Source organism: Nelumbo lutea, chromosome 3 (assembly GCF_056320005.1).
Source record: "Nelumbo lutea isolate HS-2025 chromosome 3, American lotus-T2T, whole genome shotgun sequence".
Lineage (NCBI taxonomy): Eukaryota > Viridiplantae > Streptophyta > Magnoliopsida > Proteales > Nelumbonaceae > Nelumbo > Nelumbo lutea.
This window is the reverse complement of record NC_142686.1, coordinates 105,167,184-105,311,362: the sequence shown is the minus strand read 5'-3', so window position 1 is coordinate 105,311,362 and position 144,179 is coordinate 105,167,184. Positions and strand designations below refer to the sequence as shown.

Here is a 144,179-nt window from a genome sequence, read left to right as displayed (position 1 = left end):
CACTTTAAACCGGATGGTCCATTACAGTTTAATATATAAATATATAATAAAAATTCATTAAAATAAAAACAATATTAGAATAATTATCACGAGTGAACACGCCCGTATTCACTTTATGTCCCATCTGTACTAAACACTGACGCGTTCACTCGTAATAGGTAGCCCAGCCCGGTGTGTACAATCTTGTCTCCAGTTCATCCGGACGCCTCTACTCCAACCTCAAGCGCATGGGTTGGGCTAGCAGAATGGGCCTAGGCCTGGCTTGTGGACCCCATGAGTCGTAGTTTTGAGCGCTATATAATTCACAAATGAACTTCTAATGCAGGAGTGAGAATCAAAGAAGTACTTTTAACCAATGGAGTATCGTTTCAATATAGAGGAGAACTGCATTCAAATAAGTACTTTTAACAGGGCAAAAGCTCATTTCTGTTACCCTAGGCAGTGTTTGGCTTGGAGGATTGGAAATGGATTCGAGTTTCGAACCCATAGGTTGTTCTCATTGGTTATAAACCGTAGTGTTACTACTCAACCTAAGAGAGAATTTTTGTCTTTGAATGTCATCTTTAAATCTAAATCCACCCTAATCCGAAAATGGCCTTAGTTTCTCCATTCGTGAGTTGAATGTTTTGGCCATTCATTATTGACGAGGGATTCTTTGGATTGGTCTTGTAACATTGTAACTGTCCATGTCAGCCCCATAATGACCATTTTTTAAGATCCCTAACAATGGGGGTGTCAATTGGACTGGATTTGGTCCGATCCGATCCAGTCCAATGTGAGTCCATTATAAATGGACCAGATCCAATCCAATCCAATGAATGGTTTGGACCAATTTGGGCCAGTCCAATTTAATGTCTGAACCATCCAATCTGTTCGGAATTATTTTGATTTAGATTGGTTTCAACCCAAACCCGGTCCATTGACACATATATTCTTATCTTATATCAATGGACCAGATATTGGCTTGATCCAATCCAATCCAATATAAATTTGTTATGGATGGACTAGGTCCAATCCAATCTAATAAATATTTTGGACTGGATGGGATCCAATCCAAAACCGGTTCATTGACACTCTTACCTAACCTTACTTAAGGTGGATGGATGACCACCTTAAATTTTATTAACCATTATCAAAAAATAGGTAAATCAATACAAGGGAGTAGGGGAGCAATCTAGTGGAATCGAGTCAAACTTTGGCATGTCTTGGCTTGACTTAACTAAAATACTATTAGGTTTGAGTTTGAGTCAAATTAAGCTCACGAGCTTTTAAAACCAAACTTTTTATTGTTCAAATTCAAATTCAAATAACTAATTGAGCTTATCCTGAGATTCAAGCTCGATTTATACTTGAGAAATGGGATATAAATTATTGAGCACTAGGAGAGAAAAATCGTGAAAGGATGGCGTCTGCCTCTAACAGAGAAAGTCTCCCACAACTCCTCTATTTGGCTATTTGCAAGAAAGTCTGCACATCTATTTCCTTTTGTTAAAGTGTGAGAAAAAGCCCTACAATGACCATAAATTTCAGCTTTCTCAAAACATGATACTAGAAAACCCTGTTTAGGTGATGTCATCCATCATGAACAATTTCAATTTCAGTGATTTCTGAGATGAGATGAATAATTGAATAAGTAATCCATTGCAAGTTAAAAGGATCAAGAAATAAGAAAAGCCAGAAAGTACATGGATTGAAATAATGAAAAAAAAAAGATTTAACAATGGACATGGCATTAAATAAACTAAAATGATGGAACATTGGTTTCTAAGATCAGAATGGTTCAAAATCACCAAATGCCCATTTTTAAGATATAATTTCTGGAATCAATTTGAAACTTTCTCAATTCTTAAAAATGAATTATCTTCCAATTTTAAATGAGTATCCATGCTATGTTTGGTTAGAAAGAAAAAGAAGGAAAAGCTAGGGAAATCTAAAATAGAACCTAGAAAGGCAATAAAAAAGCACTAAAATGCATCAGGCTCTATTTTGATCCCAAACCAAGCAGAAAATGACAATAAAAACCTGCTTTTTCTCAAACACATGGGAGTTATGAATGAAAATGGCACTAAAAGTCTTGTTTTTAAGCCCTAATATGCTATAATTGTTTGCATTGCATTTGTCATATACTTTCCATTCAGGCCTCGTTCTTTTTTACTTATTTGGGTAACTATATTTATCTGGGTAAGTGTTTTTTCAGTAAAAATTGCCCAAATAAGTGAGGCTCTATCATTCTTGTATGTTACAAGTTACCCATAAAAAAAGAGCAGTGGGAGGGAGAGAGCACTATTGGCGTGGGTAAGTTGTTTATCCACCTTACAAGAAGGTATTGATTATCCAAGTAACTGATATTCTCAAGTATCTTCGGTTATCATGGAACCCAACATAGAGGCAAAGAAATGTGAGGCTTCTGGTTAACTCATAGTTTTGAAATCCAGACCAAATGGTCAGACCAATTGACCTGAGAACTTGTGAGGCAACAGGTTAAGTTTCACCCCAAAGTCGTTCATGGGCCAAAAATTATTGATTTGGTCAGTGACCCACTGACCCAGGTTGTCGAACTATTGACCCATCGACTTGGACAACATTTTTTTTATCATTCTTTATTGTAATTATTATTTTTTAAATCAGAACAAATTATCCATTCGAACCAGACGGTCAGACCATTCAACTCAAGAACTGGTCCCCAAAACAATTCCGTATCCAATCTGATTTTTAAAAACTTGGGTCAATTTACCGATTACAGGCAAACAAACAGGGCCTCAATCTCTCACAAAGTATTATATTGCATTATATATGTAGTCTCATATGCATGGATATTTCACAAACGTGTACATAAAAATATTCTAGCACACTTGTTTGGAGGCATCTTGAGTCACCTTCCTGGTGCTCAGTTTATTCCCATTTTGTATACGGGTTCGAATGCATGGGTCGATTTGGAATCGTTGGTAGAATCTACCAATTTTTTCACCCTACTTTTGTTGCAGCAGTTGGGTCTGTGTGTTTTGTTATATCTGTTTTTTTATTTTTCCTGTTGTCTATAATGGCTTGAACTGTATTGCAAGCATTATAAATGAAAATACTTTTTCACTTCAAAAAATAAGTAAGGCTGTATTTGGTTGAAGTGCAAATTTATTTGTATTACTACAAATGCATGAGAGTGCAAATATAAAAAATGCAAATTCTTATTTTAATTTTGTTTTGGATTTTATTTTGTTCTTCTTCATGTCTTAATTTCATTCATTTGTACTACAAACAAATAAAACAAGCTAAAATTTGAAACCAAAATAGGTGAGAATTTACACTCAAATAATTTGCACTGCCATGCTTTTGCATCATTGTAAATTTATTTGTATTGCAATCAAACACAACCTAAATAAACTTACACTACAAATGCAATAAATCTACATTCTTTAAGCTCAGTTTGGAAGGAGTACAAATTCAAATATATAGAGTGCAAAACCTTGTATATTATTTTGTATGCATTTATACTGTACATATTTATATTTGTACTCTTTTTAAACTGAGCCTTAAAAACCAAAAACAAAAACATCGAATACAGTATGTTCATGGTCCATTTTCCCTTTCTCCCTAGTTAAAAATGATATCTTTGATCGCCAAAAGGGTATAATATTGGAAGACTTTGGTCAAATATTTTTTTATGAATAGTAATTGATTGGTTACACTTATCTGATACTGATACTAATTGATTGGTGATCAATTTTTTTAGGTATTGGCATGGTTTTTAAAATTGACCCAGTGACTGAACCGGTCAGGAGTCCGGTTAGCGGGTCAAATGATCTGATTGTTTGAACTGAACGTTTGACCTGTTCTGATAGAAAAATTAAAAAAGAAATCAAAAAAATAAAAAATGGTCAAAACCGTTCAAACAGTTAATCACCCGGTTCAACGGTTCACTAACTAAAATCAACGATTTTAGAGAAAAATCTGATTTTTGAGAAAAACAAAACCAATCAAATGACTGGTTCCCGGCTGTTCCAGTCCAACCATCCGATCCGATCCGATTTTGAAAACGATGCTTTTTGGTATTATAGTTGGAGTCATGAGAGCCATTTATTGATTACCCTTTTCAACCATTAATGCGGATTGGATTTGAATTGGAATCCATTGATTAAGATTTAATGATATGATAATTGCCGATGCAAGCTTATGAGGGGGTATAGGAATTTAACATACGTCACAACCTTTTTCCTTAGCAAGACTTTGAGAATTAACTAATTAAGTTCTCCTTAATTACTATTAGAAAATCATATATGAAACATTCCTTGATTTTTTTTTTTTTTGATAATGTCCAAATTTTACTTTTTTCTTTTAAGCCCTGTTTGGTAAAACGTAAAATAAGTATTTATTTTAAGTGTCAGGACCACACAATAAATAGAAAATGATTATTTATTCGTATTTGGCCAAAGAAACTCAATAAGTGTTTGTTTTGAAAATAAACACTTAAAAAATAGGCTAGAGTTGGGTTTTTATTATTATTTCTTTTTTATTTTTGAACAAGACTGCCCAATATTTTGTTTTCATTATTTCTCCAATTCCTTTCTATCTTTTCTTCATTTTTCTAGGATTTTAATGCCCTATTTTATCTTGGTTTTTCAAATTGTGCATCCAAATCAACCCTAGGCGGCATCTACCAGGGGTTGAGAAAGGATGGGATGATGAAAAGAAAACTTATTTCCTTTGCTAGCTACCCTATATTTGTTTTGTGAGAAAATTTATGATAATTTACCATTAGCCTTACTGTTGGTCCATTTACATGAAAAGTGCAACATGTTTATATGATGAAGTGGCATGATTCAAGATAAACGTGGCTATTTAGAAATGACACATGCCAGAAATTTTGCCACATGGCAACTTTAATTGGCATATGTTCTATGCCTTTTCTTCACATGGTTACTGTTGACACTTTTTTTTGATGATGTGGCATGGCTCAAGACACATGGCATTTTAAAATGACACATGTCAAAATTTAGCCACATGACAATCATACTTGTCACGCATTATATACATTTTTTCTCGAGGTTTTTAAAACTGGATTGAATAGGGAACCATTCTGGGTCAGGTTCTCGGGTCGAACAGTTTGACTGTCCAGTCCAAATGGATGGCTCAGTCTGACAAAAAAATTAAAAAAATAAAAAAAAAAGGCAAAAACCGCCGATGATTCAACAGTTTAACCACCCAAGTCAATCGTTCATTGACCAAATCAACAGTTTTGGGGTGAAATAGAACCGGTCCCGATTTTTCCAGTCCGGTTTTGAAAACACTGTTTTCTCTACATATAATGGCACTTATATGTAGGGTTTGATTATTTGTTCCTGTAGATGCAAAGAAAAAAAAACAAGACAAACATACTACTTGACCTATCAATCTTAATGTACTCTTTAGATATATACCTAAAATACCCTTGAATATTGTTTTTTTTTTACGAATGAACAACATGCCACCAGCTTATGGAATAGAGATGACTTGAGGGACTCATTTGAAGCAACAAATTGTATGAACACAAGGGCATATCAATGTTTTATGGATGGTCATGATCCCATATTGGTCATCTTTGTCATTTAAAAATTGTGCCCTCGAGGTTCTTAGAGATATTTAAAAGTGAGGGGAAGTTTCAGATATTGTCAATAAAGCTAGGATGTTTTATATAAAGCTATCTTCTCGATTTTGCTTTATTTCTAACTTGGCAGGGGTTCAAATATGATACAGAAAAAACATGATACTGGAAATGCTTAGAGCCAAACAACTAGTATTGGCGGTGTTTGGCATCGATGCTATTGCCTCAAAAAACGAGGAAACAGTCTCATATTTGGTTTCAAAGTTTTCTCAGGTTCCAGCCCGTTGCTGCCAACCGTAGAATGACATGACACCAATGCGGCATTATCTTGAGCATTAGATAATGTAGACTAATGCTGAAAACAGTTATACAACACTGGTACCAAACAAAACCATTGTTGTTTACCCAAAAAGCATCCAATGTGGCAGCATTGATGCCAAACAAAAAAAGGAGCCATTTTTTTTAGAAAACGGTGCAACAAACCCTGATCCATACATCACCATTTTCTTAGAAAACATCTCTGGAGCAACGACATTGATGCCAAACACCTACATCATAAAAGAGGTGACCAACCAGGTGGTTTACATCCAAATTCATGAGGGTAATTTGAGTGGTCATCAAATACCATGTCTTTCTAATATCATAGATTTCCCTAATTTTGTAAATGTTAAGAGTATAAAGTTTAAAATATCCACAGACAGTGGTTTAAACCACCCCAAACAAGAATTAAGTATGTGTTTGGGTCTATTTGTGTTTATTGAGCATTTCAAGAAAAAACCCTGTAAATCTTATTTTACAACTAAACAGAATAAATGTTCTCATATTTGCTGTTTGGTGCCGTGTTTCAATAAACAACTATATGTGTGTTTCAGTGTGGCACCTTCACTTGGATGTAGGCGCCATTAATCAATCCAATAGTCCAAATTACCCATACTTGCATTTAATGACCGATTTTCAGATTCAATGGTGAATGTATGATGCCAAAGTACATCTCTTGGTACCATGATAGATCTCAATATGCCAAAGGAGTGTCAAACGGATGGATTGGTTGCATGAAGGGTGATAGACAACCCATCCACCAACCACTTACATCCACTAGTAACCCAAATTTCTACTGTGTACATGGGTTTCAACCCAAATTATCCGACTACCACCACAGAATCACAGACTCCTCAACCTGTATTCCACTTACATCTAAAATGGATGGGTTTGGGTAGGTTGTAAGTGGATGGATTGGATGTTTTTCAAGTGATTGGTTCAGAAATTGCGAGCAATGTGTGAGAATAAAAAGCTGGAAGCCCGTGTTCACTCCATCCGTCCAAAACACTTCAACAACAACCGTGTAAATAAAAAAACATGAGAAAACAATTGTTAATCAAAAGCATTCATTATTCATAGTAAAAAAAGGAAACATCAGAATGACAAGGGGAAGCTTCACCCGTTAACGGTGTATGACGTACCTTGCCGATGGGTTACAGAGCTGCAAAAGCAAAGAGAAAATGGCGATTCGTCAGAAAAAAAAAAACACCTTGCCGACATTAAGGCGGGGGATTAACAGGGTGTCGACGGCAAACTTACTGGCGCCCACTACCTCTAGTCAACGTCGATGCGTAAAAAGAAGCAACTCTCTACAAGACCGATCGGCTGTGGCTACCCTCAGTTCGATACCCTAATTCATGGTTAGGGTTTGGACATGTTTTTGTGTGGAATGGTAGATCCACAATGCACCGGATCAGAAACCATTTGCGCCACATCGGATTATACATCAGCGCCACATCATATATGCATTTCGTGAATTGTCTAACCGTTGTGGGAAGTGAAAATTTGACGTTTCCCCAAGGACTTCTTTTACGAAAACCAATAAAAAAACGTTTATAATCGTTTAACAACCCAAATGCTTATATGGTGTTGAGGTGGCAGCGTTTTTTCAATAAACATAAACGAAACCAAACACACTCTAAATCAGCCCGGTCCAATGAACAACTTGGGTCATCAAACAAGTCAGTCAAAAGTAATTAAAACATAAATATTCCTAGATTAAAACAACAAGTCAGTCTCCCTCTCTTAGTTTCACTTGTATTTTAGACTTATCGCACCACTCTCTCTCTCTCTAAATTATGGCGGTCTAACCCCTCTTGGGAGCACCAGGTATATACAATTGACAGTTTTGGGGAGTTCAAGTACTAAATTGATATGTTTTAAAATTCGAGTATCAAAATGAGACAAGCAAAATTACAGAATACTAATCTGAAATTTAGCCTTTTGTAAATTTTAAATGTTTATTGAATTTAAACACTAAAATTCTTATCTGATCGAACAAAAATCTGAATTGACAAAACTGAGTTAGACTAAGGCCATGTTTGGGAGTGCTTAAGTTAAAAATAAGTGTTGAAAAACAAATAGGCACTTATTTGCATCTGGCACCCAATTTTTTCAAATAATTATTTATTTTATATTGGGTGTTAGGTGATCTTTTTCTCTAATAAGCACTTAAATAAGCATTTGTAATTATTTTGTCCTTCATTTTCTTTCAAATTTTCAAAATATACCCTTTGAAAGTACTTTTAAGAAAATACCTTTATGAAAGCATTTTTATAAAGTATTTTTATGAAAACATTTTTATGAAAGCATTTTTATAAAAGCACTTTTATACAGTACTCTTATGAAAGCATTTTTACAAAAGTGCTTTTGTAAAAGTACTTTTATAAAAGCACTTTTGCGAAAGTACTTTATAAAACATAAAAGTACTTTCATAAAAGTGATTTCATAAAAGTGCTTTCATAAAAATACTTTTTTAAAAGTGCTTTTGTAAAAGTACTTTCATAAAAGTGTTTTCCTAAAAGTGCTTTCGTAAAAGTACTTTTATAAAAGTACTATAAGTGTTTTTGTTTTTGTAAAAATGCTTTCATAAAAATACTTTCTTAAAAGTGCTTTCGTAAAAGTACTTTTATAAAAGTGCTTTCATAAAAGTTCTTTTGTAAGAGTGCTTTTATAAAAGTACTTTTATAAAATTTAACTCGAGATTATTTTATAAGTGGTATTTTAAAATTCAACTAAGATAATTTTGGAAGAAAAAAATGAATAAGTGCTTCTTAAAAAAAGCTGGAAATTTGTACTTAAAAATTAGCCCCTATTTTTAAAATAATCACTTGTTTCGAGCTTATTTTCCAAATAGCAATAAGTACTTAATAGCCCAAATAAACACTTATTTTAAATAAATACTTATTTTTAAACACTCCCAAACATTACCTAAGATCTATCTTAACCCACCTGACCACCTCTATTCCTGCTTCCAAATACATCCTAACAATTGTGGTTCAGTTACGTCTTTTGAACTACAAGGATTGAGTCTAGAATGTGATATTCTGATCAGCTTTTGTAACCTCTATTAATTTGTTTATACAAGTAATGACTACTTACATGAATTAAGATTGCACGCATCCTTCTATTTATCTCTTTATTATCATCTCTTCTTTGACACTGAGTGAGAAATGTGATAGACCCGTTTGGTTCGTAGTCCGAGAAGGGTCCATCAATTATCCTCTCAGGAGACTGTTATTTGACAGTTGATTATAGGGTCCCTTTTGTTTATAGTGTGAATCAAAATCAAATTGGTTCAGAATTAGAATCAGAATGGTTCAGATAAGAATAAAATTGAGAATTGAAGTTAGCAGGAATAAGAATGTATTTCTCAAAAGAGGGGAAGGAATGACCATTCCACCACAAATGGGAAAAGAATTCTAATTCCACCCAATCAAAGAATAACCCATTCCAATTCCAGACCCCTATTCTTATGAATCAAATCAAAGGGAGCCTAGCTAGTGTGTTTGACTCTATAGGACTTAGACATACATTGTAGCCTGTTTCGTGGGTTATGTTGATTGAGCCACGGTTGTTGAATACCTGTGTTACAGACAAAATATTTGGAGTAGTTTCATTTTATAATCAAAATAAAAATATTGACTTTTCAGATTTTCACCAAACAAGATTTACAAGGGGCTTAGTTTGGAATGAAATAAGTCCCGTCCTGAAAGCCCTCTCAAACGGGCACCTGGTATTTTGAACAGGACACCGTGTAGAGAATCCATTAGATTGGGATTTCTCTTGTCCAGGGATTGATATTGGATTATTTGAGTTTTTTTTTTACGAGAATCAGATATCATGTGTTTTGAAATATAAAGATTCCAATGCTTCTCTAGTCATGCCAGTAAAGATTTGTCATTTGGAAAGTCTTTTTAAAAAAATATCTACCAACAATTTGATAGCCTGGCCAAAAAGATATCAGGAAATGTTTCCAATGCACGGTGGATGTGCATGTGAGGTATCCCGTGTGAGGAGCAGATCCCATTCTGGGATATCAACATGTTGAGTTTGGGTTGGGTGTAGGTAGAATCGGAATCAACCCAACATAAAATATTAAAGACCTAGAATTGAATTGGACATATATATATATAGTTCAGATTGGGGACTGCTCATTTCCTCTTATCTCTTAGCAATTATACATTTTTTTGTTTTCCAATGATATCCCCCAAAAAGAAGAAAAAAAAAACCTCTCATATATGGGGTCAAAATGGATATTTGATCATTTTTAGAATTCAAAATTCAGAACAGTGTTCTTTGCATTCAGAATTTAGAGGAATAAAAAGTTCATCAAGACTAATATATCTCTTAATGTAATTTTTGAACCTTTAGATGTCAGACTTTAGAGCAAATGAATGGGCCCTGGGTGTAAATTCGTTTGGGATTGAATGGTATAGATTGCAAATCGATAAGAATCGAAACTATCAAGTACTAGAACCGATCCATTCCGACTTTTGTAACCTAAACCAATCCAATCGTGTTTGGGTTCAATGGGTCCAACCTGACCCATTGATAACCCTAATGAACTGGTCGTCTATTGGACTAAACAAAAGATTTTATGCATGGAAAGACAATAAGCTTTTGATTTTTGGCCGTTTCAAGCTTTTATAAACATTCTGGGACGCAAGTCTCTTTGGTAAGATTTCATTCTCAAGGAAAGGGCAGATAATGGCCATTCCCTCAAATGAGAGAATGTCACTCCAGTGAGAATAGAAATAAGATTCCAATTCTGTTCAATTAAACAATTGGAATTAGAATAACCCATTCCGATTCTGATTCCAAAACCTTATTCCTGCGAATCAAACGGGGCCTCAATTTTGTATTCCGTAGGGCTATTCATAAGAAGACCCAACCCGACCAAATCGACTCAACCCGAGTTGGACGGGTTTTCTTCAGCACCAGTCGGTTTCAGGTTATAAAAAATCATAAACCGATGATTCAGTTCGGTTTCGGTTTTCATGTGTGAAAACCAAAATTGACCCGAACCAAACCAACTTAGTAGTTAATTCCTAGTTAGTAGTTGCAACCTACTTAGTTCCTACTTAACTAAGTTGTCTCTATCCTATTTAAGTTAGGTTGTACAACAACTAAGTCACCACTAAGTAGAGTTTAAACCAACCCAAACTGACTCAAACCGATCAGGTCAGTTTTACTTAACACAAGATCAATTTCAATTTTAATTTTAAGTAACCCGATCAGGTTAAGTCAATTGGAAAAACATAAGTAAACCGACCCAACCCGATCCATGAACAGCCCTAATATTCGGATCTTTGACAAGTCGGTAAGAGCACAGGAAAGACTTTTGACAAATTATGATTAATCTGGTCAGTTCCCGTGACGACCGATTCCAATCAAACGGTTTGCACTGTGCTCATCGAAACAAAACACATCACGTCGCATCTCCAACTTGCGTCGCGATTGTGGTAGATTCACGCTTATCCAAGTTACGCTTCATTCACGCTACGAGACAACATAGAACCGGCGATAAAAAGATGTGGCCTGTGGGCGATCAACGGCAAGGAAATCAGAGAGTCGAGCGAGGCCCCAGTATTGTATAGAGTATAGGACATGAGTCAGAACGGTCCCACTCCGCATGTGGCCAACTACCACCAGGACACATGTGACAAGAACCACCTGAAATTGACACGTGGCATTCATGTCTCCTGACCACGGGCTTTTCCCTGGAAAATTCCCTGCCACAAATCATCTGAACCAATTGTACTTTCCACGTCGGCCTCGTTGCCACGTCATCCAATTAGCCCATCATTGAGAATATTTCCTATGAAATAAATCCCTTGGAGATATTCCCAACGTAAGGCTGTAAAGGTTATTGAAGCGGGCTTTTCCCTGACCAAAGCCGGACTATTGCTCCATAAATTAAAATTGCCGCCCCTCGGTCCCTTCGTTTAAAAGATTCAAGCGAAGTGTCTAATCCAGTACACCAGTCAGCCAGCGTGAATCGTTGGATGGGTATCTTTTCTGTCGGGATCTAAGTTATCTACTAAGGTCGAAGTAGGAAACACGCTTTGGCAGTTTGACCTATGCTCAGCCGAAAAGGCTGGTCTGAAGCTAGAGGTTCCAATCGAATGGTTGTAATTCGTCTTCCTTGGATTGTACTATTAATAATCCAAAAAAGAACTGTAGTTGCCGTAAAAGTGCAAGTGGGGTCACAAAATTTGCTACGATGAAATTTTAGGGAAGCGCAAAAACCACAAAATGACAAAATTAATGATTTGGATGTAATTTGGGTGGATATAGGCATAAAAATATCAGCTCAAAATTTTATATATTTAATTTTGGCTTGATATTACAAATAAAAATAAAACATTTTACATATAAAGGATTGTATACAAACATAAAAATATTATACATAACATAAACTCAATTAGATTTAAGAACTTCATCAACCGAATTTTATTGAACATAAATGCTCAATTTAAAAATCACTTTATGTATACATCACGTGTTCCATATAGTGTTGTTAACCGATCGAATTTGAATCAGGATTATAAAATCGAAATTGACCCAATAAGAAATATCAAGGTCTTAGAAATTGTTGGGTCAATTTAAGGATTGATTCGCTTTTGGGACAATCAGGTCTGACTTGATGGATAGAATTATAATAAACCTGTTAAATATATCTATCTGTCTATCTATTTATCTATAAATATATAAATAAATTTGGGATTGGATAAAATTGGTCTCATACGGATAATTAAGTTTATTAAGTAAACGCTACCTATCAACAAATATCGATATTTATAAACATTGATTTCTGTGCACCTATCCCATTTCTAAAATCTTTATTTTAGAACTTATTGAAAGGGATAAGCATTTAGTGGCACTTTAATGATGTGGTGTCATTTCTCGATTTTACAATCATACATGTATAAAAGGCTTACTTAATAAACGTAAACAAAACCAAACACCTTCAATAATTGAGACAATAAATTAGGAACCCAAACCAATGCACAAATACAAATCCTAAAACCAGAACCGGTCCAATTAGTTCGAATCCATCGAATCAAACCGACCCGTTGACAACCCTAATCCTTTAGCAATACACCCGGTTTAGCAAAAGTGAACTCGGTGGGGCCGTGGGGGCAACGGGATTCATTGTTTTCCCAACTCCATCCTAAGCAGCAGGATAGCAACCACTATTACGATGACACGTGGCATTTCTGATTGGATGATTCCAAAATCCTAACATCGCCTGAAAAAATGCCTCTTTTCTTCCTTGCTCCTCCTATATAACAGATGGTTCGCTTCACACTCTGGCGACCATGAGCAGAGCAGCCACCTGAATACTGAAACGAACGAAGACTCTGATTTCTTCTATTTCCTTTCAGTCTCTTATCTTATCTACCATACTGTTTTCATTTTTTTTTTCCTTCCTTTCCCTCACTTTGTGAATTGAGATGGAGGTTTCAGTAATTGGATGTTCTCAGGTGAAGATCGGAACTACCGATTCACCTTATCGGAAGCTTGGGTTTTTTAGTTCCAAGCAGATTTTCACCAGAAAAAATAAGGTCTGTTTTAATCTTGGTAGAAGATGGACAACAGCTGAAATTCAAGTCTCTCTCAAGGCAACACAACCGGAGGTTTCCGGATTGGAGAAAATTGCCGGAGAGAGAGCGATGCCGAAAGGATCGAAGCTAGTAAGTGCTATTTTTTTCTTTCCTTCTGTTCGTTTTGAATTGCAGAAACTAGGGTCTCGACTTTAATTCATCGGAGAAATCTGTGTGTATCTATTAAAATTAATTACTATTTTTTATGCAGGAGGATGAATTAAGCTTATTTGTTGGGCTTCCTCTGGATGCTGTTTCCCACGGCAACACACTGAACCATGTAAGAGCAATCGGGGCAGGGATGAAGGCTCTGAAGCTCTTGGGGGCAGAAGGGGTCGAATTTTCCATCTGGTGGGGGATAGCCGAGAAGGAAGCCAGAGGAAAGTACGACTGGTCGGGATATCTTGAGCTTGCAGAGATGGTCCGAGACGCGGGTCTCAAGCTTCGCGTGTCTGTCTGCTTCCATGCCGCCAAACAAGCCAAAATTGAACTCCCTGGTTGGGTGTCAAAGATTGGTGAAGCACAACCAGACATCTTCTTCGCCGACAGGTCGGGACGGCGCTACAAAGAGTGTCTGTCGCTGGCGGTGGACGATTTGCCCGTCCTCGACGGGAAGACTCCGGTTCAGGTTTACCAGGAATTCTTGGAGAGCTTCAAATCTTCATTCTCAAACCTCATGGGCTCTACAATCGTGGTAAGCTTCAAATCTTCATTCTCATTCTCGACCCATCACATTTATTTATTTGTTAGAACCGGTTCTTATCAATGGCCGCTTTTTCTGTGATCTCCTCAGGATGTTTCAGTGAGCCTGGGACCGGATGGAGAGCTCCGCTACCCTTCTCGGCCGTCGGCGAGAGGTGGCAAGATTACAGGAGCAGGAGAATTCCAGAGCTACGACAAGAACATGCTAAAGCATCTGCGGGAACACGCCAAGGCGACTGGAAACCCCTTTTGGGGCCTCTCAGGTCCCCATGACGCCCCCAACTACGACCAGTCGTCCTTCGCCAACACCTTCTTCAAGGAGAACGGAGGCTCCTGGGAGACCCCATACGGCGACTTCTTCCTCACCTGGTACTCAACCCAGCTCATGTCCCACGCCGACCGCCTGCTTTCCCTCGCCTCGACCTCATTCTCCGACACCCCTGTAACTCTATCCGGCAGACTCCCACTCCTGCACTCATGGTACAAGACTCGCTCCCACCCCTCCGAGTTGACAGCCGGTTTCTACAACACCGCCAACAGAGATGGTTATGACGCCATAGCCGAACTCTTTGCTAGGAACTCGTGCAGGATGATAGTGCCCGGCATGGACCTCTCCGACGCCCACCAGCCACAGCAATCACTCGCTAGCCCTGAGTCGCTACGTTCGCAGATCATGGGGGCCTGCAGAGAGCATGGGGTAAGAGTCTCCGGGGAGAATTCATCCGTGTCTTTGGCTCCGGGGGGGTTTGAACAGATTAAGAAGAATCTGTGTGGAGAGAATGCGGCGGTGATGGATGGGTTCACTTATCAGAGGATGGGAGCATATTTCTTCTCGCCGGAGCATTTTCCTTGTTTTACGGAGTTTGTCAGGAGTCTCAACCAACCCGGGTTACATTCCGACGACCAGACGGCCATGACGGAGGAAGGGGAGGGAGTTACTACTGTAACTTTATCCAGGGCATCAGAATCGGAGAAGAAGCTCGAGGCGCAAGTCGCCTAGGAAGAAGAAGAATCGGATTATCGTAGATAAGTTATATACGACGACGATAGCTGTAAATGATAGAATAAAAGGGAGAAATAAAGATTATAGATAGAATACTAATAGTATGAGTGTATGAGAAGAGGTTTTATTGTTTATGAGTTTCAGTAAACAGAAAACAAAAATAACGAGATATATGTGTTATTAGTAATTCCCTGCAAACTGGTAATCTCCATGGCCACGTTGTGAAGTTATCGCAAAGCGGAGGGTGAAGGGGAGATGATACCGGAGAGAATCAAGGGTGAAGGGGCAGGAATAATAATTGGGAAAAAAACAGAAATAACATCGACATCCACCGACTGACCAATCGCTATATTGAAAAGTGCTTCGACTATGACAGCTCAAAATACCCACGGACAGAAAAAAAAAAAAACCCAAAATTAATTAAAAACTTTGTAAGAAAAAAAACTTTGAAAAACGCCGTCTGTGGGAATCGAACCCACGACCACGTGGTTAAAAGCCACGCGCTCTACCGGCTGAGCTAAGACGGCTTCGATGATATCTTATGTAAAGTAATATAATTATAATATTATTGCATTCCATAATCCCATATATCCCAATCACATGCCGCTCGTTTGGTGGCATCAAGCTTAGAATTTGGCAGAAGCCAAACATGCAAAGCAGCATATCCCAAATTTTTTCTTCTTTTTTTTTTTATTTTGCAAGTTCTAAATAATGGAATGTCAAGTTTAAACTCAATCCAGTAAAAGAAAGTAAAGCGGCTTAGACTCAATTTTGATGGAGTACAAATATAAATACTTAGAGTGCAAAGCCTTGTATTTTGTATGACATATTTGTATTTGTATTATTTTTAAACTGAGCCTCAAGTTCCATTTGGGAAGAGTGTAAATGCAAATATGTTTAATGCAAAACCCTTTATATGGTATTTCTAAACCTTGTAATTGAATTGTACTTGTATTTTTTTCCGATCCAAAGGGTTATACAATGAGGATAGCCTGTCCCTCAAGCCCGGTGTATAAATACATATAAAATGCCCAAATTGATGCTTAGGCTCGGTTTAGAAAAACAAATACAACTACAGATATGCATAGTATAAATACATACAAAATAATACAAAGCACAAGGTTTTTCACTACAGTATTTTTGCTCTTCGCAAACTGAGACTTGCTTTAACTTAAAAAAAAAAAAAAACTGTAGATATGTTAGGACTCAGGTGGGAACATATATTTAAGATTTGAGAATGATATCATATTCTGTTTCATATCTTGCCTGTGCAAACCAAGAGATCTCAATACAAATACCCTAAGAAATATTTACCAATTAACAACTCCTTTTTTATAGAAAGCTTATTACATGGAGTATAGACTCATTTTCTTTACTCTACTTTAACCCTTATAACTGACTCTTTTTTCTTTTTACTGGAGTATAGACTCATTCAGTCCACAGTGACTATTTGAACACAAGAAACCCAAATATGGTGATAGTGTTAGAGAATGAAAACCTCACCTAATGGCTTAAGCTTTTAGGTTAAACAGTTTTTGAAATAGTATCATAGCTTGTTTGGCCAAATGACCTAGTGTTTGATGCTTGTTGCCCTTATTATAATTAATTAAATTTCAGCAAAATGTATAGATGGATTTGTGCTTATCTATGCTTCAAGCCCAATGGGCTTTTACGTGAGAGAGTGTGTTAGAGAATAGACCTTACCTAATAGTTTAAGCTTTTAGGTTGAACGGTTCCTTAAGAGATAGTTCAGGTTCAAGACCTCATGTCCTTAGAGAGAAGAGAAGGCTCAAATGAGAGCAAACATCTTAGGGGCTTTACATCACTCCTACCATGCTCCTTCCAACCACTTCTTGATTTTCATATCAAAACCCTAAAACCAAAGCTTAAGGAACATGGCAAGAGAAAGTCCACTTGTGTTTCATCACCCATTTCCTTCATCAAACCCAAGTTAGGGTTTGGAAAAATAGTGGCATCAATATGCCATACCGATGACATTTCATTCCCCTTTATCAACTTCATCTCCCATGCAAGTAACTGAAAAACTTAACCAGATATACAAATGAAGGCTGTGGGGGATCTCCATGATGCTTGCTAGTGTTGCCTTTGCTTTGGTCTTTAAGGTTGTGTTTGGAAACAATGCAAATAAGTGTGAATACAAATATGTGTAGTGTAAAACGGTTCATATAAATTGCAAAATTGAATTAGTTTTGCACTAAAAAATTTACCTTCTTAGTAAACAGACTTTTAGCTGTAATGGATACAAATATGAATTCCAATAAAACATATACTTTTTTTTGTCAAAAGTCCACTTGAATACAAATTTACTTCTTTTTTATTTATGTACTTTTACATCTTATTATCAAGGTAAATATGCATTGTTCTATCATCTATCAATGCATAAATGTAATATTGCCAAATACAGGCAAAAGTGAACCAGAGTGCAAATTTACCTTGAATCGGGATTTACACTCCATTTGCATCGTTTCCAAACACAGCCTAAGAAAACCATCTCATCATTGTAACAGGACTACAAGTCCATGTCAAGTAGTAGGAAGCAAAGATACTGAACTACGTGCTATAATTAATGGCCTTCAAGCAGCTAAAAAGAAAGGAATCAAGAAATCTTTCAAAAGATGTGATTTTTTTTTAATTGTATCTTGAGTAGCAATATTTTTTATGTATAAAATGTGTGATTGAATAGGAACAAGTTAAAAAAAAAATTGGAATTTGACGATAGAATAGAATTAAGATGTGGTATAACGTACACTTGGCATGGGCTGAACTCAAGTTCAAAAATAAACCTAATAATTGAACCTGGCATTTTCTATTAATAAGTGGTAAAACCCAACCTGTAAATAGGTTTAGAAATGATATTTAAAATAAACTACAGACTAATCAAAACTCAAAATAGCAATTAGGCCATGTTTGATTCAATTCCCATTCTTTCCCGTTCTTACACAATGCGAAATTTTAAAATGGACAAGAGTGGTAAATTAGGCAGGATGATAAAACGTTACCATGAATCAAACGTTTTTTTTCCTAAAAATGAATTCTTTTCAGACTGCAAGCATCCTATGTAAATGTACTTCTATAAAGGGCTTTTGTAAAAATACTTTGATAAAAGTACTTTCGTATAAGTGCTTTTATAAAAGTATTTATGTAAAAATGCTTTTATAAAAATACTTCCGTAAAAGTGCTTTTATAAAAATACTTATGTAGAAGTATTTTTATAAAAGTACTTCCATAAAAATGCTTTTATATAAATACTTTCATAAAAATATTTTTGTAAAAGTGCTTTCATGTAAAAGTAATTTTATAAAAGTGTCTTCATAAAAATACTTCCACAGTAGTTTGCTAGTAAATATCTATGGTAGTAGTTTTGTAGGTAAAGTTTCCTCAAATGATGAAAATGAACAAGATTGGGCATTATTATTTTTCATGTTGCAGGTTTTTTTGATGAATAAAAAGAGTTGCTTTGCACCAGTTTTCATGCTGCAAGTTACCTCAATTTTTGTGCTACAGGCTGATTTTTCATTCTAAAAAGAATATGATCCATGGCAAAAATTTTGTAACCGAACACTAATATTGTCCATTCTTGTCTAGAATGAACAAGAATTAAAAGAATGAGGCCCAAAGTAATGAACCAAACATGACTTAGATTTCTAGGATTTGTCGCCCAGTATAAAGAAGATTACACTCAAAGGTGTAAATGGAGAAAATTCAAATCAGATCATATACGTACTCCAAACCGATTAAAAAACCAAAGACTTTAATTCAATTTGATATCCAATGGATCTTTAAAAAACAAATGTTATTAGATTGAAATAGTGTTAGAACATGTGTTATATATGTATACAAATAAAAAGTTAACATTATATAATCAAATTTAAATTCTATGGCCTACATCAAAACTAAGTCAAATATCCTCTTTATATACTATGCACATTTAAAAATTTATATTCAATCAATTAATTGAAGAATGCAACTAAGATGCATTGGTTGGATGAGTTTTTCTCTAAAAAATATAACCATCCCTACCCCCTCACATTAATCCCATAATTCTGATTTATGCAGAAACCAAGTCAAAATAGAAAAACTTAGACTCAATTTGAAAAGAATGCAAATATATACAATATAAATACATGCAAAATAATATAAAATACAAGATTTTAGACCTACAAGTTTGTATTTGTACTCCTTGCAAACTGAGCCGCACATTAGATTTAGGAGACGTTCTTTTTTCGGATTTTGAGAGGAGAGAGTTGATCGATGGGATTTTAGTTCACATTAACCAAGAATCCCATGTTCATTTTTCAGATTAATGTGAGGACCAAAGAAAGTTTAATTTCCTAGATACCCATCTCCTATGTGGGTAAGTAACTTTCTCACCTAGGAGGAAAATTACTAACACTTGAATAGAACAAAAATACCACTTTTAATAATAGATTTTTATGACTAAAATGGTCATTACCTTATTTACTTGATGAATAAAAGAACATGGATAAGTGTGCTAACCTGGTTAAGTATTTCCCAGAAAAAAAAAAAAAAAACTTACCCAAATAATTGCATTTACTCAGATAAATAACTATCAAAACACAAACAGGGCCTTAGAGATAATCAGGCTCAAACCCATGACTTCCACAACATCAATATGACACTTAATCACCAATGAGATGTATCCCTCCTTGCCTCAAAATAAAATTGACAAATTCTAAGCTCCAAGGCAAGCCTTAAGCTGAGTCTGAAAGGACTACAAATGCAAATATGTAGAGTGCAAAAACCTTATATTTTGTATTATTTAGTATGCATTTACACTGTACATATTTGTATTTGTACTGCTTCCAAACTCAACGCCACTATTCCTAAACTTGGAACGTAGACATTTTACACTATTACAGAAACGAAAATAAATGAAAAGTGCTCCTATTGGATGACCAATGACGTTAAATGAAACTCATGTACTATAGGTTTTGCCTTACCGTGTTCGAATCTGAATCAGATCTAATTGAGAGAGAATAAAAAGCATCCATTGGATCGAATCAATCATAACTGAATTCAATCCCTGTATAAAAAAAATTCAGCCCAATGAACTAAACAATATAAGCTTTTATATCCGAAATAGACATATATTATTATATTCAAATCATCTGAATTCGGTTCCATTACTTGGAATCTTCTTCAATAAGACTACATGACATCGGACTTCTTCCATGAAACTTCAAATTCACGGATCATCTCGTAAAAAATCCAGATTCGAGACAGATAAGACCAGAAGATAGAAATGAGACATAATATTAACGTCTGGATTATAGTCAGACGATCTTTCCAATCCAATAAGTTGACTCGGAATACCTACAGGGAATACAAAACCATGGCTCAACACCGCCACTTTGATTTTGTCCAGTACACCTCGGACTATAAATCTCAGGCGTTCATGTTTCAGTTTCACAGGATTTGAAAATGATTTGCAGTAACCAAATGCCAGGACATGTATACCTCATCTTCAGAATGGCTGTTATGTACACAAACAATAAAAACAAAAACTATACAACATACAAAACGCAAATTGGCAATTGGAGACCAGTTCCGCCAACCAGTAGCTTTGTATTAAACTTTCTCCAGCAACATCCACACTACTGGTACATACCCAGTGAACTCTGTAATAATGCTCAAGCCCATAATAGATGTTCAAACACTCCACTGCTCCAACACCAAAGGGACAAAATGGTTTTAGTAAAGGGCACACACAATGATGGTTGTATGTAACAGCAAAATTTAAAAAATGATCTGGACCAATTCACAGAGCAGTATCCCTTGCTGCCTTAACAGCTGCCAAGAAAAATTGAACCTATATTGAATTGAATAGGTCAGACACAGCATGATCAAGGTTCACTTGCTGTACATTAACCATCCACTCCACTAATTCACCCATATAAAGGCTAGATGTCAAATGAATATACTAACTAAATCTCTTGGTTCAAATCATTTAACTAGCATACTGTAAATTGCTGGTTAATTACAGTGATGGGGTTCACCCACCACTTTAGCATGGATGGCCTGAATTGATCACCCATACAACTTCAACAGGTAACAGTATCATAGAAAATCAACTTATATGCCAATACCAAACATACCCACTCTATGTTTATTCTCATCGATCCAGACATTTGTGAAATGCCCATTGAATGTATACAAGTTCTATATGGCCGACAAAATAATTCACATCAGTAGTTCAGTGTATCCCCCCCGACGCTCACCCAAAAGGCAACAGACTACTTGACAGTTGACAATGTATAGCAAAATACACCTTGACAAATTGTTGATGCCTAATGTTAACTACGTTGAACTTTTCCATATTTTCAATTGAAAGTTCAATGCATGCAAAGACAGTTTCACACACCTGTTTGTCATTCACAAGCAATCCTGGTGTCAAAGCTGCTGAGACAGATAGCAAATGCCTGGAAAGCGGAAATGGGATACCGGTAATCCATGGTGAATAAATCCTTTCCCACTTTACCAAACTGGAGGAGGACCTTCTCATGCTCTTGTCCTGTTGGTCCATTCTCAGGAGAAGCTACCAGTTGAAAATTCTTCACAGAAGCAACTGTCACACGCCCACGGAAGTTAAGACACCAGCATTGGAGCTGCTCATGCCACCTAGGAGCCTTGTTTTTTAAAACCAATGATCCTTCCTTTGGGGTAGCCAAAGGTCCTGATTGGAAATTCTCTGTGCGGGCTGATTTTGACCTGAAGAATGGAAGTGATGGGAAGGAATCAATGTTGCTAAGTAGGAATTCAGTCTGTGTTGGGGCCACACCTCCTGGTTCAATTGCAGAAGCTGGAATGGAATCCATTATAACCTGCATTCTCCTTGGACCCCTGGAGGTCCCATAACATATAATTAGTGTGGTTGATTTCTGAAAAGCATAGAAACAGGGAAAAATCACTAAAAACTGATAAAGATATAACTCCACAAGTAATCAGTTACTATGCAGACTCAAGAACAGAACATGTTGTGCAGATAAAAAACTGATAATCATCACCCTTTTCAGGAAGAAAATTACAACTAGTTACATAAACTTGTTATCTTACCTAGAACCCAAAACATTCAGCTCATAAGAAATGTGTGCTACAGGATAGTTGCCAGCAGGGATTCTTGGAGAGACCTGTTTCAAACCCACTAAACGAGTGGAGCGGCTTTTTTTAACTCTAGCCCCAGCATGAGGAGGCTGTGCATCGTATATGGTAAATTTGGTCCCCAAAAAGTTGGACCTATTAAGAACAAGATGGTGAATCTCACGCTCACATGAAAGCCAATAATCATTTAACATCAAATATGTCAGCCGGAACATACCTCAACTTCCCAATGTAGGTCCCACTCCCCTTTGACATATCATCAGCATATAAGGAGATGATGTAGTCTGTGCATGTTGGACGTCGACATTTGCGTGCAGCAAGAAGGAACTTGCCATTATCGGTTAGTCCTGCAAGGATAGCAAGTAACAACAAAAAGAAAATTACTACTGAATAAAAGGAAACCAGACAAAACTATGAAAGAGACCTTAATTCCTCCAAATGTCATATTCCACAACAAAAAAGCTTAACTTTTTTTCACTAGTCTAAGTAACCATAACCATAGAATAGTTCTTTTTGGTAAGAGCATTAATACAATTTTCAGGAAAAAAAGTCAAACCAATTCCATCTTAAAGAGTAAATATGATGAACCTAAAGCAGAGATGAAGTGCTCACCTTGAGATAGGCCAAGGTAGAGATGATATGTTTGGGTGGTGCGATTCCGTTTTATAAAACATTGGAGGACGGAGTCTCTAGGGCCAGGCTGCAAATTTGTAATAAAGATTAGGATATTTGTGAATGGATGTAGAAAGTTTTGGTTAAAAAAAATGCACAAAATGCTCGGGAAACTCAGAAGAAAATGTTAAGAATACTACTTTTCTCTTCTCCTACCAATAAAAAAGAATAATAATTTCTCTTCTAGAATTGTTAGACTCTTGTAACCAATTAGTTCATTGCAAGCAGGATGAAATCATCAGTACAACACCACAACCAAGGTTTCAACAGTAACTGGGAGGACAATCTGAAATGAACTATAAAGAAAACCCAAGCTCAGCATACCTTAATAGAACTAAGCAAACAACAGAAGGAAACAGAGAACTCCTAACAGGTTTTCGTTTAAGCCATACATTTGGGGGGGGGGGGGGGGGTACTCAATAGAAGTCCACAAATGGCTCAAAGGGACAGCCGATCCCCTTGAGATTCCTCTCTAATAGAGGTAAAACATAAAACTCCAAGAAGAAAAAATAGAAATTCCTTTCAGATTCTAACAGACCGAATTAACTCGATCAGACAACCCAGCTGCAAAACACTCAACGTCAAGGTGCTAATAATACCAGAGAAATCAAAACACGAATAAGCCCCAAATGCAAGGGAAAACCAGGTACTAAAACCAACATAAGAAGAGTAGAATTCGAATGTGAAGTATAAACGGCAACATCACAAACCTGCTTCAGGGAGATCGGAAATGTCAGCTTGGCGGAAACTTCAGGAGTCTTCACGATCTCTTTTGTGATTTCCCTCCAACTCCTGCAAACCCCAGCACAAGCAACAACGTGTTTCCGAAGGGGCCAGGCACCTTCTGACTCTTCTATCCTCATTAGCACGTCCCTCAGTAGCTCCTGCGGCATGTTAGCCCAACAACTCTGCTTCATGGCGTCGATAAGAACCGAAGAATCCTGAACCACTCGATGTGACCTCGATCTCAACCCATAACCCAGCTTAACTTCAAAACCCTTCCTTGAAATGCTACCGATCTCCCCCTTCATGTCCTGAATAATACTCTTGAGAGACATCACTTGCTTCCCACTTCTTCACAAGTCAAAACAACATTAACAAGACAGCTACGGAATTCCAATCCCTCCAAATCCTTATCGACTCAGGTTGTTTTCAATCCCCCAAGCATTATCCAGAAAAAAACAAAAAGTACCCTTCAGAGCTTACAAACGAGAAACTTACTAATTACACAGAAACAGATAAGAGCGAATCTCCGACGATTAGAAGCGTCAAAATCCTTAAAACAACACTACCTTCAATGGAAATAACAGACTATAATCATAAGCTCTTCTACAAAATGACGAAATCACACGCGCTAATTGCAGAACAGCCTATCAAAGAGCTGATAAAGCAAATAGCCACAACAGAAAGAGGAAGCGCTGTTCGTGGACTCAGCCGCTTAAATCTTCTTCCCAAAGGATCACCGAATTACCTCCGAGATCCATTCCTTGGAAGCTTCAACTTAAGTTGAAAAAGCAACAGATTTAAGGTTATTTACACGACTTAGGTTGAAAAAGCAACAGATTTAAGGTTATTTACACGGATCCGTAAATTCAAAGCATCAAACGAAATCCCAAAATGTAAAGGATAAATTAACCCCAAATACTCTTCACCTTCCTCGAGCTCAAAAGCATCAAATCTGCACACCTAGCTGCAGATTTCTCCACCAAATAACACAAAAGAAACAGAAAAAAAAAAGAGGGAAAACCCAGCTCTCTTTTGTGGAAAATTTTCCGTAACAGTCAGAAGTCTTTATGTTCACGGCTAGATTGCAAAAAGTAGCGAGAGAGAGAGAGAGAGAGAGAGAGAGAGAGAGAGAGAGAGAGATTAGGGTTTGTTTCTGCAAATCGACCTGTCAGTTCCCTTTGGATCGGCCGCGACGGATAATATCATGATGCAGATGGATCTCTATGGCCTTATCCTAATATAAAATTGATCTGCTTTATTAATTATTTGTTTATTTACTATATTTAGCAATTAATAATTTCCAACGCGAAACCGATATTTTATGCTGAATGTCAAAAATACCCTTCTGGTATTTTACTTTTTACGGAGTCCAAGAGAGAGAAAGAGAGACTGACGAGAGTGAGCGAGAGAGAGAGGGCGCTGACCGCTGACTCGCCGAGGGCTTTATTTAGGTCATAAGTAATCCAAACAAATCAATGAAAATCTGATCTAAATTCTTATGCCTCAGTGGGCAGAATTGGTAATTTGGGCATAAGCATTCAAGTAACATGGAATCATGGATAATAAGACAATTGACACTCCACAGACATTAAAGCTTCTCCACTCACTTTGATGGAAAATCTTGTCCACGTGCCAAATTTTAGGGATTGGTCTCTGAAATATCTCACTGGAGAGTAGAATCAGATGTTGAAAGTCATCATCATGCTTAACAGGTTGATAGTGGATGGTAGCTTGGAGGATTGAATTGAATTTATGGAAAAAATCAGACCAACCCAATAATGGTAGTCCATTTAACACGTTGGACCTTGCTTCATTTCTTCTCTTTGAATTGCTTGCCTTGTAATTTTAACTACTATAGGCTTCTGACAAGCTCAATTGATGAGTCAGTTCACAATTGGAGAGATAGCAAAATCAGACCAACCCAATAATGATAACCCATTTAACATCATAGACCCTGCTTCATTTCATCTCTTTTGGATTCATTGAAGCAAAATCAAACCAACCCATTTAACATCATAGACCCTGCTTCATTTCATCGCTTTTAGATTCATTGAAGCAAAATCAGACCAACCCAATAATGGTAATCCATTTAACATGTTGAACCCTACTTCATTTCATGTCTTTTGGATTGATTACATTGTAATTTTAACTAGGGTTCTAACAAGTTCATTTGATGAGTCAATTCACAATTGGAGAGAGAGAGAGGGTCTACTTGGTGTGATGGGTCCACCAAAATATGGGTTGTTGGAGGATGATAGATTGATAATGGGGTGTGTATAGGGCCAACAACAACTAAGACACTGTACAAATGGCCAATCCCAAAGTGTTGCTTATCAATTAAAACCCATAGAGATTGGTTTTCTTATTGACAACATCCTCCACCCATGTGATTAACAGAAATGTGGATGTCCTCTCATGGGTCGGCCGGTCGGCCCACCCTGTCTTTCAGGGCATCCCTTTTAGTTGTGGATGCTGACAATACAGACTCCCCACTTAGCTTTAAGTTGCTCTGCAAATCATGCTTTTGCTAATTGTTGGTGGGTTAACAAGTTCTTTTCTTGGTTCCAAACCTTTAATCCTTTTGAGATGGGAATGTTTCTCAATGCACTAGAACCGAGATCAGATTCAATCCTCACAAGTGTATTCATAGCCAATTGCAATCGTGTATATGTTCTAATTTATGGAGAGATATTTTCAATGCACGTGATGCATAGTTTCTCTCTATGGTATACCTTGATTGAATTATTTCACTAGATTGGTCTTCATCTAGGCCAATTGTCTCCCCCCACCCTCCCAGATAACTTTCATGCAAAGCAATAGATCTTTGTAGGTTTCTGAGACCTTTCTATTTATTTCACAGCATTTCCATGTGCAAACAGAATTACAGACCAAACCTACCTTCTTTTGCTTTAACAATGCTCTCTGGTATGAGTCAACATCCCTGCTGCAATTCAATGTTTCAACCCATTCAAGGCAGTGAAAAGGCTATTTGGTTAACTGTGAGAACAAGCTGATGACGATCGGGTAATCTAGGTGGCCAGTTGGCACCCCTCCATTGTACAGACGAGGGGTTGGACTGAGACCACATCTCCACCCTACGACATCCTGCCCCACAGCACATCCCCGCCATGTATTGGGAATATCTCCAGATGATGGTACCAGAACCGATGATGTCATCATCGAGAGATATTCTCAATACACGGAGGGGATGTGCTGTGGGGCGGAGATGTGAACTCGGTTGGACCGCAACAATGTAATCTAGGTGGTTAGTTGGCATCCCTCCCATTGAGTAGACATGGGTTCAACCCGTGTAAAGTAGGTTCTTATGGGGACCAAATAGCCTAACCCCACCAATCTACTAACTACAGGTCTAACATATAGCACCTCTCCCCTATGGGGACCAAAGCAACAAAAAAGAAAGCCTAAATGCAAAAACTTGTTGCTTAAAGGTCATGTCCATATCCAATCCATGATCAGCCCTTAGTAATAGAATTTTCATAGAAGTTTAGTAGGGCTCCTCTACAGTTATACCATGGTTGATTACCTCCACCCCCTAGCCCAACAAACAGCTCATGGGATTCAATACCTCTATTTGAATATGGGTTTAAGCATTTGAACTTTGTATAGGAGTGACTCTTCTTCTCATGGCATTATCCCTTCTCTGACTACCTTATCAGAATTTGTGTTTTACTTTTTTTTTCTTATTCTTGAATTTTCAGAATTTAATTTCATGATGATCTTATGTCCTTAATTAAGGTATTTGGGATTTAGGTTCCAAACCCACAATCATTCAGGCTTTTAGAGTTTTCAAAGTAATATTCAAATTTATTAAGCAAATAATTGCTTCTCAATTCTTATGTGTTCATTTATCTAGGAATATATTATCTAGAAAGAGAATCTCTTGGGCTTTAGTACATTGGACACATAGGGGCCATTTGATAATGGCTGAACTTAATAACTTATTGCTTTGTTTTAAATTTCAGTTTTAGCAATTATGGGTCTCTCAACCTCCTTAATAACGTATTCACTATAACATAAAACAATAAGTCTTTCAGTTCGGCCTTTTCAGCCATTTTAATGGTGGATCTTGATCCTTCTGATGAATTCTTTGACAAAATTTAGTGCTCTTTAAAGCAGCACATGGGAAGCTATTCTTGGCATTAAAACTGTCTAACTATAGTATGCTTGATGGAATGCTGGACAGTCTAGAATAATATGTTTATAAAAAGAATTTAAGTGGAGAAACATGAGGTGATGACAATGAAGTACAAATTAAAGGTTCCAAGAGAGAGAGACCAAAAAGAACTTGGGTTAAAAAAATGAAGTAATGTGATAGCTTACTTTCTAATAGATATGGAATGCATGAAAGAGAGTAATAAGATTCATGTTAATAGGGTAAAATTAGGCATAGCACATATGACATTGATGACAATATTCTCATCAAGGCATTTTTTCTGTTCATACAAATAAAATCGAGTGAGCAAACATCAATGGGTGATTATAGAAAAGAAATTACAAGAAACCAAACTAATTAGGGTATCATTTGGAAGTTTGAAATCTAATTCAATTAAGGTCTAATTAGACAAGAGCTTATTTTTTTGTTTGAACAGTCTATATGTATGAAATCTGATCAAACTGTCTTGATTAGAGTTGTTAAAGGCAGCGGTGGGTGAATATGGGTATTGAGTTATTGACTATTGAGGGGCACTTTTGTAATTGAAAAAAGTTTTAAAAGAGCAAGGTTTGGTTGAACGCAATGACTGTTCAGCAAGTTGTGAAACCAATGATGAATTTTCATGCCACTAATAAAATACATGGGGCCTGCACCTTTTACAGTGGAGCCATGAATTTATTAATGGCGTAGAACTTCATCATTGGTTCCACAGCCATCCGAATAGTCATTGTGTTCAGCTAATCCAAATTCGTTTTAAAAGCCTAGACAAATACCCATTTAATTTTTATCTGAAAATTAAAATCATATAAATGAATCAATTAGATCATTAAATGTGTGGCCAAACACACCACTAAAAGGTGAAGAACTATTTATCTCATTAATCTGATATAGATCATATTTGACAATATTGTACTCCCTAAACCCATCATAAATAGGGGTGAAGCTAACCAAACCGATATTACTAGTTTTTGGAAAATCAATAACTGAAACCGAATCGAAGCCGATTGGTTAACCGGTTAACCGCTTTGATTAACTATTGATTCAATTCATCATTTTTTTTTTGGTTTTTTATATTTATAATATATTATAAAAATATATATAAATATAATAAAAATAGAAATTATATATAATATTACATTTTAAATAATAAATAATATGTTATATATTATAAATATATATTTATATATAATGCATACTTATTAAATTATAATACATAGAAAATATAATATATAGTATATATAAAAGTGTGAATGCAATATGACACTTTTTTGGACTAAAATTGCCCTCTATTTCTTTGTTTGAGAAATGGTATAAAAGTCATTTTATTATAACTTTAATTCCAACTTTAATGGCTACTAAAATGTCTATATTTGTGTATTTAATCCATCTTTAATTGTAAGGGCTGAAAATGTCATTCAATTATTACTTTACACCTCATTTAATCCCCTCTCATTAAGTCTTATATTTAAGGTATTAAATCCCTTTTTTCTCTTATTAAATCGTATAATTTAAGTTATTTTTCACTAATAAATGCTACTAATTAGATCTATGTCAATATTTTTAACAATATAAACCTACATATTTTAAAACCGACTCAAAAACAAAATCATTTTTTATTCAAGTGGTGGCTAAGCAATTCAACCATCCGAATCAAATTGATCAACCTATGAAGTCAAAGTTAGGTAATTAAAATTTTAAAATATAAATAAATATAGGAAATTACAAAAAAATATATAGAAAAATTAGACATCTTTATGATATTTTTATTAACCAAATTTGAAAAAATAAGTGTAATAAACAATAATTATTTTTATCGACAATGAAAATGAAATACATAGTTTACAACTAATCAAAAATAAAATATAAAAAATAATAATAAATAGTTTAACTTTTGGGTTAAATGTGTTAACATTTCATGTCATAAATAATTAATAAAATATAAAAATACATAAATTTTGCAAAAAAACAAACATTTATGCACATGTATAATATCATATATCCGTCGTGTTAAACAAAATGTAAGTGTGGCATATCAAAATTATTTTTACACACAAAAATACAAAAAAAAGAGAAAAAATTGAATGCATCTATAATTCTATATTTACACTACTAGTGTAACACTTTGCTCTCAGTTTTCGTATCAACGATTCAATCACCCAATTTGAGTGGGACAAACTAGCAAGATGTAAATATAATGTAACTTTTTATTTTGATTGTTAGATAAGAATTAGGTTAAACTCCACCATATATACATTATTAGGAGAGGGGAGTGTGAGACTTTGAGAAGGAGATAGATGATTAAAGCTAAGAAGTGAGAAAAAAATAATAATAATAATAATAAGAAGAAGAAGAAGAAGAAGAGCAGGAAGCGCCACCGGAGGTGGTTGTCACCATGTTCATCATTCATTGTTGCAGAACTGTTTGCCCTAAGAAGAAGAAGAAGAAAAAGGAACCGCCACTAGTGGCTATCTCCATGTTTATCATCACCACCTCTACAACACCATTTGACCTCTTCTTAGATCCCAAATCCTAGATCATTTGCTTCATTAGTATATCTCAGATTTCTCATATGAGATCGATGTTTAATCCTTCATTTCTTGCACCCATTTTTCGATTTCTTCATTAGAGTTGCAATTGTTTTACTATTACAACTTAAAAGAAATTATATAAATTAGAATACTCAAAATCAAAATGGAAAAACTAAAAACCCTTACTAATTTTGACCATTGGGAATAACTGAACAAGATTATGAGATATGAAAGTTTCTTTTTTCAATTTTTTTTATAATTTCTATATTAAAATAAATAAATAATTTAGAAGTTTTAAAGTAACCCGAGATCTATTAACCGAGTGGAAACATTTTAACAGTTAAAACGTCTAGGTCAATAATTCTCTGACCATTTCAACAGTTTTTTGTAAAGTAGCGGTTCATGGCCAATGGAATTGATGACCTAACTGGTTCCCAAGATAAACGGTTCGATCGTATGGTCTAGTTCGATTTTTAAAACAGTGATTAAAATACTCATTTTTTTAATTTAGTCCATATTTAATTGTAATGTTTAAATTGTAAATTGAACTATTATTTTTCACCTCATTCAATTTCCTTTATTTAAATCTTACATTTTTTTGATAAATGAACAAAAGAAAAAAATACATTAAAAAGATACAACAATACAAAAAGAAGAGTCTAGCCAAGCGGGTAGACCTATCAATGATACTTAAAACATCATAATTCGATCTAATTATCATATATTTGGATGAGGTGTTTATGTAATTGGATTTGGATTTTGCAATTTGCATATGATTAGTAATAAAAAATACATATAGTTTATAGAAAATTTTGAATACGTTATTACTATAATTATTATTGTCTAGAACTACCACATGCATAGTTACTATAATTATTATGACAATACAACTGATCCATACTATATATAAAAGTGTGAATGCAATGTGAAAATTTTTTTGGACTAAAATTACCCTCTACTTATTTGTTTGAGAAAAAAGTATAAAAGTCATTTTATTACAGCTTTAATGCTAGCTTTAATGGCTACTAAAATGCTCATAATTGTGTATTTAGTCCATTTCTAATGGCAAGGTTGAAAATGTAACTTCAATTATTACTTCCCATCTCATTTAATCCCCTCTCATTAAATATTATACTTAAATTATTAACTCCCATTTTCTCTTATTAAATTAGATTTGTGTCAATATTTTTAACAATATAAGCCCATATGTTTTAAAATTGACTAAAAAATATATTTTTAATTCAAGTGGTGCCTAAGCAATTCAACTATCCAAATCAAATTGATCAACCTACAAAGTCATAGTTAGGTAAGTGTGACATATTAGAATTATTTTTATACATTTAGACACATGTATAATATCATATATTTATCATATTAAACAAAATATAAGTGTGACATATTAGAATTATTTTTACATACAAAAATGCAAAAATAGTTATAGAAAAAATTGAACACATCTATAATTCTACATTTACACCATTATTAAAAATATGAATTTGTGGAACTTTCTTTTGACTAAAATACTCATTTATGAATATAGTCCCTATTCAATCATGAGTTTTAAATTGTAAATTGAAATATTACTTTTCACCCCATTCAATACTCTTTATTTAAATCTTTCAGTTTTTTATAAATGAACAAAAAAACATAAACAAAAAAGATGAAATATTACATAAAGAAGAATCTAACCAAGCAAATAGGCATATCAATGATATTTTAAACTTCACAACTCGATCCGATTCTCACATATTTGGATGAGGTGTTTATATAATCAAAATTTGATTTTCAATCCACATCCAATTAATAATAAAAAACAAAAAATTATAAATATAAAAAATAAAAAATACATAAAGTTTATAGAAAACTTTCTATTACTATCACTATTATAATCTAGAATTTCCATGTGCTTTACTAATAGATATATTGATGAAGGAAGATTTGGCCTGACTTCGTAATTACGCAACACGTGGCAAAGGCAACAGCTCGGCGCAATAGTGCGCCCAAGGCATGAGCACCATAGGGAGGAACCAGCGGTTCGAACTCCCTACCAGTAGTTCGAACTCCCCACTAGGAGCCTGAACTCCCTACTAAGAGCCTGAACTCCCTACAAGGAGCCCGAACTCTCCCTTAGGCACCAAGCCAAACACATAGGGCAGTAACCCGAACTGGCCTGCCCCATGGCGGTTTGAAATACACCTCTATCCGAACTCAAGACTTCACCTCACTCACCATTCCAGCCCTTCGCCTACAGGATGCCGAACAGAACAACCGTACCATGCCTAACACCGAGGAAGTTCGTATCTAAGGGCGGCGCACCTGACTGACTTAGGATCTGACACTTGACAGCCGCACTTCAAACGGTCGCCTGCCACCGCCACCTGCCACCGCCATCTCCAGTTACAGAGATGGGTCCAACAAGGAGCAGTGGCGGTTCTATCCCAGTTGAAGGGATGACACCCGAACTGGCAGAAGAACAAAAGTAATCATACCCGACCTGATAGAAGCCTCGGAGTGAGTGCACGAAGTGGTTATAAAAGGCCCCCTACCCCCAACCACAAGGTATGTGAACTTTGCGCCATCTGGCTTTATCTTGCCTTGAGAGAATACTAACTTGAGCTTCGGAGCAATCTCACAGGGTTCCCCCCGGAGTTCCCTCATCTTCTCTGTTTCAGGCTCCCCGTTGCTCCAGTCAAAGGCAAGGTCATTGGCAGTTAGGACCGATCGGATTGCGCACCATCAATTGGCGCCATCTATGGGAACACTTCTAAAACCATCCCTCTAAAACTCTCGTAACCCCCTCTTCTTCCAAAAAACTCCAACACCCATGGCTTCTTCCAGCAATGCCGGACGTGGCACAGAAACGAATACCACCGGGGAATAACTCCAAGTCCCCGTGGTGTGCATCAGACAGTTCACCATCCTCCTTCCAGTGGATGGGATCCCCAGCTTGAATGCGCCATAAGCAGTGGCGCCCCTAAACCTTCCTGCCCTGAATATCCCTCTTCCACTCCCTATCGAAACAACTTTTGCTGAACCAACCGTTGTCCCACTGGCAAACCGCCAGAACTAGTTGGACGACCTAATGCAATGCATACGGGCAATGCAAGCCCAAATGCAGCAATTCCAGCAGCATCAACTCCAGCAGCACCACCTCTCTCAACATCATTATCAGCAGTAGTTCCCTCAGCTACCCCTGAACCAGTCACTGCTTCCACCTCAGCACCATATTCCGAAGTCGGTTAAGGCCTCCCCTCAGGGTGGGCACTCTCACCGAGGAGAAGCCTCCTAGCTCCAGAACCCCCTAATAGTCAGGCCTCATCACCAGGTCAAAACGAAAGGAAAATCACCCCGCCTCGCAGCTCACAGGCGGGTCGGGAACCTTGCCTGCAAAGTCAGCACCTCGGCATTCCAAGCCTGAGCTCCCGCTCACGGAGAACCGATTCAGTGCCCTAGCAGCAGACTACCAACATTCCGGGCCAATCAAGCTCGGCAACACAAAGGCCAGCAGCGCTAGTACCAGGTCCGCTCAACAACGAAGATGCCGACGAAGTCGTCGAACTGCCACTCGTGTCCTGCCCGAGCTCAGAGGTAAGGAAGAGACGAGCTCGGACGAGGTAAAAGCTGCCCCAATTCTCTTAGTTCCTTCCCCCTCGCATTAGAACTCCTGGCAGTCCCCATGCCCAGATACTTTAAGCTCCCGCCTTTGGACAAGTATGATGGGTCCTTTGACCCCAACGACCACGTCGATGCTTTCCAATCCCAAATGCACCTCGCTAGGGCCAGTGAATCATGCATGTGTGTGGCCTTCACCACCACCTTCAGGGGGTGGCCCGCACCTGGTACAGGAACCTAGCCCCTGGGTCAATAAGAAGTTGAACCAAGTTCGTGCAGGTCTTCATCGCACACTTTGTTACCAGCAAGCAGTGCCCTAAAACCGAGGAAAGCATCTTCAGAGTAGTCCAGAGGGAAGGAGAATCCATCCGGGGCTACATCAAGCAGTTCAATGAAGCATGCTTACAGATACCGCGATTAGACCCCGCAGTACAACTCGCAGCTACCAAGAGAGGAGTAACGCACAAGGAGTTCAAATGGCACATGGTGGCCAGCCAGCCCGCGACCGTTGCCGATTTCCTCAAGCTCACGGACAAGTTCATGAGAACAGAGGAAGAAATCAACCAAAGAACCGAAGGCGGGGTCAAGAAAAGAAAAAGAGAAGGTGAGCCCTCCAACCTAGGCGACAGAAGAAACCAGGCCCGGGAGGTGAAGCCAAGCCAGCCGTCCCGAGCTCCCTTAGCAGTTCGAACGGATTACACGCTGTTAAACACAAGGCAGACCGAGATCTTGATAACGATCAAGGACGCCCCATACGTAAAGTGGCCACCTCACCTAAAGAGTAATCCAAACGAGAGAAATAAAAATTTGTACTGTAGTTTTCATAGAGATCACGGTCATAGTACCAAACAGTGCAATAATCTCTGGGACGAGATAGAGGGACTTATCCGTCACAGATACTTGAGAAATTTTGTACAGCATAATGATAATAATAATAATAATGCAGATCAGCAAGGGGAGCATGGAAAGAATGCCCCCGAATCCAGAAGCAAACCGACCGAAGCTTTGCAGCGACAACCTCCAGAAGAGAGGCCAGTTCGGGGATCCATCCATGTGATGGTGGGAGGTTCGGTGGTAGCAGGGTGCACTTCGACAGCAGCACGGATGTTAGTTCGCGAGGCAGTCTGAGAAGAACAGAACCCTCCAAAGAGGTCGAAGACAAAAGAACCAATCTTTTTCACGGAAGACGATGCGCGAGGTGTCCACTACCCCCATGATGACGCGGTCATCATAAAACTAAAGATCAGCGAGTTCAAAGTCCGGCGCATACTTGTGGTCTCAGGTAGTTTGGCGGACATCCTCTTCAAGTCGGAATTTGACCAGCTACAGTTGTAGAGAAGCGAGCTGAAGCCCACAAACACTCCTCTTGCGGGCTTCAGCGGAGAGGAAGTCAGGCCCCTCGGGAAGATAATAATACCTGTCGAAGTCAGCACATGGCCTTGCGCGGTCAGACTCAACCACGATTTCCTGGTGGTCGCGACCCCCTCCCCATACAATGCCATAATAGGGCAGCCAATTATGCATATTCTGCAGACAATGGTCTCCACCTACTATCTAGCAATGAAATTCCCCACAGACTTCGGTGTGGGGGTAGCGCAGGGTGACCAGCTTGAGTCCCGCAAGTGTTATGTTGCCGCCCTGAAGGGAAAAACCAAGGCAGTCGACAACCTCGAACTGGAGCGGCCTACGGAGCAAGGCGATGAACAAGCTTCGCCCACAGAGGAAACGGTCGCGATCCCGACCTCGGCTACAAATCCGGCTCGAACGCTACAGATCGGTGCTTCCGTCAAAGAGCCTCTATGAACCAAACTGGTGAGTTTCTTACTCCAAAATTTAGATATTTTTGCATGGTCCGTGGCCGGTATGCCCGGTATTGACTCTGGCCTTATAACTCACAAACTTAACACTGACCCTGTAGTTAGACCCATTAGACAGAAGAAATGCAACTTAGCCCCGGAGTGCTGGAGGACGGTCAATGAAGAGGTCGAAAAGCTCCTCGCAGCGGACTTCATAAGGGAAGTTCATTACCTGAGCTGGTAGCCAACCCAGTACTGGTGAAAAAGGCAAATGGCAAGTGACGCATGTGCGTCAACTACACCGACCTGAACCGAGCTTGCCCAAAAGACTGCTTCCCCCTCCCCCAAATTGACCGCCTAGTGGATGCGACCTCGGGACTTGCTAAGCTTCTTGGATGCCTACTCAGGCTACAACCAAATTAGGATGGACCAGCCAATGAGGAAAAAACCACCTTCATAACCGAGTTCAGCCTGTATTGATACAAGGTCATGCCCTTCGGACTAAAGAATGCTGGGGAGACCTTCCAAAGACTTGTAAATAAGCTTTTTTTGGCCCTTAATTGGCACGAAAATAGAATGTTATGTAGACGACATGGTCGTCAAGACACAGTTCTCACAGGAATTAATACAAGACTTAGATTCTGTCTTCCAAATTCAGCGTCAATTTAACATGAAATTGAACCCCAACAAATGTGCCTTCGGTGTCACCTCGGGTAAGTTCCTAGGGTACATTGTCAACCGGCGCGGTATTGAGGCCAACCTGGACAGGATAAAGGCCATCCTAGATATGAGACCACCCCGAAAGGTAAAAGAGGTTCAGAGGCTAAACGACCGCATAGCCGCTCTGAGTCGCTTCATGTCCAAATCGACAGACCGATGTCTGCCTTTCTTCAAGGCAATCAAAGGCAAAGGGTTTGAATGGACCCGAGACTGCCAGCTCACGTTTGACGAGCTAAAGAACTACCTCACCACTGTACCAACCTTAGCCAGGCCCGAGGAGGGCGAGGTCTTAGAACTGTACCTCTCGGCGAGTGACGAGGTGGTCAGTTCGGTACTAATAAAAGAAGTAGATCGGGTCCAGCGGCCCGTCTATTATGTTAGTAAAATTCTGCAGGGAGCAAAGATGAGATACCCGTAGATAGAAAAGCTAGCATACGCACTGGTAATTGCAGCTCAAAAACTCCGCTCATATTTCCAAGCTCACACCGTCATCGTCTTGACTGACAAACCTCTGAGACAAGTCTTACTCAAGCCTGAGGTTTCTGGTCGGCTGACGAAGTGGGCCATCGAGCTCATCGAGTATGACCTTCAGTATAAGCCATGAAGTGCCATTAAGGCCCAAGCCTTGGCCGATTTTATTGCCGAGTGCACATTCAGCCTCGAAGCCCCTGGGCCGGTTGAGCCCGAGATCCCCAATTCGGATGAACCCAGAGCTCCCAAGCCAATAGAGTCTGAACCTCGTGAAGTAGCAGCTAGTGTGGCATCTCTCCTGATTAGGCCAAGCGCGAACTGGGATAAGGAGCCCTGGATCCTTCACGTAGACGACTCCTCAAATCAACAAGGCAGTAGGGTTGTTATAGTCCTATGCGGCCCGGGTGGCACGAAATTGGAATACGCACTACGCTTTGAGTTCGCGACATCCAACAATGAGGTGGAGTATGAGGCACTGATAGCCGGGCTGAACCTAGCGCAAAAGGTAAGAGCAAAGCACATAGTTCTGCAGCGATTCCCAGCTCGTCGTCAACCAGGTTACGGGCGAATACGAAGCACGCGAACTCTCTATGATCGCATACTTGGCAAAAGTAAAGGAGGCTCTGCTCAACCTCCAGTCACACTTCATCAAGCAGATCCCGAGGTCAGAGAACACTGAGGCCGACGCCTTGTCCCGGTTAGCCAGCACGAGTCACAACACCATGAGAACCGTGTACATAGAAGACTTACCTCGGCCTAGCATTCTCGGCGGGGTAGAGGAGGTCGCTCCCGTCCTTGAAGCAGAGCCGAGCTGGATTGACCCACTCGCGAGCTTCTTGCTAGATGGAACCCTCCCTACGGACCGCAATGCAGCCAACAGGGTGCAGCACCAGGTAGCCAAATATGTCATAATAGACGAACGGTTGTACCGACGATTCTACATGCTCCCCTACCTGCGTTGCTTGCGACCTGTCGAAGTCGAGCTCGTACTTCGCGACACTCATGAAGGATTGTGCGGAAGACACCTAGGGGGCAGAGCCCTCGCCCAAAAGGCACTTCGACAAGGATACTACTGGCCAATGATGAAGGCAGAAGCCGTCGAGCTCGTTAGAAAATGCGACAAGTGTCAGAAGCACGCCAATATCCACCATCAGCCTGCTTCCGACCTCAAATACCTCACCAGCCCATGGCCCTTTGAGCAATGGGGCATCGACCTCCTGGGGCCATTCTCGCCAGCAACAGGTGGGAGAAAGTTCCTAGTGGTGGCAGTAGATTACTTCACAAAATGAATAGAAGCTGAACTTCTAGCAACAGTTACAGCTCGAAACATACAGAACTTCTTTTGAAAGAGCATAGTATGTCGATTCGGGCTACCTTGGGTACTGATCTCCAACAATGGCAAACAATTCGAGGATATCAAGTTCCAAGAATGGTGCCAAAATATGAGAATTCATCAGAACTTCACATCGGCCGCACACCCACAGGCAAACAGTCAGACAAAAGTAATGAACAGAGCCATCATCCGTGGACTGAAAGCACGACTAGACCGAGCCAATGGGTTGTGGGCGGATGAGCTACCAAGTGTTCTATGGGCTCACCAAACTACAGAAAAAACCGCCACAGGAGAGACCCCCTTTAACCTCACCTATGGCACTAAAGCGGTAATCCCAGCAGAAATCGAAATACCTACACTACAACTAGAAGCATATGACGATCAGACAAACGGAGACGAGTTACATACCAACCTCGACCTACTGGATGAGGTAAGAGACCTCGTGCACATCTAGACAACGGCCTACCAACAGAAAGTAGCTCAGTACTACAATGCCAGAGTAAAGAAGTGGAGCTTCCGAATCGGCAACCTAGTTCTCCATAAGATTATGGTGCCCGAACCCGGCATGGGCAAACTTGGACCAAATTGGGAAGGGCCCTACAGAGTAAAGAGAGCGCTCGAGGGGGCATACGAGCTCGAAACCTTAGAAGGCAAACAAGTACCCCGAGCGTGGAACATTGTCAACTTAAGGCAATACTACCTATAGACCGCCAAGCAAAGTGGACGAAATCGCTACCAGAGCCTAAGGGCCAAGATGCCGAGCTAACGAAGGAACCTCGGCATAGGCAAGCAAAGAAAAGTCAGCCAAAGACTCAGGCGAAGCGAAGACTATTAAACATCAAAATAGATTGTGCGAGTGCAGTAACCCGGGCAAGAAACAGATCAGGCATATGGTCAGTTCGGCAAATACGGTCAGTTCGGGAGAAAGAACAACCAGCACTTTACCAAAAGAAAAGTCATTCCATTACAAAATAAGGAAGCATACATTTAAAAAAAATTGCATTTTCACAGGCTCGGAGCTACTTCTTCATCATCAGAAGGCACTTCAACGATACCTGAAGATCGTGCCTCGCCCTCGGAATCTGGCTCACCATCAGCAGCGTTGGCCATCTCCTGAGTTATGCACGAAGTGTATATGGCACTGATATCGAGCTCGGGGTACGTGTTCCGGATCATCCACCGGCTTAGTTTAAAACCCCTTCTGTACGAATCCACCATCAGGTCATCAAAACGCGATGAGGTGATGTACTCATCGACGACCTTCTTCTTGGCATCTTCAATGCCTTGAGAAAAGATCTGCGTCCTCTCTCTAATGTCCTCCTAAAGGTATTCAACCTGATGTTGCAGATCTAGCCTCAGGTCTGCCATGTGCTTCACAACAACCCCCATGGCCTCAACATCTCTCTAAGACCTCGCCTGCCTGGCCATAGCAGCGCGAGCAGCCTCCTCAGCAGCATGAGCAGTTGCCTCAGCAGCTTGGGAAGTCGCCTCGGCAGCACAGAAAGCCTCTCCGGCAGCTCGAGCTCCTCTCCACTTGGGCCGCCAAGGCATGGATAGAAGAGTTCACCTACCAAAAGGAAAAAACAAGTGATTAAGAGAACAACAACAAGAGGGACAAAAGCAAAGAAGCCCGACAAGAAATCTGACTCACCACCATAGCATGAGTAGAAGCATGACAGGCGACCTGGTTCAAAGGAAGATCAGTCCACGCTACGATCTCCTCAGGGAAGGTGGCCTCCCTACTCTTCTGAAGAGCGTGGTTCGGCGACAACACACTCCTAAATTCCCCTTGGGCTCCCGAGCCTGAGGGCCCAACTCGCGTATAAGCAGACCCAGAGTAAGCGGGAGCATTAGAGTAGGCGGGAGCCCCCGTGTGAGTAGTCTTGGCATAAGGGGCCCCTGCCGCTTCTTGCATTGAAGGAGCCACCTCGGGCTCCCTGAACGGATCCTCTGACGGGTAGTCTGGTACATGAGGCTCCGCATCCTAGGGCATCTCGGCACGAGTTCGCTTGGCGACTCGCTTCCTCCTCTTCATGCCTTGGAACAGGTGCCCACCGCGAGTCCTTTCTGAGTCCATCACACCTGCAAAAAAGAGTTCGGCATCAGAAAAAATGAAAGAACAAAGCAAAACAATAAACCTCTGAGCAAGGAACCTACCCGAACTCAGGCCGGCCGCAATGAGCTTGGCCTCCGTCAGGTACTGATGGCATCTTAGCCCTAGCCATGCCCATTGCCGAAGGCCCTTCACCATCTCTTTATCAAGCGTAACATCGGAGTCAGCGGCAGCCATCCCCCACCCGGTCTGAAAATGGCACCCTAGTACATTTTGCACCCCGAAGTAGTCCCGCTTCCACGTCGAGACCTTGTTGGGAAGTTCATGCAAGAGCTTAAAACCCAGGCGAGGAGACAGGTAATACGCCCGCCTACGCCCGGGAAGGGGACCCGCTTGTTTCTTAAGCATTAAGATAGAAGAAAATATCTCCAAGTCTAAAGGAAAGCCCCATTCGCAAAATAGGGAGAGTGTCCCCACCAAGTTACGAATGGAGTTCAGGTGAAGCTGGTTGACAGTAACGCTGAAGTAATTCATAACTTCGACAAGAAGGGGGTGGAAAGGCAGTCGCAGCCCCGCAGCGAGCTACTCCCGGAATATCACGATCTCCTCAGGACCATGTTCCCAAGGAAAGCTACCTAAAGGAATGAAATAAGCGTACTACCCAAGCAAGTTGTAATAGGTAATAATGGATTAGAGCACCTCCGGCATCATGGTCGAATGACCAAACCTGTCTAACATCCAACCTCGACGAGAGGCTGATGCCAAACTACCCGAAGCGGCTCGGCTTATGGGCTCAAACTCTTCCTCAAGTTCTACCTCAGGTTCGCTAAGGTCATTGAGGGATGCAACTCGGTTCGTAGAACCTGCATCAGACCCACTTGAAGAACCGTCTGAACTATCCAAGCTAGACATCAAGGAGAAAAGGTGGATTCCAGGAAAGTACTCACCTGAAAAAAGGTTTGAACAGACTTCGGAAACTAGAACAAGTAAAAAACCTTGAAGGCAAGCTAAAAGCTTGGACGCGAGCTGAAACTTGGACGCGAGCTCAAAAGCAAAATGCAGAAGTGACAAAGCGACTGGGGTCCCCCCTATTTATACCCACAGTAACCGAGAACCAACAATGCAGATCAGAGCCAATCCGACGGCCCGCATTCGCGCTGACCGCACGTCCCTTGAGACCGATACGTGATTGGCGCACGTCTTTCTGAAACTAACGAAACGCCAGCGCATGTCTTTCTGAAACTGACAAGACGACAGCGCACGTCTTTCTGAAACTGACAAGATGACATCGCACGTCTTTCTGAAACTGACAGAATGCCAGTGCTCATCTCCTCGCCTTTCAAACGGCAGCGACGTGCTTTTTCAAATTTGGAAAGACCCGTTGTCACGTCTCCCAGCGGTGCGCTTTTTTGATATTTGAAATAAGCGCGCGCCGCCACGTCTGTCAGCATCTGTAAGCAGGTAGGCGTGTCTCCCACCTTTTAGGCGCTTGAGAAACCCAAAGAACCTTGACAACACACCTCGCGCTATCAAGATTCAAAGTACAGGACAAATCCACCTGCCACCTCATGAACTCCCCGTGCCAAGGCAAGACCCTTAGCACGAGGAGTGGGGGGCAATTGATGAAGGAAGATTTGGCCCGCCCTCGTAATTATGCAACACGTGGCAAAGGCAACAGCTCGACGCAACAGTGCGCCCAAGGTGCGAGCACCATAGGGAGAAACCAGTGGTCCGAACTCCCTACCAGCAGTTCGAACTCCTTACTAGAAGCCCGAACTCCCTACTAAGAGCCCGAACTCCCTACAAGGAGCCCGAACTCTCCCTTAGGCCCTGAGCCAAACACAAAAGGCAGTAACCCAAACTGACCTGCCCCATGGCGGTTCGAGATACACCTCTATCCGAACTCAAGACTTCACCTCGCTCACCACTCTAGCCCTTTGCCTCTAGGACACCAAACTGAACAACCATATCATGCCTGACACCGAGGAAGTTCGGATCTAGGGGCGGTGCACTTGACTGACTTAGGATCTGACGCTTGACAGTCGCACTTCAAACGGCCGCCTGTCACCGCCACCTGCCACCGCCATCTCCAGTTACAGAGATGGCTCCGACAAGGAGCAGTGGAGGTTCTGTCCCAGCATAAGGGATGACACCCGAACTGGCAGAAGAACAAAAGTAATCATACCTGACCTGACAGAAGCCTCGGAGTGAGTGCGCGAAGTGGTTATAAAAGGCCCCCTACCCCCAACCACAAGGTATGTGAACTTTGCGCCATTTAGTTTTATCTTGCCTTTGAGAGAATACTAACTTGAGCTTCAGAGCAATCTCATCGGGTTTCCCTTGGAGTTCTCTCATCTTCTCCGTTTCAGGCTCCCCATTGCTCCAATCAGAGGCAAGATCGTTAACAGTTAGGACCGACCGGATTACACACCATTATATATGTATACTGATCGATTCAAACACTGTTGGTTTTCTATATTGATTAATTGAAACCAAAATGACCAATTCGATTAACTAAAATTTTTGGTCCGATTTCATCAATTCAATTTGATTTTTCTTGCTCACCCCTACTAATGTTTCCTTGGTCACAAGGGTCTTGTGGGTGTTTCACAGCAGGTCTACTCCAAAAATCAATTAAACAAAGACCATCTCAACCATCTCATGTATCAAAATTCAAAACCAGGTGAAAAGGGAAAGCAGGTATTCCTCGGACTATGCATTGTTTGGATGAGAGAGGCAGAGGTTGTTGTGATTGGGGGACGTGGGCCCCGCATCAGCTCATCCTTGGCTTAAAAGTGGGCCCCAACATCGCTATAGCGGCATTAAGGTGGGCCACGGTCCAATAAAAAAGTGGGTGTATTTCGTCGCATCAAGAGCAAATGAAATAAACAAACGGAGTACGTAAAAAGAAAAAGAATCATCCGAAAAGCTGACAGCCATGACATGATAACGATAAAGCCATAAAGGTAGTGACTGGTGTGAGAAGTAAAGACGAATCAACCGGGTCTCTTGGAGAGAGTAATTGAACGATGTGGATTGATGACTCGTCACTCGGGCAGAAGAATGCCAACGGGTTGGGTCGAGGTTGACTTTGAAATAAAGGATTCCGGATCTCCTGCCCATTTGGGCCTGTTCATGGGCCGGCCGGGCCGGGCCGGGCTTTCACTAGGCCTGGGCTCGAGCCCGATCCCAGCCCGACCAATGGGCCTATAAGTTGTGCCCGAGCCCGATCCTGGTAAAAAGCCCGAAACCTGAGCCCGAGCCCAAAGCCCGACCTAATTGAAAAAAAAACATTTTTCCCTATTCAAATTAGAATTAAAAATTCAGATAGTATTATTTTTTTTTCTATTTAAATGAACAATGGGCCTACAAGATGGTATTTTCCCCTTTCTTTTATATTTTAAAACACAATTTTACATTCTTAAATAAAAAAAAATTATTCAAATGGACATAATCACATAACTAATTTTAAGTTTAATATTAGGTCGGGGCCGGGCTAGGCTCGGGCCAGGCTATTTTGACAAAACCCGAGCCTGACTCGAATTTATTATGGGTTGGGCTTTTTGGCCCGAATTTAAGCCTACGGGAGCCCGTCGAGCCACCCGACCCATGAACGGGTCTACTGCCCATACAAACTCTGTCTATGTCTACCTACACCATGTTTTTTAAAATCAAACCGATCAGGGGTCCAGTTATCGGGTCAAATGGTTTGATCTGAATAGTCAGCCCGTTCTAATAAAAAAATAAAAAACGGTCAAAACCATCCAAACGGTTAATTGGCCGATTCAGCGGTTTATTGACCAAAATTAACAGTTTTAAGAAAAAAAATGGTTTTGGAAAAAAATGGAACTGGTGACCGGTCTGGATTTTTTCGATCTGACTGTTCGATCCGGTCCAATTTAGGAAAAAGATCTCATCCTCGACCCAAAATCAAATTAATCGATAATTAGAACAATTGAATCTAGTCAAATGGATCGGATCATAATCAACCTGCTCAAAATATTACGCTAGTGTTGAACATTATAGTATAAGCATTAATATTACGTAATATTATAGCAAATTTTTAAGAAGAAAAATTATGGTAAAAATTGAGTTTTATTGAAAAATATAGTATTCACATTACCATAAACAGGTAAGCAACAATAGCTTTCACATCACAGAACATTAGGTCAAATTTTCAACAAGAAAAGTTATAGCAAAAATTGAGCATTATTGTAGGCTGCCTTTGAAAACGATGTAAATGGAGTGTAAATCCTAATTCACGATGAATTTGTATTGTCGTTTACTTTTGCCTGTATTTGGCAACATTATATTTATGTACTAATTGACAAATGACAAATCAATACATATTTACATTGATAATAAGATGTAAAAATATATCAATGAAAAAAAGTAAAATTGCATTCAAGTGGATTTTTGATTAAAAAAAATATATACTTTATTGAAATTCATTTTTGCATCCATTATGGCTAAAGATATGTTTGATAAGAAACAGGGGCGGAGCTAAGATTTTTTATTGGGAGGGGCTAAAAGATAAGAAACATAGGTAAGAGGGGCAAAATATATATATATAATTGAAGTGGGATGAACAAATACCGTCCCACCCCATCCCCAACCCCAAAGTTTTGGATTTTCCCTGAACCCACCCCAATCGGGGAAGGGCAGGGTGGGGTCCCATGGGAACAGGTGAAATTGTCATTTCTATGAATATCATTGACACCCCTACTTATAGTTTGATTTTGAATGAAGGTATTAGAACAAAAAAAAATTGTTGGATTGAAGGCATCTGGTATGAGATTGAGAGCCTTCGAGTATGGTGAAATGAGAAGATGGTGAGAGAGAAAAAACGAACTAGATGGGTAGAGGCTTCAACTGCAGAAGATGATTTGGTCATGGAGTATGGAGAGAGAGACGGTGGGAGACAGATAGAAGAGACCTACTGAAATGAGTCCATTGTCAAAAATTGGAACCGATCCACTGATACTAGAACCAGAACCGGTCCAATCATCAAACGCTGGAACCGATCCACTTAAGTGTTGGGTCAGTCGGGTTATCGGGCCACTGGTCCACAGCCCATTCAGAAATAAAGGCAATGATGGATTGATGGGTCAGAATCCCACGTGTGAATAAAGGAGGTAGGTCCACAGTCCACACTCCAGACTCCAGAGTCCGGAGTGAGTCACATTAGAATCACATGCTCACCTACTATAAAGTATTTTGATAATTAACCTGACACAGGAGGATATTTTAGTAATTTGGCAAGGCCCAGAGAGACCTGTGTGAACGAGAAGAAAGCCAACGGAACCTAATTCCCTCGTCGGCTCATTCATACGGTCCTCCCTTTCCGCTTTCTCACGTGAAGCGAGTTGATCATGTCATCTCTCTCTCTCGCCAAACCAATCTTTTAAAAACCGACATCGCCACCGGTTTTCGGGTCAGTGGTTTGACCCCAATGTTTTTAAAATCGAGAACGGGCATGGAACCATTCTTATTTTTGAGACCGATTCTTGGGTCAAATGGTCTGACCGTTCAGTTCGAATACATGATCTGTTCTGATTTAAAAAAATAAAAAAATGGCAAAACCATTATCCGGGTTGATGGTTTGATTGCCCAAGTCAGCAAATTGCTGATCAAATCAATAGTTTTTGGCCAAAAGCGGTTTTAGGGTGAAACGAAATCAATTATCTAACAGATTCTCGGGTTTTCGGTCCAACTATCCGGTCCAGGGTTTCAAAACCATGGTTTGACCATTATTTTTTAATGGATCAGCCTATAACGTTTTAAAAATAAAATAATAAATAATACATGTTGGACCAAAAAACAGTTGCTTAGGTAAATTTAGGCGGTGTTTGGTATGACTTCCGTTTATCAAATAAATGGTGCCATGTCATCACCAAATCAGCATTTGTCCAATCATAGGGTTTTATACACATAATTATGGATGTTTTTGGGTTTTGAAGCTTCTCCCAATGGTCAAGTGTTTATTTGCTGTTTCGTTGAGGTGGCGCCTAATGGTGCCTAGTTGTCAACAAATTATGGCAAAATGTTTATCAAGTATTGTTTCTCAGTTTTGAAGGTAAATCAAATATAAATGTTTACTTAATAAATGGAAGCCATGCCAAACACATACTTCATAGTTTTGAGTTAAAAATAGCAATTTGGGGTGAAATGGAATTGGTACCTTTATAGATTTTTGGGCAGACCAGTCTAACCGTCTATGTCAACGATAATTTGAAAACCTTGGGTCAAACTGTGTAGGTGTTTGGGATCGATGCCGTTTCCTCGAAAAATGGTTCCACATCAGAAATCTGTTTTTTGAAAAAACAACTACTATTTGGTTAGTAGTTTTTTCCAAAAAACGTTTTCTTAGACCATGCCATGAAAATTGGAAAATGTGTGGTCTGAAAAAATGCCCTTTTTGGTTTTTTCCCGTTTTTCTACTCTTGTTATCAATGGTGTGTTGATGTGGCATTTAAAAACGTCTATGTGGTAGCAACAGCAATGATACCAAATAGAAAACCAGAGAAAATGTTTTTAGCAAACAACATGCTTATGCAGAACCATTTTCTAAGAAAATGCTTATCAAGAAATGACATCGATCCAAACATCGCCCATGTAAATCATTTTAGGGTTATTTGCTTGAACACCTCTATTGATTTGTGTATTTACTAAAACTTACCCTCTAATTTGTATTTACTAAATTATCCCTTATAATTTACAATTTATTTAATTAATTGCCCTTCCATTAGGACCATTCATATTTTTGTTTAGGAACGATGACAAAGTGGAAAATGTGAATGGGCATAGGTTCAGGATTTCTTTATTTCAAAAATACCCTTCATATCAACAATTGAGACCCCCCCACCCCGCCCCATGTTATAGCTTGGTCTAGAGAAATTATGGGGTCTGGGGTGCATGTGATATATGAGAACTGTTAAGGGCATTTTTGAAATAAAAATATAGATGTATGCTCTTTCACATTGTCACAATGGCATCCTGACTCCACTCCTGATGGATGGTCAATTAAGTAAATCAGTTTTTTTTTTTTTTTTTGCAACATAATATTCTTCTCTAAAGTGAATTTGGAGTCATTAGTAGCGGGGTTCAAAACCGCATCTCGTCTGGGACTTACCCAATTATGTACCGAGTCACCACTTGATTGGTATCAAGTAAATCAGTTTGGGGTATGTGAAATCTCCATAATAATAAATGGTTTGGGTCAACCCAATATTCCAATCCAATTCACTGAAACTAGTCCTGCTATTAAACTCTATTCAACAAGGTAAAATCTATGATACCGGAAAGACATGGTATCAGAAAGGCTTTACCAATCACAACCCCTCATGAGTTCTGATGAAAACCCCTTTTCTCATTTTAATCTTCCTTTCTTTTTTTCTTTTAAAGTTAGCAGAGCAGAGCAGAGAGTACAAGACCAACATAAAAGAGAGAGTAAAGAAACAGCAGGTATCTGGCTTTGCTCCAAAGACAAACTACTGAGGATCCTTTTCATTTCATCAGAAAATAATAGGATGGGGAAGGAACCATGAAAGGAAAGTGATTGATGATTGAGGAGGGATGAAGTGGCAAGAAACTGAAGCAGACCCAATCAATAATGGTTTGTGAAACCCAGGGAAATCAGATGTGCTGAGTGCTCATAAGTCATAACTCATAACTACTACCACTAATATTTTTATACCTTCAAACTTTTATTGCTTCAGTCCCCCTAAAAGCAAGAAAAAGATTAAAGGCAAGGGATGAGTTTATTGGGGGTCCACTCTGTCTAAATCAACATAATTGGATCTCTCTCTCCTCTCTCCCAAATATGTTAATGACAAAAAATATCAAACAGTCCAAGCTTTTCCAATTCCCTTGCCCTTTTTAATTAAAAGGGCACAAAGCAGTGGGGGAGACAGGAACAGTGGCAGCTTCCTTGCAATGAGAAAACCTCATCCCAATTGCAGGCAAGGAAGCTGCATGTGGCTAGTTCATGTTTTCCCAAATAGACCAAAGTTTATATTCTTTTCTCTAATCTGAGACCCAATAACAGGGCCACAGAAAGCGACATGATCCCTCACGCACAGAGAAAGATTAAAAAAGGGAGAGAGATTGAATGGCTGCAATTCAATCAGAATCACTGACTCACATTGATTTTTTTGAGTTACAGAGGCATGTGAAATTAGGCCCAACTTAAAAGCTGATTTCTCATCTCTCTTTTTGCAACCCATGACACAGAATAACATGATTGGAGAAAACACAAAAGAGAAAGCAGCGGAAGAAGAGGCTTTCTCCATGGATCTCTCAGCTTTCTCTTTCTCCTTTTTCTTTATGCATTTATTTTATTGTTTTTCCTTCTCCATATGTAGAGAGTTAAAGAGGCAGTGACGTCTACTACCTTCGCATTAAGAAAAAGCTATAACCTCAACTTCAATAACCCATCTCTACATTTTCAATCAGTGGGCCTCATGTTTGATGTTTTGTTAGGCAGGTAGCATCTCTTCCCTTTTCCTTTATCTTCTTCTTTCACCCCAAGATTGTCAAGCTAAAGCAAACTCTCCTCTTTCACAGAACAAAATAATAATAATAAAGAAACGAGAGAACATTACACTAGGAAAACTCACACAAGCCCTATAAACACATCAATAATTCTATGCCCAAATTGATTTAAGAGTTCAACTATAAATTGATACTTGAGTTCAACTACAGTGCATTCATTAATATTGGTTGCGTGTTAAACCTAACTCAAATAATAGCATTGAAGTATACTTATTTTTTATTGATTTATATTTCATAAAATGTACTTTTACATTTAACAAAGTGTACTTAGCATCGATTCAACCGCGCAGTGGATGCACCATAGGTTTTGCTTTGATATAAATAAGATATGGAAATGGTAATTTACTAACTTAAATAACAGTTTATTTCATTTATTATTTCAAATCCATGCATATGTTTTATATATGATCTTGATTTTTTTTTCTTTGGTAAAACTATGCAATTTATACACTTTATATTTAAGTTGTGAAATTGTTTACGTTTATTTACTCTATATATAATTTTAAGTATCACTCATAAATTGAATACTCGTATGCTTTTCTTTTTCTGTTTATTTTCATTGGGAGTTTTTATACTCATATATCTTTTAGTTTTATTTTTCAATGGTTGATTAGTTTGGACTGTGGACCCTCAAATTTATCATCCCTCAATTGTAGGGGTGTAATTTGGGCAGTCATAACCTAAGCATAAATCAACTAAGTCCGTAATTTTATACAAGGTTGGGCTTGGATTTTTAATCAACTGGGGGGCTTGGGCCCAAAATCTTGAGCCCAGCCCTAAGGTTGTCCGAACCCAGTCCAATTGCAATTCAGCTTCTACAGGTGGGGTAGGGCTTAGAACCTGAATGTATTACAAAAAAATTCAAGATTGCAATTCATCTTCCACAGGTGTTCCATGATGTATGTTCTTATGAACATCACGTATCTCAGCACTTTTCAGACGGAATGGAAGTGCCAGAAGAAAGCTTAGGAGACAAGGAGTAAAAATAAGAAAAACAAAAAAAGACATTGCAGGAGATCCAGGCCCCTTATGAGAGGGGGTGTTTGGTTCGAACACAGAAAAATTAACCTTTTTATGAGAGGGGATCAGCTGCCCACATGGCGCACCCCCGTGGGCGGCCAAAATCAAGTAAATTACACCCAGTAAAAAGTACATACACACACAGACTCTATGTGCAAGGTAAGGCTAACCAAATGCCACCTAAATGTAAGGACTCCATACAAGTTAGCCGTGCCCTCTAAGAGTGGAAGCAGAAAATCTTGATTGTTAAGTACAATGGTTAGTTTCGACAGGAAAATAGATCTACATACAGTTCACAGTTGGGATTTTTGTTTTTTTTTTTAACTATTCAATTGATCATTCAGAAAATACTAACCTATGATTATATTTGGTTGAGATCGTATTCTTCATGCCAAAGAAGGAAGCTTGAAGAAACAAGTAAACCGATAATCAAAGAAAAAGGGGCAGGTATTACTTGGAAGAGATGGCGAATCATCAAATTTTTAGGAACTACTTGGCTTTACTGAAGCTCCAACCTAATTGAGGACAAATAGTTTTCTTCTTTTTTAACTTTACCATAATTCCTACATCAATGCATATGGTTTTCCTGCCATTTGTTCTAAAGGATGAATCGAAATACTCCAAGGCTTACCATTACTAAAGAAGCTCGACTTATTTTCATCAAATAAATGAGTAGTCCAGCTAGAAAAATCCTGTTTCACAATTTCAATGTGACAAGAATATGGCTTAAAAGGTTACAAAAGATGAAATGCCAAAATGACAAAAGCAAGCCCCTAACAAACTGGGAATGTTAAATCACCTTTCACCCTTACAAAGAAAACGGCAATTTCCAAAAATTCCAACTTATATGACAGAAACACTTCCTTTAGGCTTCTGCATAGTCCCCAGAGGTCTACCTGCAAATGAGAAACTCATTCTCATCATGCTTCTAGGAATAACTTCAATGATAAATTATTATACCCTGTTACCATGGTAGAGACTTAGGAGGTTGAGTTCCAATATATTAATTAACACCAGAGTGACCATAAACTAACATTTCAATGGCAAGTTCCTAGTTTGGTGGTAATTAGAATGTCATTCCTAGAAAATACACTCTCCAGTTACATCCTCAAACAGAAAAGACACAGGGCTGTAGGAGAATCAATAAAAAAAGTATAATCAAATAGAATTGTCAGTTTACCAGAGTTCCCTGAAAAATAAGGTGTCGAAACATAGTTGCTTCTCACCATCCCCATTTGATTAGTATCAACAGGGAGTGCAGATCTGGCAAAGTTATTGTCACGGAATTGGTTTGAAAAATTCATGACTGATGGATATCCTCCTGAGGCCCCCAAACATAGTTCTGAACTTTGTGCCAGAATTTGATCAGGTTTCCGCACAGCAGACACTGCATGCAAATCTTTCTGTTTTTTTTTTTTTTTCACAAGAGAAGTTGTTAGTTGTTCATTATTTAAAATGTTACAGTTAAAAAATGGCAGCAGATATAACTATGTATTACACAAAATTTGCATTAAGTTGGAGAAGCCTAAATAATATAGTCATTTTACAAGCTATGACATTATATAGATGATGGATCACATGTAGAAATCAGCTATATCACCAGTAAGTTGAGATCATAATCTGGTATAATGATGGTTAATGAATATGAGATTCACAAAATGACAACATTTTCTAATGTTTACGAAATACATGCATCAACGTTGCATGACAAAGTAATGTTAAAAATGACTTGACCTTACAATGCAGGAAAGGTAGTCAGGACACTGACCATGCCTTCATCTCTGACAAGCCTGTAGAGAGAAATAGTAGTTACATGTGGGTCGATTGATGGTATCTCCTAGACACCCTGTAAGACTGGGAAGTTTGAAAGGTAACATGGACAAGACATAAGTGTAATTAGACCACCTAGGGATGTAATTTTTCTTCCAAGTTGACAGTTTTTTAGCAAGACAATCTGTTACAAAGTTCCAAAAATCTAATGCCCTTGGGTTTCCTCTAAAGGTGGGCCAAGATAGCAACTTAAAACCCAACACACTGGAATACTCACACACTTCTTGAGCCTCTAAGTTAATCCCGGTAAATAACTCTTCCCTAGATTGTCTTTAAGCCCAAAAATTTTCTAAAACAATAGAATATGAGAGAAAGCATCCTTTTTATTAGATTTTTTCTTTTTTCTATTTCTTCGACTCTATAAACCTTCATTCTCTAGCTATAAATGGATGTAACAGACAGAGGAGATCTTCCCTCATCCCATGTAATGGATGGCTGGCTACGTTACTGTTTACCTTCTTTTGGTACCTATGGTAGTGCCACCAAAAGAAAAGAGACTGCATAGAATAAAATTTCATTTCAAGTTAACATAAGGGCAGCCCAATGCACAAGGCTCATGCCAATGTGGGGTCTGGGGAGGGGCAGATGTATTCAGCCTTACCCCGGGCACATACAGTGAAGCTGTTTCCAAATTTCAGGTTAACATCCATATCTAAATTAGTAGGAATCTGCTGAATTAAAAAATATGAAAGAAAGTAGTTTCTTGAAGAGAGAAGGAAGAGAGAAGGAGAAGAAGAGAAGTTGAAAAGAAAAGAGAGCAATGATTTGGCCACCCCCTTCACTTATTATATACTAAAATAATAGAACAATACAAAGACAACTATGCCCTTATAGGGCAGAAAAACATAAAACAGCATATATAACACTCAAAAACATAATAAAATTTGGACTCACAAAACTATTGTGGTCCCCACCTCCTATCTAACAACTAACATAAAACATCATAAAACTAATTAATCTTCAACACTCCCCCTCAAGTTGGGAGTAAATGTCACACATTCCCAACTTGCGTAGATCATGTTCAAGCTTGTTCTTTGCCACCCCTTTAGTGAGAACATCAGCCAACTACAACTCTGAAGAGACATAAGGCAAACAAACTTCTCCGGTTGTTACCCTTTCTATTATAAAGTGTCTATCAACTTCAATGTGTTTTGTCATGATGTGGGCAATATTGATTGCAGCCTGATTGTCACAGTATAACATCATGAGTTCCTCTGCTTTCACCCCAATCTCACTCAAAAGAGATCTAACCCAAAGAAGTTTTGAGACACCATAAGCCATGGATCTATACTCAGCCTCTGCACTTGACCTTGCCACAACCGCTTGCTTCTTACTCTTCCAGGAGATCAAGTTTCCACCTGATGTGGACCTCCTATCATTTAAGCATCTTGCCCAGTCTGCATCTGTATAGGATTCTAGCTTTAGATTCTCATGATTTGAGAAAAGTGCCTCTGCCAGGGTGCTTTTTCAGATATGCAAGTATTCTCTCAATAGCTTCCCAGTGCTGAACCTGAGGAGCATGCATGTACTGACTCACAACACTAACAACATAAGAAATATATGGTCGTGTCATACACAAATACAACAGTAAGCCCACCATTCTTTGATATCTCCCCACATCCTTTACCAATTCACCATCCACACCATTAATTTTGTGATTTGGATCAATAGGAGCATCTGCTGGTTTGGTCCCCAGCTTCCCAGTCTCTTGCAGTAGGTCAAGTACATACTTTCTTTGTGAAATGAAGATCCCATGCTTGGATCTTGCAACTTCAATCCCTAAGAAGTATTTGAGCTCACCAAGATTTTTGATCTCAAATTCTTGCTGCAATGATTTTTTGAGATCATCAATCTCCTCCAAATCATTTCCTGACACCACTATATCATCCACATACACAATCAGAATTGACACCAAAGCATCTCTCCTCTTCACAAAGAGGGTGTGATCAGACTGCGTCTGTGTGTATCCAAAACGGATGAGTGCCCCTCTGAACCTGTCAAACCAAGCCCTAGGTGACTGTTTCAGTCCATACAGAGGTTTTCTGAGTCTATTCACCTTTCCTTTACCAACATTTTCATAAAGGCCTGCTGGAATGTCCATATATACCTCCTCCTGTAAGTCACCATTAAGAAAAGCATTTTTGACATCAAGTTGGAACAAGGTCCATGAATGGGTGGTTGCTAGAGATAAAAAGATACAAACTGAACTCATTTTAGCTACTGGTGCAAAGGTTTCCAGATAATCAACACCATAGGTCTGAGTATACCCTTTTGCTACCAACCTTGCCTTGTACCTCTCTATCTTGCCATCAGCCTTATACTTCACTGTGAATCCCATCGACATCCGACTGTCTCCTTGTTTGGGGGGAGATCAACTATTTCCCAAGTTTGGTTTTGACCAAAGCATCCATCTCATCTTGCATAGTTGTTTTCCACTCAGGTTTGGAGAGAGCCTCAGTAACATTCTGTTACCTACATAGATACGGCTTTTAATCTATGTTCCATTCCCATTTGTTCATCTCTGAGATTTCCCTCCTTTCTCAGTGACGGAGACAACGAAATGTCTCTGGAAATGTGGGAAATCACATGGGGTGCGTGAAGCCAACTGTTTCAGCTGCATAACCCCACCACCTTTCTGTGACGGATCATATCCACTCATCAAATGAGTTTCCTTTTGGCCTCTGTCAGACAAGGTTCAGAGCCGTTTTCAGGTAAACCTTTCTGTCCAGTGAGTGCACACCCATCATATTCAGGTTACGCCAAGGTACCGTGAGAAAGTTCCCATTTTCTGGTAAAGCCCCTCCCACATCGGTCTATGACGCCCCTATCATCTTATGAAACACTCTAATAGATCCAACAGCAAATGGATAGCCCAATTTTATGGTGCGTTTCCTCATTACTGAAGGGCCCATCATTGTGCTAATGACGGAAGGCCTTTAGAGAGTCCATCATATGGGTCTCCCTATCACATGCATTCATATTTGCTGGAGGGAACAAAAAACGCCCTGATTTTAATTTAGGTCAAACCAGAGTGGCTCCCACTGACTTTCATAAAGTCAGATTTCTGGTGGGCCTTAATCGGCTAGGGGTTCCGTACGCATCCCTTTTCAGGGTTGTGGGGCCCACCAAGCAAAGAGGGATCATCCAAAGACCTTGAAGGACACCATGGCAATGATGTGCATTCAGCCAAGGTGTGCGCAAGAGCCACAAACGAGTCTTCATGGGCCAAGTACTTATGGCCCATGGTCGCAGCACATCAAACATCCAAACATCACATGTAAAGGAGGAATTGATCCAATCAATTAACTGCTATAAAGCCCATTGAATAGCCCATTTAAAAACTAAGTCATTAACAATTAATGACTACTAGGTGTATGGGCTGAATCGCAGATAGCAGTTCGGCCCATACAGCTTATCTCACAGTAATGGGCCTTTTGCAGTTTTAACCCTTTAAAACTGGGCTTTACAGGTGGGCCAAATTAATCCCTGTAATTGAACATCAGATTTGGAACAGCAAGTGTGAGAAATACAGACTGAAAAACGGTCCCTATCGAACCCCAGATTCGGTCCAAACAGTTTTGGTCCAATCTAGTCCGAGAGGATCCAAAACTGATTTTCAATTCAAGAATTAATTCATGAAAGATCTGAAATTAATAATATTGATTTCAAACAATCACAAATCAAACTATGGACTGTTCGCACCACCTGCAAAACAGAGGTTAATCACAAGGGTTGCAGTTTCACAAACTGCAAATCGCAGAAAGCGATTTCTCCAACTGCAAATCTCCAGCGCCGCCTTCTTCTTCCTTCTTTAATCAAGAAAAATAACAGAAATCCTATTTCTATTAATTACATTCTTGATCAAATCCTATACATTCAATTTAAAAATTAAAAAAAAATATTTACAAACCGAATTAAATGAAATAAATAAACAGAAAGAAAAAGGGTGCGCAAACTATCTGTGCCAAATCTGCACTGCGATCTCCAGGTTCGAACAGTCCATTAAATCAAAATAAATAAAGAACAATTCTAAATAAATTTTGGATTTAATAAAAATTAATTTCAGATCAATCGCCCTTAACAAGAAACAGTTTCTTGAAAAAAAGAAAACAATCTGCGCAAATCTTGAAAGAACACCTTCTATCCATCTGCGCAGGGTCAGATCTGAATTTCTTTTGGTTCAAGATTCGAACCTGTGGCTCTGATACCACTGAAAGAATGGTAGGATCCATCTAATGGACGCCATAAAGGTTGCGGAATGGGTGGGCGAATTTCAAAAAATTTCCTACCTTCTCCCAATTGGGAATCATATTCCCTAAATTTAGAATACAATATTCCCGGAGAAGCACTATCTCCCAAAGTTGGTGTTCACGCCCAAAGAATGCTCCAAGATCCGTTCCTGCTGAAGATGACACAGCTGTGGATGGAACAGAACCAGCAGGGTGCGTCCTACACACTGGATCCTTCGCAAGTATCCTCTGGAAGCACTAAACACTGAATCTATTTCAGTCTTTCTTGCAAGACTGATGTCAAGAACAGATTTCTTGACTTTCTTTTCTACAAAGATCTAATCTTGCAAAGGAGATGGCGGCGGCAGGAGGAGAACTCTAAAGGCGAAAAGGCTGAACTGCCTTTTTTCTTTTTCTGGAGTATGAGATCTGATCTCAATTCGCAGGAACCTTTCTTGCGATTTTTCTTGATTCGAAAACTGTTGTATTTCTCTCCTTTTTTTTTGTTATGGTTTCTCCTCCTTTCTTCTTGATTAAGAATCCTCCTAATTAGGAGTTATCCCAATCCAAATCAGTATTTGGATAGGGGATAATCTTAATCCTATCTGCAGATAAAGTTAGGTTACTCTTGATCTTATCAGAAGGTTACCAGATTCGAATCTAATTTGAATTTGGTCTCCAAGAGTGGATAAGGCTAAAGGCCCAATCCTTTTACTAACATTAATCTCAGATTCGCCCCAAGGATGGGTGATCATATCAGCCCACCTCGAAATGGGCTTCTGGCCCATTAAGTGTTCAGTGTCTAATTACTTTCCAATCTGCTGCCCACTTGGGCTTCTTTGTATGGCGTGGGACCCAAGCATTGATCTACACACCAGCCACATGGGTTCGGCCCAGCCTTTAATACAAGGCACAGCCGAATTCACTGAAAAACTCAATGAACCCCTTGAGTCCATCATATGGACCCTATGGGCCCAACACTTACATTAAGTGGTCCCTGGGCCAAGCCATCTTATAAAAACCCAGGGACTGTGGGCAGGTGCAAGATTAGCCCATCAGGTATTATCCTCAATGGTCTTACACTTAACCTCTCAGCCCTTAATGATCAAGCACTGCCCGACAAGAGAGGACCTCTCCCTCGGCTGCAAGGAACAGTGTCGCACTCTCCTCTCACATGGATCCCGGGAATTAAAGCCATTTGCAAACAATTTGAAACCGTACATATATATAAATATATTAATTTTGCAAAACAAAATTCCAACGATTGAAATCAACTGCCGGCAGTTTGGTTTCCATCAGAGAGAGTGCATTCCCGATCATTACCCTTTGTCCGACAAAGTGGCTGATTCTGTCACTATGATCACCCACTCAGATGAATTCTCAAACTGCCCCAACATACCCAGGTTTTGATCCCCGCTAAGGATCTCATTGATTGGCATAACAAAGGCAGCCTGATCCAACACCTAGTGAAATGTCATAATCGAGTCTAGGGGTCAGGTGTAACTTTCCAGTTTTGCCCATCTATCTCCAAGGTCCAGGGCAATACTAAAAATCTGGTCCGGTTCAAGGATTCAAGTAATCCCATACTGCATGTGCCTCGGGTCTTACCCTGGTGGCTGAGACAGGCCATCCCAACACTTGGTGGCACACCAGTATCAGCCTTGGCAGGATAAATCTCCCCAGACTTATCCAACGGCTGTGAACATTTAAAACTAACACGAGTCTCTATAAATGTCCAGTTTTAGGGTTTTACACAGAATTAAACCAAACAACATGAATCAAACATGCACTTTATTTATTTCCACTAAATAACAAAAGTACATCAAATCAGATTGAAGCTAAGGGCATACAAAAACTGTCTAACACATTCCTGGGTATAGACACAGAATCCAAGGAAGAAAGAAAAGCACGATAGGAGGGTGATAAGGCACTGTAGGAAGGATGGTGTGAAGTGCAATGGGCTGTACACTTTCTCTTCCCCTTACGAAGTGTAATGGGAAGATCAATGTCAGTGGGATCAGTTGCAACAATGGTGTTAGGGACAGAAACATTATCATCAGAAAAGCATAACAGGCTCAGGCTCAAGAGGAATACATGGAACTACTGTATCTGCAAAGTCTGGAGTTTCAGAAGGACTGACAGAGAGTGGTGTGGAGTCAACCATCATCTACCGGCGCTGATATTGCTGTGAGGCTGCCCGTAGTGGCTCAGGTAATGAAACTGGAGGTGCAGGTGCTGGCTGAACTAAAGTAGATGCTGGCTGAACTGATGGAGGCACCACAGAAACAGGAAGTGGAACAGATTGTGAGTTCTTCTCCCCAAAACTCTCCCCCTGAGGAGAACCACTCGAGAAGAAGAATGTGGATTCAAAAAAGGTAACAACCATAGTGACAAATCTGCTCCTCGACACTGGGTCATAACAGCAATACCCCTTTTGGTTCTGAGCATACCCAAGAAAAACACATTTCTTGGCCTTAGGATCCAATTTCTTGCGATGAGGGCCAAGAATGTGAACAAAAGGAACACAACCAAAAACCCTCAGAGGTATATGAAATATCTCTCCATCTAGAAAAAAAAGGCTAAATGGCACCTTAAACCCCAAAGTCCGTGAAGGAACACGGTTAATTAAATGCATGGATGTAAGAACTGCATCTCCCCAGAACTGCACAGGAATTGAAGCACACACCATAAGACTCCTTGCCACCTCCACAATGTATCTGTTTTTTCTCTAAGCAACTCCATTCTGTTGCGGTGTATATACATAACTGCTCTGATGAATTACATCATGTTCTAAGAGATACGTGGTTAGGTCCTTCTCAAAGTACTCTCTGGTATTATCTTATCTAAAAGCCTTAATTCTCACTCCAAATTGTGTGAGAACCATCTGGTGGAATTGTCGTACTAAGTTAGGAACCTCATCACGTGATCTCATCAACTATATCCAAGAATATCGTGTATAATCATCAACAAACAAGAGAAAGTAACGGAATCCTCCCATGGAAGGGATTTGATATGGCCCCCATACATCAGTGTGAACAATATTAAAAGCAGTACTTCTTTTATTACTTCATTTAAAAGACTGTCTACAATGTTTTCCTAACTGACAACTCTCACACTCCAAAGTAGATAATTGAACAGACTCAAACAACTTTGGGAAAAGACATTTCAAAGAACTAAAAAAAGATGTCCAAAATGATTGTGCCAAAGCATAATCTGGTTCACTGACTCTGACCCACTACTACTGTTGCTTCTAACATGATGACCCTGATGTCTCGGAATCTCATCCAGAAGGTAGACTCCATTCACCTCACGACCACTCCCAATCATCTTCTTTGACTCCAAATCCTGCAAAACACAATTAGCAGGAAGAAAGGTCATAGAACAATTCAAATTTTTTGTCAAAGAACTAACAAACAGTAGGTTGGTATGAAGTCTAGGGACATGTAAAACAGAAGACAGAGTTATATCATTGGTCACTCTAACTGTCCCCCACCCAGCAATGGGCATATGTGAACAATCTATTGTACAGACTCTATCTCTGCTAGAGCACAACTGATAGGAACTGAAAATGGTAGGGGCATTAGCCATATGCTCAGATACTCCTGAGTCCATAATCCAGGGAGGTCCCTCCTTACCTGAAGTGGATGCAAGATTTGCATTTGCATATGAACTACCTGTATGTGCAAAGGAAGTAGTGTAGTTGGCTCCTGCATTCTGATGTCCATCTGGAAGGCTAGAGCTGGGTGAATCTTTCTTACTCATAACATGACATGTCCAAACCTCTCCAATTCTTTTCTCACTGCTGCTACTGTAATGGATTCCCAATCAGTTTGGGAGAGAGGGGTTGAAGAGTCTCCTGTAGTGGCTACATTTGCATTTCCCTTCTTGTTTCTTATCCGAGCAGGCATAAGATTTGGATGAAGCTTCTAACAAGTGTCCTTGGTATGCTTAGGCTTCTTGCAATAATCAAACACCAAGTCCTTATCTTCCCTTCTAGTCTCACTATTCCCCTTGTCTCCATTTGGCTTAGGTTTTGTTGTACCAACCATAGTCAACTGGTCAATCCCAGGCCGTCTCAGCATTACATTCCTCCTACTCTCCTCTCCAAAGACAAGCATAGGCATGAGAAAGTGTCACACCCTCCCTAGAAAGAATATGTTGCCTAGCAATGTCAAATTCAGGCTTCAGCCCTACCAAGAACTCAAAAACCCTATTCCTCTCTACCAATCTGTGATAAGTTGCTACATCATTTACACTTTCCCATACCACAATTTCTAAGTGATCTACTTCCTGCCATAGGGTTTTCAGCATGGAGAAATACACAACAAGAGGTTTTTCTCCTTGTTTCATACTTATCACTTGATTTCTTAACTGATAGGCTCTGGCTTCATTTTGCTTCTGAGAGTAGGTTTCAGTCACTCCATCCCAAATCTCCTTGGTAGTATTAGCCCATAGGAAATCTTTTGCAATATGAGGTAACATAGAATTACACAGCCAGGACATTACCATGTAATTCTCTTGCACCCATCGGGAAGAGTCTGTATCAGGTTTCTTCTCCTCCCCAGTGAGATACCCTAATTTTCCACAGGCACCAATAGCCATCTTAGTTGATTGTGCCCACTCCAAATAATTTGTACCATCAAGTTTTAATGTAGTAATGATTCCAGACCCAAAAATATCACTATTACCTCCAACACCCAGTCCCACAGTACCAGTAGATTTCATCTCGATATTCCAACTCTCCATTTTACTTTAAACAATTCAACAGTAAGAAAAAAATAGATTGGAGACCTTCAAAAAATAATTTAATATCACATACATAGAAACCAACCCTTCCAAAAGAAGAAAACCCTAGCTAGAGGGAAATTTTTCTCCTTCTCACGCCTCCCAACAGATAGAAAAGTGAATCGATCACTCCGGGAGGCCTAGAAAATTTCAGAAACCAAACCACCCTTTTCAGAAAATCAAAAGAAAACTAACAATATTTGGGCGCCCAAGATCAGATAAAAAACAAAGAGTCCAACTTTTCTGGAACTCTTCCCCATACCCCAGTTCTTCCTGATTTTGATGTCGAACAGTAGATCACCTTCTTGATGTCTAGATCCCACCAAAAACTTCAAGAACTGGGCAATATAGCAGATCGATCAGCCCCTTACTACTTCATGCAGTCGGCTGATCTAGGGCTGCATGAGAATGCTTCAAGAAACCCTAGCCGATGCTTTGATACCAAGTAGGAATCTGCTGAATTAAAAAATATGAAAGAAAGTAGTTTCTTGAAGAGAGAAGGAAGAGAGAAGGAGAAGAAGAGAAGTTGAAAAGAAAAGAGAGCAATGATCTGGTCGCCCCCTTCACTTATTATTTATACTAAAATAATAGAACAGTACAAAGACAACTATGCCCTTATAGGGCAGCAAAACATAAAACAGCATATATAACACTCAAAAACATAATAAAGTTGGACTCACATAACTACTATGGTCCCCACCTCCTATCTAACAACTAACATAAAACATCTACTCAGAAAAACATCATAAAACTAATTAATCTTCAACAAAATTCAATAATCTATAAATGATGGAATTTCATTAAGTCGTTTAGCTCACTGCCTCTGGTAATGACAACTGTGATTATGCACTCATGCTTCAGTCTTTCGTGCAAAATGATGGAAACTGTGAAAAATAAGCAAGGATCAACTATTATAAAATACCACAGTCCATGATGAAGAATTTTTTAGGGCTACTTGAAGTTGCTTCCATGGATATGCAGAGACATCTATTCATGCATCATGGACTGACCTTTGGTCTTGTAGGATTTAAAGACATGAAGCAAAAAGATTTTGATAGGAAGAGTACAAGAATCTGAAGCATTGACTATGTACTTCTGTATATTTTGCCATATTCTGTTGGTCAAAGATATTCTATCCATTCTACTTGTACACCTTTATACATATGCTAACACCTTTTTTTGATAAATATACGCTAACAAGTTTATTTCATTATTAATAGAAAGGAAGGTCAAAATTATTAACATTTCAATTGATGTATATTGGATTTATATATACATATTGATATGATAAGGAGTAAGGACGTTTTTCAAGGTATGCAGAAAACAAAAATGTCATGCATCTTCGTCTCTTGGAGTCATTTTGTGGACAAAATAAATTATTCTATTTATTATCTTAGATGAGTTAATGTAGACTCAGTAAGAGAAGCAACGAGGTCCATGTCATATGTATGAGCTAAAATGCAGACCTTTTGGAGCATGCCATCTGTTTGCTCATGTAGTAAGTGATTTGGTGAAGAATCCTGTAGCGGTAGCATACCATTTCCCTGTACTAGTTTTGGGCTCAAAGGATCATTCCAATTTCTTGATGCCTCATAGTAAAAGTGGCTGAGTGCTGACCGTAGACGATTATTTCTTTGTGAACGGTAAGTTTTAGTTGCAAGTGGAACTGGAGCATCTGGTATTATTTCCACCACATCAACAGAGATCAAATGCATTGGAACCAATAAACTAGAGAGAAATACAATGAGATTGGAAGAAAAGTTACTAAGTATTCATCTGATTAGCTTAAACCGAAAGGGTACATCTAATGGATTCAGATATCATCACAACATAGAGTCCAGCGTATCTCTTGCATCCAAAGCAAAAAATCTCTCTTTAATGGATTCATCATCATCATCCAAGCCTTGTCCTGACTATATTGGATTGACTTGACTAAATGAATCCTGTTTTGACATTCCATTCTGTTTAGTTTCATCCATTAAAATCATATCTTACCACTTCGACCCATATGCTTTTTGGCCTGACTCAGATATCAGCTAATTCATAGGCTGATAGTTTGGCCAGGAGAAGAGTCAACTGTATGGGGACTGACCTTGTCAAGCTAGGCTTTTCAATTATCTTTTGTTTCTCTTATATCATCTGTACCATCTGGTTGGCCTTATTATGACCAACAATTTTTTTTTGTCCCGTCTCATTAGGTGATCATAGTACCTACTTTTTCCTCTTGCTCCAATTAATATTTCACTATCAATACCCTAAATGTTTATTAAGAGGATTGTATTAACCATGTCTAAGGGAAAAGTTATAGCCTCAAAGGCATTTAAAATTAGCCTTACAGGTTAGTGCTTTATGGTAGTTTATCCCCATATTTCCAGTTACACCACATGCTTTTCCTATATCATCTGAAAGTAGAAGGCCCTCAGCTGCCATCCTACAAGCAAAAAGCAAAAAAGAAAAGATGAATTACCCATAAAAAATGAATTAAATTTGGAACAAACAGCATCCATAATGTTCTAAGCTCCAAAACTAGAATATCCATGTACAGACACTTCCATGAGATAAAATGACTAGCCACAAAACTTGAAAAAGAAGTAACTAAAAGGTTGCATGTTTGAGACACTGAAGTACAGAAGCCATGAACCAAGATACCAGCCCTACTATGACAAAGGTGAAGCGACATACAACTTAGTATGTTTTTTTGAAGGAGACATTACACCTGCTGAGCAGTTTGCACTTCTGGGACTAACCCCTGAGCCATCCATTAAAGGGCCCCCATCCATAGAAGTTCCTGAATGTAAGAGGAAATGGATGAACCATGTCAACTCAGAATATCAGAAATATGCATATCATTTCAGTGAAAGATTTCTATCTAGATGAAAAACCATATAACCTAAACACAGCTGGGGTTAAGGCTGAGTTGATTTGAGTACAATTTAAATTGAAGTTTCGTTACTTGTTAACATCATTAGGGCAGAAGAAATAGAATGATTTTGAAACAAAAACAGGCTTAATGCTTGATACAGTTACTTGTTTGGTTATCAGCAAAAAATAGTGATTGGATATGGGAGAAGAGAGAAGAAGAGAAGAAATCGAGAAAAAAGAGATCAATTGGGAAAAAAAAAGTATGAGGAATGCAGCCTCTTTCTTCTATTTATATTATCTCAACAATACAAAAAAAAAAAAAAACAGAATACACCTGGCTGTGTATCCTCATACAAATATTGTTATAATATCAACACTCCTCAGGCTGATTATAGGTATTGATCATGCCTAGGGGTGCAACTTGGGCAGGCTCAGGTTGAGGATTCGTTAAAATTTGAATGGACCCATCCCAAGTGCCCAGGCCTGATGCTGTGTAAATTCTTCAAAGCAGGTACTCAGCTTGCCTAAAATATGATCCAACATGGATTTTAAAACACCATTGATTAATATATCAGTTGAAAATTACATATACAGTAATTCAGATAATGCAAGAAAAGAAGAAAAGAGAGAAAGAGAAAGAAGGAAGTTTCAGCAACAGGTTGTGGAAGAAAAAAAGAAGGGAAGAGAGAAAAGAAGAATCCAAACCTCTCTCTCTAGCCTCCTTTCATCACTTTTATTAATAATTCTAAGTCTGAGTACAATTACTTGGATGCCCTTAATGGGGCGGCCAGCACTAAAGAAATAATTAAAGAAAATAAAAGAAGGCCCATAACTAAGAAAGATAACCTTTAAATAGTACTTAAAAGAAACAAAGAACACTAAGGCTCATTTGGCCCATTCTCACTACACTCCCCCTCAAGCTGAGCATAGATGTCAATCATGCCCAGCTTGCTTACATAATATTGAAGCTTTGCCTATGGGACCTTAGTTACAAAATCTGCTAGCTGCTCTTCTGATGCAATGAAAGGTAGACACACCTCTCCTGAAGCCACTTTCTCCCGTATAAAGTGTCTATCTACCTCAATGTGCTTATTTATCTCATTAATAAACCCAATCACATTAAAGCTTCCACCTTAACACCAGGGGCCAATGGGCCATCCTAGTGTTCTTCCCACTCATTGAACTTGCCTTTTTTTCTTCTTGCTCAGGATGACTAAGGGCCCTACAAATTGAGAGTTTCATTACAAATTGGATGAAAAAACACAGTTTTGGCTTATAGTAGCTTTATCAGAGAGGCAGATTCTTCAAAGGAGGAGGTTATAATCCTTTTCAACATAGGGGGTGAAATCTTTTTCATTTAATAAAAGGCAGGAAGAACAACAAGAATGTCATAACTCTAATGGATTAACACAACCACTATACCAACCTAATGCATGTAGTAATAGCATTCCACTTTTCATTTAATACAAAAGCTAGTTTTTAAGTATGAATTATTTTATGCAACTATGCTATTGTATTCGTTTATTCTCTTGGATGAGTCTAGAAGAACAAGACATGAAACAATGGGCAATATACTATGAAAATTTCTATTAAGAAGAACAGCGACAACAAATGTCTGTTGTTAACCAGAAAACTGCAAATAATAATAGACTCCATCATTAAAATATTATTTCCATAAACTCAATCATTAAAATATGAGAGTTCCATTGACACAAGTGTCAAATTATAACCTTTAGTATACCAAAATGTTAGGAAATGTGTCAATAAATATCACAAGCACATTTTGCTAGCATAATGTGTCAAATTCCAAACACCATCCTCATCTAAGCAAATATCAAGATCCATATAACATCGGCTATCAAGATCCACAATTCCACATAATAAATAACCTTACAACAACCAAAATCTTAATAAGCACCCTGTGAATGAAAAGGTTCACATATTAAAGTAATATGAACTGAGTAGGATCATGTGGGAAAAGAGACAGAGAAGCAGAAATTAATTACTTTTTGCCTCCTTGGAGGAGTAGGTTATTCCAGTTTGGTCATCCAAATTGGATTCAGATGCAGCATTTTCATCGGCATCTACAGACTCAGACCTTTCTTGCTCCCCTACTGTTGTAGCTTGGTCTAGGAGATGACAAGGCACCTTTAGTAATTTTGCAAATAATCCCATGAAAGTTTCATAATGAATGGGCAATCTGACTCAATCACCCATTAAGAAGGTAAAAAAATCTCAACAACATGAAGATAACTACTTGAAGAGAGATATCAAAAACAACGAATCTATTGCTATTCAAATATTTCTTTATTTAACCTAGCAAAACAAGGAAAAAAGCTTAACTAAGAAAGGAGGATTATGGAAATGTTTTCAGGGACAACTGGGAGGGGAAACTCTTTGAAGGCTGAACTGTTGGCTCTATTGCAAGGTCTCAGACTAGCTAAAAAGTATAACCCACTAAAATTACTTTACAAAAAAAAAGAAATTAATAAGAGAATACAGAAGATGAGAAATAGAGCATACTATCCTGAGATGTTTGTAACTTTTTCCTCCCCTTCCGTGGAGGTTTTTTATGCCCAGTATCACCATCAAGCTCCAAACCATTTTCTTCTGTAGAACTGAATGATTTACAGAGTTCTGAAAAATAAAAATAGAAAATAGAACACTTCCAGTAAAGCACCATATCAGATAAAAAAGTTTAAGTTTATTTGGCACCACAATGAAAATCTAATTGAAGGACAAAAACATAAGAGGAAAGCCTCAAGACTGAAACAATTTCATCAACAGAAACACTAGATATCTCGAATCTGTCCACATTGTAGGTTGCATTCATCTATGATTTAAATATGAAATGCATCTAAAGTTATATCTCTGTCTTCTTATATATTCTGCATGTATTCATGTATGTAACTATGTAGATATGTAAATTATGTATGCATTGATAAAATTCACTATATTTGAGTTATGAATCCGAATATGTCCATATCATTACTAAACAAGTTTATTACTACTAGAAGGGCAGCCCAGTGCATGAGGCTCCCACCAATGTGGGGTCTGGGGAGGGACACATGTAGATAGCCTTACCCCTGCAAATACAGAGAGGCTGTTTCCAAGATTTGAACCCTGGTCACCCAGGTTGCAATGGAGGCTGTTACCAAGTTTATTTAGTACTAAGTAGTAATAATTGTTATCCAGATATGCATGCACTCCATCCAGCCACCACAAGCATACATGCATTATCATATTTTGGTTAGGCTAAATGTGTTCTCAAATGTAATGTCTGCATCAAATTTGACATTATTGTCAATATGTCTATAGAAGCAATACTGGCATAAGCAATTAGCATACCAAGGAGAAAAATGGATTAGATCCCAATTGAAAGCATAAAAATGATAAAGATAATAGTAGAAATCACTATTTACTGATTCAGTCAAGTTTCTTGTAAAAGGAAAGAGGGGGAAGATGAAGATTTCAGCAGTAGAGAAGGAAGGAGAAGAAGAAAAGAGTAGGAGGTCAACCAGGATTGTGAAAATTAACCCTAGCCGCCTACCTCTCATTATATTTATATTTAACTTAAAGATGAGATATTACAAGGATGCCCTTAGTAGGGCGGCTACTAAAAGCTGAACAGTCACAACTTAAAAAAAACATAAACTAATAGGCCTAAGGCCCAACGACTTCCTAACTAAATAAAAACAAATCGGACCACTCAACGCTCCCCCACAAGTTGGGAGTAAATGTCACACATTCCCAACTTGCGTAAATCATGCTCCAGCTTGTTCTTTGCAACACCTTTTGTGAAAACATCAGCGAGCTGCAGATCAAAAGCAATGTATGGAAGACAAACTTCTCCAGAAGTTACCCTTTCTCTGATAAAATGTCTATCCACTTCAATGTGCTTAGTTCGGTCATGCTGGACTAGGTTATGGGCAATGTTAATTGCTGCCTGGTTATCACAGTATAGCATCATGGGTTCTTCTGCCTGTACACCAATTTCTTCTAACAGAGAATGGATCCAGAGAAGTTCTGAAACTCCATGTGCCATGGCCCTATATTCGGCTTCAGCACTTGATCTTGCCACCACTGTTTATTTCTTACTCTTCCATGAGACTAGGTTACCCCCAACTAGGGTGCACACTCTTGAAGTTGATCTCCTGTCATCAAGGCATCCTGCCCAATCTGCATCTGTATAAGCCTCTAGTTTCAACTGTCCATGATCAGTAAACAATATGTCTCTGCCCGGGTGTCCCTGCAGATAAGCAAGAATCTTGTCAACTGCCTCCCAATGCTAGAATCGTGGAGCATGCATGTATTGACTTACTACACTCACTGCATAGGAGATGTCTTTGATATCTCCCAATGTCCTTTACGGGTTCACCTTCTGATTCATTGATTTTATGGTTCTGATCAATAGGGGTGCTGATAGCCTTTGTTCCAAGCTTCCCTGTCTCTTGAAGAAGGTCCAAAACATACTTCCTTTAAGAGATAAAAATTCCATGTTTCGATCTTGCAACTTCAATGCCTAAGAAGTATCTCAGTTCTCCAAGATCCTTAATTTCAAATTCTTTATGTAGGTTCCTTTTCAGACTATCAATCTCACTCAGATCATTCTCGGTGACAACAATATCATCCACATAAACAATTAGGACTGACACCAAAGATCCCCTGCGCTTCACAAACAAAGTGTGATCATATTGAGTCTGAGTGTAGCCAAAAGCAATCAAGGCCTTTCAAGCCACAGAGTGACTTCTTAAGTCTGCATACCTTTCCCTTTTCAGTATCATTGTAAAAACCAACAGGAAGATCCATATACATTTCTTCTTGCAGATCCCCATTTAGGAAAGCATTATTCACATCAAGTTGAAACAAAGGCCAAGAGTATGAGGCAGTAAGAGAAAGAAGTATCCGAATGGAGGTCATCTTTGCAACTGGCGCAAAGGTCTCTAAGTAATCAATGCCATAGGTCTGTCTGTACCCTTTTGCAATAAGCCTTGCCTTGTACCTTTCTATACTTCCATCTGCCTTATATTTTACTGTGTAAACCCATCTGCATCCAACTGTCTCCTTGCCTTTTGGTAGGTCCACAATGTCCCATGTCTGATTCTTAATCAAAGCTTCCATCTCTTCCTGCATAGATATCTTCCACTCAGGTTTGGAGAGAGTCTCACTAACACCCTTGGGTATAGACACTAAATCAAGAGAGGAGAGAAAAGCACGATAGGAAGGAGAAAGTCCACTGTAGGATAAGTACTATGAAATACAATGAGCAATACACTTTCTCTTCCCTTTTCGAAGAGCAATAGGAAGATCAAGGTTATCTGTAACAGAGTTAGTAGGATCAATGGGAACTGAAACAGTAGCGGGACCAAGAGGAATACCTGAATCCATGTCAGCCGAATCTGGAGTCTCTAAGGAATCGATAGGAAGTGGTGTGAGTTTTGCTGTAGTAGAATCAACCGCCTTGTGAAGTCTCTGTCATGAGTAATGTTGAGAAATAGAACGCAGAGGAGGTGGCAAGGTAGGTGCCACAGGGTGGTGGTCAAGCACAGTAGTAGACACAAAGACTGGAACTGGGAGAGGAATAGATTGCTGACTCACTTCCCCAAAACACTCCCTCTGAGAAGGATTCTTTGAGTAGAAGTATGTGGATTCAAAAAAGGTGACATCCATGGTAATATATCGACTCCTAGAGTCTAGATTATAGCAACAGAACCCTTTCTGATTCTCTGCATATCCAAGGAAGACACACGTCTTTGCCTTGGGATCAAGCTTTGAGCGGTGAGGACCAAGGATATGTGCAAAGCAGACACACCCAAACACCCTGAGAGGAATATGAAACATCTCCCCCTAAGGAAAAAAGAGACTGAAAGGGGTGTTGAATCCAAGTATATGAGAGGGCACCCTGTTAATCAGATATATTGCTGTGAGAACTACATCACCCCAAAACCGAACCGGAACTGTAGATGTGATCATCATGCTTCTTGCAGTCTCAACAATGTGTCTGTTCTTCCTTTTTGCAACACCATTCTGCTATGGACTGTCGGGGCAACTGCTCTGATGGACAACACCATATTCTAATAGATATGAGGCATTGTTAGATCTGAACACCTTTATTCTTGTTCCAAACTGTGTTAGTACCATCTGATGAAATTGCCTCACCAAGGATGGTACCTCATCGCGGGATTTCATCAGGTAATTCCAAGAGTATCGTGAGAAATCATCCACAAATAAGAGAAAATAGCGATAGCCTCCCATAGAAGGAGCATGGTAAGGGCCCCACACATCCGAATGAAAAACATCAAAAGAAGAAGAACATCTTTTATTACTAGGTTTAAATGAATGTCTACAATGCTTTCCAAGTTGACAACCTTCACACTCCAGACTTGACAGACTAACAAACTCAAAGAAGAAAAAGGTAAATGACCTAAACGATTATGCCAAAGCATAATTTGACTCACAGATCCTGACTCACCATCCCTACTGACATGATGACTCTGATGAGGAGGAAGTACATCCAGGAGGTAGATTCCATTCACTTCACCACCACTCCCAATCGTCCTCTTTGAATCCAGATCCTGCAAAATACAACCAGGAGAGAAAATTACTGAACAGTTCAGGTTCTTAGTCAAACTACTAACAGATAACAAATTAGTGCTCAATCTGGGAACAAGGAGGACAGAGGGTAGACAAATAGAATCACTAATCTTGACAGATCCCTTCCCAACAATAGGAACATGGGGTCCATCATCTGTGGAGACCCTATCTCTGCCAGAACAGAGCTGGTAAGAAGAAAAAATAGTGGAGCTATGGGTCATGTGCTCTGAGGCTCCAGAATCTATAATCCAAGGAGGTAGAGTGGAAACATAATTTGCAGTGACGCGCAAACTACCTGTGTGAGCAAAGGAGGTAGAGTGGACTCCACCAGTGCCACCTGTACCTTGCTGTCCGCTTTCGGCTGAAATGAAACTGGTTGTATCCCGCTGGTTCAAAAGTAGCCCATACCTTTCAAGTTCGGCCCTTACTGCAGCAGTTGCAATAGACTCTAGAGCAGCTGTAGTAGGAGGGGCCGGAGTGTCACCAGCAACTGCCATGTGCGCATTTCCCTTCTTATTTTTCAATCTAGTCGGAACAAGATGTGGGTGAAGCTTCTAGCAAGTATCTCTTGTATGTTTAGGCTTTTTACAGTAGTCACAGATCAAATCTCTTTTATCTTCCTTCTTGATTTCACTGCCACTTTGTTTAGGTTTCACAGCACTTACCATGGCAGACTGATCAGAAATAAGGTTTTTCAACATTACATCTCTCCTGCACTCCTCCCCTGACACAAAGGCATATGCTTGGGAGAGAGTGACATTGTCCCTAGAAAGAAAATGGTCGTGCAATATCATACTCAAGATTAAGGCCAACAAGGAATTCAAACACCCTATACTTCTCTAGATGTTTCTGATAGGTAGTTGCATCCTTAGTGGTTTCCCAAGCAAATGTCTCTAAATGGTCAATCTCCTACCACAGGGTTTTAATGACTGAAAAATAGGCTGCAACAAATCTATCTCCCTGCCTTGTAACAATAATCTGATTTCTCAATTGATATGCCCTAGCAACATTCTCCCTTTGTGAATAGGTTTCTGCAACCCCATCCCATATCTCCTTAGCTGTATTTGCCCATAAAAAATGTTTACTTATATGTGGCAACGTGGAATTACACAACCAAGTCATCACCATATAATTCTCCTGTACCCACCGGGAGTTGTTAGTTTCGGGTTTCACCTCTTCACTAGTGATATACCCTAATTTCCCACGAGCACCAATGGCCATCTTTGCAGATTGTGACCATTCCAAGTAATTTGCACCATCCAACCTAACTGTAGTAATGATCACAGCCTCAAAAGGGTCTCCAACACCTCCTCCCACTGGTCCCATTTCACTCTTGGGCTTATTTTCAACTCCGTGGCCCTCCATGCTTCTCAAAAAAGGTAAAGGAAATAACTAAAATTTGCAGCAAGATCAAACAATACACCTTTTAGAACCAACAACACCTTCTTGGTGTCCTGGACTTTCTTCCCACAAAAGATTCCTTTTCTGTGGGACAGGAGAAGAGAGAGAAGAAGCAGCCGCCCTCTCTAGAAGCCACCAAGCCAAACAGGACTTGAATCACCCCTTACAAAAAATTCCAAGGAACCCTAAAAAAAATAGGGCGCCACTTCCTAGGTCAAAAATGAGAGTCCAACAAAAATAAGAATCTTCCCCTTTCTCCAGTTTTTCTGATTTTGATGAGAAACCCTAAACCAGCTACAGGGTGCACAGATCTATCAAAAAAATCCAAAAATTGGGCTTACCTGAGAGCTTCGATCAGCCTCTTAAATCACCATGCAGTCGCCCGATCTAGGGCTGCATAAGAGAACAACTTCAAGAACCTTCGACCTACTCTGATACCAAGTAGAAATCACTATTTGTTGATTCAGTCAAGTTTCTTGTGAAAGGAAAGAGGGGGAAGATGAAGATTTCAGCAGTAGAGAAGGAAGAAAAAGAAGAAAAGAGTAGGAGGTCAACCAGGATTGTGAAAATTAACCCTAGCCGCCTACCTCTCATTATATTTATATTTAACTTAAGATGAGATATTACAAGGATGCCCTTAGTAGGGCGGCCACTAAAAGCTGAACAGTCACAACTTAAAAAAACATAAACTAATGGGCCTAAGGCCCAACAACTTCCTAACTAAATAAAAACAAATCGGACCACTCAACAATAATGATGATATGCTAAAGTTCAAATTCAACCCATCTATAATATATCAATACTATATCAACAAAAAACAACATACACCATTGAAGCTCCTGCAAATGTCTAGTTAGTACATCCATAACTAATGTAAAAATATAAGACCAAGTGTTGATAGTAGTTGATAGTTGGTGTAAACCCATAGCGGTTGGAAAATCTATCATCTCCCCTTCCTTAGTTCTCACACCAATTACTGTGCCTTCATGTATATCCCTAATAATATCAACATACCCACTTAAAGCCTCATTCTTTCCCAAAAGCCACCAAATGACTTCTCTAGGAACCCTATCATGAATTTTTTTTCTAAACCAATAAACATGGAGTGGAGAGATTTTTCCTCTGTTCCCTAAACTTCTTTATTAATTTCATCAGTAAAAAGATTGCTTTCATAGTTGCCCCCAAGCATGGATCCAAAATTTGTTTTCTGATGTTATGTATTTACATATCACCATTGTTCCTATAAATGGGGAGAAATAGTGACAATAAAAATAGCAAATGTAAGTACATAAACAGCACATCCCTAAATACATAAGTTACAAATGTAGTGACTAAATTAAAATACACTAACAAAATACTAAGGAGTTGTTTGATAACAACTGAGGTGGCTGAACTGAGATTTGTCGATTTATCTTTTAGTGGATAAGTTACTAATAAGATTGTGTGCTCCTTGATGGCTGAAACTCAAGTGGGATTGATTATTATACCTTAGAATATTCCATTATTTAATAATTTTATCCACTAAAAGACAAAGCAATAAGTCGTTCACTTAGTCACTTCAGCCATTACCAAACAGCCTAAGGATTTCATTTCCAACATCCATGTCCAAGTCAACCAGCAACAGTCATGCCCATATCCACAGGAAGTATGCTCCAGATCTTATAGGTAAATACAAAAGATAAACTGGAGGAATATTAACACCTACAAAGTGTTCAGTAACTGATTTTGTCAGAGCAATTAAGAAAACAATTCATAAAAAAACAATATGCAAACAATGACATCGCTACACAACCCTCCAATGTGCCTATTGGCAGACCTTGACAAATAAAAGAAAAAAAAAAGAAGAATTATGATAAAGATACTAAAACCCCAACCTGCATGAGCTGCATATTGACTGGCCTTGACTGGTTTCTTACAAGCATTGCAACAAACCTTCATAGTTAATATCAAAACTAAGAATTATAAGTGCACATGATGTAAAAAGGAATTTAGTGATGAAATTACCTAACTTCAAAACAGAATGCAATGAAAAGCTCAATCAATCAAAATAAAGCACTTTCAAAGGATATCTTTTATGTCTTGATTGGTAACTGATAAAGCTTTTATTAGACATAGGCCACAATGAATTGGGAGAGAGAGACGGAGCAAGGGAGGGGGAGAGAGAGAGAGAGAGAGATCATTTGTACTAGGAATTGATTTCCTAAGATGAGATATTGTAAAAAAGAAAACAAAGGAATGCTAATCTAGGGTTAACTGATTATTGTGGGGTGTTGTGGCACATTGTTGTCTGTATATCATTGTTTCTACACATAATTAATGAAATTTCTGATTGTTACTGATCAAAAAAAAGGCAAGAATTTTTGTTGGGTTTGAGCAGGTATGTCAAAGATCATTTGTTGGGTTTCAATGGTGGCACTGGATTGTCATTTGTTGTTGGCAAGGTTGAAATTCCTCTGGTGATGGGAAGAGGTGAACGACAGGGTCTTCAGATGGATGCAAAGGAGCAAGGTTGTGGTAATGATTTTGTTGGGGCTTCTTGTCATGGAAGCCAAATGAGTCAAGTTGTCAACAGTCTTGATGTTGGACGAGGTAAGCTCAATACCCATGACTAATGGTGGGCTTCCTGAAGTTTTTGTGAATAACATCTCTTTCTCAGCGATGGGGGGGGGGGTAACACTTCGTTTGACCTAAGTGGGGTGATGGCAGTTGTGTTGGGCTCAGCTGTGGTTCCAGCTCCTCCAGAATCTAGGAGCCTGGTGGCAGAGAGTTTGGTGAGTCTAAGTGCTAAGGGTGGAATTGGTGATTCCCAAAAGGTAGGAGTTGGGATGGAGAAGGGGCAAGGAAACGTTCATCCAATTTGTCAGTTGAGATGGGGGTTTTTCAGATTTTCTCATATGAAGTGTCAGAAGGGAGAAATCAGTTAGTGGTGAGGACATGGTGGCAAGGTTCAAAATATCAATACAGGCCGATACACCCTGGCAAATCGGCTTGTATCGAGGCTCGCTTTTCCATTTATTTAGATTTTTTTTTCAATCTGGTTCAGAGGGGTCAGCTTAAGGTCCCCATCAACCCCCTGAACCATGGTCTGACCCAAAACACACACTGTAGGGGGGTATCGAGAAGCCCCCAATACGATACGTATCAGCTGGTATGGCCCGATACATATCGAAATTTTGAACATTGCATGGTGGAATCTTCAGACTGAGGTTGAGGTTTTAGATTCAGAATTGGGGGAATCAAGAGAGTTTTATGAAACATTTGTTGGAAGGTTGGGCTATGAATTGGAAAGAAGGATGAAGGGTGGCAAGGTTGAGGGTCTTTTTTTTTTCAATCAATAACTGCATAGACTTATTAATGATTAATTAAGGAGTGTACATGGTATAGAAATACCAGTGTTTTAAAAGCACAAGGCACAAAAATACGCAAGGGTCAATTTGTGCCTAAGGCGCAAGGCAAGGCGCACGCCTTTTTAAGCAAGGCACAAAAAATAAAAAAAGCTAAAAAATAAAAAAATAAAAAAAATGGCAAAAAAATCCAAAAAACAAAAAATTATTAAACATAATATTAATAAAAATATAAACTTAAATTTTAAAATAAATGTTTTAAAAACCTATTAACTAATATTAAAATACATAAATATAACATGTAAAGCATATTCAAATGGGAATTTAAAAATAAAATCAAATATATAAAACATTTTCAAGCATATAAAACCCACAATCTCTTTTTTTCTCAATTATATTACTTCAAGTAGCTAATGCGATGTAAAACATATTATATTCTTGATTCTACGAGCCGCCTTTGTGCCATGCCCCTCAAGCCAAGCCCAAACAAGTCCACGTTAGGTCTTAAATTCTTTGTTCTCACACAAAAATAATGATTTTATAGTTTTTATTGCGTTTTAAGAAGATAATTTTATTAGGATGAATGAATGAACAACATTACCAACGTGGCACGAGGGTCTAGGGGCGGAGCCCCCAACCCAGCTGCTAGACACAAAAAAGCATCAAAGTTTCAAAAGGCGCACGCCTGGGCTGAGGTGCAAGGTGCACACCTTTTGAAAAGGTTGCGCCTAGGACTTGGGCGAGGCGCCTACCCTGAAATGCACCTCGCCTGTGCGCTTAGGCACGCCTTTTAAATCACTAAGAAATACAACAGTACAAAGTAAGACAATAAGAGATAAAATCTTTGCATCAACTAAGGAGTAGGGGTGCAACGAGCTGAGCTTTTCACGAACTGTTCGAGCTCGGCTCGGTTTCAGCCGAGCTCGAGCCTAATTCAGTGGCTCGATTACTAAATGAGCCAAGCTCGAGCCTACTAGAGCTTGACTCATGAGGCTCGCAAGCCGGCTCGAATATATATATATATATATATAATAAAAATATTATAATTACTAATTATTATAATTCTTAATTTTTTAAATATAAAATAAAAAAAAAATTATATATAATTTTTATTTTTATAAAATATAAAACGAAACGAGCCGAGCTCGAGCTCAAGGTTCTGGCTCGAACCGAGCACGAGCCTTATAGAATAGTCTCGAGCTGAGCTCAAGCCCAGTACTATTTGGCTCAGCTCAGCTCGAATCCACCCCTACTAAGGAGTTAGCACAATGCTTAATCCAATTAAAAGATACTTCCCATATCTCTTGTCAGAAATCTAATTTTCTTCTTTTCATTGCTGTAAGTTTGAGGATTCAAAAGGGGGTAAAGAAAATTTCAAAACTTTGATTTGTCCAAAAAAATGAAGGACCCAAACAATGGTCAGTTAGTTCATGTTACAAAGATCTTTTCTCATCTAAAAGGAGTTCGTGAAAGACAAATTAAGTGATGTCAAGCATGGTCAAGGAGGTGAGTCGAAAGAGTTTAAGCTTGTTGATGAGGGTCAAGTAGTTTCTACTTCTCATTTTTTTGAAGATAAATAAAAAAGAAATTTTATTGCTAAAAGGAAAAAACAATACAACATAACTAGGTGACAAGATGTTACCCCCTCTGGCGTACATCAATAAAGCCACAAAACAAAAAACAAACTCGTAGAAATAATACACAACTCAACACAACTCTCAAGATTTCAGATTAGACCAAAATTCAGCTCCAAAGTCCCTTTTCCGCAGTCCTTGAAACTCTGGAAGTAGTAACACCCAGCTAGTAACTGTTGAACTAATAATAGTTACCAACTGTTCCATTCTTTTTTCTTTCCCCTCAAAGCACCTTCTGTTTCTTTCCTTCCATATTTCCCAGTATACAGCAAAAGGAATACATGTCCATATGATCGTAACGTCGACTCCACCTTGAATTCTTGGCCAGCTGCTAAAAATCTCAGTCGGATCAGCCAAAGTACTCCTGACCATCTTGAATAACTTGAAAAAATAGGACCATATTGGGTATGAAAAGTTACAATGGAGCAAAATATGAGACACATCTTCCTTAGCAGCACAACATAGCACACATCTACTTGGAAACTGAAGCCCTCTGAGTTTCAAGATGTCCTGTGTAAGAATGCATCCTCTTACAATCAACCAAGCAAAAGCTTCAACGCTTGGAGGTACAGGTTTCCCCAAAACACCTTTAACTGGATCAGCCACCATCTGATTTCTGACCAGTGCCGAGTACAAGGACTTGACAGAGAACTTCTCATCCTTACACTCTTTCCATAATCTAACATCTGTAACTGAAGGAATGATCTCTAAGGTCTGAAGTTTTGAAAGCAACTCCACACACTCCTCTACCTCCCAATCAAATAAAGGTCGTCTAAAATTTGGTTTCCAAACCACAAAACCATTAACTACTTCATAGCAATCTGAAATTGGCACTTCTTTCTTGCCAGATTATATAACCTTGGACATAAATCAGCAAATTTCCCCACCCCCAACCAATCATCTTCCCAAAAACAGTCTTTTGAGAATAAAGGACTGTTTAGAACAGATGCAAAAATCAAAATAAAACAATAGAAATCATTCTTCTAGGAAGAGAAGATGAAGAAGAAGATGGCGGCAATAAGGGTTCAAAGTAAGAAAGTTTCGAACCTTAATCTCTACTCTTACACCCCTAACACAATTTTATTAAGTTAAACTTTGATAATTTACAAAGAGGCCCTTAGTTGGGCAAGAAATTAAAAGAACATAACATAGAAAGAATAGGCCCAAAATAAGGCCCATTACAGCAAAGAACATAAAAGATAAAGGATAAACAGCCTATGGGCCATTCGGCCCATCTTCTCTACACTCCCCCTCAAGATGAGCATAGATGTCAATCATGCCAAGCTTACCAGTATCATGCTGAAGTTTAGCCTTGGGAATGCTCTTGGTGAGGAAATCTGCTAACTGTCCTTCAGAGGTGATGAAAGGTAGACGTACTTCACCAGACGCCACTCTTTCTCGAATGAAGTGTCTGCCAACTTCAATATGCTTAGTTTTGTCATGTTGTACTGGGTTGTGAGCAATGTTGATGGCGGCCCGATTATCACAGTATAACATCATTGGCTTATCATGCTCAATCCCCAGTTCCTCCATCAATGATTTTAACCACAATAGTTCAGAAACTTCATGTGTCATGGCTCTATATTCTGCTTTTGCTGAAGATCGAGCAACAACAGATTGTTTCTTGCTTCTCCAAGAGACAATATTACTTGCCACCAAGCTGCAGCACCCAAAAGTAGATCTTCTATCATCAATGTTTCCAGCCCAGTCAGCATCTGTATAGGCTTCAAGTTTCATATGGCCATGCTTGGCAAATAGAATTCCCTTTCCAGGGGAGCCCTTCAAATAACATAGAATTCGCTTTGCTGCTGCCATATGAGTATCCCGGGGGAGCATGCATGAATTGGCTGATACAACTGACAGCATATGCAATGTCTAGCCGAGTCATGCATAGATAAAGAAGTTTTCCAAGGAGTCTCTGGAAGACTCCTTTGTCTTCTAACAATATTCCATCTGAAGCAGAGAGTTTATGACTCATATCAATAGGAGTAGCAACTGGTCTAGCACCCATCTTACCTGTTTCAGAGAGCAAATCAAGAACATACTTCCTCTAAGGGATAAGAATCCCATCCTTGGATCTAGCAACTTCTATGCCAAGGAAGTATCTCAATTCCCCCAGATCTTTGATCTCAAACTCTGTGTGAAAAAAGATTTGAGATCATTAATTCCTGAAAAATCATTACCAGTCACAACAATATCATCAACATACACAATCAAGTAAACTGCAAGAAATCCTCTCTTCACAAAGAGAGTATGATCAGACTGTGTCTATACATAGCCAAAGTTAACAAGGGCAGCCCTAAACTTCTCAAACCATGCTCGTTTTAGTCCATAAAGAGAGCTCTTCAGCTTGCATACCTTTCCTTCCATATTTGTTTCAACATCCCTAAAGGAAGAGACATATAAACCTCCTCATGTAATTCTCCATTCAGAAATGCATTCTTTACATCCAGATGATAAAGTGGCCAGTCTGAGTGGGCAGCCAAAGATAGAAGAACTCTCATAGAAGTCATCTTGGCAACAGGGGCAAAGGTCTCTAGATAATCAATCCCATATGTTTGTGTATAACCTTTTGCAACCAGCCTAGCCTTGTACCTCTCAATGGTACCAGCAGCATGATATTTGATGGTAAAGACCCACTTATAGCCAACTGGATCCTTCCCTTCATGCAAATCAACCACTTCCCAAGTGTCATTCTTGAGCAGAGCATCAGTTTCGGATCTCATAGCATCCCTCCATTCTGGAATATTAAAAGCTTATGACACAGACCTAGGAATCAGGTTAAGGCAACAGAAGAAAGGTAGGCAAAATATGAAGGAGAAAGCAGACTATAAGAAAGATGTTTGGAAATGCAATGTGCAGTACACTTCCTTTTTCCTTTCCTAATAGCAATGGGGATATCAAGGTCTGGGAATGATGGTTCCAAAGAGGCTGAAACAGTACCTGTTGTCTCATCTGTAACTAGAAGTGCATGAGGCTCATGTGTTGTAGGGGAAACAACCTGCTCATTTCTGGATCTTTGCCTTTGATACATCCTGGGATTAAAAAGAGGACGAGGAGGTAAAGGGGGAGGAACATTGGGACAGAAAGAGTGGAATGATTGACCCTCCCTTGATTCATTTGGAGGAAGAGACTCAGTAAAAGACTCAACTGGGACAGGAAGAGGAAGAGCAAAGGCCTGTGACAAATCCTCCCCCTTTGGACAATGTCCCTCCATAGAGGAACCATAGAAGGAAGAAAGCTCATCAAAGGTGGCATCCATTGTAACATATCGAGTACTAGTCTTTGGACCAAAGCAACAATAACCCTTCTATGTGGGGGAATAACCAAGGAATATACACTTGTGGGCTTTTGGCTCAAATTTATGTCGTTGGACACAAGGGATATGTACATAATATGTGCAGCCAAAGACATGAAGAGGAATAGAAAAAAGCTCATTATCTGGATGAAGGAGACTGAAAGAAGACTTAAACCCCAAAACCCTAGATGGCATACGGTTTATGAGGTAGGTAGCAGTGAGAACAACATCACCCCAAAACTTTGTAGGAACATGTGAGGCAAACAGTATACTTCTTGCAACTTCAACAATATGTCTATTTTTTCTTTCAGCAACTCCATTCTGTTCCGGGGTCCTAACACAGGAGCTTTGATGAATAACCCCCAAGTCAGTGAGATAGCAAGACAAGTTCTTCTCAAAATATTCTTTTGCATTGTCAGATATAAAAATTTTAATCCTAGTATCAAACTGGGTTACGACAAATTCATGGAATTGCCTCACAAGTTTGGGAACTTCATCACGGGATTTCATCAGGAATATCCAAGTAAACAGAGAAAAGTCATCAATGAACAAGATAAAATATTTGTAGCCACCCATAGAGGGTAAGTGGTAAGACCCCCACACATCAGAGTGCACAATATTAAAAGGAGAAGAAGATCTTTTATTACTCAAGGGGTAACTCTTTCTACAATGCTTTGACAGTTCACAAGACTCACAATGAAGACTGGACAAACTAATTTCCTTAAACAGTTCAGGGAATAAATGACTCAATGCAGAAAAAGAAAGATCACCCAAACGAAAATGACATAACATGACTCGACTGATAGACTCTGTAGATATAGACCCAAAAGCAGTTTTTCTAGGTTGTTCAAGGCACTATCCCGAAGTATCAAGTAGGTATATTCCATTCGCCTCACGACCACTCCCAATCACCTTCTAAGACTCCAGATCCTGAAAAACACATTAGGAAGGGAAGAAGGTTACACAATTTAATGACTTAGACTACTTACAGCTAACAAGTTTGCATTTAGTTTAGGTACATGAAGAGCAGAAAGAAGGATCAAGGAATCTATAGCCTTGATGGTTCCCTTGTCGGAGATAGAGGCAAGAGAACCATCGGCTAGGGTGATTGTCACGTCCAGGAAGTAAATCATATGAAACAAACAAGGTAGAAAGGTTGGTCATATGATCAGAAGCACCTGAATCATTAATCCAAGGGATCCTACAATTACCTGAAATGGTTGCATGATTGGCAGAAGCCCGTATACCTGAATGAGCAAATGTAGAAGAGGTTGAATTTTCTGAAGGGTTGGAAGAAGAAGTCACACCCTCTAGGTGACTGATCATCCTCCCAAAAATTCTCATATTCTGCTTTCATGGCTGCTAACTGCACACTAGTTGTCATCTCTTCAGTTTGGTACTTGTCACTATCTGGACCAACAGCAACATTAGCACTCCCTGCCTTTTTATTATCACGCCTCTTCTAAAACCAAAGAGGTAGAAGCTCAGGATTAATTTCCAGCACTTGGTATGTAGTGTGTTTTGGCCTTTTACAATACTCAGACAACCTCTTTCTTCCCTAAGCCTCTTGGAGTCCCTGCAACCCCTTTGGGTTTCACTCCCATATTAGCAAAGTGATCATTTAGACCAACCCCTTGAACCTGGACAATCCTTCTGCTCTATTCACTACTTACCAAGGCATATGCTTGTGACAGTGAGACACTATCATTGGATAAAATATTTTGTTTTGTAATATCATACTCTGGGTTTAGTTCAGTTAAGAACTCAAACACCCTGTTTCTCACAACTAGTTTTTTGTAGGTCTCAGCATCATTAGTGGTGTCCCAGGTTACAGCTTATAATCAAATCTATTTCTTGCCACAAAGACTTCAGTGTTGAGAAGTATACAGCTAAAGGTTTCTCCCCCTATCTTATATTCTTCACATCACTTCTCAACTTGTAAGCTCTAGCCACATTTAATTTTTGGGAATAGGTTTCAGCAACACTATCCCGGATTTCCTTTGCTGAATTCATCCACAAATAGTGTTGACTAATCTGTGGCTGCATTGAGTTCACAAGCCACCCAATAACAGTATAATTTTCTTGCATCCACTTCTCATAAGATGGATCATCTTCTGACGAAGCCTTTTTACTCCCGGAGATAAAACCCCACTTTCCTCTACTACAGATGTGAATCTTTACCGATTGTGACCATGCCAGATAATTAGTTCCATCCAGCTTGACTGTGGTCACAGTCAATAAAGAGTCAACAGAGGCTCCCGGAACCTGCCCGAATTCAGCAACATTCTTGTTTTCAATCTCTGAGGTGTTCATCTCTTTAAACACTTAAAAAAGATTTCAACCAACTTCAAAAGACACTGAATGAAGATGGAACAAGAACTGTGTTAAGCCTACCTTAATGCAGCAGTACCACAAATCTGAGTCACACCCGGAAGCTGGGAGAAACAGAAATAGAAACAGAAGCCGCACCTTGTAGACTACACGAAACACCAACCAACTTGGTTCGGTCTTCAAGAAAGAAAATCAGAAAACCTCCAAACACTGAGCACCCAGTCCAAACACCCTGCGGAGCTCACAAACAGATTTCTCCAGACACTAGGGTTTCGGGCAGTACACTGGAATCAGCCAAGGAGGCGACACAGTCAGTCCTTTTCTCTCCAGAAACCACTAACAACCGGGCAGAATCGAGTCTCTTTAACAGTCCGTACGGTTCAGTTCTCCATACACACTGTGTATGGGAAAAAAAAGGTGAAAAAGAGGGAAAAACGAGCTTACTCTGATACCAAGAAGAAAAACAGTCTTTTGAGAATAAAGGACTGTTTAGAACAGATGCAGAAATCAAAATAAAACAACAGAAATCATTCTTCTAAGGAAGAGAAGATGAAGAAGAAGAAGATGGCGGCAATAAGGGTTCAAAGTAAGAGAGTTTCGAACCTTAATCTCTACTCTTACACCCCTAACACAATTTTATTAAGTTAAAACTTTGATAATTTACAAAGAGGCCCTTAGTTGGGCAAGAAATTAAAAGAACATAGCATAGAAAGAATAGGCCCAGAATAAGGCCCATTACAGCAAAGAACATAAATGATAAAGAAGGATAAACAGCCTATGGGCCATTCAGCCCATCTTCTCTACATATAGAAAGGAACCAACAAAGAGCTAAAACTCATGATACCTTTCCATACACAGACTCCATATGCCTGTCTCACCTCCTTTGAGTCCCACCCAAAGTTCATCACCCCATACTTGCATGCCACCACTCTTCTCCAAAGAGCCTCCCTTTCCTTTCCAAACCTCCACACCCACTTCCCCAATAATGCTTTATTGAAAATACCCACCCTCTTCACCCCTCAACCCCCATCTTTTTTGGATCTATGCACCAGCTCCCACTTGACCAGATGAACCTTCTTTCTCTCAGCCCTAGCATTCCACAAAAATTCTCTCTCCAACCTTTCGATCTCCCCCACCACAGCAGCAGGAGCTTTTAGTAAAGGTAAATAGTAAACTGCCAAATTTGAAAGGACACTTTTTATCAATGTCAATTTCCCTGCAAATGATAGAAACTTCCCTTTCCACCCTGCAAGCCTCTTCTCAATTCTGTCGAAAACAGGTAGCCAAGTGGAGGCTGAGGAAGCTCTAGCACCAATTGAAGTCCAAAATAGAAAAATGGAAACTCCCCAATCAAACACCCCATGGCCTTAGCACACTCTTCAAGCACCGACTGCTGAACATCACTTACCCCCTATCATTATACTCTTACTTAAATTAACCTTAAGACCTGAGAGCAACTGAAAGCTCTTAAGAAAACTTCTTAGTACCATAGCTTGCTTAGTAGATACCCCCAAGAAAATTAAAGTGTCATCAACATATTGCAAATGAGAAATAACAAGCCCTTCCTTCCCAACCCTGAAACCTGAAATCAGTCCATCTCCCTCCCTTTATCAATCAGCTTGCTCATCACTTCCACTACCAACACAAACAGCAAAGGGGAAAGGGGATCCCCTTGCCTTAGTCCCCTAGAAGATTCGAAAAGTTCAGTTAACCCCATTAACCAGAGGTCCAGCACAGAAAAGGACACTGATGAATGCATGTGAAAATCCAGCTCTTCCATTAACCATTTCTCCCCAAAGCCCATTCTCCTCATCACTTCCACCAAAAGTCCCCACTCCACATGATCATAAGCTTTTTCTAAATCAATTTTGCATATCACCCCTTATCCCCCACCTCTAATTTTTTAATCCATACACTCACATGCAATCAACATCCCATCCAAAATTTGTCTTCCTTGGACAAAAGCCATCTGAGTTGGACTCACCACCGAATGTAACACTTGCTTTAGCCTTCCCGCCAACACCTTAGCTAAAATCTTATATGGACTGCAAACTAAACTGATTGGCCTGAAACCTCTCACTCTCACAGCCCCATCCACCTTTGGGATAAGGGAAATGAAAGTTGCATTGACCAATCTTTCCACATGTTTAACTTCCCAAAGTTCTTTAAACAAAACCAGCAAGTCTTTTTTTTATTATATCCTAGCATGTTTTGTAAAAACCAATATTAAAACCATCTGGGTTTCATCTTTTTGACAGCCTCCCATATCTCCTCCTCCTCAAAACCTCTCTCCAACCAATCCCTAACTCCTTCCTCCACTTTCCCAAACTCCATCTCCCAGAGATGACATTTCCGGAGAGGCAAAGCTTTGTATAACCTCTCATAGTAGCCTCTAATCTCATCTGCAATATCCTTTTGATCATCAATAATTCTTCCCCTCTCCATCAACCTGAAAATTGTATTCCTTTTCCTTTTTCCCCTTACCATGCTTGGAAGAAAGCTGTGTTTCTGTCTCCTTCTTTAAGCCATTGAAACCTCGCCTTTTGCCTCCAAGAAATTTCCTCAAAATGGATTAGCCTTTACAGTTCCTCTCTCTTTCTGACCTCCCCACTTGAAGAAAGTTATACTCCTCCTCCTCCAACCTATCTAGCCTAGCCATCCTTTCCAAAACCTCTTTTTTTCTCCTCTCAACATTCCCAAAAATTTGGACACTCCATCTTTTTAAATCTTCCTTCAAAAATTTTAACTTCTTCATAAATCTGAAACCAGCTGAACCTTCCACCCCATATGAGTTCCAACTTTTCTCCACAAACGCCAAGAAATTGTCCCATCCACATACTTTCAAATCTGAAAAGCTTAGGCCCCTTCAGCCTCACAAACTCCCTTAATAAAATTGGTTTATGGTCTGAGATAGAGAAAGCAAAAGTCACCTGAATCAAATTTTCGAACAATATCTCCCACTCCTGATTGACCAAGAATCTGTCCAACCTCCTCAGGATTGCGGCATCTTGGCCATTTGACCAAGTGAAAATGGATCCCATCAACCCCGGCTCCTCCAACTTGTTCCTTCGGATGAAATGCCCAAACTACCTAGATGCCCCTGACCATCTTCCATCCCCCCCCAATCAGCCAAGGAGAAGTTCCTGACACATGTGCCTTCTCAAGCTCCTCCCAAAGTGAGGAGCCGGTGAAAGAAGGATTTAACGCTGGAGGGTGTTCAAAAGATCTTTTAAGTCAGGCAATGGGAATCACAAAATACAGAACAAACCCTATAGATGAAATAGAAAGAAGAGGTGACGAGGTCTCGACTGAATCCTTTAAATAAGGCAGTGGTCATGAATGAAACTCATGTTGTGCAGAGTGAGATTTAAAAGAGGTGGTTAACATGGTGGTGGAGGTGAGTTAATTATTAGGGATTTATTTTATCAGGGGCAAGGAATTTACTAGAAAGGTTTTCAAAGAAGTTGAAGAAAATGGCAGTCAAATTTGGAAGAAAAAAGAGGCATCTACAGGAGGGGCTGTTTGCTCTTCTTGATTTTAATCTCATTGTCAAAGTTTTTCTTCTGTATTTTGGAGGTTGAGGCTTTTTTCGTTGTAAGGTTGTATACCGGAGGTGTTTGATTTTGCTTTTTGGGGGTGATTTCTTATCACACCTGTTGTAATTCTTCCAACCTTCCTTTTAATGAATTTTCTGGAGCATGGTCCCGTTTGCCAATGATAGGAATATTGGAAGGAGTGGAAAAGGATATTTGGTGGAATCATCAAAGGCTTTCAAGTATTTCTTGGCACATAGAGGCTGTCTCATCTACAACAAGACACTAAATGCTCCATCTTGGATTGGAGGGTATTCAGAGATGCCAATGGCTAAAACTTAAGAGGTCTGCAGTTTCCAAGTAGATGTGTGCTGTGTTGCAGATTTTCATATCCAATTTGGTCCTATTTCTTCAAGTTATTCAAGGTGGACAGGAGCCATTTGGCTGATCCGGCTGAAATTTTCAGTTGTTTGCCAAGAATCCAAGGTGGAGTAAAAGTTAAGATCCTTTGTACATGTATTCCCTTTGCTGTTCGCTGGGAAATATGGAAGGAAAGAAATAGAAGGATCTTCGAGGAGAAAAAGAAAAGTATGGAAGAGTTGGTAGCTATTATTAGTTTGACAGTTATTGCTTGGGTGCTTTTGCTTCCAGAGTTTCAATGACTGCAGAAAAAAGACTTGGAGCTGATTTTTGGACTTCTCTGGATTCTTAATAGAAATGCTAAGATCTGTGTTGATACTAAAATGTTGTTTTTTTGCTTTTTTGTGGTTTTACATTATTGTAATATGGTGGGGGTGACATCTTGTCACCTAGTGATGATGTACTGTTTTTCCTTTTAGCAATAAAATTTCTTTTTTATTTATCTTCAAAAAATAAAAAATTGGTATGTTCTTGGATTTTTTTTTTTTTTTTGGGGGGGGGGGGGGGGGCAATATTTGTGGTGACCCAACTAGGACAGAACTCCTATCAGTTAGTGAAGGACTTAGACTAGCAGAAACTCTCAATTATAGAAATCTTATGGAGGGAGACTCTAAATTTAATAATGGGTGGCTTAGGAGGAATCATGCAGGTTCATAGAAGTATAGGCATATGATGAGGAGCATTAGTAAAATGGTAGAAGACTTGTAACTTGTGAGTGACTTAGAGATGGATTCCAAGATCATCCAATTGCTTGAATGATGGGCTGGCTAAAACGGTTGTAACTAGAAATCAATTATTTTGGGAACGGATATCCCAAAAAGGGTATTCGTAAGTATGTACAGATAGGGCTAGCATGTCTAGCAGTTATAAGGATATCCCGAAAAGGGTGCTGGGCAGGCACATTTGTTGTATTACATTCTTTAAAGAAAATACTAATAAAATCCAACAGGCCATTATTAATCAGAAAAGAAGGATATTTGGTGAAAAAGAAAGGAATCTTAGAAGGCTTGTTGCTGATATTTGCTCTTTACTGACGGAGTTATTTGTTTTTCATCCTGAATAAGGATGCTGAGCGATCTTAATTAGGACTTGATTTCTGGACGTCTTTGGGTTTTGTATTGGAAGGTAATTTCCTTATATTCTCTTTGTTTTTTCTGTTTTGATGTGGTAAAATCTCTCAGCTCTTCTAATCCTTTTTTGTTTTGTATAGAATTTCTTGATGGAGAAAATAACATAATGAGCATATGGCACAATGCAAAGAAGGGTGGTAAAGGGTTAGTACAAAATACAACCAAAATACCAGTCCTCAAGCATTATTACCAAGTGCAAGGGATCTGCCATCGGCTTGCAATCAAATACATGCATATCTGCCAGGTAAAAAAACAGAAAGGAAAATTAAATAATTATAAAATGATTGAAAATTAAGGTAAAATACTAGATATCCATCCTACAGAGCTCAACAACCAATGCAAAAGCATGAATTTACACAAAAGAAAAACACCCACATGGATTTCCATAAACAGAACAAGCACAAAAACACATGAAGAGGAAAAATTGACAAAATGTTCTTGAATGGCTTCTATTATGCATTGATAAAGTTAAGCTGAATATCAATAAAATTTTCCAAAATCCCGCCTTAGTTTTTATTCGAATACTCGTAACAAAAACTTCAGCCAATTCTTGGAAACTATCAGAAAGTCAGTTGACCAGGAACCAAGCCCCAAACCAGTTCATTAAAAATTGACCAGTTTTGGAAGTTTTGAGGTCAAACCACCCAGTTAAGCCAGGAAAAACTGGAACCATCCCCTTTCTCTGGTGTCTGTTATGGTTCTCAAAACATTGATCTGACCCTCCTCAATGGATGAGAACTTTTATGTTTGAAAGCAACGAAACATTTTCCTTATCTTTTTCAAAAAAAAAAAGGATGAGACCAATCATGAAATAAGACTTCAGCAGCTATAAATAGTCAGACATGGATACCTAGAAGCTTCAGTGTACTGGACATTTATCAACATAAATCAGACACAAGGGATATCACTATGTTTTATTGCTTCCAAGTTAGATGTAAAGTTTAAGCTGTGTGACTAAAAGTTCTTATTGTTGAGGCCGTAAAGATAAAAGTTGCACACTGGGTAAAATCACTCCAGCTCTTTCAAAATCTCTCAATTACTGGTATAGTAAGAGAATGGAATGAAGTGATATGCAATGCTGAGAAGAAGGAAAGAATAGTGATGGAGTGGAAGCCCCAAGGTCCCAACAAGATTAAGCTGAACTTTGATGAGAGCTCTATAGGAAACCCGGGTATGGCAGGTATTGGTGGAGTAATCAGAGATTCCTCAAGCAAAGTGTTAGCTACATACTCAGGACCTTTAGGGGAAAGTGATTCCTTAAAAGCTGAACTATTAGCTTTGCTACAAGGGTTGAAAATTGCCAAGCAAGCTTATCTTAAGAACTTGGAGATAGAAGGGGCCTCAAAAACAGTGATATCTTGGACCAATTCAAGCAATAATGTCCCTTGGATCTACAGACATCCGCTAAGGGAGATAGTAAGCATAGCAAGGGAACTTCGTGCCTTGTTTACATGGATCAGGAGACCTGCAAATGGAATGGCTGACTCTCTAGCTAAACAGGGAGTTCAAAGGCAACAGATTTTTTGGGCTTTATATGTGTTAATGTCGACTGTGTAGGGGTATTTTAGTCTTTATATTTATGTTTAAAGCGGCTGATGTGTAACGTTTCTGTTAGATTATGTGTCCCATACTTAAGTGGGGACAAACTAGTCTTTTGTTATTATGGATAGAAACATATAAATACAATCTGGCCGACTAGAGAGTGATCTGAGTTCTCTAGTTCAAACCAGAATTTTCTTCTTCTCTATTCTCCTCTCTTCTTCTTCTACTTCTTCTTCTAGTCTCTCTAATATTTCTTCAATCCTAATTCTAACAGAATTCTAATGCAGGTTAGGTTTATAATATGGTATCAGAGCAATTAAGGGACTTGGTCAACTTACTAACAGACATAAGGTTAAAAGGAAACTTGGGAACATAAAAAACTGAGGATAAAGATAAAGGGTCTATGTTAACATTACCAACACTACAAATGGAAGATGTGGAACCATTAGCAAGGGTACCAGAGTGTGATGTTGGGCACTGAGAAAGGGAGGAAAACACACCTGGAGTTATAGTCATGTGATCAGAGGCTCTAGAGTCAATAATCCAGGGGTTGGGATTGGATGCCAGACAAGCCATACCTGAGTGTGCAAGAGTGGTTGTATTCTATTGAGATGTGGCCTGAACAAAGCTCTCATACTCATCATGTGGAACACTCATAATCTCCTTCCCGGGAATATCTATAAATATAGAGGGCATTTGATCAACTGGATGACCCTCCTGTCTGGAACTACTATCATTGGTTACTGCATGATTTGCCCAAGTTGAAGGTGGGCCATAATCATAACAATAATTGATGGTATGTCCTTCCATACCACAATACGTACATCTTCTTGGATCAAAACTACGTCCTCTCCCACAAACTCCCCCTGAATCTTGACCTCCAATACGTCCACCACCACAACTATACATAGGTCCACCACCACCACTACCGACCATACACTGGTCCACTACTACCACTACGGCCAGATTGAGCTCCCCGAGCTCCACCTCTAACACCACGGCCTCCCCCTCTTGACACTACAAAGGCCGACCTGTCAGAGATAGTAGAATTCTTTGTAGGTCCAATAAAGATCCTCCGCAGACAAGAAAACACCTCTTCTAAAGATGAAAGAGCTGACCCTCCTAGTATTTGTGTGCCCTCACTAGTTCATATTCAGGTTTCAGTCCTACCAAAAATCTGGTCACATCTGGTTGTTCTCTCTGTTGTTGCTGAATTTTAACATCAGAGGTGAGTAGATGGTAAACATTCAGCTCATTGTGAAGGTTTCTCATGCTAGCATAGTACTCCTCAAGCCTCTGATTACCCTGTTGCAGATTAAAGTATTCCTGAAAAAGTTGATACACTCTAGTGGTGTTGTCTTGTCCCGAATACAGCTTCTTGGCATGGTCCCAAACCTCCTTGGCTGTATCAAGGAACATGAAATTCATGTTGATCTTCGGCTCCATACTATTCCATAACCAGGTTATAATCTATGCACCCTCTTGTTCCCAATCACCATACTTATGAGACTCAGCAGAGGATTTTTTTTCCCTTATATGCTTCACTTTCTTCTTAGCTTTAAGAAAGACCTCTACAGATTTCGCCCAAGGTACATAGTTTTCCCCATTCAATTTGATTGAAGTCATCTGAACATTCAAGTAGTCAGTGGGAACCATCACACTAGTTTTGTTTTCACTGTTATCTCCCATATCTGAAAAAAAAAAAAAAAAAAAAATCTTCTTTCTAATTCACCTCTCACCACACCGCACTATATCACACTACACTCAGCACCACTTGTCGTTGAATTCTTCACTCTCCACACCACAACCCTACTACACGACTACCTGAATTCTCACCACACTACTTGGAACTCACTAACCATTCGATCCACACTGAAATCTGCACAAAACCCACCTATCTAATCACCAAACAATCGACTTGCACTTGACACTCCACTGCATCACTCGAACCATCCCTCTTCTCACCATCGATTAGGGGGGGGGGGCTTCCTACGAATCATTGCAAACACCCACAAACCTGCTGACCGGAGGCATAGAAACCTCCAAGGGAAGAGGGCGACCACTCCTTTTCAGCCCCTTCCCCTATCTTCAACCGGTGATGAAGAAAAAATAAAAAAACACTAGGTCGAATGCAAGAAAACCAGAATTCAAAGGATATTCTCAAACCTATGTATTGACTACACGGAGACCTTCTCTCCTGTTGCTAAAATTGGTTAAATTCACGTTGTGATGTCTCTAGCTGCTATGTATGATTGGCCTCTCTTTCAACTTGACATCAAGAACGCTTTCTTACATAGTGATCTACTTGAGGAAGTCTACATGGAGCAACCACCGGGGTCTGTGGCTCAGGGAGAGGATGGTAAGGTGTGCAAACTAAAGAAAATCGTTTATGAACTTAAACAGTCTCCTCATGCTTGGTTTGGTAGGTTCAATGAAGTGGTAAAAAAGTTTGGTATGAAACAATGTCAGGTTGACCACTCAGTCTTCAGTCATGATTCGCATGGAAAGATCTTATTGGTGGTATATGCAGATGATATTGTCATTACTGGGAGTGGTAGATTAGGAATTGATAGGTTGAAGATCTTTCTATAGGAACACTTTCAAACAAAGGACCTTGGTAAACTAAAATACTTCTTGGGGATAGAATTAGCAAGGTCTAAACATGGCATTAATTTATGTCAGAGGAAATATGTTCTTGATTTGTTAGAAGAAACAAGATTATTAGGTGCCAAACCAGTTGAAACACCTATGGAATCAAATACCAAGTTGAGCAATGATATGAGTGAAGAGTTTGAAGATCCTAGAAGGTACAAGCGGTTGGTGGGTAAACTAAACAACCTAACCATTACCCTGCCAGATATTTCATTTGCAATTAGTGTGGTGAGCCAGTTCATGCAGAAACTTTGGGTTCCACATTGGGATGTAGTTCTAAGGATTGTAAGGTATTTGAAGGGAGCTCCTAGTCATGTCTTGATATATAAGAGTGGAGGAAACCTCGAAATAGAGGGATATACTAATGCTGATTGGGCTGGCTCTATATATGACAGAAGATCCACTACAGGTTATTGTACTTTCCTTGGGGGTAATCTGGTGACATGGAAAAGTAACTGACAGATGTGGCAAGTAGTGCAGAAGCCGAATATAGAGCTATGGCACATACCACTTGTGAATTAATGTGGCTGAGAAATCTTCTACAGGAGATGGGATATTCAATTGACACTCCAATGATGCTTTATTGTGACAACCAAGCTGCAATTCACATCTCTTCTAATCCGGTGTTTCATGAGAGAACAAAGCATATAGAAGTTGACCGTCACTTTGTGAGAAAGAAGGTACTGAGTGGAGTGATAGATACTACACATGTTAACACAAGAAATCAATGGGCAAACATGTTCACCAAAGGATTGAGTCGGGGGAGAGTGGACTACATATGTAACAAGCTGGGACTATATGATATATACTCACCAGCTTGAGGGGGAGTGTTAATGTCGACTATGTAGGGGTATTTTAGTCTTTATTTTTATGTTTAAAGCTGCTGATGTGTAATGTTTTTGTTAGATGACGTGTCCCATACTTAAGTGGGGACAAAGTAGTCTTTAGTTATTATGGATAGAAACATATAAATTCTATCTGGCTGGCTGACTAGAGAGTGATCTGAGTTATCTAGTTCGAACCAGAATTTTCTTCTTCTCTATTCTCCTATCTTCTTCTTCTTCTAGTCTCTCTAATATTTCTTCAACCCTAATTCTAACAGAATTCTAGTGCAGATTAGGTTTATAATAATATGTAACTTTTTCTGATGCAACGTCTGCTTCTTTCTGCTGTAATTCTGTTTTAATCCTTTTAAGTGAATGAAATTCTCATTTTGCAGATAAAAAAAAAAAAAAAAAAAAAACTTATTATTCTTCTCCATTGGTTTTGGAACTAGAATAATACCATTTTAAATATTCTTATTCTTCTTTTGCTAGTTGATAACTTATAAAACCATAACTGTGCATTAGATCATTTATTAAGTAGGCCACACTGCCCCAGTATGTTATTATTTCAGTTTCTTGACAGGACTATTTGAATCTTAGAAGATGAACCATACAATTTTTACTTATAATATCAGTATATTGTTTATAATATTTATGGATTTGGGGAGGTATATGCCCAACACCCAATATGCATGATAAAATACAACACACGCACCATTTTCCAAAAACATGGTACAGAACAAGCATGCCCCAAAAAGTCCTATCTACCATCTAAAGAAGAATAATTGCTGTACCTTCTTCTTCAAGCAAATTTGCCTCATCTGCCTCACATAACTCTCTATGAATAGATTGAGCAGCTAATTTCTCATGGCTAGCCTCCTCTGTAAAATGTAAGATAATGGAGCAAAAAAAAATGTCAATAGAAGTAAATCATATACATAACTTTATAAAAGGTAAAATATGAGTTTTTTTTATTGGAAATGGTAATTTTCATTAAAAATAGCAAGGTAAAGTACGAGTTTTCAAGTCAACTCTAGGTAATCATAGGGTTACTGCAAGATTTGCAATTATTTTATACATATTTCTTCCAATTTTTAAATATAGCAAGAAGATTTACAACATTACTTCGAGATGTTTTGAAGTCTATTATTAAAAGGTTTCATGAGAATCCCAAGCCCTAACATGCAATTAAACCCATATAACTTATAATCAAGTGGCTAACATGATTTGTGATGAATCCTTGCCGTTGGAATACTTGGCTATAACAGGAAAAAGATATATTCCTCTTTCTTCTTTGGCGCTCTCTAATAGCCCTAACCTTAGAATTCAATCTCTTTTATACCCTTATCAGTATTAAAAGGCACTTCACCTTTTTAAAGTCTTTTTAATTCTCTTATATTTTATTTGAAACTTCTATGTTTTTTCACATACTTTTCTCTTTGAACCTATCCACCCATCAAATAGGTGCATAGTCATTTCCATGTTCTACAGTACAAGGTCATAAACCATAGTCCTAGAAACATTTATCCAAAACTTTTTATGGTACCTGCTGTAATTTCTGAAAATTTTCCAGTTTCCAAAAGCCTCACCATGGCCGCCATTCTCCCCCTTCCAAATGTACATACCATTGAGTCCAAGACAGCCTATACACTAAGTGTAAAACAAAACATATTAAAGCCCACAATAAAGAACACCGCTGATCATACAAACTAACAAGATCAAGAACCATATCTATGATTGGAGAACAGAAGCAATAACTACATGATTTCCAAATAATAATATCACTGGGAATTTAAATCAGATTATCCAGTTAAAAAACAACCAAATGTTTTTTATCAGTAAAGACCAGAAAATTTTATTAAAATCTGATAAAAGAATAGTATGCATATAATAATGTGTCTAGTACTGCTGTGAACAGCTAGCCCTAGCTAATCACCCCTCTATATTTACCCCATCATGGAGAACCATTATCCAGTTCAACTGGTTTCTGGTTGAACCTTGTTATGAAATCTAATGTAAAAGCCATTACCCAATGTTGGTCCCAGCTATTTGGGGTCTTAAAAGGGGTGGACTGGGTACAATCCTAACCTTTGGCATTTTTTTCAAACAAAGTGGCAGCCCTCAGACTCAAACCCGTGTTCCCACACTTGCTACTATGCAAAACAGAAAAGAAGAACAAATAGCCAATTCACAACATCTGGAGGAGAGGGTTTTAGGGTCTTTAGCTACTTGTCTAGGGTGCTCTACTACTTATTGGCCTTTGACCTACTTAGGTTTTCCCCTAGGTGCTGACCCTAAGGAGAGAATATTTTGGTATCCAATTTTGGAGAAGAATATAAAAATATTGGTTGCGGGGAAAAAGAATGATATCTCTTTGGGAGGCAAAATTACTCTGATTTGAGCCACTCTTGCTAGTCTACTTCCTATCCATTTTTAGAATCCCTCCTAGGGAAGCAAATAAGCTAGAGAAAGCAATGAGGGATTTTCTGTGTGAGCCGGAGGGACGTAATAAAGACCATTTAATAGGGAAATAGTGTGTAAGACTAAGGATAAGGGTGGTCAGGGAATGTGGTTCAAAAGAATGCAGCTTTGTTAGGTAAGTGAGTGGAGATGGCCTTTACAAAGGGAGAGATTGTGGCATGAGGTGGTGGCAAGTATTCATGGCCATTTGGAGAATGGTTAGGATGCTAGTGGTTCTCCTCGGGCCACTTTAGCAACTCCTTCGAAGGCAAGCCATGGCTTGCTTCCTCATTTTCTAAAGTTTGTCAGGTATGATGTGTGTTCTGAGAACTCTGTTTGTTTTTGGGAGGATGCGTGGGTTGGCAATTCTACTCTTAAGGATCTCTTCCCCTCTTTGTATTCTATTTCCTTGTATAAAAAATTGGTGGTCTCAAAGTTCCTCTCTCCTCATGTTACTAGGGAATTGGAACTTCAGTTTTCGTAAAGTGTTAAGAGAGGAGGAGTTTACTGCTATGACTAGGCTTTTGAATTCTCTTGGTAATGTCTGTTTGGATCCCCTTTCTCTAGATAGACAGGTTTGTTTCCTCATCCAAAGGACTCCTTCTCGTGTGTTTGCTTCTTCAAGTCTCTTTGTCAGTCCCCTAATCCTCAAGTGTTCCCTTTCAGGGATGTTTGGTGTAGGTCTGTCCCTCCCCTGAAAGTTAATGCATTTTGCTGGGAAGTGTTCTATTGGAATGTAAACACCTTGGAGAATTTCCAAAATAAAAGACCCTTTCTATGTTTATCCCCATACTGGTGTATTCTTTGCAAATCTAATGGGGAGGATCGTTATCACCCCTATTGCTACAGAATTATTGGATTGGTTCTCTTTGTTCAGGTGCAAGTGGAATCAACCTTCAAAGATACACTTGTTATTTGACCTGTCCACCTTTGTGTGGGCCAAAAGGAGAGAAAGGATAATGTGGAGGTGTACAAGAACAGCACTGATTTGGTCCATTTGGGAAGAGATAAATGCAAGAATTTTTCAAGAAGAGGGAAGTATGTAAGAACTAAAGGAATGTGGGTTGACTCAGGTAATACATTGGTTAAAAACTTTGGACTGTTTTCATCAATTTTCCTTTGATGATATCTGGAGAAACTGGGTTGAGGTGGCCAATAGCAGCTCCAAGAAGGATAGGGTTAACCTTTTTTGGACATCACTTCGGAAGATTATTTGAAGCTGCATTTTGATGGAAGTAGTCAAGGCAACCCAGGCCCCTTCAGGAAGGAGGGGTGGTGAGAGACAAGGATGGAAACATTGTAGCACTTTTCTATGGACCAGTGGGGGAAGGAGATTCTAATAGGGTTGAATTGCTTGCTCCACTACAAGGAATCTAAATTGCAAGTCAGCTTGGGTTGGAAAACATAATAATTGAAGAAGATTGTAAGGCGGTGGCAGGACGGCTGCAAGATCCGGACTCTATCATATAGTGTTTTAGGGATGAAATTAAGAAATTCAAATGATATACAAAAAATATGTAAGAAAATGGTTGACCAGCTTGTGGTCCCCACCTGCTCATATGTTTTTCTTGTCTATAGTGCTGTTAGAAGACTGTTAGAATCTCTTTTTTTTGTTATTTCTAGTGACAGGGGCATTCCTATCATTGTACACTTAATGTTGAAAACCTTATATTTTAAACATCATTTGGGGCGGCAGACTAAGCAAGCTGAACCCTCACATTCTTTTCTATTCTCTCTTCCTCCTCTTCCTCTCTCTTCTCATCCTCTTCTCTTCTTTCCCCTTTCTCCTCTTCATTTTCTGGTTTATTTTTCTTACTAGACAGGTCTGAACCTTCTTGGTTTCAGACAACTAAATATGAACTGAAGATTACAATGGGTTGGGAGAACAGAAAAAGCTATGGATGATTTTTTAGGCAAACAAGGGACAAATAGAGATTATGCTGTACTGGACTCAATTGTAATCTAAGTCTTTTTTAGTTTGTATTGACCTATGTAATGAGAGAGATCACAACTCGGGCCTCTCCAAGGGTTGCTTGTACTGGTTTTAATCTCTTTGATGGGAGCAGCCAAGGTAACCCTGAGCCCTCAGGTATAGGGGGCCTGGGGGTGCGCTGAGGAATAAGGACAGAAACATTATTTCCTTCTTCTTAGGACCAGTGGGAGTGGAAGATTCTACAAGGGCAGAAGTACTAGCTGCTGTACAAGGGATCCAAATTGCCAACCAGCTTGGGGTGGAACATCTGCTGGTAGAGGGGGATTCTCAGGTGGTAATAGGCTGACTCTCTAACCCTGATGCTGTCATTTGGGAATACAGAGACCTCCTCAAAAAAGTGAAGTGGCTAACCAATAATACGAAAGTGGATGTTAAATGGGTGAGCAGGTCGGCAAATACTATGGCTGATTCTTTGGCCAAACTTGGGGTTTCCAGAGAAGATCTTTTTTGTGCTACCTTGTAACTTGTTCTTGTGTATAGGAAATCTGTATTTGACTAGTATGGAGAGGTCGCATCTCATGCCTCTCCCTAGGAAGCTTGTACTTTCTTATCCTTTGTGATTAATAAAATTCTTTCAATTATCAAGATAATAATAAACGAACCATTTATCAAAAAAGTTCATAAAAAAAGAAAAATAAGGAAAGAAAACAGAATTAGCAGAAAGATACAAATGACAAGATGATCATACAAAAATGACAGAAAACTAGGATGAAATTCAATGATAATGTAACAAACAACCCTCTCATTCACAATTAGTTCCTTAATGCTGCAAAATGCATCATGATGTTGACATAATGCCAGAAGCTTAAAACTGAAAAACTCTTTTTTAACTTATTTTTCTGCCTGCACCAAAACAAAAGGTTCATAAATAATGCAATGCCCATCCACAGTTTCATTCTTCATGTGGATGGTGATGACTGATGATGGATAAGCTTCTAGGTCAACCTGCTCTTTGATGCAGAAGCAAAGTTGTCAGATATAGAATTTTTTAAACTTTTTATGTAACTTTGCATTTCCAAACAGAAGGGGTACTTTGGATTTTATTGGGTCCAACCTAGGAGTTTGATTTGTCTAATCATTTTTTAGCTGCAATTAGAATTCCATAGTCATTGCATAAGTGTTCCAGAGTTACTGTTTTTCTTATAGTCGAAGTATGATAGCAGCAATTCTATAAATTTTGTTTTTCTTAGTTTTAGTAGGATTAACAATCCCTGTAGTGTTTATATATGTTACAAGTGCAAAAAAACATGAAGAAATAAATGAATTGCGCTTATTGTATCTTAACAGTCAATTGGAATAAGAGTGTAATGGCTAGAATTAATGTTGAAGAAAAGGATTTGAGGCCTATGGCAGAGGTTTTGGGGTGTGAGAAAGGGGAGTGGCCCTTAAGATACATAGGGTTACCTTTAAGTAACAACCTTAGATCTGTTATCTTTTGGAATCCAGTGGTGGATAGAATAGAGAAAAAACTAACTGTGGAAAAGAACTATATTTCACTAGGTGTGCCGCATGAGAATTACTTTGTGTAGTGAGAATGGGCCCTAGTGTTCTTTATTTCTTTTAAGTAGAGTTTAAAAGTTATGTTTCTTAGTTATGGACCTTATAAGCCTTCTTTTATTTTCTTTAATTATTTCTTCAGTGCTGGCCACCCCATTAAGGGCATCCAAGTAGTTGTACTTAGAATTATTAATAAAAGTAATGAAAGGGGGCTAGAGAGAGAGGTTCAAGTTCTTTTCTCTCTTCCCTTCTTTTTTTTTTCTTCCACAACCTATTGCTGAAACTTCTTTTCTTCTTCTTTCTCTCTCTTTTCTTCTTTTCTTGCATTATCTGAATTACTGTAGGTGTAATTTTCAACTTGGTATCAGAGCGGGATCTCACTTTCAACTTTTTTTCTCCTTTCTTTGCATATACATAATGTGTATGGAGAACTAATCGTTTGATCAATCAGTTACTTATGCAGCCCAGTTATGAAGGTTTTTAAGGAGTTTTGTGGAGGTTTTTCATCCTTAGTTGAAGCCCAGGGCAAGTTCTAGGAGATTTTTCCCAAAAACCCTAGATAATTGGAGAAACCTTGTTACGGGTCATAGAGATAGTTTGAACCAAGCACTTGGGGATCAGAGGTAAGCCTTTTCATTTCTATTAGGGGCAGTTTTGGTTGGATTGAATTCTGGAACCTCTGGAAGGGGTGGTTGAAGTTTCTCTCTTTCTCCCCATCCTATAGGACCTTGTGAAACCCTAATTTTGGGGGGTTGAGAGGTTGTTCTTTGCTTAAAACAGTAAATCTAGCTTAGTAAAGCCCTAATTTGATTTTTGTTTGCATCCGTTTACTCAATAGAGCAAATTGGAGGAGAGACCAAATATTCCACATATTCCAGGTTTGGACATGAAGGGTCAATGGAGAATCTTTTTGGGGTTGTGACTACTATGAAGCTAGATGGGTCCAATTATTTAACTTGGTCTCAATCTATTAAGAAGCATCATGTGTGTAAAGGAAAATGGGGTTATATTAACGGGAGCAAGAAGAAACCGGAGGAGGATGATCCTACCTATGAACGGTGGATGCAGGAAAACTACACAATAGTGGGTTGATTAGTGAATTTTATGCAACTACACATTAGTCAGCATTACCTGTGGATGGAAACTGCAAAAGAAATGTGGGATAGTGTCACAGAGACCTATTCCCAAAAGCTTAATGTTGCTTGCACATACAAATTGAAGCATGATGTGAATAATCTTAGACAGGGGGCCAAGCCCTTAGCAGTCTACTTCTCTATGCTGAAATCTCTTTGGCAAGAGATTGATCTGATGGAGACTGTTGTTTGGGGTTGCACAAAGGATGTAGAAATATATAGGAGGTTCGTGGAGAGAAATTGGGTCCTTGAGTTCTTCACCAGACTCAACTCAGATTATGATATTGAGAGGCAGAATGTTTTAGCAAAGTATGAGGTGACTTTGTCTCAGGCATATGCTATGGTGAGCAGTGAGGAGAGCAGAAGACAGGTTCAATTTGTTGAGCCGCAGGTTGATCACTATGCTAATGTGAGGATGAAGCCAAAGGTTAGCACTGGGAAGAAAGATATTATTGTGAATACTGCAAGAATCCTAAACACACTAAAGACACTTGTTGGAAGCTGCATCCAAAGCTCGTTCCTACCAAATTCAAGAAAGAAAATGGTGGGAAAAGGGTTGCAACTAGAAAAGGTGGAAATGCAAATGTAGCCACCTCTTCACAAGGTGAACAAGGATAGGGTGAAGAGAAGTCAGTGGGAGAATAGCTTGCGGCCACTAGGGCTAAATATGAGAAGTACGGCCGAATCATCAGTCACTTGGAGTCCACTGCTATAGTTCCTTCAGAGATTGTTCCTTCCTCTGCATATGCTCACTTAGGTATTCGAGCCACTACACATCATGCTTCTGTCTCAAGTACTCATAAAACCCCTTGGAAATTTGATTACGGTGCTTCTGACCATATGATCAGTGTTTCACAGTTATTCACCTCTTACCAACTTCTTTTTGGCCAGGATAAGATATCCCTTGTTGATGGCTCCCTAGCCCCTATAACGGGAAAGGGAGACATTAAGACCTCTAATGCCCTGACTTTATCAATTGTTCTTCATGTATCTAAACTTAATACCAATTTGCTTTCAGTTAGTAATTTGACTAAATACCCGAACTGCAATGTGACCTTTTTTCCTTCATACTGTGTTTTTTAGGACATGGAATCTCAGAAGGTGATTAGGAGTGGCCATGAGGTGAATGGGATATATCTATTAGACATGCCTGAGCAGAGCCAAATAGAACCTAAGAGAACTGCATTTGTTTCAAAGTCCACTAGTTGTATTATGTTATGGCATAGTCGTTTGGGTCATTTGTCCTTTTCTTCATTGAGACAGTTGTTTCTAGAGTTATTTAAAGGAATTAATCTATCGAGTCTCCACTGTGAGTTCTCAAAGCAATGTAAGAGCACTTATCCTTCAAGTAATAAAAGATCAACTATTCCTTTTAAAAATGTTCACTCTGATGTGTGGGGGCCTTACCATTTACCATTATGGGTGGTTATAAATATTTCATCCTGTTTATTGATGATTTTTCATGATATACTTGGATTTACTTTATGTGCTCTTGGGCTGAACTGCCTAAACTTGTGCAACAATTCCATGAACTGTTGGTACTTTTTGTTGGGAAGTTTACCAAAAGTCGGGCTGAACTGCCCTTCCTTTTTTTTGTGAAAGAAGTATGGCGTGTTCCTATCCCCCCAAAAGTCAATGCTTTTTGTTGGGAAGTTTACCATGGCTGCACCAATATTTGTGATTTGTTGCAAAGGAAAAGACCAAATTGTTTCTTGTCCCCTAACTGGTGCTTTTTGTGTAAGTTGAATAGTGAGATTGCTTACATCTCTTAATCTCCACAGCAGTGATGGAGAAGTTTCAGAGGTCAGTGGGGGTCTCAAAGGGTTCAGCTGAACAAACAGCTACAACCCTAGCTTGGAGACCAATTATAAAGGAACTTTCTACAAAGCCAGATCGGCCAAATCCAAAATTTAATAGAGAAGACAAAGAAAAGTTAGATGCAAACAGCAACAAGGATGATTTGCAGTTTAAAGGGGTGAAGAAGTCAACCAACCATCGAGTATAGGGAGTCTAGATTTGACTAAGAATTGCGGGAAGATGGGGAATGACGAGTTGGGCATGGAAATATTGTTCGCTGAAGGTTCTTCAAACAAAGCGATCCTGTTGAAGGGTGTTATGCAAGAGAGAAGAAGAGAGGAAGAAAGAAGAGAGAGAGAGAAGAAAAGGGAAGAAAGATTTGAGAGCAAAAAGAATGCTGGCGGCGCTAGCTTTTTAGTATATATACTAGGGAGACAGCAACTAAACAATAAAAGATGAGAATTACAATAGTACCCCTGTGGTACTATACTTAGAAAAATAACAGCTTTTACCACTCCCCCTCAAGTTGGGACATAGATGTCAATCATGCCCAACTTGTCACATAAATCATGATGTCGTGAGTGGTGTAGCCCTTTTGTAAAGATGTCTGCAAGTTGATCTTCAAATCATAGTTTTCAAGGTGTCTAGGCAATTTTGGGCGACACTGGGGCACCTAGGTGATACAAATTTTATAATATGAAAAATTGACTTTTGGCTAGTTTCCTAGTTTTATATACCATTCAGCATGTATGTTAATTAAAAATAGCAATTCTCCATATTAAGAACATTAAATTTCCTCTAAAAATGTGGCAAATCATCACATCTAGATAAAAATCTTTTGCATATATTAGATTCATTATTTTCAAAAATAATACTACTATAATAAGTATGTAATAGAGCAAATTCATATTAACTAGCAGCTAAAGAAGGTTATTAACTTTATATGACAAATATTTAAGATGGAAAGTAAAATAGAAAAAAAAACAAGGATGGAGTTTCTGTTTTATTTAATTAGAGAGAGAATATAAAAAAAGAACTTTATTATTCTATTGTTTCTTTCCCCTTTCTTTTCTTTTCTTTCTTTCTTTTTCTCTTCTCAAAATCCTTTGATCTTTTAAATTTCAATAGTAAAATATTAAAATAAAATATAATTGATATATATAGCATATAATAAACTGTATTAACACATACATTAATAAGATACAGCAAAATAAATGATATTATAAAAGGCGCCCGCCTTGTCATTTTTGTCGCCTAGGCGGGCGCCTAGTTGCTAAAAGTCAAGGTGTTTGGGCGAGGCACCTAGCCAAGGGCACCTAGTCGCCTAGGTGATGCCTTGACAACTATGCTTCAAAGATAACATAAGGAGTGCGCACTTCCCCAATGACGACCTTTTCTCCGATAAAGTGTTTGTCAACTTCGATGTGTTTAGTTCTCTCATGTCCACTGGAAAATCCAACTCACTCAACAAATTTTTTAGCCACATAATCAGCCACTCCATGAGCCATTGCCCGATATTCAACTTCAACACTAGATCTAGCTACCACATTTTGCTTTTTGCTTCCCCAGGTAACTAGGTTTCCTCCTATAAAGGTATAGTAGCCACTAGTTGACTTTCTGTCATTCAGGGATCCTGCCCAACCTGCATCAATGTACACTTCAACTTTCAAATGCCCGTGCTTTTAAAACAACAAGCCTGCACCTGGGAACTTCCTAAGATATCTGAGAACTCTTTCTGTTGCTTCAAGATGAGTGGTCTTAGGAGCATGCATGAACTGGCTAGAAACACCCACTACATAAGCAATGTCGGGACGAGTCATAGAAAGATATAACAATCTTCCTACAAGTCTCCGAAACTGTTTCACATCCTTAATAGATTCACCTTGGCAGTCACCTAATTTGTGGTTAGGATCAATAGGGGAATCAACTGGCTTCACTCCCAATTTTCCTGTATCCTAGAGTAGATCTAGGACATACTTTTTTTGGGAAATGAAGATACCCTTTTGTGAGTGGGCCACTTCAATTCCAAGGAAGTACCTTAGAGGACCTAGATCCTTTACTTCAAACTTGGTAGAAAGAAAAATCTTCAACTTTTGAATTTCATCCTTCCAATCGCCAGTGATAATTATATCATCAACATATACAATCAGTGCTGCAATTTTTCCTTCCCCTCTTTTCACAAATAATGTGTGATCAAATTAACACTGCTTGTATCATTTCTGCTGAACCGCTCTGCATGGAACCTATTGAACCAGGCTCCCGATAATTGTTTCAGCCGATATAATGATTTCTTTAACCTTTTTTTTTCGATAAATAACTTAGCTACAAGATTTTGAAGAAATTATTTATCAAAAAAATGATTTCTTTAACCTTCACACTTTCTGTTCATTACCTTGAGCCCGAAAACCAGTGGGTTGTACCATGTATATTTCCTCTTCAAGGTCACCATTCAAGAAGGCATTCTTGATGTCGAGCTGATGCAGATCCCAGTCAAGATTAGCAACAAGGGAGAAAATGACTCTAATAGAGTTCATTTGGCAACAGGTGCAAAAGTTTCTACATAATAGTTGAAAAACAGTCCTAGAAGTAGAGACTGTGTTTGAAACAAAGAAAACTAACAAGAGAAGATTAGAGAAGAAAAGAGAGTTGCGGCAAGAAGGGTTAGAGGATGAGGAGTTCGAACTTAACCTCCCTCTAACTCTCTAATACACTTTTATTAAGTTAATCTTTTAGTAATTACAGGAGAGGTCCTTAGTTGACAAGAAATTACAAAAGAGGAACATAAAAGAGTATGGGCCCAGAATAAGGCCCATTACAGAGAAGAACATAAAGATAATATACAGTAACAGCCTATGGGCCATTCGGCCCATCTTCTCTACACTCCCCCTCAAGCTGAGCATAGATGTCAATCATGCCCAGCTTGCCAGTGTCATGATGAAGTCTTGCCTTGGAAATGCCCTTGGTGAGAAAGTATGTCAATTGTCCTTCAGAAGTAACGAATGGAAGGCACACTTCTCCGGAGGAGACTCTTTCTCAAATAAAATGTCTATCAACTTCAATATGTTTGGTTCGATCATGTTGTACCGGGTTGTGAGCAATGTTGATGGCAGCCTGATTATCACAGTACAACATCATGGGTCTGTCATGATCAATCCCAAGTTCTTCCATAGCCACAACAATTCCGAGACCCCATGTGCCATGGGTCTATACTCTGCTTCTGTAGAAGATCTGGCCATAACGGATTGTTTCTTACTCCTCCAAGAGATAACATTACCAGCCACCAGACTGCAATATCCTGAAGTAGATCTTCTGTCATCCATATTTCCAGCCCAATCAGCATCAGTATAGGCTTCAAATTTCAGGTGGTCATGCTTGGTAAATAGGATTCCTTTCCCTGGAGAGCCTTTCAGATAGCACAAAATCCATTCTGCTGCTGCCATATGAGTATCTCTAGGAGCATGCATGAACTGGCTAATGCAACTGACAGCATACGCAATATCTGGTCTAGTCATGCACAGGTACAGAAGCTTCCCAAGAAGTCTCTGAAAAGCCCCTTCGTCTTCCAACAGAGTTCCATCTGTAACTGAAAGTTTGTGACTCATATCAATGGGAGTTGCAGGTGGTCTTGCACCTAATTTTCCAGTTTCAGACAATAAATCAAGAACATATTTCCTTTAGGAAATAAGGATCCCATCATTGGATCTGGCAACTTCTATGCCAAGGAAGTATCTCAACTCCCCCAGATCCTTAATCTCAAATTATGTACAGAGGAAAGACTTAAGAGCCAGAATGCCTGAGGCATCATCACCTGTCACTATAATGTCATCAACATACACAATGAGATACACTGCTAAAGATCTACTTTTCTTCACAAACAGAGTATAATCTGACTGTCTGAACATAGCCGAATTTAACAAGTGCAGCTCTAAATCTCTCAAACCAGGCTCTAGGAGATTGTTTAAGACCATAAAGAGATTTCTTCAATTTGCATACCTTTCCTTGCATATCTTTCCCATACATCCCTGGGGGAAGACACATGTAGACTTCCTCATGTAAGTCACCATTCAGAAACGCATTCTTTACATCCAACTGATAGAGAGGCCAGTCAAAGTGAGCTGCCAGAGATAAAAGAACCCTCACAGATGTCATCTTGGCAACAAGGGCAAAAGTCTCCAGGTAGTCAATTCCATATGTCTGTGTGTAGCCTTTTGCAACAAGTCTAGCCTTGTACCTCTCAATAGTTCCATCAGCCCTGTATTTAATGGTGAAAACCCACTTGCACCTAACTGGATCCTTCCCTTCAGGCAAATCCACCACCTCCCAAGTACCATTTGCATGTAGAGCATCCATTTCGGTTTCCATGGCATCTCTCCATTCTGGAATCCCAAGAGCTTCTGAGACAGACCTAGGAATGGGGTTAGAAGCAACAGAAGAGAGATAGGCAAAGTATGAAGGAGAAAGCAGGTCATAAGAAAGGTGTTTGGAAATGCAGTGTGCAGTACATTTTCGCTTCCCTTTCCTAACAGCAACGGGGACATCAAGGTCTGGAAAAGATGATTCCAAAGGAGTTGAAGCAATACCTGTTATCTCATCTGTGATTGGGAACGTATGAGCTTTATCTGTTGTAAAGGAAACCACTTGCTCATTCCTGGATCTCTGTCTTTGATACACTAAGGGATTATGGATAGGGCGAGGGGGTAAAGAAATAGGGTCCCTACGACAAGAGATATGAAGTGATTGATCCTCCTCTGACTCATTTGGTGAGGATACAGGTTTGTCAAGAGACTCAACTGGGACAGGAAGAGGAAGAGCAAAAACTTGTGACAGACTCTCCCCTTGTGGACAATGTCCATCCTGGGAGGAACCATAAAAAGGAGAAAGTTCATTAAAGGTAACATCCATAGAGACATGTCGGGTGCCAGTCTTTGGATCAAAACAACAATAACCCTTTTGTGTGGGGGAGTAACCAAGGAAGATACATTTGTGGGCTTTCGGTTCAAACTTGTGTCTCTGCACACTTGGAATGTGAACATAGCAGGTACAGCCAAACACACGAAGAGGAATTGAGAAGAGATCCTTGTCTGGATAAAGAAGACTGAAGGGGGATTTAAACCCTAATACCTTGGATGGCATACGGTTTATGAGATAGGTAGCAGTAAGTACAGCATCACCCCAAAATCTTGTGGGAACATGTGAGGCAAACAAAAGGCTCCTTGCAACTTCAACAATATGTCTATTTTTCCTCTCAGCAACTCCATTTTGTTCAAGGGTTCTAACACAGGAGATTTAATGAATAACCCCCATGTCAGAAAGATACAAGGATAAACTCTTCTCAAAATACTCTTTTGCATTGTCAGATCTGAAAACCTTAATTCTGGTACCAAATTGAGTTAGAACAAGCTCATGAAATTGCCTCACAAGTCTTGGGACTTCATCCCGGGATTTCATTAAGTATATCCAGGTGAATCTAGAGAAATCATCAATAAACAAGATAAAATATCTGTAAACCCCCATAGAGGATAAATGGTATGGCCCCCACACATCAGAGTGCACAATATGAAAAAGAAAAGAGGATCTTTTATTGCTCACAGGGTAATTTTTTCTACAATGCTTTGACAACTGACAGGACTCACAAATGAGACTGGACATACTGACTCCCTTAAACAGTTTTGGAAACAAATGGCTTAAAGCAGAAAAAGGTAAATGACCCAACCAACAATGACTCAACATAATTTGACTAACAGACTCTGAAAAAAGTAGAACCAAAAGCAACATTCTTGGGATGATCAAAGCATTGGCCAGGGGTGTCGAGCAAGTATATTCCATTCGCTTCATGGCCACTCCCAATCACCTTTTGAGACTTCAGGTCCTGAAATACACAGTGAGAAGGGAAAAAGGTTACACAACAATTCAATGATTTGGTCAGGCTACTTACAGATAATAAGTTGGTATTTAATTTAGGCACATGAAGAGTGGAAGATAAGAGTAAGGAGTCTGTAGCCTTGACAGTTCCCTTGCCGGAAATAGGGGCAAGAGAACCATAAGCTAAGGTGATTTTGTCACGGCCAGGAAGTAAATCATATGAAACAAATAAAGTGGAAGGGTTGGTCATGTGATCAGAAGCACCTGAGTATATGATCCAAGGGGTTTTGTGTTTACCTGAGGTGGATGCATGGTTAGTGGAAGCCCTTATACCTGAGTGAGCAAATGCAATGGTGGCTGAACTTCCAAAAGGGATGGATGATAAAGATACACCTTCAAGCTGACTGATCATCTTTCCAAACTTCTCATATTCAGCTTTCATGGCTGCCAACTGTGCACTGATAGACTCAAGCTCTGTATCTGTGTCTGTGGCTGCATGTGCACTTCCTGTCTTTCTACTATCATTCTTCTTCTGGAATCTGATAGGTACAAGATTGGGATGCAATTTCCAGCACTTGTCCTTTGTGTGTTTCGACTTCTTACAATATTCACACACCACTTCCTTCCTTCCTGTGCCACTGTGAGCTTCTATAACCCCTTTGGGTTTAATTCCCATATTTGCAAAATGATCATTGATACCAACTCCTTGAACCTGCACTTGCCTTCTACTTTCTTCACTGCTGATCAAAGTATATGCTTGTGACAATGAAACATCTTCCTTGGACAAGATGTTTTGCTTTGTAATATCATATTCAGAATTCAGCCCTGTCAAGAACTCAAAGATCCTATTCCGTTCAACCAATTTCATGTATGTTTCAGCATCCTTAGGGGTATCCCATATCACAGCCTCTATCAAATCAATCTCTTGCCATATAGATTTTAAGGTTGAGAAGTATGCTGCAAATGACTTCTCCCTCTGTCTTAGATTCTTCACATCACTTCTCAGTTTGTAAGCTCTAACAACATTCAACTTCTGGGAGTAAGTCTCTGCAACACTATCCCAGATTTCTTTAGCCGAATTCATCCACAGATAATGTTGACTGATCTGTGGCTGCATTGAGTTCACAAGCCACCCAATCACAGTGTAGTTTTCTTGTACCCATCTCTCATAAGATGGATCATCCTCTGAAGGAGCTTTCTTGCTCCCAGAAATAAAACCCCATTTTCCTTTGCTACAAATATGGATTTTCACTGATTGTGACCAAGCCAAGTAGTCGGTCCCATCAAGCTTGACTGTAGTTACAGCCAGCATGGAATCGGTTGGGGTTCCCAAAATCTGCCCATATTCAGCAGCATTCTTGTTTCCAAGGTTTGAGAAATCCATCATGCAAAGTTCGGTGGTAGTTCTTTCTTTACTGTTTCAGCCTTCAAAAGGACACCCAGCAACCTCCAATCACAAGGTATTTCAGATTCTAACAGCCGATGTCCCAAAGAGGAAGACAAAAGACCACAGACCTTAAGAGAACTTTTGTCGAACGCTCAGTGTGCAATACTTAACAGCCTACTGTTAACTGAAGAAACCACTTCAAAGTGTTCAGTATAGGTCCAAGAAGGAGCTGGAATGAAGATGAGACTAGTATCACTTAGTTTTAAAACTGTCTCAGCAACTTACCAACCCAATAATCATCCGAATAGGACCTCCAAAGCAACCCAGAAATTTCTGAGTAGGAGCAGTCCAGCAACAGTGGCCGAATGAAGCAGTCTCAACAGTAGTGATTCCAGAGGTATTTCGGCTACTTGACAGTCCAGAAAAGAAATGAAAAACAACCCAGAAATCTCTGGATTAAACCAGACCAGAGGATAGCCGAATAGTTGTATTGTTTCCAAAGAAACTTCGGACTTTTAACAGTCCAGAAGAGAAAAAAATAACCCAGAAACAACCGAGCAAAGACTTACAGTAAGAGAGTCTCTGGTTTGAACTATAAACCAGGCCGAACACTTGTCCTCTAGGATGACTTGAAAAACCATTTTCTCTGATTTTAAATCAGGCAAAGCAACTTGTTCTCTGATTCTTCCTAGTCACCGAACCCTTCTCCAAGTGTGCAGAAGCTTGGGCACCCTCCAATGACCTCCAAGAACCAGGCGGATGACTGTAAACTTTCAGCCCTAGAACCTCATCATATAGTTGGCTGAACTAGAACCACACGAGGGACACGCCAAGCAATGGCCTGCTCTGATACCAAGTTGAAAAACAGTCCTAGAAGTAGGGACTGTGTTTGAAACAAAGAAAACTAACAAGAGAAGATTAGAGAAGAAAAGAGAGTTGCGGCAAGAAGGGTTAGAGGATGAGGAGTTCGAACTTAACCTCCCTCTAACTCTCTAATACACTTTTATTAAGTTAATATTTTAGTAATTACAAGAGAGGTCCTTAGTTGGACAAGAAATTACAAAAGAGGAACATAAAAGAGTATGGGCCCAGAATAAGGCCCATTACAGAGAAGAACATAAAGATAATATACAGTAACAGCCTATGGGCCATTCGGCCCATCTTCTCTACAATAATCAACTCCATACACTTGTGTAAATCCCTTTGCCACAAAACGAGCTTTATACCACTCCACCGTGCCATCAGCCCTATGTTTAACTGTGAAAACCCATTTACATCCAACTAGATCCTTTCCCTTAGGAAGATCTACTAGTTCCCATGTGCCATTTTTATGTAGAACATTAATTTCTTCATTCATAGCATCTATCCATTCAAGCACCGAAAGAGCTTCTACCATATTCTAAAGGATATGAACACTGTCAATGGAAGTGAGAAAGGCCCAAAAAGATGGTGAAATATTTTCTTAGGAAACAAAGTGGGAAATGGGGTGTTTAGTGGTGCAAAAATCTAACACCTTTCCGGTGAGCAATAGGAAGGTCAAGGTCATTACCAACAGAAGTATCAATAGCAATGGGGTCAAGAACATCGATAAGAACCAAGATACCTGAATGAGTATGATCCGCCCCCAAAGAGTTTGATGGCATTGGTGGTACAGCTTCTAGGTTCTTCATAGCTCTTGAACATGGTTGGCCTTTGTGACGACGAAAGAATACACGAAAGGGAGGAGGATTAAGAAGATGAGGGAGTTGAACCAGTTTCTCCTGATTCCTACACTCCCCCCGAAGAGAAACAAGGAAAAAATGCTCACTCTCAAAGAAAGAGACATCCATGGAAACATAAAACTTCCAAGAAACAGGATCAAAACAAAGACATCCCTTCTGAGTGAAAGAATACCCCAAGAAGATGCAAAGAATAGCACGAGGGTATAATTTTCCATGAGTGGGTGACAGATTTTGAACAAAACAACAACCAAACACACAAGGAGGAATAGAAAGAATGAGAGCCTTAGGAAAAAGAAGCTGATGTGGGGCTTTGCACTCTAACCAACGAGAGGGCATACGGTTGATGAGATAGGTAGCACAAAGGACAGCCTCAAGCCAAAAACGTTTCGCGACATTCATATGAACTAGTAAACTCTGGGCCTCTTCAAGAAGGTGTATTTTCTTTCTTTTAGCAACACATTTTGTTGTGGTGTTTGGGCACAAGAGCTATGGTGAAGTGAACCACGTGAAGCAAAAAATTCTGTGAGATCACTATGAAAATATTCCTTAACATTATCTAATTGAAAGATTTGGACTTCAGTTTGAAATTGGGTGAAGATCATCCACTAAAATTCGTGGATAATTTTTGGTACTTCATCCTTGGTCCGCATGGGATATACCCATGTGTATCTAGAGTTATCATCGATAATGGTAATAAAATACTTATAACCACTCTCAGATGGTAAAGTAACAGGGCCCCAAATATCAGAATAAACAATGTGGAAAGGAAATTCAGATTTATTATTCTTTGAAGAAAAATGAGTTCTACACTGCTTACTCAATTGAAAAATTTGACAAGAAAACTCTTAAACTGACACCGACTTAAACAACTCCAGAAACACCACTTTTAAAGACTCAAAAGATAAATGACCAAGACGACAATGCCATAAATAGACTTGACTCTTACAAGACTAACTCTTAGACTCTATGACTTAAAGACCAGCCTCTTTAGCATGTAAAGCCCATCCACCATACATCCTCTACCAAGCGTCTTCCCCAAGACCAAATCCTGGATCACACAGTAAGAATGGAAAAGGGTCACTAAGCAGTTTAAGGAATTAGTAATACTACTAGTAGAAAACAAATTAATGGGAAATTTCAAGACATGTAAAACATCAAACAGGGTAAGGCCAAAAGGAAGAGAAATGGTTCCTTGACCAACTATGGTAGTGTATGATCCATCAACTAGTCTCGCCTTGTCTCTTCCAGAAAATAGGTTACAGGTTTGAAAGTGAGAAGGCGTACCAATCATGTGTTTAGACGTTCTAGAATCAATGATCCAAAGAGTGTTAGGGGTGTGAGATGCTACATGGAAAGCCGTGGCAGAGTTACCTAATGTAGACACAAATGAAGGTTGAGGGAGGAGCATCCACCTGACGAATTGCTATACCATAGAGCTCTAAATGGTCACAAAAGAAATTAATAATATCTTCCCTTGGGTCAGATCCAGAGGTGTGAGTCTGAGTCACAGTAGTAATGCGGGGCTGATTCTCCTAAGAAGCCATGTTTTCCATAGTGTTCTTTCTTGTATTTTGTTGTTCTGACTTTTTATTCAGATCTGAACCTTGCTTCTTACTCAAATCTTGAGCCCATTTCGGTTTCCCATGAAGATCCCTAGCATGTATTTCGGGTGTGTAAGGGTTTCTAGTAATGAGTACACCACAGTTTGTCTTTGTCATCTGCCTTTTTCTGAGTCCCCCCCCCCTCTTAAAGGTATTTCCCCCACCTGTAATCACACTCCCTTTCACTGCCAACCCAACTGCATCCCCTCCAGAATTGTTCATCAAATTTTTTATACTTTCTTCTGATTGTACAAGAGCATAAACTTCCTGGACGGAGGGAAGAACCTTGCTACCTAGGATCTAAACTTTAATAGATTCATATGCAGGATTCAAGCCATGTAGGAAAGCAAACACTCTTTTCTGACAAACAAGTTTCTTGTATAATTTTGCATCTTCATCACACTTCCAGTCCACACTCTGATAATGATCTAACTCCTTCCAGACAAAGGTCAAGTCTGAGTAGTACACAGAAATGCACCTCTCCCCCTGTTTACAAGTGGACGACTCTACCTGTAACTGATAAATTTTTGCATAGTGATGCAACTCAGCATAAGTTGATTTTGCTTGTTCCCAGATTTCATTTGCCATTTCAGTCCACATAAAATTCCTTCTTTTTTGAGGTTGCATAGACACTAAAAGACAGGACATGACCATGCTGTTTTCCTGGTTCCATTTGTCATATTCAGCACTCCCAGAATTGGATTCTTTGATTCTCCCATTTATATAACCTATCTTTCCCCTTGCAGTAATGTACAACTTGATCCCTCATGACCATTCTAAATAATTTAAACCGTCAAGAGGAATAACAGCTATGGGAAAAGATAGGTCCACACCCCCATTCATTCCATTCAGCATTGAGGAAACACCGAACGTAGCAGAATCTTCACCGCTTATGGTTAGAGATTCAAAAAACTGTTAAAGTGGGCACAAAACCTTTTAAAAAAAACGCTAACACCAAGGGAGAAAGGAAGCCCTCTTTTTTCCTCAGAAACACAACCCCTTTCGATACCACCAGGTGCTGTCACCCCTTTTTTTATAAACACAGGTGCCGTTACAGAGCGTACAGGTCATTTCTTGGCCTACACATCAAACATAGATGTTATAGCAAGTACAGGTCACTCTAACCTTCAGGTTCAGCATAAAAGCTGCTATTGCAGCACACAAAAGGTCTTCACCGACCTACAGATTTTACAGGGGTCAGTCAACCCCACAAATAAGGAAAGACATAGGTGCTGATCACCTCACATCCAACCAGCAGACCTAGTACAGGTTCTGCCTTGGTGCACGACCAGAAAAAAAGAGGGAAGGAGAGAGATTACTTTAGGCATGAGGAGAAGACTTGATCTTCAATCACTCGAACAGTAGATGATGGCGGCAGATCTGGAAGTCTGGTGCGAAGGGAACAGTTCACTCGATCTCTCCTTTTCAGATCTGATAGTCCCACTCTGTGCCATGTTATGAAGGAGAGAAGAAGAAGAGAGGAAGAAAGAAGAGAGAGAGAAGAGAGAAGAAAGATTTGAGAGCAAAAAGATTTCTGGCGGCGCCAGCTTTTTAGTATATATTCTAGGGTGACAGTAACTAAAAAATAAAAGAGGAGAATTACAATAGTACCCCTGCAGTACTATACATAGAGAAATAACAGCTTTTAACAAAGGGGTCTGGGTCGGGTAAGTCTCCTAATTGCAAAGTGACTTTGCCAGTGGCCAAGGGAGTGGATTTAGGTAATCTTACATCAAAGCAAAGGGCAGATTATATCATTAAAGAGCTAGGTTGTAACCTGACGCAGAGCGCAGGAGACAGCACCCCCTTCCCCAAGAAGCTGTGCCACCTTCATCCTCACAGAACTCCAACCATCCTGAGTTTTGCTCCTTTTGGTCCCTTGAAGACCTTTGCTAATACTGAAGTTTGTGGCTTCAAAAAAAATACTGAAGTTTGTGCGTCCTCCCCTGTTTTTACAGAACCAACCACAAATCAAAAGCCAGTGGATGCTGAAAATACCTTTGCCACAAAGCCTAGAAGTACAATGGAATCAAAGGAAACGAGGGAGATAGGGGTGAGAGAGAAAGTTACAGTGTTGGGTACAAAGAAGCTGACCTTACTAGAGCCAAAAGAAAAAGAGAAGGTAGTGTTTGCAGAACCAGGTTCAGTCAGAAGCCAGTGGATGCTGAAAATATCTCTGCCACAAAGCTTGGAGGTGATTTGGAATCAAAGGAAATGGCGGAGATAGGGGTGAAAGAGAAAGTTCTGAAGTTGGATACAGAGAATTTGACTTCAGTGGAGCCAAAAGAAAAAGAAAAGGAAGGGAAAGAGATAGAACAGCAAGAAAACAAGATTTCTTACTCTAGTTTTGAAGAGGGAAAAAGGGAAGTTAGAAAGATATCGAAGAAATTAAGGGATATGCCTAAGAGGAAAAAGAAGAGAGACACATTAGCGAAGCCCTTCGGTGTGAAGGTGTACACAAGGAAGGAAAAAGGCAGCAAAAGAAAGAAGAGTGAAGTGAAAATTTTAATTAGTGAGATAGACTATGATAGGGAAAAGAGCAAAAGTAAGGGTAGAAGAGGGAAGGTTGTTAGTTATGGCTCTAAAGCGTGGGTTCATTGTTGATGCAGATATGAAGATTTTATAAACTGGAATGTAAGGGGTTTAGGGAGTGCAAAGAAGAGATGACTAATTAGAGAAGCCCTTGGGAAGGAAAAACTGGATGTGGTGTTACTGCAAGAAACAAAACTTCAAGAGATAGATAGGAAATGGATCAAGAGCATCTGGGGTTAGGGCTGTGCATTCAGTTTGCTCGGATAAAAACCGAACCGAACAAACCGAATTTTATAAAACTGATATACTATATTCCAAAACCGAACCGAAACCAAACTTCACCTAAACCGATCAAACCGAACCGAATTTTTTTCGGTTATTTCGCTTTACTCAGTTAGAACCGAATTTTTGCCATTATTTGATTATTTCTTCCTAGATTGTACATTTGTACTCTACTGAATCACAAACAGTCAAGTATGAAAAATGGTCAACTTGAATAGAAAGCTTTAAGGCAACCCATACTCTTCTAAGTTCTAACGATGAAATAACCATGGCCAATTGCAGGGATTTATAGCAAGAAAAAATGGAAGAAATTGGGTCCCAATAAGGTGAGAAGATGAAATAGCCTCAAGGGTTCTAACTGTTTAGTGTTTATTTTCTTAATGAAGAATAAAAGTTGAGAAGTTCCCTAACCTTGTCTTCACGCTCTGAACTGGTCACCGTCGCCACCTTGCCAAAGTATCACTTGTCACTGCCGCTAGTGAGTGACTAAGTGGTGTGGCTGGTGCTAGACCGAAGAGATTAAGAGAAGACAAAGAGAAACTCAGAAATGAAGAGAAGAAAGACTGAACTTTGAAAAAGTGAAGAGTAGAAGACAAAGAAAAAAGAAGAAAGAAAGTGATGACTGTCACTGATGACTAATAGCAGACTGAGCAGTGGACAAAGAGAGGCGCAGAGGGCAGAGCCACATAGGGAACTGGGAAGGGCGAAGGGAGACTGGAGACATGACACATGAGACATCACATGTCGAGCTCTTGGGTTTTGACGCTTTGTGTTTTGGCCTATAAAATTACTAATTTACCCTTAAAAGATTAGTTATTTCAGTTAACTGAACCTCTAAATATCAGAACCGAAACCGAAACCCGATAATATTAAAACCGTAATTAAAAACCAAACTATTTAAACCGAATTAACCGATCCGATCAAACCAAAACCGACATTTCGGTTTGGTTATTCGGTTTCAACCGAACTATGCTCACCCCTATCTAGGGTGTAAGGGGTTTAAGCTGGTTTTTGCACCTTCATGGAGAGCCTCTGGTGGTACTATCACCATTTGGAAGAATGAAGAATTGGAGGCTTAGTGGGAGGGACCATGGTGTTTATGGTCCAAACTCCTATAAAGATAGGGTCCATTTCTAGGAAGAGTTGAGAGAAATTAGAGGTTTGTGGGAGGGACCATGGTGTTTGGGTGGTGATTTCAATAAAATCTAGTTTTGAACAGAGACAATCAAGCCAGAGAATCACCACAAGTATGAAGAAGTTCAATGAGTTTGTGGGAGGATTTAATTTCACGAGCTTTGGTGAGAATGACTTTGGATCATTGCCCTATTTGCCTAGCACAAGCAACTTCGATTGGTAGCCCCTCACCGTTTAGGCTTGAAAACATGTGGCAGGAAGATCCTACCTTTGTAGAAAAGGTTAAATGCTAGTGGCGAGAGGTAGAGAGTAGAAGCGTGAAAAAAGGGGTTAACTTCTTGAGGAGACTTAAGAGTTTAAAAGAGAAAAATAAAGGCATAGAACAAGGATATTTTTGGTAAAGCGGAGGAGCTCAAAGAAAAAAATAATAATTCAAGGATTGAGGAGTTAGATAAGAAAGAAGCTCTTATAACTATGAAACGTGAGGAATGGGAGGGAATGTGAATGTTAAAATGTGAGTTAGAAGAGGTCCTCAAGAAGAAGGGGATTTCTTGGAGGCAAAAATCTAGACGCAAGTGGTTGTGGGACAGGGATGGCAATACAAAGTTTTTTCACTCTTTAGCCAACGGAAGAAGAAGAAAGAATCAAATTGCTAGGCTAAAAGTGGATGAACATGAGGTAACCAAGGAGGAGGAGATCATCAAGATTTTTGTAGATTGTTTTGGAGCAGCTACAGTAGTCCGAACCAGTGAAGAAGGAAGAAGAAGATGAGGAAGAAGACAAGAGAAAGAGAGAACAAGAGGGTTTAGTCGAACTGATTAGTATCCCATTCAGTCGACCCCCTTGTGTTTATTAGGTTCTAATTACACTTACAAAGACTAAACTGCCCTCACTTAAGTGTGGGGCAGAGTACTCTAATAAAACAGCCACATAAGCAAAGTACTTAACTGACATAAGATTACTAAATTACCCTTATTCGGCTCACTCTAACACTCCCCCTCAAGCTGGAGAATATATGTCATATAATCCCAGCTTGTTACATAGATGATTCACTTTCCCTGAGTTTAGAGCTTTTGTAAACAAATCTGCCCATTGATCATTCGAGCCCACATGTTCTGTGTTTATCTCTCCAGCAAGGACCTTCTCCCTCACAAAGTGGCAATCAACCTCTATGTGCTTTATTCTCTCATGAAATACAGGATTGGATGAGATATGGAGTGCAGCTTGGTTGTCACAATACAGTCTCATAGGTTTATCCATGTGAAACCCAATTTCTTGTAGAAGATTCCTCAACCACACTAACTCACAGGTAGTATGTGCCATGGCCCTATACTCAGCTTCAGCACTACTTCTGGCCACAACCGTCTGCTTTTTACTCTTCCACGTCACAAGATTTCCTCCAAGAAATGTGCAATAGCCCGTAGTAGATCTTCTATCATTCACTGAGCCTGCCCAGTCTGCATCTGTATACCCCACTACTTCAAGTTTTCCTCCTGGTTTATACAATAGTCCACGGCCTGGAGCTCCTTTCAGATACCTCACAATTCTAAGAATTGCATCCCAGTGAGGTATACGAGGGTCCTGCATGAATTGGCTCACCACACTGACTGCAAAGGATATGTCGGGTCTCGTGATAGTTAGATAGTTCAGCTTCCCCACTAGTCGTCTATACCTTCCAGGATCTTCAAATACTTCTCCTGTATCACTGCTCAACTTAACATTTGGTTCCATAGGAGTCTCAGCCGGTTTTGCACCTAACAGTCCTGTTTCTTCCAATAGATCAAGAACATATTTTCTTTGGCACAGATTTACACCTTGTTTTGACCTGGCAACCTCTATTCCCAAGAAATATTTCAATGTTCCAAGATCTTTTGTTTGGAAATGGTTTTGCAAAAATACCTTTAATTTGCCAATCCCCAATTTATCACTGCCAGTAATGACAATATCATCCACATAGACCACTAATAGAATCTTCCCAGCTTCTGAGTCATAGCTGAACACTGAGTGATCTACCTGGCACTGCTTCATTCCAAAACTCTTCACCACTTCACTGAACTTCCCAAACCAAGCACGCGGCGATTGTTTCAACCCATAAATTGCCTTTTTCAATCTGCATACCTTACCATCCTCCCCCTGACCAACAAACCCAGGTGGTTGCTCCATATATACCTCCTCCACAAGATCACCATGGAGAAAGGCATTCTTGATATCAAGCTGAAACAGAGGCCAATCATACATAACTGCCAGGGAAATTAGTACACGAACAGAACCAATCTTAGCCACCGGAGAGAATGTCTCCATGTAGTCTACTCCATACAACTGGGAGTAACCTTTAGCAACAAGTCTGGCCTTCAGACACTCTACACTACCATCTGGCAAGTATTTCACAGTATACACCCATTTACATCCCACAGCATGCTTACCAGGTGGGAGAGTAGTAAGTTCCCACGTTTGAGTATGTTGAAGAGCAGAAAGTTCCTCCTCCATTGCCTGCCGCCAATCAGGTAAACTGAGAGCTTCTTGGACATTGTTAGGTATGGAAATAGAGGATAAAAGGGAAACAAACTGGCGATGTGATGTAGAAAGACGAGATAATGAAACGAAAATGAAAATGGGATGGAGGGTAGAACTGCGTTTACCTTTCCGTAAGGCAATGGGTAGATCAAGGTTTGAGGGTTCAACAATAGGAGCCATGAGAGGATCCGCAGATGAGGTAGAAGCTGGAGGAGGGGCCGGTACCGTTCGACGTGTATACACTTGCCGGATTGGTGGACGTTCAGTGGTGATCTGCATGGGATGAGGTGATGAGTCTACTCCAACAACAACATCTGGAACTGGATCACTGACAGGGAGAGGAAGAGGAAGTGCGGGTGGAGACGAGGGTGCTTCAGGACTTGACAAGAAGGGGACTGACTCAAAAAATGTGACATCAGGACAGACATAGCACTTCCGGGTAATGGGATTATAACACTTGTACCCTTTCTGAGTCCGTGAGTAGCCAAGGAAGACACATTTAATTGAGTGTGCATCTAGCTTGTCTATTCCAGGGCTCAGATTGTGGACAAAGCACACACAACCAAAGACACGAGGAATTAATGGGAATGGAGATAAAGTGGGAAACAAGATAGAGAAGGGGGACCGACCATGAAGAATGAAGGAGGGCATCCGATTAATGAGAAAACATGCAGTGAGTACAGCATCACTCCAAAAACGTTTAGGAACATTCATGTGGTGAAGAATAGACCGAGCAGTTTCAAGAAGCTGACGGTTCTTCCGTTCAGCTACCCCATTTTGTTGAGGGGTGTATGCACATGATGTCTGATGAATAATGCCATGCTGTTCTAAATACTGTTGAAATGAAGTAAGAAAGTATTCACGACCATTATCTGAACGGAGAATTTTGATTGGAACACCAAATTGTGTGCGTATTTCAGCATGGAATTTTTGAAAAATAGAAAACAATTCACTTCTTTCTTTCATTAAGTAAATCCATGTCATTCTTGAACAATCATCAATAAAGGAGACAAAATACTTGTACCCATTATAAGACTCTATTTTGATTGGACCCCAAACATCTGAATGAACCAAAGAAAAAGGACTCAACATACGACTCTCAACTCTTGGACTGAAGGACACACGACGTGTTTCCCAAACTGACATGACTCACATTGCAAAACTGACAAATGACTCAATGACGGGACCAAAATCTTGAGAGCCTTGAGAGATGGATGTCCCAGTCGGCAATGCCATTGTAGAGGAGTAAGCGAAGTCTGAAGAGCAATTGAAGATCCACCACCGTCAAGATAGTACAGTCCACCAGCTACATGCCCCCCACCAATCTTCTTCCCCGTCTTGAGATCCTGAAAAACACAGGTGGAAGGAAAGAAGGTAACGGAACAGTTAAGAGCTTTGGTTATTTTACTAACAGACATAAGATTGAATGGAAACTTAGGGACATATAAAACAGATGATAAGGGCACAGAAGCCATGTCAATATTACCAACACCACATATGGGAGATGAGGACCCATTGGCAAGTGTAACAGTTTGTGATGTGGAGGTTTCAGAGAGAGAAGAGAACACACCTGGAGTCCCGGTCATATGATCTGAGGCTCCAGAGTCAATAATCCAGGGAGAGGTTTTAGATGACATGCAAGCAATACCTGATTGGGCAAGTGTGGCAGTGGTATGTTGTGAAGTAGTTTGAAGGAACCGTTCATACTCATCACGCGGTACGCTCACCATTTCCCTCCCAGAGGTAGATGTAGATGTGGGATGAGTTCGGTCTGCCGGTTTACTGTCACTGATATCAACCTCACCCGCTACAGCATGATTAGCCCATTTAGAGGGAGGGCCATGTAGATCATAACAGAAATTCACTGTGTGTCGCTCTCTACCACAATGAGTGCATTTCCTTGTAGAGTTATTCTTCCCTCTGCCACGACCTCCCCCTGAGTCACGACCACCCCGACTAATCATGGAACTGCCACGGCCTCCTCGGGGAGCATGACCTCCCCCTCTTGTACTATATCCAACCCCTCGAGCTGTCACAAGTGCTGATCTATCAGACTGTGTGGAGTTCTCTGTCTGTCCCAAAGAGATTCTACGAAGCCTTGAGAATACTTCCTCAAGTGTAGGAAGAGTAGAGTCTCCCAATATTTGGGCTCTAACTGGTTCATATTCCGACTTCAGCCCCACTAAAAATCGTGTAACATCTAGTTGCTCCCTTTGCTGTTGCTGAACTTTAATATCTGGAGTAAGGGGGTGATAGACATTGAGTTCATTCCTTATATTCTTCATGTTGGCATAGTACTCTTCTAGTGTTTTGGTTCCTTGTAAATCAAAATACTACTGATAAAGCTGATACAGTCTTGTTGTGTTATCTTGTCCAGAATATAGCTTCTTAGCATGCTCCCATATATCCTTAGTCGTATCAAGAAACATGAAGTTGGCACTAATTTTAGGTTCCATACTATTCCACAGCCAAGTCATGATTTGAGCATCTTCTTGCTCCCAATCATCAAACCCTGGAGAGTCCTCCGATGGCTTTTCATCTCTTACATGCTTTACTTTCTTCTTTGCCTTGAGAAACACTTCCACTGATTTGGCCCATGGAACATAGTTCTCCCCATTCAGCTTAATTGAGGTCATTTGTACCCCTAGGTAGTCGGAGGAAATTACCACATTAGGTTTCTGATCATTGTAGCCATCTCCTATTGCTGCCATTGTACTCTTTCACAGTTGCCTCTAACCTTACTTCTCAGCTACAAGCTGATTGATGTTGTTCACAGTTTGATACTTCAGCACCTATTGCAGCCCCTAAACACAACAGTGGGAGCACACACTTGTTCTTCTTTACACTACTGCTGACTTCACACACCTACGACCCACATAAGCATCACAAGCACCACAACACAACAGTAGGCCCTCTTACAACCACTCAATAAAAAAAATTGCGCATCACAAGCACCACAACACAGTCAAACTGCTACACCCAGTTCAGATTTGTTTAACACACTTAAGAGGGCATTACACGACCACAAGGAGCTTGGCAAGGTCACTGCATTCCACCTTACACCACTCGGCCACCTACAGCAGCCCTAACACCACTCAACAACTCACAGCAGCCCTACACCATTCGGCTACTGCACACACAACCCTTTTTAGGGCAACAATGAACCTAGTTCTCTAGGTTCTAATCAGTACTAACTGATTCTTGAAGGGTTCCTACCCAGAAATACCAGCAACACAAGAGGACTAAATAACCAACCTTCCTTTGAGAGTATCAGCCAACCATTCACTGCTGAAATCACCTTCCTTGATGAAGAAAACTGTGCACAGCAGAGAGCAACGAACTGTGATGTCTCAGACCTAGGGCGAACCAGCTCTCTCCATTAACCAACTAGAAACGAAGAGGAGGGTGTCACGAACACAGCTGAGATGCTTTGCAAGCGGAAGCAGGTCAGAAACCTTGCTCTGATACCATGTTTTGGAGCAGCTACAGTAGTCCGAACCAGTGAAGAAGGAAGAAGAAGATGAGGAAGAAGACAAGAGAAAGAGAGAACATGAGGGTTTAGTCGAACTGATTAGTATCCCATTCAGTCGACCCCCTTGTGTTTATTAGGTTCTAATTACACTTACAAAGACTAAACTCCCCTCACTTAAGTGTGGGGCAGAGTACTCTAATAAAACAGCCACATAAGCAAAGTACTTAACTGACATAAGATTACTAAATTACCCTTATTCGGCTCACTCTAACATAGATCATTTTAAGAGCATCTACCAGAGTCAAGGGGAGAGGAGCCCTTTCTCCCCATATGTTTAATGGAATGGAATGCCTGAAGCTATGGATGCAGCCTTAGAGGTTGAGTTTTCTCTAGAAGAAACCAGTGAAGTGGTATTTTCAATGGAAAGATCTAAAGCCCTAGACCGGATGGTTTCACCTTGGCTTTTTATCAAGAGTGTTGGGATCTTATCAAATGACCAAATGGTTTCTCCCTTCTTCTCCATTTGATGTTATGGATGCAGTTGTATGGGAAAGCACCAAGGATGCAGAGACATTCAGGAAATTTGTGGAAAGAAACATGGTGCTTGAGTTTCTTACAGAACTTAACCCTGAATTTGATATTACGAGGCAGAATATTCTGGCCAAGGATGAAATACACATTCAACACATTACAAAGGTTTCTCATGCTAGCATAGTACTCCTCAAGACTCTGATTACCCTGTTGCAGATTAAAGTATTCTTGATAAAGCTGATACACTCTAGTTGTGTTGTCTTGTCCCGAATACAGCTTCTTGGCACGGTCCCAAACCTCCTTGGTTGTATCGAGGAACATGAAATTCACATTAATCTTGGGTTCCATACTATTCCATAAATAGGTCATAATCTATGCATCCTCTTGTTCCCAATCACCATACTCGTGAGACTCAGTAGAGGGTTTTTCTTCCCTATTATGCTTCACTTTCTTCTTAGTTTTAAGAAAGACCTCTACAGATTTCGCCCTAGGTACATAGTTCTCCCCATTCAATTTGATAGAAGTCATCTGAACATTCAGGTAGTTGGTGGGAACCATCACACTAGTTTTGTTTTCGCTGTTATCTCCCATATCTGGGGGAAAAATCTTTAATTCACTTCTCACCATACTGCACTCAGCACCACCAGTCACTGAATTCTTCACTCTCCACACCACAACCCTACTATACGACTACCTGAATACTCACCACACTGCTTGCAACTCACCAACCATTTGATCCAAACTGAAATCCCTACAAAACCACCTATCTAATCACCAAACAACCGACCTGCACTCAACTGTCCACTGCATCACCTGAAACAGCCCACTTCTCATCATCGATTAGGGGGGGCTTCCTACAAATCACTGCAAACACCCATAAACCTACTGACTGGAGGCATAAAAACCTCCAAGGGGAAAGGGCAATCACTCCTTTTCAGCCACTTTCCCTATCTTCAACAGATGATGAAGAACAAATAAAAAATCCTAGGCCGAATGGCAAGAAAAGCAGAATTCTAGGCAGATTCGATTTTATCACAGTGGCTCTGATACCATGTTATAAATCTGATCTGCACTAGAATTCTGTTAGTCTTAGAGTTGAAGAAGTATTAGAGAGACTAGAAGGAGAAGAAGAAGAGAAGAGAATTCTGGTTCGAACTAGAGAGAATAATCTCTGTCTCTAGTCGGCCAGATTATATTTATATGTTTCTATCCAATTAACAAAAGACTACTGTGTCCCTACTTAAGTATGGGACACATCACTTAACATAACATTACACATCAGCTTTAAACATAAATATAAAGACTAAATACCCCTATACAATCGACACTAACAGAAGTCTTTTGGAAGACAATGGTGGAGAGGTTTACAAGGAAGTTCGCACTATGGAATAGGAATTATTTATCCATAGGTGGGACAATAACCCTAATAAGAGCAACTCTAGCAAACCTACCAGTCTATGTCCTAGTAAAGTGAGAAATAGAGGGGAATTTAGTAAAGTGGGAACCTGGGGATGATAAGAGGGATCACCTACTAAAGTATGAACAAGTCAGCAAAACAAAGGAAAAGGGAGGTTTAGGATTGGGGAATTTAGTTCACAGGAATACTTCTTTGTTAGGAAAGTGGCTTTAAATGTTTCCATTTGAAAGAGACAGGCTATGGCACAAAGTGATAGAAAACATTCATGGATTGATGAACAATGGTTAGATGCAAAGATAGCCCCCACAACTTCCTCATGCTCTCTCTCTGGAAAGCAATACAAGAGGTATATCCAATCTTTTTTAATTTCATCAAACTTGATGTGGGTTGTGGTTCTAAGGTGCTTTTTTGGGAAGATCTTTGGCTCGGTGATACTCCTCTGTGTTCTCTTTCAACTGAACTTTACTCAATTTCTAACTACAAGTTACAACCTATATCAAATTTCGTCACTTTTTCTCATTCTGGACTGAGTTGGGATTTTGGTTTCAAAAGGGGTTTGAAGGATAATGAGTGTGAGTCACTTATTTGTTTGCTTGATAAACTGAAGTCAGCTTTTTTGGTTCAATGTTTGGAGGACACTAGAGTTTGGTCTGCTTCATCTTATGGCACCTTTACCTATGCTTCTTTTTTGATACTCTCATGCAAACTCCTGCTGGGGGTGAGAATTTCCCGATGAAAGAGGTTTGGAGTAAGCCCATTCTACCAAAAATTCAAGCTCTTTGTTGGGAGGTTTTCTTGGGAAGGGGAACACCTGTGACATGCTTCAAATAAGGAGGTCAAATAAACGCCTCTCCCCTCATATGTGCATTCTTTGCTCTCCAGATGGTGAATCCCTACCGCAATTACTGATCCATTGCCCTTTTGTGTTCATTGTTTTGGAATCTTTTTGTTCTCTCTTTGGTTGCAAGTGGAGTACTCCCCAAGATGTAGAAAGCCTTTTCAACACAAACTTTCTAAGGCAGCCAACAAAAAGCAGATGGGTTATGTGGAAATCAGTTAGGGCAATGGTGGTGTGGACTATATGGGCAGAAAGGAATGCAAGAATGTTCAACAAGAAGTATAGGTCAAAAGAAGATCTAGTGGAGGCCATAAAGAAAAAAGTTGCACACTGGGTGAAATCACTTCGGCTCTTTCCAACTTCTCAATTACTAATATAATAAGATTGTGGAATGAAGTGACACACAATACTGAGAAGAAAGAAAGGCGGAGTGGAAGCCCCCAGGTCCCAAAAAAGTTAAGCTGAATCGGTGGTGTGATTAGAGATTCTCAAGCAAAGTATTGGCTATATACTCAACACCTTTAGGGGAAGGCAATTCTTTAAAGGCTGAACTATTAGCTCTGCTACAAGGGTTAAAACTTGCCAAGCAAGCAGATCTTAAGAACTTGGGGATAGAAGTGAGTCAAAAATAGTGATATCATGGACCAATTCAAGCAGTAATGCTCCTTGTGTTTATAGACATCCACTAAGGGAGATGGTAAGCCTAGCAAGGGAACTCAATGCCTCATTCACATGGATCAGGAGAACTGTAAATGGGATGGCTGATTCTTTAGCCAAACAGGGAGTTTATAGGCACCAGCTCTTCTGGGCTTTATTGTAACAAGTTCTGGTGCAATGTCTGTGTTCTACTCTCTGTAATTATGTATCTAATTCTCTTAATTGAATAAAATTCTCATTTTTCTGATCAAAAAACAAATCTCCTATCCCTTTGTTTAATGTATTTGGAAATGGCTTTGCTTTCTTTTTGGTTGTTGGTGGAGCCCCCTTGCTAGTTTGGATAGGCTGTTTAGCCCATCCTTTCTGAGGAGAACCAAGGTGTATAAAGGCAGCAGTGATTTGGACAGTTTGGGAGGAGAGGAATATAAGAAGATTTGGGGAAAAAGAAAAGAATAAGGAGACGGTTATTGAGTTAGTAACCTCAAGAGTGGCGCATTGGGTGAAGACATTATATCTGTTTTCAGACTTCATAGTATAGGATTCCTTTAGGAATTGGGGGTCAATAGCTGGCTTTTTTCTCTAGGAAACAAAAAATCCGTTTGGTCACCCCCAATTGGTGATTGAAAAAAACTGAATTTTGATGGCAGTAGCTTGGGCAATCTTGGTCCTTCAAGAACTGGGGCTGTATTAAGGGAACAAGGGTAGTCCTTTGGAGTGGAAGATAAAGATTTGAGGTGGTCCCTTAGGAAGAAGTTGGAGGATGCTTTGTTTAAGGAGGGGATCAGTTGGAGAGAAAAATCTAGGCATAAGTGGATTAAGGAAGGAGACAACAATACTAAATTTTTTCATGCTTTGGCAAATGGTTGGAAAAGAAAGAATTTCATTTCTAAATTGGAGGTGAATGAAACCACCATTACCCAACAAAGTGATATTGAAAAGACTTGTGTGGATCACTTTAAATGTATCTTTAGAAGGCCTTTAAGGGAAAGGGTGTGGCTGGACAGATTAGAGTAGCCAAGACTCTCGGAAGATCTTAAGATGTGGGTGGAGAGGAGTTTTGATTTGGAAGAGATCAGAGAAGCAATTTTCTCTGTCGATAGATCTAAAGCTCCTGGGTCGGATGGTTTCACAATGGTTTTTTATCAGGACTATTGAGAGATCCTAAAAAATGATATCCAAGAAGTCTCCAATGAATTTTTCAGGAAGGATGTGATTAATCCTAGCTTAAACTCCACTTTCATTGCCTTAATTCCAAAGGATGATGTTGTTCACCCTAAGGACTTTAGACCCATCAGCTTGGTGAATAGCCTCTACAAAATTATTGCAAAAGTGCTTTCTCGTAGAATAAGGCATGTTCTCCCTTCCATTGTTTCCCCAAATCAAGGGGCTTTTGTGAAAGACAAACAAATAATTGATCATACTCTTATAGCCAATGAAAGTGTAGAAGAAATGAAAAATGTGGGGAAAAAAGGCTTTGTTTGTAAACTAGGTTTTGAGAAGGCCTAGATTGGGACAGCCTCTTAGAGATCATGACGAGTTTTGGGTTTGGAGACAAATGTGTAAATTAGACAAGGACTTGACACTATTCTATTTTGGTGAATGGGGGAGTTGTTGATCACTTCCAGGCTCTCGGAGGAATTAGACAAGGGGACCCTCTTTCTCCATTCCTTTTCACCTTGATTGCTGATGTTCTTGGAAGACTAATCTCTAGGGCGGATTCCAGAAGCTTGGTGAAGGGTTGGAGAGTGGGTAGAGAGAGTGTGCCAATCAACCATTTCTATGAAGAGGGTGACTGGAGGTGGACACAAAATCTAAAGTTGGTGGTTCAATTATTTGAGAGATTGTCAAACTTGAAGGTGAACCTTGAGAAAAGTTGCACTGCAGGGATTAACATGGATCAGAGGGAGATATCTGATATTGTTGAAATCTTAGGTTGTGGGGTGGCTCAGTGGCCTTTGGTTTATCTGGGGCTTCCTTTGGGTGATAATCCAAGATGTGCTAGTTTCTAGAACCCTGTGTTGAGAGATTCACTAAAAGGTTGGCATAGCTAATCTGCCTGTGTGCTATCTTTCAATGTTCAAAATTCCTAAAGATGTGAGTGGAAAATTGGAAAAAATAATGAGGGACTTTTTTGTGGAAGCCTGGTGAGGAGAAGAAAGATCATAGGGTTAGGTGGGAGGTAGTGAGTAGGAGCAAAAAATTTGGAGGTCTTGGTGTTGGAAACATTCAGAAAATGAACATTTTTCTTTTAGGGAAATGGTTATGGAGACTGCTAGCTGAAAAGGACAAATTATGGGCAAAGGTGATTATTAGCATTCATGGGCTTGCAGCTAATGGATGGGATGTTGGACTGTGGAACAGGGCAACAAGAGCTTCTCCATGGAAATCAATCTATGGTATCCTTCCGATCTTCCTTCCCCTTGTCAGATACAACCTTTGCTCAGGTAATCTTGTCAAAATCTTGGAACATGTGTGATTGGGTGACCTCCCGTTGAAAGAACAATTTCCCTCCCTTTTTAGACTTTTTACTTTTAAGAATGAACTTGTATCTTCCTTTTTGTTACCTTCTAGCTCAGCTTCAGGCTTTGCATGGAATCTGGGGTTTAGAAGGAGTCTTAAGGAGGCTGAATTGAGTAGTGTTTCAGTTTTACTTAACCACTTGGATGGGGTATTCTTGAACCCTTTAGAGTCAGATGGTAGGATTTAGTGTATTGATCCTTCTGGTTGCTTTTCATGTGCTTCCTTCTTTTCAGCTTTATCCAACCTTCTTCTAATGATTCTATGGTGACCTTTCCGGTGAAGGAGGTCTGGAATAAGCCTATTCCTCCTAGGATAAGTGATTTTTGTTGGGAAGTTTTCTTGGGTAGAATTAATACTTGTGATCTTCTCCAAAAAAAGAGACAAATTGGTGCCTCTCCCCAAATTGGTGCATCCTTTGCAAGGCTAACGGTGAGACTAGTTACCACTTATTAATTCCATGCCCTTTTGCTCTTTATATTTGGGAATGGTTTCTTTCTTTGTTTGGGTGCAGGTGGAACCCCTTGGCCAAATGTTCAAGGCTCGTTTGCTTCTTCCTTCGTTAACTTGAGAAAGAGGAGGGTAAGAACCCTTTGGAGGTGTACAAGAGCGGCAATATGCTGGACAATATGGGAAGAAAAGAATCAAAGAATTTCCTCTGACAAGGAAAGGAGCAGAGAAGCTATCACTGAAGCCATCACTATCAGAGTTATCCATTGGGTTAAATCCTTGAGAAGCTTTGATGACATTCCCACAAATCACTTGCTTAGAAAGTGGAAGGAGGTGGCTGATTCTTCTCTTCCAAGAGCTGTTATTAGGCTAATTTGGGGTCCCACCTCCTAGTGGGTTTTTTAAACTGAATTTAGATGGTAGCAGTGAGGGGAATCCGGGCCCTTCAGGTATTGGAGGTGTTTTTCGGAATGAGGAGGGAGGTGTTATTGCCCTTACTTGGGACCAATAGGTGCAGGAGACTCCTTGAGGGCAGAAATCCTGGTTGTGGTGGAAGGGATCCAAAAAAGCAAAGGAACTGAATATAAGAAAGTTGATCATAGAAGGGGATCCAAAGCTGGTTGTTAGCTGGCTGCAGAAAGACGAAACTGGTTGGTAGAAATTTGCTAATGAAAAGAGGAAGTCTAAATTTAACTCAGGATATAGAGATCAAGTTGCAGTGGGTTAAAAGGAGTGCAAATGCTTTTGCCGATGTCTTGGCAAAGCAAGGAGTGGGAAGGGATCAACTTTTCTGGGCTGTTCCGTAATTGTTGTCCTCTATTATCATCTTGGAGAGAGTTAAGAGAGTTTATCTCTCTCCTGGATGCTCTCTTGTATCTTGCTCACTTTTAATGAAATTTCTGGTTATTGATCAATATATATATATATATATATATATATATATATATATGTTTTATTCGGGTCCAATTGAACAAGGTGACTAAGGGCAGAACTTTTGGCTGCAGTTTTTGGGGTACAAAAAGCTAAAGAGGTGGGGTTTACAAGGTTAGTTATTGAAGGAGATTCAAATATAGTAATTGAGTGGAGTAGAAAGAAAAAGGGGTGATTTGGCAATAGAGAAATGAATTCAGGCACTTCAAATGGTTGTCAAGAAACGCGAACATTCTAGTAAGTTGGGTAAGGTCTGCTAATGGCTTAGCGGATGATTTATCTAAGCAAGGAGTTCATATAAAGCAAATATATTGGGCCCAATTGTAATAGGACGGTGGAGTTCTGCTGATGTAAAGGATTTTTGCCTACACAACTTCTTGTTGTAACCTCTTTCCTCTTTTGCTTTTGTTAATAAAATCCTTTCTGTGTTGCTGATAAAAAAAAATTGCACTTGTTTTATCTTATGCTAGAAGTGGTGAGTTATCCGAATGCCTTAGAGTGATTCTAGAAAACCACCCCCCCAAATTTCCCTCTCTTCTTTCTCTCTTATCTTCTCTATAATTCAGCAAGTAGCTAATACAACCATTAATAGTGCACAGTTTTCAGACATTTGTAAATATATATTTACCAAACAGGGGCTTGTAAAAATACTAAAAAATGCTCATGATTTAGGAATTATGGATTATTTTCAATCATTTTTTACTATTCAATTTTCAGAACTTAAAATTATTTTTCAGTATTAAGTTTTCAGTTAACCAGATGGGCCCTAGTACAGAAGATATTATTTCTGGTTTATATACATTGTAAACAAAGTTGAACTCAACCTGGCCCCAATAAGTCCAAGTCCATGTGACCCAAAATAGAGTGACTTATGATCTACAATCAAGACCCTGAGCAGAGTCAGGCTTAGGACCTAACATCAGGCAATGTTACAACCTGAGTGGCTGACTGCATGGTCCTCGAGCTTGGATGTGAGTTGGCATCCAACCCAAATGAACCACATTAGTTGCAGCCTTACTCATGTGGCAATGAAGAAAAGCAGTATTCAACTTAAGAGTAAAACAAACAGGGTACTGAAAACTGAACAAGTTGTATAAGTAGCAATCAAAAAAAAAAACATTAAATACATAGGTTAGCTGCATACCTTTAGTTCTTGTTGTAAAATCTAGAAATGGTGTAGTGCATTCCAATTTCTGCAGCCACATTCCATTACAACCACTCTGACATTTTCAGTAGACAATACAGTGATTAACATTGATCAAACTCAATAAATTTTTTCCCCTTATTTGGGGGAGGGGTTACACAAAAAACAAGAGGAGTCATAAATGCTACCTCTAAAAACCACAAGAAAAAGCCACCATCCTTCTCAGGATAAGATTGAGTTCAGGACTACATATTCACAAAGTTTGGCTTAATGCAAGATAAAGAGAACAGATCCACAAACCAACCTGCATTTCAGTAAGGTAATTAGTAAGATGAATCAAATCCCTTCTACCTACTGTTAAGGTTCTTAAGAAACTTGAGTGTTTTAATTAAATTTCATTGAATTCAAATATTTAACAAATTTATTTGTTTTGCTTTTTCTTTTTTTACTGTAAAGTAGCTTTTCCCACTATTAGTAGTCTTTTTGTCCTTTCTTTGGTTGTACCTTTTTTGTATTTTTGTCTTTTTTATCAATAACTGAAATTCATTAAATTTACAAAAGAACAATTACAGGATTGGCTTGTATTTTTGTCTTTTGTTGAAAGTCTTCTTGCAGATTTATCTCTTTGCCCAACTTGGTGTCTCCTGTCTAAGTAAGAGAGAAACCTTTGATCCCATATTTCCTAGAGTTGATAATGTTAAGATGTGTTTTTGTAATTTTCCTATTGTAACATATGTTAAGATGTGGGGTTGGTATTTGTCTTGGGCTAGTGGTGAAGAAAGATGAAAATTAAGACGGAGATGGAATCATGGTATATCAGAGGATTTGAGAGAAGAAAGATGAAGGATGTCGAATTTGTTGTAGATTCTCCTTGTTGAATAGGCAATGCTTGACAAATAATCAAGAGAATCGTTAGGGACAACCTTAGGGAAGTTTGGGGCTCTAAATTGTAATTTGAGAAATTTATATCGAATTGTCTATGGGTGAATCATAATACTTTAATTTGTGTGTTTATGTGGAGGTGTTGCCTTAACAACTAGTTAGGTTGTCTCATTTTTTCCTTCTAATGAAACTTTATTTTTACTATCAAAAAAAAAAATCCTGTTTCACCATTCCATTCTGTTCAGTGCCACATATATTGTCAAATTATGGGCACTTAAATCATTTCTTACTACTTCCATCCATGTCATTTTCAGCCCACCCCTAGCTCTAGCCCCTTCAACTTGTAACAAATCGCTTCTTCTAACAGATGTTTAGATGGACTTACACGCACATGACATGACATGAAAGTTATCGTTTCTGATAAAAAAAATGCACATGACATGACCAAACCACCATAGAGTTTTTCATTTTATCACCTAGGGGAAGCTACCCCTAGGTGTTCTTCCATATGACTTCATTTGTGACCCAATCCTTTCTAGTTTTACAACTCGCCCATCTAAGCTTACATATTTCTACCACATTCATTTTTTGGACATGTTTCTTAACTACCCGATACTCTTCTCTATAGTCTATACAACATAGCTGGCCTTACGACTATTTTATAGAATTTTCCTTTTAGCCAAAGTGGTATTCGCCCATCACATAACAGTCTAGATGCACCCCTCTATTTTGCCCATCTTGCTCCAATTCTGTGACCAAGGTTTAAAACATTGACACACATGATACCAAAAAAATGTGTATTGATGTTTTAAAATGCGAAGGTGTGTTGTGAGGCATTCCACTACCTAGAGGCATGAGGCGTAGTTCAAAACGTAAGAGGCGTAAGCCTCCCAAACACAAGGAGTCGTAAACATCCTTAAGAGGAATGGGTGAGGAGGAAGGAAGAGGAGGAAGGGGAGGAGGAAGAACAGGAAGGGGGATTTCATTTTTCTTTATTTTTAATAAAAATATTTTATATTAAAAAGAATGAAGATGCATAACACTAGTTGAAAGAGGGGAGGGGTCTTGTCGAAGCAGAGGCAAGTGAGCAAAGTAGTGAAAAGGGGGGGTTGGGGGGTCTAAGGCACATGAGGCGTATGCCTCTAGCACGCCTCATGAAAAAAGTGTATGAGGCGTATGCCTCAGAGATGTCAGCACCTTTGGCATACCCATTAGGGCATTTTGGGGACGCCTCTTGTATCATGTGTTTCAAGCAATCAATACTTTTTTCCTTTTTTTCATTTTGATATTTATAGATGAGTTTGTTAGGATGAATATTAACAATTGAAACTGTTAAGATCCCCTAACTCTCAGTATTTCAAATATCAATAACCTTTGATAACAATATGATATGCATGATACCATGTATACATATTGGTGCTTTAAACCTTAACTACGAGCTGTGGAATGTTTTGAAAATCATAATCGTATCATAAATCATTAAAAAAAAGTTAAATCAAATCGAATCGTGAATCATAAGATTTATTCTATTTTTAAAAACTTGTCAAAAAATTAAATATAGATATGCTAAAAGGAAAAATATAAATAGAAAATTGATTCTATTACTTTTTTAATCCATATCCACCATGTATGTACTTAAAACAATAGAATTTACAACTTATACAATAGAAGTCTAAAATGACATAATCAAGTTTGACTTGAAAGTCAAATAATCCACATACAATGGCTTTATATCCTACATAAGATGGAAAATAAACTCAGTAGATGGTCTTAAATAACATAAATAAATCAACTTCTAGTAAGTTCATAAAAACAAGTTGCCCCTGGCAAGACTTAATATAAACAAAACAAAATGACAAAGTAGAGAACTAATTCTTAATTGAATTGACTTGAATCACAATGAATCCCATGAATTGTATAAATATAAGATTTATGAATCAAAACATAGGATTCAAACAAAAATCGTAAGACTTTTGCTGGAAAGGATTCAAACATAAGATTTGAATCAAAAGCCTTGGGATTCATGATTCAAATCATGAATCATATTGTAAATCATAAGATTTTGACAACAATAGCTGTATCTTCCTCAATCTACCCTTTATGATTTCTTGGATGTATAAGATTCAATTTTATTAATAGTTTTATTGTCATATCAGGAAAGGGGTAAAATCATGTGGAGGTGTGCAAGAGCTGCATTGATATGGACAATTTGGGAAGAAAGGAATGCTATAACTTTTTCGGAGAAGGAAAGGAACCTTCAAGAGATTAAGGACTGTGTCTTGGCTAGGGTGATTCAATGGCTGAAATCTTTGGACTTGTTCCACCAATTCTTTAATGACGTTTGGAGGAATTGGGCGGCAGTGGCAAGTTGTTCCACTTCCAAGACTAAAGTGAGAACAAGCTGGTCATCACCTCCTGCAGGTTTCTTGAAGTTGAATTCTGATGAAAGCAGTCTAGGAAACCCAGGCCCTTCTGGGTTAGGTGGGGTATTGAGGAATGAAGTCAGGAATGTGATACTTATCTTCTCAGGTATTTTAGGAGTGGGAGACTCTACTAGAGCAGAAATGCTTGCTACCCTGCAAGGTGTACAGTTTGCAGCTCAATGAAGGGTGGAACGACTAATAGTTGAAGGTGACTCAAAGGTTGTAATAAGCTGGTTGCAGAACCCAGAGTCAGTAGTTTGGTGCTTCAGGAATGAAATTAAAAAGTTTAAGATGCTGACAAGAAACATGGACCTAAGAATACAATGGGTGGGGAGATCGGCAAATGCTATGGCGGACTGTCTAGCCAAGCAAGGGGCAGCTAGGGAAGTTTTGTATTGGGCACAACTGTAACTTATTGCTTTTGTTTTGTTCTGCAGTGGAGAGATCGCAACTCACGCCTCTCCAAGGACTGCTTATATGTGCTAATATTTCCAAATTAATAAAAGGTTCATTTATTTATCAACAAAAACAAATAGTTTTATTGTCTAAACTGAATTATATCCCCACCACCTATTTCGCGTAGGAATTTTGACAGTTAGTCTAAGTTCTCCCCCAAAACTCAAATTAGACAGGTGACACCTTTGTTCCTTAAAACAAAGAAATATACGCTTAATCTGCAGAGGTTTACAAACCATTCAATGTTGCAATATCCAAAATCGCCATTCATGGTTAGGATATGGATAAATTTTAAAAAGAAAAAAAAAATAGAGGCAAGATATTAGTAGTAAAACTAAATTTAGTTTCCACACTGAAAATAAGGGAAGATACGGAAAATAAATTTTCCGAAGCCAAATAACTGCGTAATAAACTTTCAAATGAAACCGTGTAAATTGGGAACGCATTCACCCATTAAGCAAACTAAATCATAAATCCGTAAAAACAGAACCAAACGGCAAAAAATTCGGAATAAGCAAATGCACATCAAAAGCAATAAGCGAATCCAATAAAGACTGTTACCTCAATTCAGGGCAGGAATTCTCCCAAGAGAAAATACTCTTGACTGACGAGAGAATTGACTGAAGAATAGAAAATCAGATGCAATTTAGAATGTTTACGTAATTGGATCTCTCGATTGGAAGGCGAGTCTGGAGAGAGGGGGAGAGAGAGAGAGAGAGGGGTCAAAGATCAATAGATGGAGAAAAACAGGAACCCTAGAGAGAAACCTCAGTCCTCTTCTCTTTCTCGTCTCCTCTGAGAAAAGGAGAGCAAGTAATAACTAAGACATGACACGAAAAGGAACTGGGAAGATGGTTTAGCTTTGGCCTAGTATTTGTTTGTAGTAACTGATGGCACATGCTCGGCAGTTCGGCCTCTGGGCTCTGGCCGTGGCCGTCGTTTCGTTCCCGTAGGCCGTAGCCCAAATGAAATAAAGAAAAGGTTGAATAGAAACGGCCCGCGTGGCGTTATGGAATGAGACAAATTCAATGGTTGATTGGCTGAAGCTGGAGTCAGAGATCCTGTCCAGACCCATTTAATTGGTATGTAGATTTGGATTCTGGGCCTAGTGTTAAAGCTTTAGGAGGCGTCAGAAACTGCATGGATAAAACCTCCTGGATCTTTTTAGAAGTATCCATTTATTCGAATCCGAAGTTGATCTGTTGAACCCGGTCAGGGGTGGTAAATGAGTGGGTTGGGTTGGGTTAGGTGAGGGTTGAGTATTAACCCACCCATACTGACCCTCTAACCCATTGACCCACCTTGACCCACCCTGACCACTTTAGTGTATGTATCAAAACATAAAAAATGATAAAAATTTTAAAAAATCTTTTTAAATTTAAAATAAAAATGCTCAAAACACTAAAAATGATAAATATATTTCATGTAAAACATAAATAATAATAATTAAATGAAAGTATCATTGCACATAAAAAAACAGAGAATTGTATAAAACATACAAAATTACAAGAAAATGCAGAAATTTAGAAAATTATAAAGTTGAAAAATCAAAATAAAAAAAATGTAAAAATTATAGAAAACAAACACAAAAATCGCAAATAAATAACAAAAAATACAAGAAATATATAAATTGCAAAAAAAAAGACAACATAAATTATCAAACATTACAAATTATAGAAAACACTAAAATGCAAAGAAAATACATAAAATGGAAAAAATCACAGGAAAAACAACAAAGAATTATAATCAAGCAAATAAATGCAAATAAATGACAAAATGTACAAGAAAAGCAAATGTAAAAAACGTATGGAAATTACAAAAATTGATAGATTTTTTTTATTTTTTAATATAAGAAAATCGATGAACACGTATCTAGTTTTGAACCCAGCTCTGTCATCGCCCTAGCTTCACGATGAACACATATCTAGTTCAAAACCAAATCTACCATTGCTCTCTCTTCACGATGAACACAAATCTTGTTCAAAACCAGATTTGTCATTACCCTATCTTCAATAAAGGAGACAATGAAGACAAATCTAGTTTTGAACCAAATCTAATGTGAATCTAATATTGAACATGCCATTCCACACTCTAACGGAAAAACCTTCCACCCTTCTGCCATGGCAGAAAGAGCAAAGAGAGATCTATGCGAACGCAACTCTGGAAGAAGGAGGAGGAGGAAGAGAATAAGAAGAAATCGTTGGTGATTGTCAGCTACTAAGAACATATCGTTGGCTTCAAAGTGCGATGGTAGAAGATTTCATCTCAATGGCCGAAAAACAAACTTCAATCGAGACTCCTAACCCTGTTTTGAGTTCCAACCCTTCCTTTACCCAACGAACCCCAACCCATCCTGGCCCTAATGGGTACCCTCAACCCAACCCACCCTAACCATTTCACCTAACCCTAAAGGGTCACTCGAACCATATTAACCCGCTAATAGAATGGATGGGTATGGGTGGGTTGCAAGGTGGATCAGTTAGGTCAAGATTGTTAGCTCTACCCGGTCCTATTTAATAGGTATTTTTTCCACCGAAAAATATATGTAGCTTTTTGTGGTGATGAATGGGTCGGGTTGGGTTGGGAAATTGTTAACAATAGACTTGAGCCCGATGTAGTTGCAGGTAACCCAACTTGTGGCCCTAAATCCCTTCACCACCTTCACCTTCTAGTATAATTTTTGGTATCTAGATCTTTAGTTAATGAAAAAAATGTTGCCCCCGTTTGAAAGTTGATGTTTCAGTTTTACTTAGTGAGCATATAGAAGGCAGGGCATCCCAGTGCATGAGGCTCTTGCCAATACAGGGTTTAGGGAGGAATAAATGTACACAAACTTATCCCTATGTAGAGGTTGTTTCCAAAATTTGAACCCTAATTATTCATGTTGTAGTGAAGCAACTCAACCATTGTTCAAAGGTCCATCCTTGAGGAACGCATTTGGCATGGAATCAAATGACATGAAATAGTGCCATCGACATAAACTTTGTACCAGTGGTCTGGTCACATGAAAGATAATACTGTAGGACAATCATTTGGTCCCAATGGCCATTTTAGCCATGCATTGAAGACGTCTCACCATGAAGGATAAGGAATATGTTCTCAATGCACGATTGCAATGGTTGTTGGGATCTATGTTGCAACCATATTTGGGCTCCCACTTGGCATGGAGTCAAGTATACGAGATTGAATCGGTTGAGAGGAGGAAATGTGGTAAAAGTAGGATAGAGTGGAAGTAATGACTACCCATCATATTATATGCTTGAATTTATATTATCTCTGTTTACATTCAGAAAGCTCTGTTATTTTAGGTCAACAGGATTTATCTGTTTATGAAAATAATTTTTTAATGCTTGTATTTTTTTGTGGAAATATAAAAAGAAAATAGGTAAAAGTAAACTTGATTCTAGGAAAGTTAAGGCAAGCAGAGTCACAAAAAAGAAGCATTACTCCCCTAAAAAATCATCAAGTTACAAGACTATGAATCTTCTTCTAGATCAGATAAAAAAAAAACATAGAAGTTAGGCCGATAAAAATCAGGCTTCCACATTCAAAACTAAAAGAGGGAAAGCTCGGTAGGACTAAAGCCTTGAACTCCATGATTTGGTGGAACTCGAGAAAGAACAATGCACTTTGCTCTATAAATAAGTGGGTTATGTTTACTATCTTGGAACAATCACCAAACCGGCGATGAAGCTAACTGGGTGGAACTTCTAGGGTATCAGATCCCCCCTAACAGTTCGAAGCTTGAAGAGGACCATGTTAGAAGAAAAGGTTAATATAGTTTTTCTTAGTGAAACGAATTTTTCTTTCCTAAACTGTAAGGAAAAATTAAGATCCTTAAAAGAATGGAATGGTTGGGGAGTTGACTCCCGAGGTATTGGAGGAGGCTTGGCTCTGTTTTGGTATCAAAATGTGAAGCATGTGAAGCTAACAGTTCTTCTAGCATATACAAACATCATTCATGCAATAATTTGTAATGATGATGGATCTGAATGGTTTTGTTCTTCTTTGTATGGAGAACTAGAGAAAGCAAGAAGAGACCAATTCTTAGAAAAATTGAGGAAACTTCATACTCTAATTAGAGGTCCTTGGCTTTGTGTGGGTGACCTAAACTTAGTCTTCAAATTAGAGGACAATGAATGAGGAAATAGGGTCCCAAACTCCATCCTTAAAAAGAATTGCAAATTCTTAGATGATTCTAATCTCCAACCATTGGACTTTAAAGGTATTGCCTTCTATTGGACTAACAATAGGTTAGGTCTTGATCATATCAAGGAAAACATAGATCATGCTTTGAGCAACTGGGAGTGGAGGCTAATGTTCGAGAATGTGGGGGGTTAAGAAATCAACAATTCAAGGGTCAAATCATGTCCAAATCCTAATTGATACTGAAATGAATGTGGTTAAAGGGAGGAAATCTTTCAAATTTGAGGAGATGTGGATGCTAAATGGTGAGTACAAGAATGTAATAGAAGAGGCTTGGGGAGAGGAAGTAGAAGGATCCAGTCAATTCAGAGTTAACATGAAAGGCAGAAATCTCAAAAAGGCCTTAGTGAAATGGAACAAATAAGTCTTTGTTAAGGTCAATGAAAAAATCTTGTACCTAAAACAAACCCTTCAACATTTAAAATGTGCCAAGGCCAAGTTCTTTGATCTAGATGAAATTAAAAAAAGTAGAAAAGTAACTGGACCTATAACTTAAAAAAGAGGAGATCATGTAATTCCAAAAGTCAAGGGTCAATTGGCTCAAACATGGAGATAAAAATACGGAATTCTTCCATATATCTACCATAGCAGAAAGAAATAGGAACAAAATTTTAAAAATAAAAAATGGTGAAGGGAATTGGTTAGAAAGCCAAGAGGATATCAAAAAGAGCTTTTGCTGAGCTCTATCAGGGGTTGTTTCGAACTTCAAATCTATCTAATATGGAGGAAATCTTGAATTTGATTCCAAACAGAGTCTTAAGAGAAATGAATGATTCTCTTGAGAGGGAGGTCACAAATGAAGATATTGTTCAGGCCTTGAACTAGATAAACCATAGGAAAGCCCCGAGCCCAAATTGTTTCCTCACCCTATTTTATCAAATCTACTAGGAAACTGTAAGGGAGATGTTCTAAATGCCGTTAAAAGCTTCTTTAGGTCGGGTTACATGCTAAGAGAGCTTAATGCTACTTTCGTCACATTGATTTCCAAAATTCTCCATCCTAAATCAATTAACCAGTACAAGCCCATAAGTCTCCGCAAAACAACTACAAAATCATAGCCAATATCTTAATAAACAGATTAAAGGGGTACATGAATGGAATTATTAGCCAGAGTCAAAGTGCATTTTTAGTAGACAGATCCATTACAAATAATGTTCTCATTGCTCATGAGGTCATTCACTTTCTGAGAACCTCTAGAACTAAAATAACATGCATGACAATTAAGTTGGACATGAATAAAGCCTATGATAGGGTAGAATGGGGTTTTATCAAGAAAGTTTTGGAAAAACTGGGTTTTGGAGACATGTGGATCAGTTGGATAATGGAATGTGCAACCACAGTCTCATACCAATTGCTCATTAATGAGAAGCCAAGTAGAAGGATCTTGCCTTATAGAGGAATAAGACAGGGTGTTCCTTTTATCACCTTATTTGTTCCTCTTATGTGCAGAAGCTTTCTCACTGGTAATTGATAATTTGACAATTACTGAAAAATTTTTAGGTGTGAAATTGGCAAGAAGCTGTCCTCAAATTAGTCACTTATTCTTTGCAGGTGATAGTTACATCTTTACTAAAGCAAATATGGAGGAATGACGGAATCTGTTGGAAGCTATTAAAGAATGTGGAAGGGTGTCCAGGACAATAGTTGAATTTCTCAAAATCAAAAGTACTTTTTAGCATAAATGTCCACCCAGAATTGAGGAAAATCATTGCAAAAATCCTGCACCTAAAAGCAGTGTCTACTCTCTCAATCTATTTAGGTCTGCCCCCTCTTTTGGTAGATAAAAAAAAGAAGCCTTTAACTTTCTATTAAAAAGTGTGCATAAAAAAACCACCTCTTGGAACAAGTAATTCCTCTCCCCAGCAAGTAAGGAGGTCATTCTAAAAGTTTTATCCACAATCATCTCGAGCTACACAATGTCATGCTTCTTGCTTCCAAAAAAAATTCATAATGGCCTCTTGAAGGCCCATAGAGCCTTCTGGTGGGGAAGTATAAAGGAGAAGAAGGTGAGATGGACAAAAATGTGTGAGAATAAGGGCATTGAGGTTGGGTTTTAGGGAACCAAAACTTTTCAACCTTGCTCTCCTAGCAAAATTGGCATGGAGGCATAGTAACTATTCGGACTACCTATGGGTGAAGGTAATGAAAACAATTTATTTTGCAAATTCTAATTTTATTCATATCAGGCTTAGGAAAAATGGGTATTGGGGATGTAAAAGTCTCATGGAAGGAAGAGAGGTAATCCTTAGGGGACCTTGTTGGGCAGTGAGTGACGGGTAAAAAGTCAACGTCTAGTTGGACCCTTGGATTCCCAATCTAGAAGGGTTTAGGGTCATGGAACCGAACCCATAACCTTTAGGCCCCACTCTAGTTTATGAGCTAATTAACTAGTCCAATAGGACTTGGAAGATGTTGTTGATAAGCTCTCTTTTCCCCTCAGAAATTTGCATAGGTGAATCTCTCTCACTTTAGTTGGCATGACTCTTTAATTAGGACTCTAGACTCCAAAGGGCGGTTTACTGTTAAATCTGTCTACTGTGCTTTCAAAAGCAACTTCCATAATCCTATGCGGCCCTCTCCCTCAATAAAGAAATTTTGGCATATACTATTTGGGGACTTCAAGTAGTTCAGAAAATAAAATCATTCATCTAGAAATGTGTTAACAAAGCTATGGCAGTGAAAAGCTTATTATTTCAGAGGAACATAGTTGACTCTCCCTTATGCCAAATCTGCCAGGAAAAAGAGGAGGCAATTTTTCATGCCTTATGCTTCTGTCCTCTAGCTAGAATGCTAGATGTATTTGCTTTGGGGGTAACCTAGGCTTTAGAGTAGAGCCCTATCCAAATAACTGACTTTTCTTTCTAGATGGAAAGAGTTGTGGTAAAGTGCTCAAAGGATAGATAATTAAAACTATCCAGCTTATGTTATCTTGCTTTTTCTCTGTGGTCCATTTGGAATCTCATAAATGGTTATATTTTTGAAAATACTAATATGACCCGGTGAATGCTATTATTGGCATAAACAAGAAATTTCAGAAGAAGCAAAGCATCTATGAATCTAGCTCCTAGGAGGGGCCAAACACGTAAACAATTGAGAAGAGATAGTATCTTTTTGGGTTCCTCCAGAAGTTGGTGTCGTAAAAATTAATATCGGTGGAGGTTTTTTCGAAAATGACAAAGGTTCTTTTGGTGTTGTCATCAGAGACTACAAAGGAAAGATCATATCTAGCGGTGGCAATTTCTCAGCCAACTTGTTAAACCCACCCAGTATCTAACCAACCTAACCCGCCCATTTACTTGGCAAGTTGGAAATGGGTTGATCACCCATTGGGTTAATTTAAATGGATTGGGTCCAGTTGGGTTGTGGATAACCATTAGGTTAACTACTAAAGATACACATATTTATAATTAATGTATTAATTTTCTATTATTTATTGACTAAAATTAATTTTGCCTCAATTCAACACACTTCACTCAAATTGACATAAATTCAAATCAACCTGACCCGAGTTCGGACCAGTTCAACTCGGTCTAAATATGAATAGATCCAATCACTTCAGTCCGCTTCGTTTGGGTTGATCAACCCAAGCTGAACCCAACCTGATCCAGATCATGGTGATATGGGCCGACCTGAATCTGAAATGGATGGTTGGTTCAGACCCAGTCCGATCCGGCCCATGTATACACAACCTGCTTGGATTTGGATCGACCGATTTACTCACATTGACCCACTCTGAACCAGCCATTTTGGTCCTAAACCTGTGCACAACCTGATATGGGTTGGTCCAAGTTAATCCGCCATTGACTAAACTGGTATGGTCTGGTTCAACCAGAATGATCCGAATCCGAATGGTTCAACCACTCTTGATGTGATTAACTCGAAGGCAATCCAATTAGATAGTTAAAGTTGGTCTAACCGATTTAAACCTAAGTGATTTGGTCAAACCTAAATCTCAAACATAGTTAAATGGCTTTGCCACTTGTGTAATGTTGTTTGAACATTCAACACTTGTGTAAATAACAACTACTATTACCACCAAGCTATGACCAACTTATTTGATAAATGGGAGTTAGTTTTTTTTTTTTAAGTACATAAACATAAGATTAATGGTTTTGGGCGGATTGGATTGAGTCAAGGCAGGTTTGGATTGAACCCAACCCATTTAATTTTATATAATTAGGTCATTAATGGGTTGGCGGGTTGTACGGGTTGGATTGAAGCTCAACCCAAACCAAACCCAACCCAACCTGTCCATTGCCATCGCTACTCGTAGCAGGATCGTTTGGAACCTTCAAAGCTACCATGCCCATCCAAGCAGAGGCTCTCGCCTTTTTGAAGGGTGAGATTGAAAGTGATTGTAGGAACTTGGTGAATGCCATTCTGGGTAGGGAGGATAGTTGTCCACCTGCTGTGCTTTTCCTAATCAAGAATTTAAAGGAATGGTTAAAGAGGCTAAATATGGAGAGTCTCCCTCATCCCTAAGAGCGCAAAGAAAGTGGCCCGTTTCGCAGTTAGAGGCCGGGTCTCTTCTGAAGATTTTGAGACTGAGGTCCCAAGCTGGGCTCAAAAAATTATTGCAGATTCTGGTGATTTCGTTGTGTAGTGTTAAGCTTCTTTCTGTTTCGTGTGTTCATATTCTGCTTTCTGTATGTTCTGTTGTAACTTCTTGTTCACCAAAAAAAAAATTTATATTGTGGTTAATTAATATAATTGGTTTGATAATGTTTTTTGTCATAGGTTCCAATCACCAAAAAAGTTGATTTCAATTTTTTTGTAAAGCTCAGTTAGGAAGTACAAATGCCAATATATAGTGTAAATACATATAAAATAATACAAAATACAAAAGCTCTGCATTCGATATATTTGTAAATATAAACTGAAAATTTTAATTTGATTGTATTGAGTTTGATTTATTAACGCTATGCCATATCCAATTACAATCCAAATTTGATTTGGTTCCAATATAAATCTAACGGATAAGATTCAGTTTGAATCCAAATAAAAATAAATCAACTTTGGAACGTAAATTCAAAAACCAATTCAGGCGAGGGAGCTAAAGGCTCTATTTGAGAAGAATATAAAAAATTGTATTTTGCATTTTTCTATTTTATTTGTATTCTATAAATTTGTATTTATACCTTTTCCAAATAGACTTAAGGCTATGTTTGGTTTGAAAGAAAAGTTAGGCAAAGGAATGGAAAGGTCCCTTGATCTTATCCATTTGCAAGGTTAATTCAGAAACCAAGTGAGGCAAGGGAGTGAGAGGCTTTGTTTGGGATGAGCACAAATGCAAAAATCTGTATTTGCATTTTTTTTCCATTTGTATTTGCACTCTTCCCAAAACAGCCTAAGGCTCGGTTTGGAAAGAGTACAAATATAATTATGTACAGTATAAATACATACAAAATATAAGGTTTTGCACTCTATAAATTTGTATTTGTACTCCTTTCAATTCGGTTTGGAAAGAATATAAATACAAATATGTACAATGCAAATATATATAAAATGAGACAAAATATAAGATTTTGCATTCTACATATTTGCATTTATACTCCTTCCAAACTGAGCTTAAGCCTAAATTTGGAAGGAGTACAAATACAAATTTATAGAGTGCAAATACATACAAAATAATACAAAATACAAAGTTTTGAACTCTACATATTTTATTTGTATTTGTACTCCTTCCAAACTGAGCTTTAAGGGTTTTATGGGCTAAAAAATATAGAAATAATTAATTAAAGTGGAAAGATAAAAATATTAGTATTATCCACGCTTCTCTACTTGTATCTGATTTGGTCTTGGTTAAACGTTAGGTTGGCCAACTTATATACATGATATATACATTGTGTTTTGAAAGGCTAAATTTCTAGGCCCGGTGCAGGCCCAGCCCACAAATTTTTGGGCTTGAAAGTATAAATTGTGTATTAA

At 39.2% G+C, this 144,179-nt stretch overlaps 3 protein-coding genes and 1 non-coding gene across 7 annotated transcripts; 1 reads left to right on the top strand and 3 right to left on the bottom strand.

The window, feature by feature from the left end:
* Positions 1–13,158: 13,158 nt before the first annotated feature.
* LOC148867357 (inactive beta-amylase 9-like) lies at positions 13,159–15,395 on the top strand. Its single transcript, XM_088980952.1, has 3 exons — positions 13,159–13,593; positions 13,715–14,197; positions 14,297–15,395. Exons 1-3 carry the CDS (start codon positions 13,354–13,356, stop codon positions 15,203–15,205), a joined length of 1,632 nt encoding a protein of 543 aa, XP_088837078.1. The 5' UTR covers positions 13,159–13,353; the 3' UTR covers positions 15,206–15,395.
* Positions 15,396–15,662: 267 nt separating this feature from the next.
* On the bottom strand, positions 15,663–15,735 carry TRNAK-UUU (transfer RNA lysine (anticodon UUU)). The gene has a single exon. It is a non-coding gene; the product is annotated as a tRNA-Lys (tRNA).
* Positions 15,736–20,316: 4,581 nt separating this feature from the next.
* LOC148867355 (tubby-like F-box protein 3) lies at positions 20,317–25,010 on the bottom strand. Of its 2 annotated transcripts, none has more exons than XM_088977913.1 (6): positions 23,731–25,010; positions 22,961–23,048; positions 22,566–22,695; positions 22,304–22,483; positions 21,612–22,090; positions 20,317–20,911 (listed from the first exon to the last, which is right to left on the bottom strand). In XM_088977913.1, the coding sequence occupies exons 1-5, from the start codon at positions 24,076–24,078 to the stop codon at positions 21,619–21,621; spliced, it is 1,218 nt and encodes a 405-aa protein (XP_088834039.1). In that variant the 5' UTR covers positions 24,079–25,010; the 3' UTR covers positions 20,317–20,911; positions 21,612–21,618. The 2 variants fall into 2 exon arrangements, with proteins under 2 accessions (XP_088834039.1, XP_088834040.1); XM_088977914.1 differs by having other exon boundaries at positions 20,317–21,059; positions 23,731–24,977.
* Positions 25,011–50,639: 25,629 nt separating this feature from the next.
* LOC148867354 (uncharacterized) lies at positions 50,640–135,029 on the bottom strand. Of its 3 annotated transcripts, none has more exons than XM_088980949.1 (14): positions 134,607–135,029; positions 130,473–130,588; positions 130,285–130,360; positions 93,962–94,065; positions 93,210–93,296; positions 87,588–87,634; positions 73,582–73,639; positions 66,236–66,349; positions 65,719–65,841; positions 63,533–63,638; positions 63,187–63,281; positions 62,317–62,525; positions 51,187–51,409; positions 50,640–50,902 (listed from the first exon to the last, which is right to left on the bottom strand). In XM_088980949.1, exons 4-14 carry the CDS (start codon positions 94,041–94,043, stop codon positions 50,850–50,852), a joined length of 1,197 nt encoding a protein of 398 aa, XP_088837075.1. In that variant the 5' UTR covers positions 94,044–94,065; positions 130,285–130,360; positions 130,473–130,588; positions 134,607–135,029; the 3' UTR covers positions 50,640–50,849. The 3 variants fall into 3 exon arrangements, with proteins under 3 accessions (XP_088837075.1, XP_088837076.1, XP_088837077.1); XM_088980950.1 differs by having other exon boundaries at positions 93,962–94,058; XM_088980951.1 differs by lacking the exon at positions 65,719–65,841.
* Between the last annotated feature and the right edge of the window lie 9,150 nt (positions 135,030–144,179).

What these genes read in the sequence shown, in the direction of transcription:
- LOC148867357 (XM_088980952.1), top strand. Translation starts at nt 13,354, where the DNA reads ATGGAGGTTTCAGTAATTGGATGTTCTCAGGTGAAGATCGGAACTACC. An exon ending in TGCCGAAAGGATCGAAGCTA is followed by an intron (nt 13,594 to 13,714) that starts GTAAGTGCTATT and finishes TTTTTTATGCAG; the next exon opens with GAGGATGAATTAAGCTTATT. An exon ending in TCATGGGCTCTACAATCGTG is followed by an intron (nt 14,198 to 14,296) that starts GTAAGCTTCAAA and finishes TGATCTCCTCAG; the next exon opens with GATGTTTCAGTGAGCCTGGG.
- LOC148867355 (XM_088977913.1), bottom strand. Translation starts at nt 24,078, where the DNA reads ATGTCTCTCAAGAGTATTATTCAGGACATGAAGGGGGAGATCGGTAGC. An exon ending in ACCTACATTGGGAAGTTGAG is followed by an intron (nt 22,484 to 22,565) that starts GTATGTTCCGGC and finishes TGTTCTTAATAG; the next exon opens with GTCCAACTTTTTGGGGACCA. An exon ending in CTGAATGTTTTGGGTTCTAG is followed by an intron (nt 22,091 to 22,303) that starts GTAAGATAACAA and finishes TGGGACCTCCAG; the next exon opens with GGGTCCAAGGAGAATGCAGG.
- LOC148867354 (XM_088980949.1), bottom strand. Translation starts at nt 94,043, where the DNA reads ATGGTATGTACATTTGGAAGGGGGAGAATGGCGGCCATGGTGAGGCTT. An exon ending in TCAATATGCAGCTCATGCAG is followed by an intron (nt 66,350 to 73,581) that starts GTTGGGGTTTTA and finishes TTTATTTTTCAG; the next exon opens with AACTCTGTAAATCATTCAGT. An exon ending in CAGATGGCATGCTCCAAAAG is followed by an intron (nt 51,410 to 62,316) that starts GTCTGCATTTTA and finishes AAAAAAAAACAG; the next exon opens with AAAGATTTGCATGCAGTGTC.